Source organism: Pteropus vampyrus, unplaced genomic scaffold (assembly GCF_000151845.1).
Source record: "Pteropus vampyrus isolate Shadow unplaced genomic scaffold, Pvam_2.0 Scaffold462, whole genome shotgun sequence".
Lineage (NCBI taxonomy): Eukaryota > Metazoa > Chordata > Mammalia > Chiroptera > Pteropodidae > Pteropus > Pteropus vampyrus.
This window is the reverse complement of record NW_011889243.1, coordinates 679,719-815,481: the sequence shown is the minus strand read 5'-3', so window position 1 is coordinate 815,481 and position 135,763 is coordinate 679,719. Positions and strand designations below refer to the sequence as shown.

Sequence of the window (135,763 nt, the reverse complement as noted above, 5' to 3'; positions counted from 1 at the left end):
TGTAAGGGTCTTGTTTTCTAATCCATTCAGCCACCCTATCTTTTGATTGCAGCATTTAATCCATTTACATTGAAAGTAATTTTTGATAGATATGTAGTTATTGCCATTCTTTATTCATATTTTTGGTACATATTCTTTTCCTCTTCTTAAAGAAGTTCCTCCAACATTTCCTGTAATACTGGCTTGGTGGTGATGAACCCCTTTAGCTTTTTCTTGTCTGGACAGCTTTTTATCTGTCTTTCAATTTTAAATGATAGCTTTGCTGGTTAGAGTGATCTTGGTTGTAGACTCTGGGTTTCATCACTTTGAATATTTTGTTCCAAGTCCTTTTGGCCTACAAAATTACTGTTGAGAAATCAGCTGACAGTCTTATGGGAGCTTTCTTGTAGGTAACTAATTGCTTTTCTCTTGCTGCTTTTAAGACTCTCCCTTTGTCTTTAACCTTTGGCATTTTAATTATGATGTGTCTTGGTGTGGGACTCTTTGGGTTCATCTTGTTTGGAATTCACAGTGTTTTTTGGACTTGTATATCTATTTCCTTCACCAGGTTAGAGAAGTTTTCAGTCATTATTTCTTCAAATAGGTTTTCAATTTCTTGTTTCCTCTCTTATGGTTTTGGTACTCCTATGATGGGAATGTTGTTGTGCTTGATGTTGTCCCAGAGATCCCTAAACTATTCCTATTTTTTCTGATTGATTTTTTCTTGTCGCTGTTCTGAATTGGTGTCCTCTCCTACCCCATCCTCTAAATTGATGATTCGATCCCCGGCTCCATCTACTCTGTTGATTCCCTCTAATGTACTTTTCATCTCAGATATTGTATTCTTCATTTCTAACTGGTTCTCTCTTATGTTTTCTATCTCTTTGTTAAAGTTCTCACTGAGATCATCTATTCTTCCCCTAAGTTCATCAAGTCTCCTTATAACCAGTGTTTTGAACTTTGCATCTGGTAGATTGCTTGTCTCCACTTTGGCTCTTTTTCTAGAGCCTTATTCTGTTCTTTCATGAGGGGCATGTTTCTTTGTCTCCTCATTTTGGCTGCCTCCCTGTGTTATTTTCTATGTATTAAGTAAGGCTCCTAAGTCGCCTGGTCTTACTAAAGTGACTTAGTAGGTGTCCTGTGGGGCCCAGTAACACAGTCTTCCCTGGTCACCTGAGCATGGTGCTCAATGTATGTCCCTTGTGTAGGTTGTGTGTGCCTTCCTGGTATAGTTGAGCCTTGGTTGCTGTTGGTACTTCAGTGGGACTGATCCTTGGGCTACTTGGTTGTGAGGGCTGGCCAGTGAGGGGCTGACTCTATGGAGCAGGATTCATTTTAGCAGGGCTCTGGTGGCTGCCCAGTCTGCCTTTCCGGTATGTCTTCCTCAGATGCAGCCCTGGGAATTGCTTCAGCTCCGTAGCTGGGCAAAGGAGGCCAGTGGGTGTGCTAGCCCAAGGGCCTCCTGAGAGGGGCCCAGCTGCAGGCCAAATTCAGCCACAGCCTGTGCACTTCTGAGACTACCTGGCAAGAGTCACCAAGCAATCTGCAGATGACTGCCACCTGTACTGGGCTTATAGGTGCCTCAAGAGGCCAAGCCAGAAACTAAAGCCGTCTGCTGCTAGTGCTAGGCTTAGTGCTGCTCAGCAAGAGGTACAGGGCACACTGAGGCCAGATGCTGTTTCTTTGGGCTTTGTGAGCCATTGAGAGATTTTAGGACAGTCTGCAGCAAGAACCAAGGGCCTGCATATTGGGAGAAGTAAGTCTCAGGGGCAGAGCAACCTATGTTATCCAGGCTGATGGAGACTCAGATATGGTGGCTGCCTGCATCCGCATGCTGAGACCAGGGAGGGCTCAACCAAGGAACAATGGATACTACCAGCACTTGTGACCTGGAGAAAAGTGCCCCTCCAGACCTCACCCTAAAGCCTGACAACTCAGTGTCTCCCTGTGTGACCCTGGCACTCTTTGAGTAGGTGCCCCAGTGCTGGAGCTCAGAGCAAGTGATCAGTGAGTAAGTCCAAGCGCGAGCCTTTTAAGAGGAATGTCTGTGACTCTTGCAGCCCTCTGTCTCACTTAGCCACAATCTCCGCTGGGTTTTCACAGCCAGAGGTTGTGGGAACTTCTCTTCCCAGCACTGTCACCCTAGGCTGGAGAGTCCAGTGTGGGGCCGGGATCCCTCGCTCTCCAGGGAGGGGAGGGTACTCTGCAGCCAAGAGAACCCTCCCGATTCTCCACCACCACACACCACACAAACGGAACAGGGCCGTTTTGCATCTCCATCCCTTCTACCAGCCACAAGGTGACCTCTTATGTATGTCCTTAGTTGTATGACTTCTGTTCAGCCAGAGCTCAGGCGACTCCCAGTGATAGTTGCTCTGTAGTTTCATTATAATATTGGTGTGGTCGTGAGAGGAGGCATGCACAGTATCTACCTTCTATGCCATCTTGGCCAGTCTCCTCCCCAGCATTTTAATTCTAAAAGTATTTTGTGAGAGCAAGTGTCATGCTCTGGATGTAGATTCTGCACATTTCTCTCTGAAATTTTGGAGACTGTCATTTGTATTAGTGTGCTAGGGCTGCCATAATAATACCACAGACTAGGTGGTTTTAAACAACAGAAATGTATTTTCTCACAATTCTAGAGGCTGAAAGTTCAAGATCAAGATGCCAGCGGGGTTGGTTTCTGATGAGGTCTCTCTGTCTATCTTACAGATAGCTACTTTCTTGCTGTGTCCTCACAAGGTCTTTTACTCTGTGTGCACACATCCCTTATAAGGACCAACCTTATTGGATTAGGGACCCACCCTCATTTAATTTTAATCACCTCCTTAAAGTTTCTGTCTCCAAATATGATCACATGGGCTTTAGGGTTTCAACATATGAATTTGGGGATGAGGTGGGGGAAATGACACAATTCAGTCCATAATATTAAAGACACACACCTGACTGGCATAAAAAGAGGACAGGCTTTTGAGGCAGATAAGGATTCAATTCTCAACTCTACAGCACTGTGGCCTTAGGAAAGTCAATTAACCCCTGTGACCCTCATTTCCTCTTACACATGTAAAGTGGGTATGACAGTCCATATGAGAATGTTCTGAAGATTGGGAAATATCTCTTCCCTAGAGGGAGGTGACATAAATTAATGTTGGGATGAAGGTGGGGTGACCTGGGAGCCCAGAAAGACCTTCAGATTCATAGGCTCCATCAGTTTCCTATGCTCTACCAATATGGGAGAAGTCAACGGCTAGGCTGGTGAGGTAGGGAAAGAGAGCTTCAGAAGGAAGTAGCAGAACAAAAAATTCACCCCCAATGAGCATAGATGCAAAAATCCTCAAAAAATATTAGCAAACTAAATACAACAATACATTAAAAGGATCTTATACCATGATCAAGTGGTTTTATTCCAGGGATGCAAGAATGTTTCAACATACATAACTCAATCAACTTGAAACACCACATTAACAAAATTAAGGTTAAAAAATGGTATGATCAACTCGATATAGAGAAAAAGTATTTGAAAAAATTTACATCCATTTATGATAAATGCTCAACAAAGTAGGTATAGAGGAAATGTACCTCAACATAATAAAAGCCATACATAAAGGGCAGGCTTTGTTTCAAGGAGCAGGGTATCAAAATACATACATGCATGAAAAGAAGTCCATATATGAGAAGCCCACAGCTAACATCCTATTCAATAGTGAAAAAATGAAAGCTTTTCATTTAAGGTCAGGGACAGCAAAGATGCCCACTCTTCTATTTTTATTCAACGCAGTATTGGAAGTCCTAGCCAGAGCAATCTGGCAAGAAGAAGAAATAAAAGGCATCCAAATTGGGAAAGGAGAAGTAAAACTATCATTATTTGCAGATGACATGATATTATATATAGAAAACCCTAAAGACCCTACCCCCCCAAAAAAACTATTAGAATAAATGGCTTCATTAAAGTTGCAGGAATCAAGATCAATATTCAAAAATCTGTTGCATTTCTATACACTAATGATGAAATATCAGAAAGAGAAATTGAGAAAACAATCCCATTTACAACTGCATCAAATAGAATAAAATATCTAGGAATAAATTTAATTAAGGAGATGAAAGAATTGTACACTGGAAACTATGAGACATTGGTGAAAGAGATTAAAGACAAATAAATGGAAAGAAATCCTGTGCTCATAAATTAGAAGAATTTATGTCCATACTAAAAGATGAAATGTTCACACTAAAAGCAATCTATAGATTCAGTGCATTCCTATCAAAGCTCCAATGGCATCTTTCACAAACAATCCTAACATTTGTATGGAACCACAAAAGACCCCAAGTACCCAAAGCAACCTTGAGAAAAAAAGAACAAAGTTGGAGACATCACAGTACCTGATTTCAAACAAAGCTATAATAATCAAAACAGTATGGTACTGGCATAAAAACAGATACATAGATGAATGGAACAGAATAGAAAACCCAGAAATAAACCCACATATATATGGTCAATTCATTTACAACAAAAGAGAAAAAGACAGTCACTTCGAAAAATAATGTTGGGAAAACTGGACAGCCATACCAAAGGAATAAAACTAGACTTCTATCTTATATCATACACAAATATTAACTCAAAATAGATTAAAGACTCGAATGTAAGATCTGAAACCATAAAACTCCTAAAGAAAAGCTAGGTGGTAAGCTTGACAGTGGTTTTGGCAATGATTTTTTGGATCTGATTCCAACAGCAAAGGCAAAAAAAGGAAAAATAAATAAGTAGAACTAAAAAGCTTCTGCACAGCAAAGAAAACCACCAACAAAATGAAAAGGCAGCCTACTGAATGGGAGAAAATATTTGCAAATAATATATCTGATAAGAGGTTAATATCCTAAATATACGAAGAACTCATACAACTCAACAACAACAACAACAACAACAACAACAAAAATCCTATTTAAAAATGGGCAGATCTTAAAAGGTATGTTTCCAAAGAAGACATACAGATGGCCAATAGGCATATGAAACGATGCTCAACATCACTAACCATCAATGAAATGCAAATCATAGCAAAATGAGATATCACCTCACAGCTGTTAGAAGGGCTATTTTCAAAAAGATATAACAAATGTTTGCAAGGATATGGAGAAAATAGAACCCTTGCGCACTGTTGGCGGGACTGTGTGTGTAGCCACTATGGAAAACAGTATGGAAGTTCCTTAAAAATTTAAACAGAACTACCACATGATCCTGCAATTCCACTCTGGGTATTTATCCGAAGACAATGAAAACACTAATTTAAAAAGATATATGCACCACTGTGTTCATTTTGCAGCATTGTTTACAATATGGAAACAATCTAAGTGTCTGATAGATAAATGGATAAAGAAATTATATATATAAAAATACACAATTCAGCCATAAAAAAATGAAGTCTTGCTATCTGCAACAACATGGATGGACCTTATGCTAAGTGAAATAAGTCAGACAGAGAAAGACAAATACCATATGATCTTATTTATATGTAGAATATAAAAGCAAAACAAAACAAATTCATAGATGTAGAGAACAGATTGGTGGATGCAGGGGAAAAAACCTGTTAGAACCAGGGGATGGGTGCAGGAGATCAAAGGGCACAAACTTTCAGCTATAAAATAAATAAATCATGGGGATGTAATGCACTGCATGGTGACTATACTTAATTCTGTAATGCATATTTGAGAGTTGCTAAGAGAGTAGATCTTAAAAGTCCTCATTATAAGAAAAAAAGAAAAAATTATAACCGTATGGTGATGTATGTTAACTAGACTTATTGTGGTGATTTTGCATGTGTACAAATTTCGAGTCATTATGTTGTACACCTGAAACTAATATGTCAATTATACCTCAATAAACAAAAATTCACAACTGTTCCCCATCCCTATGCCTAATCCCAGATACTTGCCGGTGGACAGCATAACCATCATTCTTGACTGATGATGAAGATTCATATGTTCCAGGACTAAAGAAAATTAGGGAATAGGTGGGATTCCCATGATCTGGAGCCAAGGATAAAGATGCAACTGCTCAAACAAGTGCAGGAGGGCTTGAAAACCAGGGTGGAAGTATTTGCTCCTAACAGCCAAGAATTTACCTCTACTCCACCCCACCCCCAATAACAAAGAAGACTGGAATCAGAAACTAGGAGATGCCTTATCTGTCCAATTCATCATTAGATCTATAGGGCCTGGAATAGTACCTGCCACACCTTAGATGAATAAAGCTTTGCTGAACGAAAGATCTGAGGATCCGCAGTACAGCAAGGGAGCCAGCCAGCGCAGTCACTTTGGGTTAGGGTTTGAGTAGAAGGGGTGAAGAAGAGTGGCTCTGGGTCCTTTGTGCTGTGGAAGTTCTTGCCCAGAAGACTCATTCCCTTCAACTTAGACTTTACTCTTTGTTGTTCGTTTTGGGGAGTGAGGAGTAATTTATTTTGCTTAAATTCCTAACGAATAAATTTCTTAAATGAGAAAGAGAACTGCCCACATCCAGGCCAGGACAGTTGGGCAATCACAATTTCTTCATTAATAAAATGAGTTTGGAAAAATTTTTTAATAAATAAATAAAATGAACTTGGACTATATAATTTCTAAGATCTCTCCTAGCTCCAAAGTCCTATGATTCTAAATTAACTAAAAGTTAAAAGGGGAAACAGAACATTCATTCGACAAATATGTATTGCTATGACTTTGTGCTAAAAACAAGGGATAGGAAAATGAATAAGGTAGTCCCCTTGGGGAGCATAAAGCCAAGTGAGAGAATAAACACTAAATACTTAGAACACTGTGTAAGCTTTGTAAGGTTACATTTCCCCAGTGCTTACTATATTCCAAGCACTTGACAATTGAACCTCACAATACTATTAGATAGGTACTATCATCCCCATTTCTCAGCTAAATAAATTGAAACATAAAGAGGTTTATGTTATGCCAGTAAGTAGCAAAGCAAATAGTCTGGATTCAGAGTTCATGTCCAATCACATAGCAATTAATTGAGCACTAATGATGAGCCTCAAGAGGGGTATAGATAAGGGCGCTCAGACTTTTTTACTACAAGTTCCTGGACATTTTGTGACATCGAGTGGGTTTTGATCACATTTTCTTTGGCCTTTGGTAAGGTCCCCATCAGTTTAACTGGCATCATAATCATGAGAAAAACCATTTCTTTGGAGTCCACTGGGAGCTGAGTTGAAATTCTAGGTTTACCACTTAACTAGTGAGTTTGACCAAGTCTAAGTCCCATTGTATAACAGAAGTAACAACCAGCTTCAGCGGGCGGTCAAGAGGATTAAATATTAAGTTCAGCCATATGCAATTGCTGTTTCTGGAGGTCAAAACAGGGGTGGAATCTACCAAAATAGTCAGCATTCCTTTGTGCTTCTAATTAAAAAAAAAAAAAAAAAACTCCATCCCTAAATTCTTTTCTCCTATCCTTCCTAAGGCATAGTCTAACTCAACTATTTGGGTGGCCCTGGAAGCTCAGAAGTTCTATATTGTTGACATACGCTGTGGAGGCCAATAAATTAGCCTCGGGACAGCCTCATGAGATTTGGCAATTCCCACAAGGATCTGGAGCTTCTTTCTAGCCAGCTACAAACACATCTCTTGGGGGGCCAAAGAAGTCAAGAGCAGTGACAGCACCGTGCCCTGCCACACACAGACTCAGCGCACTTTCACTCACTTTTCTACGGCCTATTTTTATTTTAGCTGTACGACAGTGCATTATATCCACATTTTAAAATGTGGAAACAGGACTAGAGAGGGTCTGGCCTCGTCCAAGGTTTCAGACAACGCGTAGTGTTGGGAATCACGTGCGTTTGGCGATAGCTCGATTAGTCCAGGCACTGCCTCTAGTTACGTGACCTCTGATAGGTCCTTGAACCTCTCTCGGGCCCGTTTCCTTTTCTGGAGAAGAACGCTAATATCTCCCTTTCTCATACAGCCCTTTTCGGTTTAACCCAAACTCTCCCAGCCCTGCTCTTGGGGAGTTCCGGGTTTGGCGATATGACCCGCGAGTCACCGCAGAGAGCATGTGGGCGCAGGGACGTAAAGGGCTCGGTCTGCGGGAGCACACTCTCTATGAATACTGATATGTGACTTTGACTACAGACAGACTGGACGCGATAGCCCCACCTTCAGAGGGACTACAAGAACCTCAATGCGCCGGAAAAGGAGGAGGGAAACTACCCCGTCCCCACAAAGGCGAAAGCTATGCCACGCCCACAGGAGGCGGGGCCGGAAGCTCGTGTGAGTACGACCTGCGCCTGCGCACTGCCATCTTGTTCAAAGACCCCTTCCTCCGTCCGGGCTGTCGGCTGGTTAGCCACACAGCTGGGCCCCGCAAATCGGCAGGGCGTGGCCAGGCCATGGCGACCGCGGAGCCCAGTGGGCACGCGGCGCGGGCTTCAACTCCAGGACCTGGGCCCGGCGGGGTTCCGGGCCGCGTGGCAGGAGCTGCGGGGGCGCCCTCTGGGCGAAGTGGCCGCAGAGTACCCCGGGTGGGGGAGCGGACCCCGGCGGCTGTGGAGAAGCGGGGCCCGTACATGGTGATGCGCGTACCTTCCATTCAGGCCAAGCTGCGTGAGTGCGGCCTGATGGGCGTCTCTGCCTGGGCGGGCTGCCGTGTCCCCCGGGCGGGCTCCGGAGCTCCACTGGGGCGACCTCGGAGGGGCACCTGCTGTCCGCTCCCGAAAATATGTTCGGCGAGAGTGGGTTCCTGGCGTTTGGGAGACACGGCAGAGTGGGGAAGACTCCGCTGACCCGGGCCCTTTGACTTCCAGAGAAGCACCGGGACCTGGCCAAGGCCGTTCTGCGAAGAAAAGGCATGCTGGGGGCCTCGCCGAACCGCCCCGACTCTTCAGGGAAAAGGTGTCAGCAAGGGCCACCTCTTCTGTGCAAGCAGTTTCCAGAAAAGGCCTTAGTCCTGGGTCTGGGAGACAGGACTCACGTTTAAGGCCGGGCTAGGGATTCCCCTGAGGCCAACGTGTCAAGTTCACTATTTTAAAGGAGGAAGAGGAACGACCTTTTTTTCTTTTTCCTTTAAGGATGTGATGGTGTCAGGGAAAAGACTTTCTTTGGAATTAGAGAGTTTTGTCAGGGCATAGAATCATTCATTAAATGAGGAGCATAATGGCTGGGTCCCTAGGACTGAGGATGGAGAGCAGCATGGAAACAGCTAGTGCTGTGTTTTTATTAAAACTGGTAAACTGCGGGCTGGGTAGGACCTTATCCGGTGCCTCTTTTACAGATAAGAATTGAAACTCAGGTGAAGGGATTTGTCTAAGGAGTTGAGGTTTTTCTGTACTCTGGTTAAATAAATGTAGGGAGGATTTGCTTTTCCTGATTCAGAAAAAGGTGCACCTTTCTTCCTGAGTAGTAGGGGGAGTGGTGTGGGGAATTGCCTATTCTGAGGAGCTGTAGCCAGACACATGGCTGGCATTGGTGGGTGTGTGACTAGATAGAAGGCAAGTCAGGAGTACAGTTAGTTTTTTACGTAAGGGCAAGGACTCTGGCTTTCTCTATAAATGCTGGTTCTCATATCTGCATGACCTCTCCCCCGTCTCCCCTCAGGTCAGTGAAGTTTAATAAGGGCTATACTGCTCTTAGTCAGAGTCCAGATGAAAACCTGGTGTCCCTCGACTCTGACAGGTGAGTGCTCTCCTTGGAACTATCCCTTAGGGAGTGAGTTGGGTACAACAGCAGATTGCTTGGTGCCTTTGCTAGTTCCCTATCTCTTCCAAGACCCTTCATGCATGTTCCAGGGCTGTCTTTGGAGCACTGTCCCTTCCCAAGATGGCTTGATTAGAGGACTCAGAGGACTCATGCTGCTCTTGGATTTGGAGCACCAACCTTGTCTGGGGGAAATCATCCTGCCTTATGTCTTGCACTATTAGTGACAGTAACCCTCACCCTGCTGAAGCCATTGAAGAAACCATTTGTACTTACAGCAAATTCCGGGCTTGAGTTCTATGGTGTGTGGTCTTTGCTTTATAAATCCTGCAGATGCCCTTGCATGCTCTCCACCTGGCCATTTGCAGCTGTGCTCTATAGGCATCCCACTGAACTGACTGTCTTCCTCTTCTCCTAGTGATGGGGAGCTGGAATCCAGATACTCCTCCGGGTATTCCTCTGCAGAGGCAAGTCCAGAATGCCTTCCTGTGTGGGGCCAGGCTTCAGGCAGTGTCATCACCACTGCTAAATGCTTGTCCGGTGCCTGCTACATGCATGGCACTATGCCAGACTTCGGTTGGTTCTCCAATTTTCTACGCCGCCCCCCATGCCCCCTTCACCCAGCAGAGGTACAGGTGTCTGAGGAGAGCTGTTGAAAATCCAAAAGACCATAGGCCCTTAGGGCTGGAAATGACCTCACAAGTCTTCTAGTCCAGGCCACCATTGAGAAAAGGAATCTTTTAGATATATCCCAGATAAGTGTTTACCAACCTCTGCTTGCTTGGATGCTTCTTATAATCGGGTACTCACTACCTCCAAGAAACCTTGCTGTCTGCCTTCCCCGCAACACATGCATAATTCTTTCTTCAGGTAGTGCTTAGAGCTAAGTCTTCCTTATTAATTTGAAATGTCTCCTGCAGCCTGGACTCTGGTCCTAGGCCTGTCCTCCAGTAACTCATAGTTACTCATAGGTACTGGAGGACACACAGTAACTCATAGTTTCCCTTTTTATTGTCTTGCATCTGAGATCAGCATTCTTGTCTGTCCCCCAGCCATCTTCCACCAAGCTTGCTTTCTTCCAGGCCATATGTCTATTGTGTCAGTTGTTCCTTCCATGGGAACTCAGACTAAGATACTCCTGGGCTGGCCTTTTGGACATATTTCCAGAGTGATTGTTCCAGACAAAAACAAGAGACATAAAGTTCTGGCATATGTAGCTTACTGCCTATGACAAGTGAAGTGCTGGAGACATGACTGTACACCACTGGTATTTATTCTGGAAACCTTTAGCTACCCCTGAGTTTCTGCCAAAGAGAATAGAGGCAGCTTGTAAATTGTATCCTCCTTGAATAGCTGGGTGCCTGAAATGGTTAAAACTAAGAAAAGAAAAATTAGTCAAAAGCCAGAGAAAGTCCTACACTATTCCAGTCTGATTTTCCTTCTGCTCAGCAGAACTGGTAAAGCTAGGCAGACAGGTTCCACTTTGCAAGGAATGAGCTCTGCTGGCACTGAAGGACAACATGTCTAACCAGCAGTGTAGACAGAGCCGTTCTCCACCCTATTCTACTATAAGTCATGTTCCTCTACTATTCCACCCCATTGTTCTATCATTGGCCTATATTTTTCAGCCTTCTCAGAGACCCGTCTGAGTTCCCAGGGGGAAAGGTCAGAGCATTGATTTTCAAACAATCTAGAATCTGGTATTTCTATCAGATGCCTCAGTATTCTTTAGAGAGCACCTTCCCTGAGGTTCAAGACAGTGCAGCCTGGACAGTACTGGCTCAGGCCCCTGGGTGCAGCTGCCTGAGGCACAGGTAGGAAAAGTTGGCACTTCCTCCTATAGTCCAGGGATTTGTGGGTTTATCCTGAGGGTGGAGCTTGGACTGGAAGCTCCAGTAAGGGAATGTGGGCTGCCTTTTGGCACCAGTTATTTCTGCTTTGCAGCCTGGCTTACAATTCTCTCCTGCTCTTAGCAGGTGAACCAGGATGTGAGCCGCCAGCTGCTCCAGGATGGGTATCACCTGGATGAGATTCCAGATGATGAGGACTTGGACCTCATTCCCCCCAAGCCTATGACCTCCTCCACGTGCTCCTGCTGCTGGTGCTGTCTTGGGGATTCCTCCTCCTGTACTCTCCAGTAGACATTACCCCCTAAAATGGGTCCTGCCCATCATGCCTGCAGAGCCCTTTCAGTTCTTCATAGGTCACGGAGTGCAGTGGGAATTGCTGTTTGCCCCAATCACTGGAGGCACGGACCTTCTGGGAAGGTCAGTGACCTGCAGTTACCCCTTACCTGGTGCTTTTCAGGCCAGAGGACCCTATCTGGGTTATAGGGTGAAATACGTGCAATTCTGCAGGTTTCCTCTGCTGTTGGAACAGTTTGGCAAAACCACTTTAATAAGGGCAGGAATAGAGGAATTCTGGCTCTTAGGGTGAGTGACAAAGCTGGCTAAGAAAAACACTTGACATCCTGACTGGTATTTGTCATGCTTTTTGGAAGGAAAAAGAGCTTTTGCGCCCAGGCTGTGCTAGATGGTGTGTGGAGACAGAAAATAGCACTTTGTGGCTTGCAGCTGGGAATCTTTGAAAAAGAATATAACTTGGGACCAGTTTTAAGAAATTCCTTAAGCTCTCCTACTCTTCCTAGCTCTAAGACAAGTTATATGTTTGCTCTTCAGGACAGCGTAGAGCAAGGCTCTTTGGCCCTCTTCCAGTTGTGCGTCTCACTGGCAGGGAGGACACAGCAGGAACAAGGCTTCTAGAATCCCTGGACCCAGAGCATCCCTAACTGCTCCAAATGCCTGGGTAGGTTTAGTGACTCTGGTCAGCCCTAGTTAGAGAAAAACTGCTCCACTGTGTACATATTTGCCTTTCATTAGTCACCATTCTTTGCCTTTGTCTTAGCTAGTTTTCCTATCCAGTCTTTGAGCTAAAGGTTGGGTGAGGACGTCTGCTTTACATGCAGAAGGTTCTGGGTTTGCACCCCAGTGGAGCCACTATGGTCTACGGCCAAGCCACCCTGAACAAGCCCAATGTCTGATCTCAGAAGCTAAGCAGGGTTGAGCTTGGTTAGTACTTGGACGGGAGACCACCTAGGAAGACCAGGTGCTATAGGCATAAATAATAATTTTAAAAAATAAATAAAAAAATAAAGGTTGGGTGAAAGGACTGGAGCTCACCCCAGAAGCCTCTAGTTTTTGGTTACCAGAAGAGGGAGCTGCAGGGAGCGGTCAGGTGCCTTCCTATTTGTTAAGCTTTTTAAACTGGAGAAGTAGCAATGGATGAGAAGTAACTGGTGCAGCTGTGTGGCTTTGACATAGGTGGAGGCTCACAGACAGGATAAAGAGGGACCTATGCTGGCTCCCAAAGCCCCTGAGTTGTTAATCTGCCATTGCAGAGGGCTGTCCTTCACCCCAGTGTGGGCCATTCTATTGTGTCCAGCCCTCCAAATTCCTCTGACCACAGCATGGGCCTCAGTGGATATTCAGATTGGACTGTAAACCTCTGGGTGCAACAAGTCTCTCTCAGTCCCCAGTGTGTACACAACAAAGACAGGCATAAACCCTCCCTGTGACCTCTTCTAGATAGCATCTCTTGCTGGACCAGACCTCTTCCCTAGAATGTAGTTTTAGGTTTTTTTTGGGGGGGGGGGTGCGGGGAGGTGGAGGGTCGATGCCTTACCTAGAACCATGGTGAGGGCTGAATGAGAGTGGACAGGGTTTCCATACTAAGGGGCATTATAGTCAGGATTGGAGTGTGGGCCCCACATGGGAAGTGCCTGGCCTGTTGCCTCATTTGATGCCCTACAGCCACTAAGGGTATATGAGGGATGGCATGGATTGCACTACCACATGAGGTAATTGAAAGGATGAGAATGTCAGATAAAAAGACTGTCAGGCAGTTACCCTCATGAGGATAGTCCTATAAATGTGAGCATTTATCTTGGTGGGCATTAGCTTTTCTCAAATCACAGAAAGCTGGGAAAAATATATGATGTCCAAGGGGCTGTGGCTAACTTTTATTCTACAATCTAGCAGTATCACAGTAGGAGGGAGATGGGACGGAAACCAGAGGCACCTTACATTGGGGTCTGAGGAATAGGGGAGGCAGATGGTTATTCTATTTTGGAATGGGGCTCTAACTCTACACAGGGAATGAGGACATCTCCATTCTGAACCCCTTGCTCATCCATAGAGACTATCAGGCCTTTCTGGTTTCTGCAGAGGTAAAGTGTACACAAAGGGCTCAGATGTAAGACAGTGTAAAGACAGTGGTAAGGAGAAACCTAGTGGGGGTCAAAAAGTAGCTGTGGCAGCCAAGTGTGGAGCCACTTTTCTTTTGGGGAGTTGGACAGTAACCTAAGCATTTGGCAGGTGTTGGAGAGGGTGGCAGCAGGACCCCAAGACCAAGGCCTTCCAGGTGGTTGTTGCTATTAATCAACACTAGTGTATCTGGCTGCAACTGTCCCTGGAGAGGCTGTTCCAGAGCTGGTTGACCCTGTGTGGGAGGCATTACCTTTGAAAGAAGTTGCAGGAACCTGGAATGGAAGACGGTGTACACTGAGGCAGGACAGAAATGGTCACTTGTTTGGGTATAGCGGCCAGAGGCTAAAATGTCACCAATAAAGGCACTAAGAACCAAAGTGCCGTAATTCAGAGTGCTGGGTATTTTGCAGGTGACAGTGCCCTGGGGAGGATTTATTCAGGCTTACCTCACAGGTAGGAGTGGTACTGTGTACTATTTACAAAGTACTTTACAGAACTCTTGGCTTAAGTTTCTACAACTCTGTAAGTTTATAATAAATACAGTCATGCTAGTTGACACTGTCTGTGTGTTGGAACAGGATTTTTAAGAAAGGCCTAGGCTACAGTCATTGTCCCTTATAAATTCTGAAATGAAGAAATAGCCTAATATTCCCAACTGTGACCATTCCCCCAGCACCTCTTCTCCTTTCAGCTGTTCCCAATGGGCATCATTTTCAGGCCTGCCTTCACTGGAGACCATGGATAGAATGGGCCTTTGCACATCACTTCTCTTTAGAATGAGTTTCCTTTAGCAAACCCTTTCTTCCCTCTTCTCAGGTCCTTTTTTTTTTTTAGCTGAGGAAATTTGGGGACCAAAGAAAACTAGAACAGATTGGTCAGAACTTTTTTGAAGGTAGTTTCCTAGAATTAAGTTGTCCAGGGGGTCAGGTGTGGGCAGCCGAGAAAGATCCCTTTGTACGAGTCTAAACCCTTGCCCTACAGGAAGGAGCCAGTGGCCTAGGTCTCTCCTTAGTCTGGAGTGATAAGATCCAAGACTGGCGAACAGGTAGTTGTGCAACCTCCTGCAGAGGTGTGTCCCACTTCTAAGAGGGTAGGCACTAGGAGAGTAGATGCCCTCCTAGGTACTTCCTGTCAGTTTAAAAAAAAAGTAGCTAGGTTGCTCTTCATAAATTGGATTGTCCTGTTCCTGAGTCCCTGTATCTCCAGTGACTGTGCTCTAGAGAAGTGATTGACCAATTTTCTCCATGAATGGCCAGTCAGTACTTAGGCTTTGCAGGCCATATGGGTTGGTGCATCTACTCAACTTTGCCAACCTGAAAGCAGGTGGATACTATATAAATGAGTAGGCATGGCCTTAGCATGCTGATCCCTGCCCAAAGGCCAACTGAAACCCTAGAGAAGAATCTTGCTTTTCAGACCCACCTTCCACTGTCTACAGGGGTGGAGGGCCCAAAGTCTGCCTGCAAGCTTTGCATCTGAGGCTGAAGCTGGCTGCCTCTCCCTACTTCAGAGACTGGACCACCAAAGTCTGAATGCTCTTCAGTGCCACAGCCTCAACAAGTTATCTTTTAATTGCTTTGACAGAGCAAGAGGATGACAATGAACAACACTCATCCACAGGCCTACCCTTTACCTCTTCTGCAGCTGAGGAAATGTGTAATCCTAGGGCCAGAACCCTGTGCTTAGACATTACCTACTTTTTTTTGCTGTACCTGATGCTGAGCTAATCATAGATTTCACCAGTTTACTACTGTAAGTGAAATAGCTGCTGCCTCCTGCATTGAATCTGGTGCAGGTGTGGTGAGAATGCAAGGGGAGTGTCAGCCCTTAGTCCTCACATGGCACCTTTGAGGAAGAAGATGGTTCAGCCTAGGCCTGTTAGGAGTCATTACCTTCAATCTCATTGCTCTACACCAGCTCTTTCAAGGCATACCCAAAGAGTCCAGAGCAAGGAAGGAGTTTGAGCTGGGCATGAAGAGGTAAGGCTGGCCAGGATTTAGGGTGACTGGGCAGGAGAGCTAGAATGGCTATGGCCTCTACAGGAGACAGCAGGCACGGAATATCAGCAGATCTTCAGGAACAGTGAGCTTCAGTGTGACATTCTCATTGGCCCCAATGAAGAGCACCCCACCACGCTGCAGGGGGACTGCTGCCTGGGCTTTGGGAGTGCTGGCTGTCACTGTACCCTGTACCATCAGGAGAATGCTGGCAGAGTCCAATACCAAGACCTTATACTCAGTGGTGGAACCAGGGACCTGGGCAGGAAGAAACAAAAGGATGGTGTAGCTTAGACTCTGCTCCTGCAGCTCACAGGGGCACAGGACAACCCCAAAGGCAGGGAGAGGGAAGAGCTCTGCTGTCTTTGCCCCCTCTGCTCAGGTTCTTGTCAGCATAGATGCCCACATCTGGTCCTTGGTACAGAGGAGTGGGCAGGCCCTGTGGCTGGCCCTGCACCAAGTGAATTTGACAAGAAACCTAGCCCCAGGTATAATCCACATTGTGTCTCTTGCCAGGGTTTTTATTGCCCCACAAGAGACAACCACCATGCTCCCCTACTCACCTGCATCTTCATAACAGTGAAGTCTGGTACAGGAGGGTCATAGATAGAGAGATAGGGGTCTTCCTGACTCTGTGTTGGAGGAAAGAGCCTCTCCTTGCTGGGGCTGGGGGTGTAGCTGAGCATTTCACACAGAGTTGGCACATCGATGAACTTGGATGTCAGGCCAGCACGTACTGTGTTGTCTGAACACGCCATGCACTCCACGCAGTCTGGAGACAGAATTGTGCTAAGCTGATGAAGGATGCCTTGGAGTTTGGCTGTCCAAGGCTAGGCCTTATAACCTGAGTGCCATGAACTCCCTATACTTAGGTAAAAATGTGTGAATTGCATTCTCTGGGAAAAAATATCAGATACCGAAAACAGATGACAGGTCACCTGTTATTGTCAACAGGAGTCATGTTCACTCCTGGGGGAGCCCCAACCCTACCCAGACTATTCTCTCACAAAATCCTGTCCACAAGTGGATAAACAGCCAACAGTCGAAATGTGACACCCTTCTATGGCAATGTGTATTTTAAACATAAAAAATCTCTGGGTTGGCAGGACAGACATGAAGGTAGTGTGATGTAGGGGCGAGAGCAACCTTGATTCAGTATAGCCTAGGTTCACATTGTGATTCCCACACAAGTTACAGGGTTGGTGTGAAGTTTCAAGCAGTGTCCAACACCAACCTGGCATTCATCATCCCTACTGGCTATTTCCCTGCTGACCCCAGGAACCCTGGGAAGTCAGAGCTGGATGAGACCTTAAAGGTTTCCTTGACCACCCTCTCCCAATTTGTCTGGATGGGGAAACAAGGCTCAAGAGGATGGCAGTGGGGCTCTGAAACTGCTGAAACATGGCTCACCTCCTTTCAGGTAGGCATGAGGCACATTGGCCTCCAGAAACATGGCCTCCCCCGGCTTCAGGGTTAACAGGTTCAGGAAGTAGATGGCAAAGCATCCGATATCACCTGGATACTGCTGGTGCAGCTGCAGCAATAGCTCTCCACAGATGTCTTCCACATTGTTTCCAGCAGCCACTGAGGGTCACAAAGCACCCCAAGGCCACTTAGGAATCCAGAAACTGGTGGGCATGTTCTCCCAGCCACATGCCCAGCCTTTTGGGGGCCAGCCTTCCTTGGAATTCCAGCTTGCACCATTTTCCCCATTTTGACCATTTCTATACCCAACACTACACTAGGCATTAAAAGGGCTAGAGTGGTTTTTTTTTTTTTTTTTTTTTTTTTAAGGTAGTGTTTATCAACTTCGGCACTATTGACATTTGGGGACAGGCAATTCTTTGTTGTGGGGGCTGTCCTGTGCATTGTAGGATGTTTAGCAGCATCCCTGGGCTCTACCCACAAGATACCACTAGCACCCCAGCACAGATTTTGACAACCAAAAAGGTCTCCAGACGACTGCCAATGTTACCTGATTGAGAACCACTGCTCTAGGAGCTCAAAACCTAATTAGGAGATAACTAAAGAGTTCCATGTAGGGTGCCCAACTGTCTGAGCCCAGGTCTTTCCTTTTTTTAGCACTGAAAATACTGTGTCTCAGAAAATTACTCAGTCCAGGCAAACCAAGATGGTTAGTCACTCCAGATAGCATGAGGAAGAATGTGCCAGGGGAATGGGGGTGGGGTGGGGTGGGGGTGTGTGTGGGTGTGTGTGGGTGTGTGTGTGTGTGTGTGTGTGTGTGTGTGTGAGGATTTGGAAAAGGACATCAAGGACAGTGGATGGTCAGCGGGAGGGTGCTGAGCTGAGTTGTCTTGAATGCACAGAATGAGGGAAGATATTTTAAGTAAAAGCAGGGTGTTTCAGTGTTACGACAAAGAAACCAGCTGATTTGGATTAGACGGTTTTTGGTAGTCTTCATACAGACATGCTGAATGCCTACTCTGTGCTGAGCAAAAGTCAAGGAGATAGGTTCCCAGCCTGTGTGTGCATGTGATATTATAAAACTCACAGGTGCTAAAGGCTATATCTGACACATTAACAGGGTGCTACAGGAGCTCCAGGCAGGAAGAATCAGTAGTCACCAGCAGGCCATCTAAGTTGGGCCCATTTTAGTGTTCCATTTCAGCAAAGGGGTTGAGAACCCTGTCCCTATAGCCTAGTATGTGACCGGAGCCCAGGTTGGGACATTGCTCCTAGGCTATAATGACACCCACCTTGCTGGGAGATCCGCTTTACCAACAGGTTGAGCTGCTCCACCACCACCTTCTTCTCGCTTTTCATCAGGTGGGAGAAACAGTTCTTCAGAGCAGAGGCCACGGTTTGGGAGTCACGGCTCAGGCTCTGCTTCAGCTGCGTTGCTGCATTATCTCCAATTAAGAAATGGAACTCGGGCACTTCTGCAGAAAGGCAAGGACAGGCCAGGTCCCATATCAGAAATGGCAAGATGGAACCCATAGAAGTGGGAAGTTGGAGGAGGCCTCCCCATGCCATCCCTAATCAAAGAGCCAAACAATGCTAAGCAAACTTTGCAGTGAAAACCGACTACTCACCACCAACCCTCAGCAACCACACCTGAGCCTGGTCTCGGGCCTTTCTCAGTGGCTTCAAGAATTTATGAGGCCAACCAGCCCCCTCAGTTCCTATGACATTCAACTTCTTTTCTTGGCCACTGTTCCAGCTCTGCCCTGGGTTGCCCATGAATCCTAGGCCCAGTATGCATGCTCTCAGCATTTTGCCCAACCTTACTCATCAGAAAGGTCACAATCTCCTCAGCTGGCCGGAAGCCACATAGGCCCTGGAAGGAGGTGAGGGCAATGGCCATCTCTGGCTTATGGTTGGCATCAGGGTAGTGCTGTGGAGCCTGGAGGTGCAGTTTCTCTGCCAGTTCCTGTGGGATGGCCAAGGGAGGAAGAAGATGGTCAAAATGCAGCCATCACTTAGCAGGATACTAGTTTCACCCAGCCCTTGCTCTCTGCCCTCCCCAGTTACCATACAGAAGTGGCTTCCTATCTCTGGCAATAAGCCCAGTCAGGCATAATGCAGAAACTCCAGGTTCAGCCAACCCAGGGCTGGGATATGGGCCAAATATGGGGAAAAGCTGGGATAAACTTTAAGAGACCTGGACTGTGAATCAGAAACACCAAGCCAAGCTCTGACACTAACAAGCTGTGTGACTTTGGGTAAATCCCTCACTTCTCTGGGTCTTTGCCCATCTAGAAATGAGTTTAGACAAATGTGTATGCTGTGACTCATGGGCTTGTTGCAGAAAGACTCCCTGAGGGTGGAGCTGAGGTAACCGGCTAACTGCCCTGCACTGGAAGGTGAACTTTCAGAGAGAGCCAAATGAGAAAATGGCAGATATGAATAGTCCTGGGCTGGGTAAATGGAGCCCAGGAAGAAGCTTGGAGAAACTCCCTTGGCACAGGCTGTTCACTTAGACTTAGCTGCCAGCATGTGTCACCAGCATCTGACCATGCACAGCTAAATTGAGAGTTGTCAAGCCTGGATTTAGCTTTGGACTGGAGTCTAGCATGGGTGGAGTAAAAGCAGTAAAAGTCCTGGGAGGGCCTTAACATAAGCTCTTCTCTACTCTGACTTCTGTGCCCACTCTAATCCTGTACCTTGTTAGGGTGTGCCTGGATGGACAGGGCCGTTTCAACCGAAAGTACTTTGAAGAGGAAGGGCAGCTTGCCATTAAAGGTGTCCTTGACCTTTGAGCCCAGGCAGTCCTGGTTCTCAGCAATCCATTGGCCTAGGGTCTTCTGTGAGATGCGGTTGTCAAGAATCTTGGCATCTCCCCGAGGGTGGGTCCCCATCCACAGCTGGAAAAACAGAAAATTTGAGAGGAAAGGGGGAAGAACCTGGCACCACCAGTTCACCTGCCCCAATCCCAGTTACCCTGTGCTTCCCCATGGGGCCTCCCAGGACTGGATATAAAGGCTCATGCCATCAAGGACATAAAGGGAGGCAGCAGACCTCAGAACACCAGCAATCAAGAGACCCAGGCTCTGTCTCTAACCAGCTGTGGAGGCTTGGATTAGTTATTTCGTGTCTTTGAGTCCCAGTTTGCTCATCTTTCCAGTAAGGAAAATGACACCTGCACTATCAAGGTCCTGAAAAGCTCTGACAAATGGCTCTGTGAGGTGTTAGCATTCATTTATTCCAGTCTCAGAAGTGGAGGCTAAAGCCTTTTTATGCTTTTTTTCTCTACGAAATTGTCAGGAGAAATACATAATATTTTAGGTTTAAAAATGTAAAAGTCAAACATTTTAATTGTCAAGACGGCTGAATTAAAATTCAGTAAGTGCTGAGAGTTCCTGGAGGAAGGACATACTGGAAATCTCAGCCTATTTTAACAAAACTCTTTCTTTCGGTGCCACAATCTGAGTTCATTGACCTGCTCTGATCTGAAGAGCCTAGAGGACCTCCTCCCTCTTTACTGCCGCTCCATACCCCTACCCCCACTCCCTGCCCAGCTGACCCATGTGACTTGCCCCAGGCCTTTTGAGTAGAGGAGTCCCTTGGTCTCACCTGCTGTAAAGTGGGCTAAAATACAGCCCTGGTCTCACCTCTGCGTATGGCTTGTCCTCTGAGATTCCGGCCCGTGGGTCACTGCTGGCCAGCAGCCGAGCCACTTCACTGTTGGAACCCATCTTCCCCCAGGCATACTGCTGCACCACACAGGAAAGTGGGAATACTGGGGGCACAGAGAGGGTCAGGTTCCACTCCATCCCTTAGGCCTGACCCTACTGTCCCGGGGAAACTAGACAAGAGTGGAGGGTTTTGTCTGAGGGACAAAGTCAAATAAGGAGTTTGAAGGTTGTTAGTTGAGACACCTCTCCTCTGCAGACCTCAGTGTTCCCATCTGTAAAATGGGCAGTGAGGATCTTCCGCTGACGTGAGGCTGACAGTTGCGGGAAGGAGCGGGAGAAACCTATTCCCACGCGCGGCCGCCTCCCTTCAAGACCCTCCTCGAGGGCTGCAATAACGGCTTAATTCTCATAGCAGGTACCCCTCCTCTGACCGGCGCCCACCCATCTTTCCGCGGAGGCCCAAGGGTGGGTTCAACCTGGCATATCAGGTCGGGAAGGGTCCCCAGGACGCGACCTATCCCCACGCTCGCCTGCCGGCGCACAGCCCACCTCGCTGAGAAGCCATCCTCGCGACACCGGCTCAGCCTTCTCGCACGCACGCTCTTCCCGGCAGCCCCTGCGGCCCCTCTGCTCTCAGAGCTTCATGGAAAATGTAGTTTCTCAAGCGCCTCCTCCGAAGCCTGTGAGTCTCGTGCAGCTACCCCCGCTCTCTGAATCTCTCCCACCCTCCAACAATTCGGAGGATCCCCCACCAGCTCAGAAGCTTCTTGCACGCAATTTTAAGTCTAGTGTTCATTCGTTCATTCACCGGAAACATATTTATTGAGAACCTGCTAAATGCCACGACTGTTCTAAAGGCTGGAGATACATCGAAAAACAGGATACCAATCCCCTTTCCTTTGTAGAGCTTACATTCTGGTGAAGGGAAGACAGGTAAACAAGTATAATAAGTAAATCTTATAGTATGTTGAAAAATAAGTACTACAGAAACTAAGGGCGTGGGTGGCAGTGGGAGGTAGTTTGCAGGATTTAAAATGTTGTTTAGGTAAGCCTTACTGAGAAGGTGAGATTTAAGCACAGACTTGGAAGTGAGGAGGAGAGAATGTTCTGGGCAGAACAAACAGCTAGAGTGAAGGCCCTAAGGTGGGAACATGGGAATGTGCCTGTCATATTCTAGAGTAAATAGCAAAGAGGCCACTGTGGCTGGAGCTGAGTGAGCAGGACAGAGGTGGTCAGAGAGGAAAGGCACTGGGCAGAATTTTGGAGGCTATTGTGAGGACTTCAGGTTTTACTTTGAGTATCGCAGTCATTAGTGTATTTGAGCAAAGAATTGTTATCTTTGATGCTTCATGATGGCAAATGTCACATGCAAGGCCCTTAACCTGAACTTCGTTCTCTTCCTCTGTAAAATAGGGTAATAATGCCATCCTGACAGGCTTGTTGGAGGGTCAGATGGGATGATGTGGGATGCAGGAAGGCAGTCAATACCGAGTGCTTCTCTCTTACTCCCTGCCCTAAGTACTGCAGGACTCAGAACCCTAACCCCTCCTCCAGGCTGAGCTGCCTACAAGTCACAGACACAGAAATCAGGAGAGTCACCAGGAGCCCTGCATGGTAAAGGCTGAGCTGGGCCTTGGCTGTGGAGTAATCTTGCCATATCCTATGGAGAAAGGCTCTGACATTTAAACCTCCTCAATCAACAGCACAGGAGGATGGCAGCCAGCTGGAGGGGCCCAGGAACACGACAGCCAAAGCTCCAGAGAACCTGGAGTGAGGAGCTACAGCCTCCCCTTTGCCTCTCCCCTTACTGATTTCCACAGTCTCTGCCACATGCCCAGGTAAAGAGGGGGTATTGTTTTCTCTGAATATTCTGTCCAGCTGTAAACATCAACCTCCCCTGGGGTCCCCTGGCCCGGATAAATCAGCCTTTGTTTCAAAGGAAGCTTCACCAAACACTAAGTAATAATAAAATGGAAAACACAAGAATCACACAAACAGCACATCTCACATACTTCTTATGTTTGAATACCTCTCCTTCCCCTCATCCCCACTCCCCCAGCTATATGAACCTTCTGGGAGAAGAATGAGAGATTAGTTTAGGTACAGGGGATTCTTGGAGCACCTTCCACTACTACCACACTGAAGCCAGATAGTCACTTCCTCATAGTATCTCTGCACAGGAAAGGAAGAACTTACGTTATTGGAGAATAGCCCCCACCCCCATGTTACCCTCCCTATACACAGAAAAATATGTAAGGGAAAACTAGGGTGTTTAGAGAACCTAGAACCTTTCACCTTTACCTCTTGCTTGTCTGTCTCTAGTAGAACTGATCACACTTCATTATCCAGTGATGATCTGCTTTCTTCTCTTCTCTACTAGCCTATATGTTTAATTCAGTGTCATGTTTCTGCCAGTGCCCAGCTGAGGGCTCAAGCTATAATATCAGCTAACATTTATTGTTTGTTATGTACTAAATCCTGTGCTAAGCCCCTTTCAAGAATTTTCATTTTGTTTCCAAGACAACCCTATGGGATAGGTACTGTCATGAACCCATTTTAGAGATGAGAAAAATGGGTCTCGGAGAGATGAAGTAACTGGTCCAAGAGCATAGAGTTCCAATCTGCTATACCTTCTCCCTTGCTGAATAAGTGAATGAGTGAATAAATGCATTATGTCTCTTTCACAGGGAAGTAGACAGATCTCAGGGGTCTTCAGAGACAGATGGGTGGGCAAGCTCCACATCGATGATATCAAGTTCCATTCTTTCTTCACTATACATTATACTAGCATTATACTAGCCTGTGCAGACAAGACTAGTGTTGTGTGAACTGTTCTCTCAGGCTGCAGACAGCAAAGCTGTCTATGATATTGTGATATTATGATAACCAGCTCCTGACCAGAATTCTTAAAACCTTTGTAATTTCCTAAGCAATAAAGGTGCTAAGGGGTACCTTTTGTTCTAATATTTGGTCTTTGACCCTTGTTTCTGATACAGAGCTCCTAAATCCCTTGGAATTTCCTGTGTGATTGCAGTACTTTTTGTCCTAATGTGGTAACTCTTTGTGGGCTCCTGAATAGCTTCAGGATGGGGCTGGTCACCAGAAAGACCAAGCCTCGGTTAGAAGCTTGGAACTTGCAGCCCAGCCTTCCATCCTTTGGGCAGGGGTGAGGGGAGAGGGGAGAGGGGAGAGAGTGAGTTAACAATCGATAATGCCTATATGATGAACTCTGTTTTTTGGAAAAGCTTCCAGGTTGGTGAACACACCCATGTGCTGGAAGGGTGGTGCACCACAACTCCACGGAGACAGAAGCTCCTGCACTCAGAACCCAGATTTTGCCCTATGTATCCCTTCAACTAGCTGTTTATACATATCCTTTATTATATATTTTTAAAAACAGTAAATGTATTTCCCTGAGTTCTGGAAGCCGTTCTAGCAAATTATTGAACATGAGGAGGGGGTTGTGGGAACTCTGATTTACAGAAGTATACGTGACAAAGTGGGACTTTTGATTTGCATCTGAAGTGGGGCAATCTTGTGGGACTGAGTCTTTAACCTGTGGGGTCTGATGCTAACTCCAGGTAATGTCAGAACTGAATTGAATGACATTCAGCTGGTGTCAGAGAATTGGGTGGGGTGGGGGGGAACTACAAATGTCTGGTCACAGAAGTGTCTGTGAATAGTAAGGAAAAACACAAGTCTTTCCTTACACTGCCCTTGGAGGGGTGGCTATGGGAGTTAAGGGTACGTAGTTTCTAAGTGGAAATTACATGGATCCCTTCCAATTCTCCCACTTGGGGACATTTCCTGGAGAAAAATTGAGCTGGACCCTAAAGGATAGTTGGGTTTAGACAGAGGAGAGGAAGGTAAGAGAAGTAGATCAGGGAAATAGTGAATATTTACTGAATGCTTATCATGTGTTTGGTACTATGTTAGAGCCAGAAATACAACATTTGAGCAAAACAGACCCTACTCCTGCACTTGTGGAGCTTAGAGTCTAGTGGGAGAGGCAGACATAAATGAATAACCACCTATACAAGTGTATACATACAATCTGCAATAGGTATTATAAAGAAAAAGCACAGGGCAATAATGAGTTTATGTTGTGGGGTAGAGGGCTGATCTAACCTACAGAGTGAAGAGAGGCCACTCCTGAGGAAGGGGCATTTGAGCTTAAATTTGAAGGGTAAGTAAGAGTTAATTAGGCAATGATGACACCACGGACTAGGAGCATACCAGGAAGAAGGAGTACCTGGTGCAAAGGTCCTGAGGCAGGAAGCAACAGGGGAAGTTTGAAGAACCGAAAAGCAAGAGCTGGAAAGCGTGGAGGTGGACACAATAAAGGGCTGGGAAGGATAGATAGGTGGGGCAGATACTGCAGGACCTAGAGGCCAAACTAAGAATTTGGGCCTTAATGAAAATAATTGAAGGATTTTAAACAGAAGGTTCCATAACAATTTTGTCCCCTTTAAATAGATCTCTGGTTACAACATGAACCAATTAAGCAGCCCTGTACTAATACAAGGTAAAGAATTTCAGAAGCTAGATCCACTGGCAGCAGAGACGAACAAAGCCAGAGAGATGTGAATAAATAAAGTTCGCGGGGAGTGCAGCCATCTCCCCCATGGCTCTATTCACTTAACAAATACTTGATGCTCAGGTTCAAATCCTAGTTTTGGCCCTAAACCTGTATGGGCATCAGGGAGCAAGGCCTAAAAAAAGTAACAGGTCTCAGCTAGTGTAGGGGACAGATGCATGGTCAGTTCTTCAGAAAAGAACCTCTCTGTTCGTCCCTTACCACCAGAACCCTCCCGCGTACAAGGAGGCTCACACTCCTATCCCTGGCCTGCACCACTGCGAGCTTCCCAAACTTGCCTTCCAGGGAAGTGAAGGGGTTACATTTCCGGCTCCACTTTGGGGAGTTTACTTGGGAAGTTTGCTTCGGGGAGTTTTTTTGGACGCTGGCTTCTCCGTCCCTCGGCGCCGCCGGGACCCACGAAGCACACACACAGGTAAGGAAGGGGAGAGCACCCCCGCGGCTTCGTAGTGGGCTGGGCAGGAGGGCGGAGCGGACCTCTGTGACGTACCGGACCCTGCCCCTTGGGGAGGGCGCTGCGCCTGCGCCAGAACGGCTGCCTAGCTCCCGGAAGCGGAGGGTCTACCCGAAGAGCGCCGCTGGGTCTGGGTGCCCGGAGGCAGAAGCGATCGCGGAGCTCATCCGTTGACCCCCGACTGCCATGTCGGCCTTCGACACCAATCCCTTCGCGGACCCAGTGGACGTAAACCCCTTCCAGGTAGAGACCCTAACTCACAGCTCTCTCTAGTGCCAAAAGCCACCACCCGGGCCTCTTTCGCCAGAGCCGGGAGACGTGGCGTAGGAGGGACGGGTTGACTGCCCAATGGGAGAGCGGACTCTGAGGGCTGGCCTATCGTAGCGTTTGGGGGGCGGGACTAGCAGCAGGTGGCACTGCGAAGGGGGCGGGGCGCTGTAGTATGGGAAGAGGTGGGGCCCTTTAGTTCCCCAATGGTAGTCCCTGTGACGGACTTTGCTGGGGAAGGAGACTGAAGCCGACTAGAGACACCCCCTCAGCGTCAGGGAGAAAAGTGACTTTACTTGATGGGGAAGTGTGGCTACCACATCCCGGAGTCTTGGCTTGTGTCACGTTAGGAGAGGGGGACAGCAGCATAATTTGGTGGAAGTCTCTGGTGGGATGGAGAAATGTGGAAAATCCTAAAATAACCCAGCTCCGCCCCGCCAACAGCCAAACTAGCGTATAAGGTATAGGAGAGCCCCTGAAATTTTCCAAGAAAGAAAGGCTGAGAGAGAGTGAGAAGGTAACTCAACCTGAAATATGGTCTTGATAAGAATTCCACACTTTGGCCATGGGCCTATTTTGGACTGTTTTTGGCCCACGTTAGGGAGGGAGGAGAAGTGAGGAGGCTCTAAGGGTCTTGAAGCACGAGGAATGTTGATCTGATGGACCTGTGTGTGGTGGCAGGGTTTTGAGACCACTGACCTATGAGCTGGCCTGACTTTTTGAACAAATGAGATCGAGGAAGAAAGTCTTCCTACTTAAAGGCAAGATCTTTCTGCCTTTGAGCTAAGAGCACAAGGGTATTCTTTTTCCATGATGAAGGGCTGGGACTCCTGTTAATGTCAAAGCTCCTGTGCCTCTTGTTTCATGTCTGCTCAAAACCAGTTCTAGGAAAGCTTGCTTGTGCCGATTGTGATTTATGAGCCAAGAGGTTTCTGCTTTGTCAGGATGTCACCAGGCATATTAACTTATCCTGCTTGTACTTTGGTCTTTGGCAGCTTCAAAGTTTCCTGCAGATGGAGAGGAAGTCCTTGGAGGAGTCCTTCCGCAGCTCACAGCATGAGCTTTTTCACCTTGAATATCTTCAAGGGTCAAAGCTAAGACAAAGGAGACTAGAACAGAATTATTATATGCTATCAGGAAAGTGAAATTTTTGTTTATTTTTTGGTGTCAAGGTGACTTAGCTAATGGGAGCCCTCAAGGCAAATTTTGGTAGGTCGTCCTTTGTAACATCAGAGAATTCCAAACATCCCTCTTGTAGCTTAATGCTTCTTGACAGAACCTGTGCAAAGACCGTGTCTCTTATGTAATGCAGTCATCTCTATTAGTTGAGTAAAGAAAGAACGTTTACCTTTTTTTCTGCCTGTGCCTTTTGGTAACTGTTTTGCTCTAATTACAAAACTGCTGTGTTATACTGGAATTTGAGTTTTAATAAGGATCTCTTTTGGTTGTGTGCTGCGTAATCATTTGCCTTTTTTTCCCCTGACAGAATCAGAAATAAAATGTCTGCTACTATCTGACAAAGGCAGTCAGAGAGCTTGTCCCCAGTGCTAGCAGTGGGCAAGATAGTTGGCCTGAGTTCTGCCCTGTAAATAGCTTGAAAGTCTTAAACCACATCTCCAGCCCCAGAAATGATTGGGCAAACTGTGGTAGAAGTAACTTCTGCATTCAAGCAAGACAGTCTGTCCATCAGGCAGTGTCAGGATATGGCAAGACAGGAAGCAGCTGTGGTCCTTTGAAGAGCAACATCTGGTAGGGAATGCTGTCTGGGAAGAAGAGAACTGGCTGGCTGCTGTTCTCCTCCTTATGCTGGGCTGGGTTTTTCCTCTTGGCACACAGTTGTGTGGGGAGGAGCTTTGGAAGTGAGGCCCCCAGGCTCCTTCTCCCGGAGAGCAGCCCTCCCTCTCCTTGTGATGGTAGTGTCCTGCTTCCCTAACTGCCAGGGCTGGAACATTGGGAGGGTGACTGGGTGTGAGCCCGGCTTCATTTACCCAGGGAGTTGGCACAGAGCTCAGGAGAGAGGTGATAGGCTCAGAAACTATCACACTTAGTCAGCCTTCAAAGCAAAGTCCTTTTTTTCTATCACTCGATGATGGGTTGTGAAAATTTACTTAGTGTTAAGAGTCCATGGTAGACTATTAGAGCTGGGCACATCCTCAGAAATCTGTCCTAACCCTTTCAGTTTAGATATGAGGAAACCAAGAACCCAGTGAGGATGAGACATGCCAGAGTCACCATCTAATTTGCAGCAGTAAGGGGTCCAGACTTGGGTGTCATTCCCAGGATAGTGCTGTTTTAAAGGTTTTTGAAGCTCAGATATTGGTCTTAAACTGCTTTGAGGTTATTTAGGCCAACTAAAGAAAGAATGTAACATCATCACTACTGTCACCATTCTTGAAATGAGAGTACTGGTAGTGGTGAAAGTAATAAATTAGTATTAGCTAAGCTATCCCCCTACCCTGCCCCTGTGTGTGGGGCTGGAATAATACAGATTGTATTGGGCTTTTTAAGTATTTCAAAGCAGCATATGTTCTGAGCATTACCAGTCCTGAAAGGTGCTCTGTGTTCTGTGGTCAAGTAAGTTGAGGAATCACTACTTATTCCATTTTACTTGAAGATTGACAAGGCTTGTTAGTTTGTTAATGGCTCTGAGAAATCCTACAGTAAAGACATTTACTCAACTTTAGTTGACATGTCATTTCTCAAAGTTATTCAACCGTGGAATCCTTTTTCTGTGAACTTTTGTAATACCCATGAAACTCCTGATGTGCCTTTAAGTTGACTTCTTTACCCATGTTCTCGATTGACCCCCTACTCCCACCCCCACCCCACACTGTGGGCCTGGGCTTTTATTACCTCTTCCTTACATGTAGTATATAGTTATAATTGGGATTATTAGAAAACCCTGTGAAGTAAGAGCTTTGAAAGGAAAGTTGTCACAAGAGTGCAGCAGTTTTACCAAACTCTAGGAGGAAGCAGGAAACTGCAAGCCAAGTATTGCCAATTTCACAGCCTCCACTGGCACTCCCTAATCCCTCTGTTAATGAGGGTGCATCTGCTTTGTACCCTCTGGGTATTCTGGTCCTGCTTTGGACAGATTCCAGCTTGTCTGCTTCCAAACGTTTCTCAGTCTTCTTGGGTAATGAGGTAGAGGGCTAAAGGTAGGCATTTGATTTTTCAGCAATGCACTAACAAGCAGGTCATCTGGGCAAACGCCAGGGCTGCTTTCCTCCTCAGCATTTCTGTCAGGTTACGGCTGGCACCCACATTGATCTCAGTAAGGGGAGTGGACCAGCTGGTGGTGCTGAACAGTCTTTCGACTTCCATCTCTGTGAGTTGCCAAATTACACAATATCACTTTCACACGTTGCCTCCTTGCAGTTAAAGGGTAATCTCAGTGGTGTAGCTGCTTCCTAAGGATTTAAAACATTTCTCTCCTGCGGGAGGAGAAAGCAGTGGCAGAAGTGTGATTCGAGTATGAACAAAGATATATGAGGTTCCCTGCATTACACTAGGGGCTTTGCCACTTCCCAGAGAGAGTGGTCTTCTCCCTGACTGTAATTTGGAGAATTCTCAAAACCACCAGATAGACCTGGTAGAACTTTCCTTAGAAACAGGAGCATCGTCTCAAAAAATTTGAAAATGGCAAGGTTCATGTAGTGTAACTGAGTCTAGACAGCTGCCCAGATGCGGGTGTCTCCCTGCCTATATGGTTGGCACCTGGAGCCAGTCTGGGCGTTAGAAAGCTCTTGGCTAGAGACAGAGCTGAACTTTGACTCTACATGTCTGTTAAGTTTTCTTTGGAGCCACTTAGTGTAAAATAATCCTTTGTGTAGAGAAATGGTAATATTTACCCAGGACAAACAAGGGTACTTGCCACTCGTTCAGAGTAGAGTGCTGTGCACATTAGCAAAGTGTGACCCATCCAGCAGTGCTCCTTTGAAATGCTGACATATTTCTGCACATCACTGAGCCTCCACTGCTCTGGGGGCCGGTGCAGAAGACCAAGGTAAATGGGCATATGGCCTGCCAGAGCTTCTGACCTGGCAGGAGAGCTAAGAAATGCTCACTGATCATGACAGCACACCGTGGGTACGATAAGGGCAATAAAAACTTGCCAAAAGGAGCTATGTGGGATCTGAGGAAGAAGGGCAGAGTTCTGTGGTAGAAAAGGCTTGGGCTGAGAGCAGAAAGTCTGGCAGATGGGAAGAGAGGGTGTTTCAGGTGAAGGAGCTCCGAGAACCAAAGGTTGCTCTGCATGCTGTCACCCCCACAGCTCCAGGCACCTCATCGCTCTTACTTAGATCCTGTGGCCTCTTCCAGAGCCATGGGCTTGGAGTAGTCTACTGCTTGTGAGACAAACACGTATGTTTGACCATTCTCTCTTGAAATTCCATCCTTGGCCTCTTTAACACTGGTAACTCTCACCTCCTTCTACCTGTTTTCACTTTCTGTCTTATATATTTAGGGCTGTTCTGGAGTTCTGTTCTTGACTTTGTTCTCACTGAGTAATTTCTTCCACTTTCATGGCTTCAGAATAGCATCCACATAATAACAATCCCATAATAACAATCTCTAGCCCTTACCTTTCTCCTGAGCTTCAAACCAGGATTCAGGTCTCACCTGGACATTTCCAGCCTTTCCAACTAGATATATTCCATAGGTATCTCTAGTCTGACCCAATATCTTCTCAGATCCTCTTCCTGCTCCCACACACCCACTCCTGAAAAACCTGTTCTTTTTCTCCCATGAGTACTTATCTTGCACAATGGTGGCCCTGTTCCCCAGTCACCCAAGTTAGCCATCTGTCACTCAACTCCTTCCTTTTCCTTCACTACCCTCACTTCTTCTTGCCCTGCAGTAATGCCATAATCTGACCAACTCAGAGAATGGCCAAGTCTGTGGCATCTACCTGAGAAGGATCTCTGGATTTTCATCCCCTCTTCTCCATCCCTAGCTGTCATACTTGAGTTCAGTCCTCACTGTTACACAAGTGGACCGTTGTGTCCTATCTAGTCTTCCTGGCATCCTTCTTCCCCATGCATTGTACTCTCCTCACTGCTGGTGAAGATGATCATGGCATTCCCTGCTCATAGTTTCTAGTTGTCCTCCATTGCCCATAGGGTAAAGTCCAAACTCCTGCAGTCTGGCCTGATCCCTCCTTCAGGCTGGTTCCCTGATGCTGCTGGCAACACACTCCACTCTATAGCCCCCAGAACCTTCTCTCATTCCCTGAACACAGGCAAGCTGTTTTTAAAGATGCTGTATCTTTGCAATTGCTGTTTTTGCCTCCCTCTTTAGTGCTTGCTAAATTTCTTTTATCTCTTAAGATCCACGTCAGATGCCACCTCAGTAAAGCCTTCCCTAACTCTCTCAGATAGGCTAGTCCCTCCCTCCCTCTGTGATCCCCTTGCATCCTCCTTCACCTTGTTACAACACTGACCATGTGCTATCTCTTCTCGCCCTGACTTCTGTTTTGTGCTTCTTGAGGGGAGGAACCAGTGCTTTACCTTGGTGGCCTCGCCCTATGCTTATTGTAGAATGGTTTGTATAGGGAGTCAACAAAAAAAGGTGGAAGGAGGTGGTAAGTGACTCAGTTTGACTGAGGATGGACTGTGCTGAAAGGAATGCTGGCGCCAGGCCAGGTAGTTCAGACTCACTTTCTGGTTGGTTCTGTACATCAGTGCTATGGCAGGGAGGGAGGCCTGAGAGTGCACCTTGCTCATTTGGTAGATACGCAGGCTCTTTTGAAAAATATGTGTGTTTTAAAAGTAAAAACATGGTCTACGGCCATGCTACCCTGACTGAACAAGCCCGATCCTGTCTGATCTTGGAAGCTAAGCAGGGTCAGGCTTGGTTAGTACTTGGATGAGAGACCGTTAGGAAGACTGGGTGCTGTAGGTGTAAAAAATAAAATAAAGTACAGGATCGTAAACTGACAAGGTCCTTGCAATCTGTGAGGTCAGCCAAGGGTTGCCGTGCCTTAAAAAAAAAAAAAAAAGTAAAAACATAATCACATGGAAAATTTGGAAAACAAATCATCTATATTTCTACCAGTCTTTTGTAACCATTGTTATTTTGGTGTGTTTTCCTGCCAGTCTCTTTTCATATGAGTACTTTTGACAAAATATATGCATATATCAAAACCTTTTCTATAATGCTGCCCTGTGTTCATAGCTGTGATTTTTAATTTTAATGGCTGTTTAGGCCACCAAAACATACTTGTGCTCACTGTCCTTGAATATTTAAGTAGTTTCCTGCTTTTTCTCCTATTGTAAATGTTGGTGCAATGAATATCTTTGCAGATAGAGAGTTTTACATGTTTTTGTCATATTTTCTTAGGGTGGATTCTCAGGTTCTGGCTCAGAGAGTACTAAGGTACACTGTGGTTTTGTGCACTTGGGACCTAGCCAACCTGTCCAGGGATAATTGTCCGTCCTCGTTCTATGACACACAGCCTCCAAAACAAATAGGACTTTACAGAGGTTCCAAAGTATGGGTGACTCTGTGCCTCTCAGAAAGAATGGCTGAGTTTTTTTTAACCCATGAGATATTTCATGTGTTTATTCGGAACCTGAAATAAACCCCACACTGGGAGCTTGGGTGGAATATAGGAAAGGAAAGCAAGGAAAAGTCACAGAGAGCTCGAGCACAGCCAGGCCCTGTGAGATGCATGGAAAAAGATTGTCAAACCAGTGAAAACAGTTTTTTAAAGCTTCTCTTGGCAGACCTCCAGCCTAACTCTGTGTCATTTCTCTTGGTTCCCTCACACCCAAGTGACACAGAAGTGTTTCCCTGCCACAGAGCTGTGGCAGGCCTTGCTGGGCCTTCGCTCGCCTTCCTCCCCTCCTCTTGGAACTTTGCCTTCCTCGAAGCCCTGCCTGGACCTCTCCTCTGCTCCCCTCCTGCTTTCACCCTGCTTTCACCCTGCACTGGGCTCTTGTTCTGTGAGCATGTCTCAGTTAACAGAGCGTGGACTCCAGAAGGGCAAGAGCTGTGCCCTGTTCACCTTGGTGTGTCCCTCACACTGTTTGTGACTGTTCACTGAATGAGAAGAACTGCGTTTAGTAGCTTTTTATTCGTCATAAATTCAGTAAAAGGCTCTAGCCAGTCTGAGGCCTTTGGTACAGGGCCGAGGCGGGGTGTTAGATTACTTCTTTGTAGGTGAAACTTAGCTCTCACCATCCTTTTAAATAACTACTTGACCCACTTATGAGTCAGTTGATGCTTGGTGAGTGGGAAAGAGGATTGCTACTGTTGACTTTTTATTTGTGTCTGGGAGTGAAAGCTGAGGGTCTTCATTCAGGCCAGTCAGTGTAGTCCTTAGCTGCAAGACTCTCTGTATGTGTCCTACCAAGGGTGTTCCCCAGGAAGGACTTTTCTGAGGCCCAGAAATAAAGAAATGAGCAGAGCAGTTGTCCTGGTCACTCATGGTGCTCTTGTGAGTGTCCTTCCAGAGTGGAGTTCATTTATTCAACCACATTCTGATGGAGCACATTCCATTTGTCAGGCACTGTACCAGGCTTTAGAAGTGCACTATTGAACAAGACCTGGGCTGTGCCCTCTCAGGTTTCTTACTCATGTCTTTGGAGACAGGCGTGGATTCAGAGTCCATCTCAGCCAGACCCTGAGATCTTGGATGAGCTGCTTCCCCTCCCCAGCCTGGGGCTTCTCCAGCTGCAAACTACAAAATACTCCTCCCTCACAGGGTGATTGTGAGGAGGAGGGTTGGAGCTTTTCACAGCCAGGGAGCCTCAGCTGAACTATAAGACACAGAAACTGATTGGAGTGACTGTTTTCTCCATTCTCTCAAGGATGGAATATAACCAGAACAGTTCTAGATGCACAAGAGAGAAGTCAAGTCTTTGTAGGCAGTGGATGCCTTAGGGCAGTGGGACTTAATTCTCTCAAGGAACCAGGTTTGATAAAGGCTGGTAGAACCTTCATTTCACATGGCTTGACACAGTGGCTAGTTCTGGGGTGACTGGAATTTCACAGTAGCTTCCTGGTGTGGTAATCCTGACACACAGTAGACACTCAGTAAATATCAGCTCCCTTCCTCAGTCCTTCCTCCTCCCTCTCTCTCTCTCTCCCCAGGCCTCAGCTTCTCTTAAAGCTACCCACATCTTTCAAAAAGAGTTCAGGTCTCAGATGTGAAGTATCTATGTCTCCCAGAGTGCTCCAGGTTCCTCTTTCCAGGCAAGGTGCTTCTAGACTCTGAAGCTGCTGCTGTGATGCAGGTGCCCTTTCTCTATGCCCTAGCAGTGCCTCCTAGAGAAAGCAGAGGAAGGCCTATAGCATGCAAAATCTCTTCTTAGATATTACCTGAGCTTCTGCTCTGCAGAAGCCCTTCACCAAGCACTAGGAAGCCAGAGTATGAACTAGACACACAGAAGCACCTGGCTGCAGAGTTTGCAGCCTGCTAGTGGAGATAGGGCTTTTTATGATTAGCCTAGTGTCTTTAAGATTTTAGAAAAAGGAGGAGGGATCAGTGTTGACAGGATAATCAGCTCCCTGCCCCCCGGAATCCTCTTTTGGCTGACCTTGGTAAAGGAAATGATATCTCTTCATGGGACTGGAGGTTGCCTGTTAAACATGTTCCCCTCAGCCAGTTGTATATGCCAGCATCTGAAACTGCTACCAGAGCTGCCCCTCTGTCAACTATCCTGTAGCGAGTCAGACCTGAGTAACCAGTTCCTTGGATGATAGATTTGATTTCAGTGACTTCACCTCCTCGCTCCACTGTGGCTTGGTGTCTGCTGAGTCTGAAAGGGGAACAGATACTGAATTTTTCTTGCAGGAAGCCAGCCCACTAATTCTGGGAGAAATCTACTAGTCGTTTAGCCAAAAAACAACCTCAAGGCCAGTTTCTCCATCTTCCTGTGGTCTCCCAAACCTCACCTTGTCATTTTGTCCAAGTTGCAGGAGCCAGCAGACAGGGATAGTGCCCTGCAAAAAGGATATAGCCACACTGCTTCTTTGCAGAGGAGATAGGGTGGAAGGTACAGAGAGTGAGGCCCAACCAGAGACAAGAAGTGGGTTGGGGCCATGTGCCCCGCTCTGGGGTAGGCCCTGGGGCTGGTCAGACACAGTCTTGCCCTCTAGGAACTGCAGGCGTAGGTGGGAATATGAGAGTTGGTATGTGTGAAAAAGTTAGAGAACACGTGCAGCATAACCCTGAGCTCTGTAAATGTTTAGAATAGGAAGCCAGCTCCTATCTTGAGACCTAGGACAAGTACTGGACCATAGTGAGTGTCTGTTTCCACATAGAAAAATTGAGGGTGTTTTCTGGGGGTTTATCTAATATTAATATTGTATTTAAGCATTCAGCCTATGGGGGCTTCCTGGTGGAGGTGAAGCTGGACTGCAAGGACAGGAGCATCTGGATGAGTAGTGATGGATGGATGGTGAGGTGTGCAGACAGGGGAGCCTAGTTGAGGCCTGTAACAGGGGCCCTGGCAGAGTCCAGTGGCAATCTGCCTACCCTTCACAGCTGTTTCTCCCAGAGCCCAGGCATTGCTGTTGAGCTGGACCTGAGCCCCATACCTAGTACGTGTGGGGAGGGTGGGTATATAGGAGCTTTGCTGGGTGAGGGGCGGGATGAAGACAGACTGACCTCAGGCCAGCAGGGTAAAGAAGATGGTAGAGAGCCCTGCGCAGACCCTGGGCCAGAAGGGCTGGCCTCAGCAGAGATCAGATGGGAGAGGGAAGATTAAAAATTTAGGGAAAGGCTGTGTTCTGAGGACATTTTTGCATTTTTCCAAAAGAATCCAGATAAAACCAACCAAAAACATTTTCTCGGCTTTTTATCTAAGCCCTTCATAGCTCTCTATTCCTAGCAAGTCTGCCTGATTTAATCAAATCAGCACTGACAGCCAGCAGCGTGTTTTTGTTCCAGAACCTTGAGCTGCCCTTTAAAAAACAGTAGGAATAAAGGCTTTCTGGAAAATAATATGTAAAGCAGTACACGAGGTTATAAAGTGAAAAGTCTCCATCCATACCATCCCATTGACCACCCCCACCCTGCACCCCTGCCAAAAAACCCCACTCCCTATAGGTAAATACTATGAACTGTTGTGAATCTATAATGGACATAAACAAGAAAACATGTAGTGGCAAGTCCCAGGCCTCAGAGTGTAAAGCTTGCTTTGCATCTCTTCTGGGAAGTCATCTGGACCAAACCCCCCATACCCTTTTTCCAGAAAGGGAAAAGAGATTGAAGCTCTGGTGTGGCGGGGGTGGGGCACAAGAGCCTTCAGGAGAGGCTCTTCAGGGCGGGCCATCATCGGCCTCACTTTAACCAGGTGTCCCTGGGATTGCCTGCTGGCCCTGAGATGGTGCTCTCTGTCTCACCAAGGTTCTCTCTTCTCAGCATCTAATGGCTCTTTTTAACCTTCTCAGGATCCTTCTGTTACCCAGCTGACCAATGCCCCACAAGGTGGCCTGGCTGAATTCAACCCTTTCTCAGAGGTTGGTGAGCATGTCCTCTTTCGGAGACCCCAGGTCCTCTGGGTGGTTCTGGGGTCCCTGGGGCAAGGACCCTTGACAGAGACAGAATGCTCTGAGAAGCGGCAGTCCTCAAAGAGACAGTCTTAACGTGAACTTGCGTGGTGGGAGTAGGATGAGGAAGTCACCAGACCTCCACTTGGTGTCCACGATCTGGGACCCTCCCTGAAGGGAGTAGGGCAGTACCAGGAGCTCTGAATCCAAAAAGGCCAGAGGTACTGGGTTAGGCATCACATTTCCCAGAGCTTGAGGCTCGTTGGCTGAGAAGCTGCAGAGGGAGGCACAGAGGGAGTACCCGTCACAGGCAGGGGCCCATCACTCATCCTGCTGTGGGTTTGCTTCCACATGACCAGCTATTGGAGTCCACTCACCTCATTCCTTTGATCTGTCCCACGTAGACAAATGCAGCGACAACGGTTCCTGTCACCCAGCTCCCTGGGCCTTCTCAGCCAGCAGTTCTCCAGCCCTCAGTGGAACCAACCCAGCCAGCCCCCCAGGTACTGTTGACAAAGATCCCTTTTGCCTCTCCTTTCCAGAAAGGGAAGCGCCCAGACCAGTAGCTGTGTCCTGAGATCGGGGGGGTGGGCATAGGGCCTTAATTCCTGGATCCTTTTCAAGGGCCTTCTTGATCATCTCTTCAGAGTTGGTCACTTGCACGTGAAGGGTCTGCTCACCTATACCCTCACCGCTACCCCGCTGCTAGCACCAAAGAATAAGCCCTGCACACCAAGCTGGGCTCCTGGGTGTCTTCAAACAGAACTTTGCCCCTGTCGTGGCATTCCAGATCCTCCTGGGGCCTTTGGTTTTTTCTCTCTTACTCAGGGCCCAGAATCTATCTTTTTTTAAACCTAATTTATTCTTGCTTCCTTCCTATTTTCCTTTGTCCCTTCACCAAATACTGTGAATCTTGTCTGCTTGGTGCCTGACTTTCAACCCCCAGCCCCACTGCCCCGCCCCATGCTCCTCGCTGCCCCTGGTGAGCGTGACCCACAGTGGAGTTGTATGTTGCAGCTCCTGCTTAGACAGGCCAGCAAGTTTCTACCTACCAGATTCCTGGCAGTGAGCGAGCTCTCAGAGAGGCAGATGCTACTAGGAGGAGATAGTATTCTCAGAGACAGCTACATGCAAAAGCTTCCAAAGGTAGGCAAAGTGTAGATGAGCGAGAGTGAGGGCAAGGCATCTGGAGCCTGCCCAGGCTGGGCTTTGGACTCTAGTGGGCCCCAGGCTACTCCCTTTGTCTGGCTGGACTTAGTCTGAATGTGCTGCCCCTGCCTGGGGTCCTGGGATCCTGGGTTCCACCCATGGCCCTGAAATCCTAATAAGGCAAGGCTCAGAGGCAGAGGAGACTTTCTTGTTCAGCTAGGTGGTGGGTTGTAGGGACCTGGGTCCTGCTCAACTGAAGTCAGACTTGAGGAGAAGTGACTAAGACCTACAGCATGGTTAATTCTGGTCCTGCTTCTACCCCTAGTGCCTGAAACTTACCTCCTAAAGGCAGCCTTAGCTCTTTGGAGAACTCTTATTGAAGAGAAAGAGGCGGGGGCCGGGGGGCGGGGGGAGTTGGGTAGAGAGCACGCACACACATATATATGGACATGTATGCCTGGCTCGTCACCCTGTAAGATGACCACTTTGATCTTTGCTTCCTAAAAAGGACTGCAGACTTGAGGAGGAACTGGGCCCCAACTGTAGTACCCAGTAGGAGCAGGCCATGGGCTGGAACTCTGGGCCCAACTTGGCTCAGCCTCACATAGAGTCGTCTAGCTGCCTCACTCAGAGGCCCTGCTCTGCCTGGAGAGGGAATAAAGCTTGGACTCTGACACTATGAAAGCCAGGCAGAGCAGGGCCAACCTTAAGGGGCTATCCTGGGGTGTAACCAGTCACAGTTCAGGTGTATCTCAAGGGGCAGCTCCTGGGAGTGGAGCACGGGGAGGTACTTAAATATAGATCTCTCAGGCTCCAGGTACACAGTCTGCCCTCAAGTGCCTCCCCTCCCCACTCACTGCTAGCAGGTTTGCACCGTTTCCCTTTACACACTCCTCCTCCAGGCTCTTGAAACAAGGCTTTGGTCTCTGGGTTCCTGGCTGTAGGGCATTCTCTTGCGAGGCCTTTTTCCCTTTGCTATCACCCCAGAGGTCACTATAACTGAACTTGCCTAGACTCCAATATGGGGGATGGTTCTCCTATCTCAAGCTTCACAGTGAAGGGGAGAGAAGAGCCCTGGTAATGGCAGAGGGGCCAGAGGTGGTGTAGGGGCAGTAGGGGACAGGACTCTGTGGCCTTTCTATAGTGGTCTCAGGTACCCAAGACACTGTGGGGCTGGGACTACCTCTGGGACTCCCAGTTGGCTTTCCCTGCGTAGGGCATGGCCCCTCTGAATTCCTGTTCTGGCCGACACGGTCCCTCTGTCTCGTGTCTGGCTGACTCCCATTTCCCCTTTTTGCCCCAGGCTGTGGCCTCTGCAGCCCAGGCAAGCCTGCTACGGCAGCAGGAAGAACTGGACAGGAAAGCAGCTGAACTGGAACGCAAGGAGCGGGAGCTGCAGAACACTGTGGCCAACTTACATGGTAAGGGCCCTGGGCTGCAAGGCCTGGTGCAGGAGGGTTCCCTGAGCCTGTTTGTTCCTGGGGCAGCTTCAGACCTTTGCTGAGCTCTTGATCGTCTTAGAATGGTGCTCGTCCTAGGAAGAGCAGTAACGTGGAAGTCAGGAGACCTGCAGTGCAATCCTAATGGATATAGATTATTTCTGCGCTCCTTCCCAGCTCTAAATTTTTTTGATAGAGTTGGGGCACCAGTTTCACGATTCCTTGCTTATGGACTGTTTTTCATAAAAATAATCACTTAGGCTGTTTAGCTCTGTGTTTCCCAGTGCATTTGGGGTCCATTATCTTGGAGCAAGCTTGTAGGTGTTTGTGCTCCATCATCCTTTTCCCATCTCCATACCTGTGAAGATCCTGAGCTCTGCCTCTGGCACCCCTCAGGAGCCTGGTCTGGCCCGTAAACAGGGCTGGTGAGTGCTTAAACTGGGCCTCATCTCGTCATCTCTTTCCACACAGTGAGAGAGAACAACTGGCCGCCCCTACCCTTGTGGTGTCCCGTCAAGCCCTGCTTCTATCAGGATTTCTCTACAGAGATCCCTGCCGACTACCAGCGAATATGCAAGATGCTCTACTATCTATGGATGTGTGAGTCCAGCTCCTGCCCCTCTGAGCTCAAGGGCAAAATGGGGTGTGTCTCCAGAGTCCTAGCTGTGCTCTGGCTGCTCCTTCTTGCCAGACTCCAGCCTTCCGCAGTGCTGGCCAGGCTGGGAGGGACTTTCTGCTCACATAATTGGCTCTCCACAGTCTGTTCCTTGTCCTGGGAACCTCCCCTCTAAGGCTAGTCCAGACCCAGCATCAAGTGGGTGGGAGTAGCTGGAGGCTTCCGAGTTCCTGCAGAGCTTATTGCAGAGCTCCCGTCCCCACAGACCCCTGGGCTCCTAGGAGTGAGGACAAAAGATTCCCTGTCGCTCCGCTCTGGGCCATCCAGGGCCAGGGAAAAGAGTTGCCAAGAGAGACTTCATTTCCCAAGGATCAGTCTTTGCGTCTGCACTCCTCCGCCGCCACCCCTCAGATACCTGGGCCATCCCATCACCTCTTAGGAGCTTGGTTTGGTCCCTGGTTTTGAGCTCCTACAAAAGAAGGAATGAGAGCTAACCCTGCCTAGGTACAGATGGAGGTCTTCTACTTTTGCTGCAGCTGCTGGTACAGCACAGACCTCATCTCCTCTCCAGGGGTGGTTTGCCATGTTGGGGAACCCTTCAGCCACCTTGGCACCAGCTCATGTCTCTCTACCCTCCCCTTCCTCAGTGCATTCAGTGACTCTGTTTCTAAACTTGCTTGCCTGCCTGGCCTGGTTCTTAATCGACAGCAGCAAGGGAGTGGACTTTGGCCTCTCAATCCTATGGTTTGTTATCTTCACTCCCTGTGCCTTCCTTTGTTGGTACCGACCCATCTATAAGGCCTTCAGGTGAGTGGGGCAGGGGTGAGGTGGGGAGTTTATGGAGGTATCCCCAGTAGCAGCCAAGGGCCATGAATTGGCAGAATAGAATGATGGGAAATTCATTTCCCATTCCCACCCTCAGCCAGAGCAGGTGGGGATCAAGAGCCAGTCTCCTCAGTTGTAACTGAGGTATGCTCTGGGCCCTGTCGTTGGATCAGGACAGGAGACCTAGAGAGGGGAGCAGGAGTTTTACTTGCCCTCCCACTGTGCCCAGTATGCCTGGTGTAGTAGGATTTCAGTCACTGGGAAGAGGGAGGGGTTTTCCTTAGCTCCCTTCTGAGGCTCTAGGGTATGCTTCTCTGATAGTTGGACTCTAATATACGCTCTCAATGGCTCACTTTGGCCCTCCCCGACCTCCCAAGTAACTCTTGAGCATCGTGCTGAGTACCATTATTTGACTAGTTGACTTAGAATAGATCCTGTGGATATTAATGAATCCACTTAATAGATGCCTAGGGGTTTTGGAATTGGGCCTCAGAGCTGATGCTTTCAGGGCTAGGAGCCGAGCAGGCCCCAGGAAGAAGGGACTGGGTAGTGTCTGAACCCGCACCCCACCATGCACTCAGCAAGCAGGACTTGAACCCTCACTGTATTCTGGCTCTCAAGGACATGGAGGTGGAGGTACTCTAAACACCAGTTGTGTTTAGCGTTTTCTATTCCCCAAATACCTTTTCTGCCACCCAGGCATACAGCTTTATTACTAGAGGTTTATACGTTTGACTTAGATTTTCTTCCCTGTTATGAAATACAAATAAGTACTCTAGGAGATGGATTGTTAAGCTCTTTATATTGTCCTTTGGGTAAGCAAATTTATTATTAGCTCTTTGAGGAAAGAGTCGAGCATTGACTCCTTAAATTGGAAGGCAGTGAAAAGGCAAGCCCTTTTCGATTATAGTGGTGGTGGGGCGGGGAGGGCTCTCTCTGTGTGTGTCCTTGTAGACAGCGTGGCTGGTCCCCGGGAGCTCTCTCTAGTCTCCCACCCTGGATCTTGGCTTCTAGTAAGGAGAAATGTCAGACTAAGTGAGGAATGTACTGAGGAATGAGTCCCAAGCCCTCTTGTGACTTCTGATTTCCCCCTCTTTCCACAGGTCTGACAACTCTTTCAGCTTCTTCGTGTTCTTCTTCATATTTTTTTGTCAAATAGGAATCTATGTCATCCAGTTGGTTGGCATCCCTAACCTGGGGGACAGGTAAGACCTGGAACAGTACAGAGGGAACTATGCTTTGGCGGTGAGGTGAGGCCTCTCTCACCCTAATTCCTGGGCCCACAGAGCCCCCACAGATGACCCTTCTTCAGCAATGCCAGGGAGAGCAGTGGGCCAGCTTGGATCTACCTTCGGGCCCCTCTCCAGTTCTTCGCCGGTAGCTATTCACTATCTTGCCTTGCTCGCCATTTTCTGGGGTGTTGGTCTGAATCCTCAGGCTACTTGGACTGTGTCCTGCACTGGATTTCGGCCTCTTCCTTTTCTCTTGCCACGTCCTCCTGGAGGCTGGTGCTACTTCCACAGGTCCCAGACAAGCCCTTGGGTTTAGGCAGGTGTTGGTGGATGCCCTTGTCTTTGCAGACCTGTTTTTTAGAGGCCCTATAACCTCAGGCGATGGAACCCTAGCCTCTCTTGGATGGGCTCCTCTGGCTGCTTTTTTGAGCATACAGCTGGTTTGAGTTTCCTGGGTGCTGCAGTCCTCCACTCAAAATTAGTCTCAAAAAGAAAAGCTGATGGCTGATGTTTTCCTTTCTGCCTCAGTGCATGGGGAATATTACAGAAAGGTCAGGCTGGCACTTGGCTAAAAGCCTGAGCCTGGAAGAGGTACACTATTTTGGTCCCCTCCCTTCAGTGGAGCTGGCAAGTTCAGAACAGTGGGGACGGGGCTGACTCACCTCAAACTTGGAGCAAGTGCATGCTCCCCTCCCATCCCTCTTACTTCTTGTTCCTAATCGGACTCTTTTCTCTTTGTTTGGTGACCCAATTTCATTACTTGATACCCTAAGTGAGATCCTGGTAGAAAGGCTGTGATTAATAACTGCTGTTTGTGCCCGGGACTCAGGGAGTCAGAAGACTTGATTTCTGGTCCTGACTCCACCCCTCACTACTCTGCCTAGGCCTACCTGCATGAGCTCTGTAGCCTCCAGCCTCCCAATGCCTTTCTTATCTTGCTTCATGACAGCCATAGGTTGGTGGATATAATTGCCCCCCACCCTTTGTTTTTGACTGTAAAATATACATAACATAAAATTTGTTATTTTATTTACTACTTAAACCATTTTAAAGTATACAATTCAATGGCATTTAGTATATTCACAGTGTTGTGCAATCACTACCACTATCTACTTCCAGGACAATATCACCCCAAAAGGAAACTCCATTCCCATTAAGTAGTCACTCACCTCCTCCTCCCCTGAGCCCCTGGCAACCATTAAACTGCTTTCTGTCTCTCTGGATCTATCAATTCTGGACATTTCATATAAATGGAATCATACAACATGTGGCTTTTTGTGTCTAGCATTTTGTTCATTTACTTATCTGTTGATAGGGATTTGGGTTGTTTCTACCTTTTTGCTGTTTTGAATAATGCTGCTACAAACATTTGTGTACATGTTTTTTAGTACCTGTTTTTAGTTCTTTTGGGTTTTTAATCCAAGGAGCGGAATTGTTGGGTCACGTGGTAATGCTATGTGTAATATATTGAGGAATTGCCAAACTTTTTCCCCTAGTGGCCATTTTACATTCCCAATATCAATATGTGAGGGTTCCAGTTTGTCCATATCCTTGCCAACACTTGTTACTTTCCGCTTTTTTTTTCTTTTTTCTATTTTAGCCAACCTACAGGTACGATATCTCATTGTGGTTTTTGAATGGCATTTTCTGATTGGTCATCGTTTATGTGTTTGTTGGCCATTGTGTATCTTATTTGGAGAAATGTCTATAGAAGTCCTTTGCTAATTCAGTATTTAGGCTGTCTGTTGTTGAGTTCTTTATATATTCTGGATACAAGTTTCTTATTAGATATGTAATTTACAAGTTTTTTTCCATTCTGTGTTGTTCTTTCATTCTTGATAGTATCTTTTGATGTACAGAAGTTTTTAATTTTGATGAAGTCCAGTTTATCTTTTGTTGCTTATGCTTTGGGTATCATATTTAAGAACCATTATCAAATCCAAGGTAATAAGGTGTTTTTTCTAAGAGGTTTATATAGTTTGAGTTATTATTAGGTCATTGATCCACTTTGAGTTAATTTTCATGTGTGGTTAAAGTAAGAGTCCAACTTAATTGTTTTGCCTGTGGATATTCAGTTGTCCCAGCACCGTCTGTTGAAGAGACCATTCTTTCCCCATTCAGTGGTCTTCGCACCTTTGTGATAACAAATTGACAGTGGATATATGGATTTGTTTCTGGACTCTTAATTCTATCCCATCGATTTCTATATATGTCATATATGTCTGTTCTTATGCCAATACCACACTGTTTTGATAACTATTGCTTTGTAGTAAGTGTTTAACTCATGAAGTATGAGGAAGGAGGCATGGCTGACTGGAGGGGCTGTACCTGGGCTCCAGTGGGAAGAGCTGAGGTGACAGGGTGAATGCAATGGTTGGCCAGTAGTTCTCCTTTCCAGAGAGTGGGCCCTCAGGAGTGAGCCGTCAAACCTTTCCTGTATCTCCAGCCCCCAAAACAGCAGTAAAATGTGGTGCCCAGTGCTGTTCCTGACTATGAAGGCAGCAGCCACATCCTTCCAGACCTCAAGGATTCCCCATGGGCATTGTGGGGCCTGTCGGCCTTCACAGAGGCCTGGCCTCTTTCAGGCCAAAGTCTTCTGGACCACAGAGCTCTATGCTACAGGGAGATGCCTGGGTGGTGGTCAGCACACAGTGGGCACTTAAGGAAGAGCCTCTTTTGGGGGCCTCCGGGGCCCACTCCCAATGTGCCCTCTCTGGGCTCCTCCTCCCTTTGCAGTGGTTGGATTGCAGCCCTGTCCACACTGAAGCACGATTTGGCTGTGTCAATCATCATGATGGTGGCGGCTGGCTTCTTCACCCTCTGCGCTGTGCTCTCACTCTTCCTCCTGAAGCGGGTAAGTGGTGGGTGCTGTGCCAACAGCAAACCCAAGAAAGCAGGCATTTCTCTACCTTCACCATGGGGGTGTTCATCATCACTTCAGCAGCTGGGCCTCCTGGGTCCTCAAAGATCCAGCAGCTTTCTCCAAGGTTCTGGGTGAGGGGTTAGGTGAGCTTGGGTTCCTAGTGGGCCCACAGGATGGGCCTCTGTCACCACAACCTCTTTCCCCAGGTGCATTCACTGTATCGCCGGACGGGGGCCAGCTTCCAGCAGGCCCAGGAGGAGTTTTCCCAGGGCATCTTCAGCAACAGGACCTTCCGCAGTGCTGCCTCGTCTGCTGCCCGAGGAGCCTTCCAGGGGAATTAGTCCTCCTGACTTTCCTCCTGCCCCAGCCTTTTCTCTCACCTGCCTTCTGAACTGCACATCCCATGGGTGCCTTAAGCAGTGCTTATGCCCAGCACAGACCCAGGAGGGTCTTGCCATGGCTCTTCCTTCTTCCACAGCGACCAGCTCTCCCTTCTCACCCAAGGGAAGGGGAGGGAGGGACAGGGACTTTTTTTTACATAAGAGAGAAGAAAAAAAACAAAGCTGCCTTTCCTTCTCAGGTGGTGGTTTGGTAGGATTCTTTTCTCTCTGGAAGCAGTGGGACTGAAGTACACACACACACACACACACACACACACACACCCCACCCCCATCACCCGCCACGTACACACTTGGGATCACCAGCTGACCTGGGCCCACCCCAGCTGGAGTTGTATTTCCGTCAGGGTCCTGGGCCTCCACTCCCCAAGCAGCATGGCCTGAATCTGGCTCCATAGACTCAGCCTGTGGCTTCCACAGTCCTGTCTTCCCTTCCTGCCCTGGCTGGGGTAACTTCCCAAGAGCTCCCCTTTAGATGAGCCACAGTCTGGGCTGGTGGACAGCTCTGTTCCCCAGATCACTGTGGACAGGTCTCCTGGCTTCCAGACTCTCTGGCCTGGTTCCCCAGCCTCTTCCCTGCCTCATGTTTCTCTCAAACAGATGTGTATAGCCCTTTTGGTCCCCTGCACTCTCCTGGTGTGCACAGTACATTGTGCCCTCTGGGACCCTCCCTGAGTCCTTCCCTCTTTAGACTTACCGAATGTGCAATGGGGTTTGTTGGGATATGGGGATGGGGAGGGACAGAGGATGACCCGAGTTGTCCTGCCTAGCCTTTAGCGGTCTTCTGGGGGGAGGGCGGGGATCTTACTGTCCCGATGTGGGTTGTTTGTTCCTGTTTGTTTTGATTTCCTTTCTTCCTGGGGGACAGCTGCAGTCTGCCTCTGCCAGATTCTACCCACTTTGCACTCCACATCAGCAATATCTAGCTTGTATGACTCTTCAGGAGGACAGGATACATCAGGTCAGAGCTGCACCATGCCAGCTAGACTGATGAGCCCCCTTTTCAAGGGTTCCAGACTAATCCTCCAGGGTTCCTCCATAATACCCCAAGAAGAGTCTAGGTCACCTTTCACTGGTTCTGGGGATTCCCCAGGAAGTGTGTCACTGTGATTAGCAACTAGGAGTCCACGGTTAACACCTGCACCCTGTCCTCTAGAACCTATAGGGGTGGGTGTGTGGACTGAGGGGACTTCTCAAAAAGCTAGCCAATCCAGTGGCAGCCATGAGGCTACCAGTCCATTCTGCCCCAGAGCCACTGAATAATGGCAGTGACCAAGGTTTTGTAAACTCCTTTCTGGTATTTTTTTTCCTCCATGTACAAATGTATATGTTATGTCTCAATTTTGTGTTTAAATAAAAAGACATTTTCAGACAACTAGTCCTAATGTCTGCTGGACTTGGGAGGATGGGGGTGACCCACAGGGGTAGGGGTTGAGGCACTCCAGTGATAGGTGAGAGAGAACAGTCAAGATGCTGCACCTGGCCACCCTGCTCCCTGGCTGGATTGTGACAGGACAAGACCTGGGGACGAGCCCCTTCCTGAGATGACTATTGGCCTCGTCTATGATACTTTCTTGTCTCAGTACTTCCCCTTTCAGAGCTGCTGGTCTTGGGGGGAGGGGCCTCTTTGATTCTTCCCCCCTGCCACACACATCTGCTCTACCAGGCTCCTCCCTTCTTCCTCCTAGGAGCTTTCTAGGAGGCTATCCGAGTTTGGATGGCATTCGCCTGTGACCTGGGCTGGCCTCTTTCGCCCATTCGGTCCGCAGGGGCCTCAGTATCCCCAGATGGGTCTTATAGTTGCTGGGAGATCATGTGATTTCCGGTGCGAGTGGAGGCGCAGGAGGCGCTCAGAGCAGGACCTGGAGCACCTGGAGAGGGCGGGGCGCAGAGGCGGGAGGAGCTGGGCGCTGCACTTCCGGCAGGTGGCGCCGAGGATAGCGTGGAGTCGGGTCCCGCCGCTGCGCGCTCTTCCGGTTTAGCTCCTGACCGGAACCCGCGGCTGGAAGCAGGAAGCGCCTGGTGGCCTGCCCCAGGATGGCGGGGCCTGGCTGGGCTCCCCCGCGGGTGGACGGCTTCATCCTCACCGAGCGCCTGGGCAGTGGCACGTACGCCACAGTGTACAAGGCCTACGCCAAGGTGGGTGCGGGGCGGGACGGGGCCGGACTCGCGGCACGAGAACTTCTAAGGGCCTAGCCCTGTGCCCACCAGATCCTGAGCGAGCCCAGGTGGGTGCCGGGCGGGGAAGCTAGGGAGAGTTTAAAGACAGCGTGAAAGCAGTTGGTGTCCTCGGCCTGCCACGTCCCAATTTGACCTTCAGTGGAGGAGTTGGGAGCTGACTGCCATCGTTAGATCTTAAAAACAAACACACGTACACACACCCCTGTTTTGTTGGAGGGGCAGAAGAGGACCTGGGTGGAGCCTCGTGTCAGTGGCTGAAGAATAGGCTCAAAACTGGGAGGATACCTGGTGGGCTGGGAGTCTGGGACAGGGTTCTGGAAAGCTGGATCCCCTTAGGAAACAGAGTGGAAAGTTCTGGAATACTGAATGACATGCCTTAGCAGGGCACACTCTAGAAGACAGTGAAAGGGCTCATGGAACAGAGGGTTGGAGAACACCAGGCTGGTGGAAAGGCCAGGATTCCAGAATCAGGGGAGCTTCACTGGCCTGAGAAGGGGAAGCTGGGAATCCTGGATGCTGGTGTGAGTGGGTAGGCCCACTGATGGAGAACAGGGCAGAGAGAACTAGAGCCTTTATGGCCAGGCGTGGACCCTGGGTCCCTCAAGGCAGAGCCCTCAAATCTGTCTCTGCAGAAGGACACTCGACAGGTGGTAGCCATAAAGTGCGTGGCCAAGAAAAGTCTGAACAAGGCGTCTGTGGAAAACCTCCTGACAGAAATTGAGATTCTCAAGGGCATTCGACACCCCCACATCGTGCAGCTAAAAGACTTTCAGGTGCAGGCCTGGGGTGGGGACACCCCCAAAGGGGGCTGGAGAAGGCACACTTTCTTGAAGCTGCCTCTCTGCCTCTAATTATAGTGGAACAGTGACAACATCTACCTCATCATGGAGTTTTGTGCAGGAGGTGACCTGTCTCGCTTCATCCATACCCGCCGGATTCTTCCGGAGAAGGTGGCTCGCGTCTTCATGCAGCAGTTGGGTAAAAGCCTCTGACCCTGCCTGACCCTTCCCATGATCTCTGTCTTCCTGCTGTACCCCTGCTCCAGGCTTAGAGCCCCTGCACTCTTAGCAGTTGCCTCTTTCCCAGTTTGGATTTTTAGGGCCCCATCTTTGCCACGTGTCCGTTCCTGGTTTAAGGATGCTATGTGAGAGACAGAAGGAGGAACCCCCATCTGTGAGGAGTCCAGGTTTTCTACATGCGGATCATAGTATAAGGACCTCGTAGAACATTCCAGTGGGTAGTGCTTTGCCAAAAGAAAGCAAGAGCCTGAAGGGATGGGGCATCCAGGGAGGCTTCTAGGAGGAGGGGAGACTTGCGAAGGGGCCCAAGGAAGGAAAGGGGGCCCTTGGGGTGGGAGTGGGGATTAAATTCTTAGAAGCGGCAAGAACCTGGTACTTGTAGGGAAAGCATTCAGTAGACTAGCCAGGCCAGAACTGGGTTTGTGCACACTTGAAGAAGCAGATGTAAGCTTGGGAGGCAAGAGGCAGATAGGAGATGGGCTCCTCTGACCTGTTTCTTTGCATGTGTCCTACTCCCCAGCTAGTGCCCTGCAGTTTCTGCATGAACGGAACATATCTCACCTGGATCTGAAGCCACAGAACATTTTGCTGAGCTCCTTAGAGAAGCCCCACCTTAAACTGGCAGGTATGAGTCTGAAACACCAGGGATGAGGTTGGGAGGGTGGATGTGCACTCAGCAGCCCTGGTTCTCATGGTTCTATGGAGTCATTAAACAGTGACAGGGTGGGAGATCCAGGGCCATGCCCTATCACCAAAAGGTAGGGCTACCCACACTCTACTCCAGCAGTGTAATGGTTGGGTTCAGAAAAGAGTCAGTGTATGACCAGGGTCAGGACTTGATCTATCACCAGGATTGGGGCTCATGCTGTGATCAGTCTGCGGCAGTGTTGGAGGGTGTGAGGTGGAGGAGAGGTGGTTGTGGCCACTGATAACAATTTGGAGAAGAATTGAGGCTGGAGGCCAGGGATTATGGTATAACCTGAGCTTGGTGGGACAGTGAGGGTGGGTGCTAACATCTAGTGGGCCGTCATCCTCATAGCTGATGTGAGCAAGGGGCGCTTCCTGGAAAAAGGTACCTGAGGGGGCTGTGTAGGATGGGTAGGATTTATGCCCCCAGAGGAAGATGTAAGAGAATATTCCAGGTTAATAATGAGCAAAGGCTGGGAAGTAGGATTGATCTTAATGCGTCTGGAAGGTAGGGCAGAGCCCTGTGCTGGAGTTCAGGATGAGGCTCCAAATGCCGAGAGCAGAAGCAGCTGGAATTTGAGCCCTACTGTCTGGAACTTGCCCACAGACTTCGGCTTCGCACAGCACATGTCTCCGTGGGATGAGAAGCATGTGCTCCGTGGCTCCCCCCTCTACATGGCCCCAGAGATGGTGTGTCAGCGGCAGTATGACGCCCGTGTGGACCTCTGGTCTGTGGGGGTCATCCTGTATGGTGAGAACTCTGTCCCCTTCCCCTACCCTGAGTCCTGCACTGTGTGTCCTCAGGCAAGGCCTCTCTAGCCATTCCTGAAGGGTTCCATCAAGAAGGCTGACTCTACTGGCGTGGGGCCCCTGCTCTGAGGCCTTCCCAGAAGTGAGCCAGGCTGGACTCTATCCCTTCCCAGCCTGCCCTCTGCCTCCCTCCACAGAAGCTCTCTTCGGGCAGCCCCCCTTTGCCTCCAAATCGTTTGCAGAGCTGGAAGAGAAGATCCGGAGTAACTGGGTTATTGAGGTGGGTCCTGCAGAGCCTCGCAATCCTTGGGGGGCAGAGGGAGTCAGGGCCCTGAGGTTGGAGACCTCACAGCCTCCTTAGCAGACTAGGATGTGGGCTCAAGGCTACTTTGTGGTGCTAGGCATGCTTAAAGCTCCATTCAGTTCCAGGGGCCCAGATCAGTCCACAGACAGTTGTGAAGACCCAGGCCCAGTCTTCCAGGAGCATAATCCAGGGAGTGGAGAAGAACCCGAACTAGGGTTCTCTGACAGCTCAGGGCTCCAGTGAGGACATGGGCAGGAACCTTGGGCAGGAGGAGGCTTGGCTCTTCACTGGCTCCATTGCCCTGACTTATCACTCTTCCTTCTGGCTCTCAGATTCTCTGCCTGTCAAACATGTACCTCTGGGGCATCCCAGGACAGTGTAGGGGCCAAGGTGCTGGAGGTCAGTGTGACCTGTCCCCTGCCTACCCCTTGCTTTCCCCACAGCTCCCCCTGCGGCCTCCACTCTCCCAAGACTGCCGGGACCTGCTGCAGCGGCTTCTGGAGAGGGACCCTGGACGTCGCATCTCCTTCCAGGAGTTCTTTACCCACCCCTGGGTGGACCTGGAGCACATGCCTAGTGGGGAGAGCCTGGCACGAGCAGTGAGCAGGCCAACGGGGATGGGCTGGAGTGAGGGCAGATTAGGGGTCTCATCTACGCCTTTTGGTGGCGAACAGGTGGCTTGCCCCACAGGGGCCAGAGGGTGGGTGGGCTCGGGGGATCTGCTCTTCCCCCTTCATGGTGAGCAGAGGGTGGGCATGACTCCTGATCTGCCTGTCCCCCAGACTGCCCTGGTGGTGCAGGCTGTGAAGAAGGACCAGGAGGGGGATGCTGCAGCTGCTTTGTCTCTCTACTGCAAGGCTCTGGACTTCTTCGTGCCTGCCCTGCACTGTGAGTGCCTAGTGTCCTGGGTGCAGCAGGGGTAGGTCAGCTATAGCTGCAGTGGATGGATTCCAGAAGCAGCTCCCCATCCGGAATTTTGTGGGAAACAAGACAGAGGGTAAATCTGGAACTTAGTGCTTTTCGGGGTTCCAGAGGGTTTGGCGTGGGGCCGGGGTCCCCCTGCCTATGACTCCTCTTAGAAACTCCCACTTTCTGCAGATGAAGTGGACGCCCAGCGGAAGGAGGCAATTAAGGCAAAGGTGGGTGAGCGAGTCCCCTGGAGGAAATGGGTGAGGGGTCTGGGGGCCACCTGGGACTGGCTCCCTTAGAACTGGGACTTCCTGTCTTGGGAAGGGGTCAGGCCAGCCTCAGTTGACCCCTGACGTTACAGCTTGGGACATTCACCAAGGACCTAGAGGGAGAACTCAGAAGTGGGTACTGGCGAGGGAGCAGGGTGGGACAGCCCCTCCTCATCCTGTTATGGCCCTGCAGGTGGGGCAGTACGTGTCCCGGGCTGAGGAGCTTAAGACCATTGTGTCCTCCAGTCGGGCCCTGCTAAGGCAGGGGACCTCTGCACAAGACCTGCTCAGAGGTAGGCCCAGCTCCTGACTGGCCGTTATGCCATTAGCAACTTTCCTTCAGCCTGAGGGGGAGGCAAATTGGTTGGTTCCCCGAGACAAAGAAATAAAACAGGCTGATCCCTTCACCCTGAGTCTTTGCCCCTCACCCCAGAGATGGCCCGGGACAAACCACGTCTCCTGGCTGCCCTGAAAGTGGCTTCAGCTGCCATGGCCAAGGTTTGTACCCAGCAGGAGGGTTCTAGGTGGGGCAGGGGGGAATCTAGGTCATGATCCTAAGTGATCTGGTGTCCCTGTGGCTGCAGGAGGAGGAAGTTGGTGGGGAGCAGGATGCTCTGGACCTGTACCAGCACAGCCTAGGGGAGCTGCTAGTGCTGCTGGCAGGTGAGGTCCCTATCACCACACTCCCTGAGCCCCTGCTGGCCTGCTCTCACCATGTGCCCTCCCTCTCTTTACAGCTGAGCCCCCAGGCCGGAGGCGGGAGCTGCTTCACACTGAGGTGCCCACTGGGGTTGGGAGAGTTGGGGGGCTTCATCTTCTCATTTGACCCTGCTTCTATCAGGGGGATCTCGGATTCCCTTGGGGTGTTCCAAGTCTGGGAGTCAGACCTCACAGACCTGATATGTCGGTGGTCCTATGTGTTCCATCAGGCTCAGATCCTCAGGTCAGGACAATGAGACAGGGAGGGTCTGAGGACCTAGCAGCAGAAAGTTGGCTAAGCTGCTTCAGTCAGGAAGGCTTCATGGAGGACTCAGAGGGGAGTTGTTCTGATGGGATAGAGGGTTCTGGAGAGCAGCAGGAGTGAGGAGGAGCTCACTCTGAAGGCCCCTCCTCCCCCAAACCCATAAGCATGCCTTCTCCTTGGCAGGTTCAGAACCTCATGGCTCGAGCTGAATACCTGAAGGAGCAGGTCAAGGTGGGCACATGGGGCCCTGTTGGGGCGAGGCTGTGTGGATTCTCTCTGCCATGGCTGGCTGTCCCCTACTCCCTTGTGTATGTCTCCCTTTCTAGTCTCCATCCAAAGGCCTCTCCATCACTGTCTCTGTCACTCTCGGTTGCTCAGCAGCTGTTGGTGTGGCTCCTATACCTGCCCCTGGCTGCCTGTCACCCCTTATGCTGTCTTTATGTTCCACAGATGAAGGAGTCTCGCTGGGAACCCGAGACCCTGGACAAGGAAGGTCTGTCAGAGTCTGTTCGGAGCTGTGAGTCCTGCCCTGGGGTCCCACCCTCTATTTAAGGAGGGTGAGAGCTGGGGGAAGCCCTGGATTCTGCCTTTTTTGCCAGAGACCTGACACTGATCCTCCCCTTTTTCCTTCCACAGCTTGCACCCTGCAGTGACCCCAGAAGGATGACTAGACAGACCTCAAGCCACCTGGAGTTGGGGGCTGCACACACTCATGCCGATGGCCAGAATTCTGTGACCTTCTGTATTCTGGCAGAGCAGCCTTTGGATAGGCACCTCAGATCCTCCGTATTCCAGGGTCTGCAGCACTCCCAGGATACTCTCTACCCTCCAAAGAGTGATAGATAGCCTGGCCCAGGTGTGCACTAGGAGCATTGGGCCTGGCTGGGGTGTGGAGAGACAGGGGAGGAGAGTGGGTTTTTTTGTTTGTTTGGGTTTTTTTTATGTGACTTTGGTTAGTTGGTGGTTCCTAGGCCCTGAGCCTGTCAATTTGGGGGCATCAAAGCTTCCATTTTTGCTCTGAGAAGAGGGCAAGGGGTAGCTATGCCCTGTGCCTACTCTTGTTCTTCCTGGGAGCCTTAACTGCAACTCACTTCCATCCTTGCAATGGACTGAGCACTCCAAGACTGCTCAGGGACCACCCACTTCACAGTCTGCACTCAGCCCCACAGAACTCACTGGTCTTCCTGGGACCTGACTTCTGCCTACCCTTTCAGTGTTTTAAGATAATCCTTCAAGCATGAACATAATATGCTTTGCGAGGCGGGATAAATTGGAGAAACCTATGCCTTGTTCTTACCCTGGCCCAGGGGGTACCAGGGGAGGAGTCTTTAGTCTTCATTGCTCCTGCCTCAGTCCTTGTTTGGAGAACACCCCCTACTTGCCACAGAGCTGGTCCTGGCCTGCAATGGGGAGGCATAGGAGCTGCCTGACCCCTCAGGCTTCAGGGACCTGGCAGCCCAGGAAACCTGCTTCTAGGCTGCTACATGTGCCCCAGGCAAGCGCCTTCCCCTTGCTGGGCCTGGGTCTCCCCATCTTTCTAACAGGCCTGCTAATACCGCCTCAGCCCCCAATGTGGGCTTTTAGGAAGACAAAATAACTTTCATCTGGAGAAGAATGTACACACCTGGAGTTGTTTGGGGGTTTCTTTTTAAAGCTGAGAGGGGGTTACTGATTTTTACCCTTCTGCCTTCAACGCCTCTTTGGGGCAAGAGTCATCTGTTTGCCCTGCTAGAGGCCTGTGTGGAGAATATCATTCATTGTTTCCCTATTAAATTATTTTCTGAACTTCTGCTTCTCTTCTTGCCCTGGAAGAAGGGAAGGAGCAAGTTAAGGTGGGCAGCCCCTGTTCCCAGGCTAGTGCTATAGGGGCTTCAGGAAAACCTGGGTAACCTGAGGGAGGGCTGGGGGAGGCCACAGGTTGGTAGGGGAAATGAGAGCCACATTTTCCTCCTTCAGTCCCTGGGGATCCAGGGATACTCAGGCTGACCAGCCACCATTCCAACCAACCACCTAGGGGACCAGTAGGGGCTCAGTCACAGGCCTGGTTGTGGGGTAAGTCCCTCCCTCTCTGCAGCTGGAGAAGGGCAGACTCCTTGACAGGAATGTGGTCCTGTAAAACCTCTGTGCTTCACACTGCACATTCCCTTTCCCCAGACAAGGTCCCTGGCCTCCTACCCCTCTTCCTTTGGGCTAGAGGAAGCAGGGAGCTGGATTGGGGAAAAGGCATCCTCTAGGGTGTCTTGTGCTCATACCCAGCTTCCCAGAACCCCAGAAAGCTGGGGTCATTTCCAGCAGTTGGTTACCCACCCCCTGCCTCAAGGTCTTGGTCTGAACAGCACTTAGGAGGATCTTTGAGGGCTTAAGGGAGGAGAAGCCTTCCCCCAAGCAGCCTCCAAAGCAGCAGTTCCGGATACTTATCAGACACCACCAAGATACTCAGCATCTAGTCATCATTAAAGGGCTTCTGGCACAGGGAGAAGTCCTTGGCCTGCCTGGGGGAAGGGAGGTGGGTGGGGCAGCAGTGTAGAGCAATGGTCCAGAGGGCAAGAGGCGGGTCTAAAATCCTCAGTTCCTGCCACTGGGCCAAGAGACCCATTGACTGGCTTGTTTCTCAGCAAAACAAGGATGAAGTGGAGTGCCCTGTGGGAATCTAAGGATGTAATAAGTTACTGTACATGAGCCTGGCACACACAATAACATTCAATGAAATGTTATTTTCAGATGTAGGAGGGAAATGTACTCAGAATATCTCTGGAAACGGACTGGACAAAAAAGCCTCAATAAGTTAAAAGAGGGAAAGGAATGAGGGGAATGAATGGAGCTGGTTGTGGGGATGCATGGAGAAGATTGGATGGGAGGGAGAGTGGGAATGAGGAAGGGTAGGGGTGAGAGACTGACTAGGATGATGAGATAAAAGGGTTGGCCCACAGGCCCCAGTTGTTTGTGACATCCACATTGGCTGCCTGCGAACAGGGGCTTGAAATTCTTATACACATGGGTGTGGAGAGGAGTGGGACCATGGGGGATTGGGCCCTCCCTGGGCAGAGTGTTTTGGTGGTCTCTAGGCTTGTCCTGTGTCTGAACCATCTGCCCAGGAGGGAGGCAGCCTAGCTGGAGGGTTAGGGTCAGAGGAGGAGGCGAAGTTCGCTCTCTGGGGTGGTCTTCAAATGGCAGAGGCCTATGGGAAATATACTAATCTACTTTTTTAAAAATATATTTTTCTTCCTAAGGTGGGAGTTGTTTCCACCTCTCACCTTTATCACTTTGAAAGTGTCCAAAAGGGGGGCAGATAACCCCCAGCATCTGGGTGCTTCACCCTGCCCTGTCCTCCCACTTCCATTCAGACCCCAAGCCCAGAGCGAGCACTGGGCCAAGCTGGGGGAGCACCTGAGCCTGGGACCCTCTGTCTCCCAAAGGGCCAGTCCTGGGGGCAGCAGATGGGTCTCTGGAACAGATTAAGGACCCAGGTGTCCCTGTGCCCAGCCTGCCCCTTCTTTTGTTAACTGGGGAGATGTGAAAGGTCATCGAACTGCTCAGTTCCTGCAGGTGGTCATCTAGGAGGGCTCTTGTCCCCAGAGGCTGCTACCTTCCCGGCTCTCCCTGAGAAGGAGATGCCCTAACCCTGAGGCTGGGGTATGAGCGGTACATGTCAGTAATCACTTTCTCCAGAGTAACTCACACCCACATCTATCCTCTCAAAATCCTACAGACACACAAACACACAGACACAAAAACACCAAAAGCCATGTCCAAGCACATAGACCCATACAGACCCCACTTAAACGTCTAGTCATGTTCACACATACTGGCACAGTCTCCCTGCGGAGTAAGGGCTGAGGCAGCCTCAATGTTGCTTCTCCCCTGACCCAGCCCACACTTGCTCTCCTGGAGCCTCACATGGATTTTGGGAACAGCTTTGCCTGACGGACACTGGGCTAGAGGCAGGGCAGCAGGCTTTGTGGCTCCCTTCCAGTCCTCTCACACGTGGCTTCCCAGCCCCCAGCAGCCTGAGGCATCAGCTGGGTCAATAGGCACTGCCAGCAGCTCTGGCTCTGCAAACATTCCCCCAGATGTCCCCAGCTTGCCTGCCGGGGGGCCTCCAGTGTCTGAGGATGGACCATCTGGCCACTAGGGGAAGGGGGGTGCTTCCCAACTCCAAACCCTGTCATCACTCTCCCCAGCTCCTCCCTGGGGAGCAACTGTCCTCAAGAGAGTCACTCGAGGTCTGTATCCCTCTCCCTCCGGGAACTAGGCTTGAGCTGTCCGGGTGGGTAGAAGGAGACTTGAGCCATGCAGGGGCCAGGGCTTGCTACCAATCTCTCTGAAATCCCCCCTATTAAAGGGCTAGATAACCTGAGGGTGGGGGTGAGGGACAGCAGGCCAGCCATCTTTGCTGTCCCTTTCTTCCTGAAAGAGTTGCGGGGGCACTGGAGAGCCCGTCTTATCATTTCGACATTTCCTATATCCTCAAGATTGCCTACAAGGGTGAAAAGAACAGTGAGAAGGACAAAAGAAGCACGGAAGAACAGAAGGGAGAGAGGGAGAGGGCCTGATGAGTTAAATACCCTGCTTTAAACTATGGGGCTCTAATGGAGGGATTTCCATGAAATCCTATGAAATATGATCCTATAATCACTATGAAAAGAGAAGTTCTGGTGGGCAAGTGGCTTTCTTTGTGGCTCTCACATCATAAAAGGTGGATGGACCAGTATGCAGCAAGTGATTAAAAAGCAGGAGTAGAGACAGGATGGGAAGAGGGCAGTCATCACTAGACAGATCCTGGGGTCTTGGTAGTGGGGGAGGTGCAAGGAGGGTTCCAGCCCCCAGCTGAGGGCATGGATGTAGAACAGGTATGAGCCAGGAATGAGGCGGAGGGTGGAGGGGCACAGATGAGAGGGACATGAACTGACAGAGAAGCCAGAGAGCAGGGGAAGGAAGAGGGGAAGCTGGGGAAGGCCAGCAGAGTCTGGGTATCCCTCAGCCTGCCTTCCTTGCCCATTTCTGCCTGAGCCCCAGAGCTGGCTCCTGCTGTCCCAGAGCCTTCTCTCCCCGATTCTGGAACATGCAGACAGGTCAGGGCTTCTTGGAGTTCCCAGGCTGTGAGGAGGAAACAATGTGTTGCCTCAGCCCCCTTCTGCTCCCTGACCCCAGGCCCCAAACGTCCTGTTTTGTGAGGGTTCAGCCAGTGCTAATCCCAGCCTTCCTACAGCCCTGTCTCCCTGCTTCTTTTGCTCTTGGTCCTGCAAACCACTGAGGGGGAAGGGGTCTGTCGAATCCCATTAGGCAGAAGGCCCCTGGAGGGTGGAGTGCTGACGTGGGCCTTGGTGCTGACGCTGAGAGGAGGCCCACGCTCCCCTACACATACACAGCCTAGGGCCCTGACTTGGGCTCCTCCAGCTCCAGGAAGGTCAGGAGGCGTTTTTGTCCAGTGATCACCTGGAGGCAGCTTAGAGGACACTCAAAAAGGGCCCAACATGACAGCAAGAGCAACACTGCCCCTATCCTGGGCCTGTGTCCTTCCCTGCCCTCACTCTCATAATTCCTCATCCTTTCTTTCTCTTCTCTCTTCCACCTGACCCTCCACACATCACCTATTGCACAGGTTTTATGTGCCTTGTTCTTATTTTACAAAGGAGGACTAATGGAAATTTTGCCCTTGAAACCAAACCCTTGGATGGCTGTTCTGCCTGTAAATCTTGGCTGGCTTCCCAACAAGCCAGTGCTGGGGTGGGGGTGGGGATGTAGTACTGCCCTGTCATGTCTTGTTCTGGCTCAGGCCCCTGGGAGAGTCCTGGTTGGTTCCCTGGACCTGCCACAGGTGAGCAGGATGAGATTTGGACTCTTGAGCTTTTTTTTGAAGAGTGAGTTAGAATTTATGGATATGGCCTGTCATGTGCCAAGGGCTTTACAAATAGTCACCCTTTGAAACATGTATTGTTATTATTGGGGGGCGGAGATCTTCATTTCACAGGGGTGAAAACGGGCTTAGAAAGGGAAAGGGATCTGCTCAAAGTCACACAGCAGTGCCAGGGCTGGAATGAAGGTGCCCTGCCTTCTTTTTGTCACACTTTCCATCTCCAAGGTGAGGAGGAGGGTATAGGCACAGGTGCCAGAGAGAGCTGTGGTTGAGCTGTGGCCCCTCCCATGATCCCAGGTAACACCCCAGAGGCCTTGCTCCTCCAGCTGCCCATCCTTCTCAAAGCCCAGATCTATTTGATCTGGTCCCAGGCTGGACCTGATGCTTGGTCAATGTGGGGGACCTCGCCCTTGCCCAGGGCCCCGAGAGGGTAGAGCTTGAACATCTTATAGGGCTGGTGCTCCTATGAAGCTGCGGGTGAGGAGATAGAGAACACTCTTCCAAAGTCATGGTTGGAGAGCTGTGAATCCTGACTCCTGGAGGTCAGTAAGAAGTGGGAGGATAGGTAGGTCATTTGGAATTTTTATTTTTCACTGAGCCAAGAGAGGAGATCCAGCTATGGAATCCAGAGAGAGTTGTACATGAACAAAACAGAAATTGGCTGGGCCCTGGGCCCAGAGAAGGACTGGAGCCGCTTGGGCTGCTATTCGATGCCAACTTTATCCTTGGCACTTGGTCCCTTGTATAGCATCACTCAGCTCCCAAGAGCCAGAGCCCACAGTGGCAGCTGCTTGAGGCTATGGCTGCAGCTGCTGCCCTGCCCAAAGAGGTGTATTGGGTTGACTTCAAGGGGCCAGGGAGGCCAAGCTAGAAAGTCTTAGAAATCACTTCATCTATTTTCATTTTACAGATGATGAAATGGAGCCCAGAAAGGGTAGTGTGTTTCAAAGAGAATGAATGTGGACACTAAAACTCAGGCCTCCTGTCTGCTGAGGGTATCTTCCTAAAGCCTCCTGTAAGCATATCTGAGTCTTGGTGTTTAGAGGGGCCAGGCTGCATCTGTGGCATGTGCCTCTGCACATACCAAGGTCCTATGTCCCTCTGTGTGTCTCTCTGTGGGTGTTCATGTGGGCAGGAATTTGGGGCCATGGCTAGAGAGGGTCAGGTCTATTCCTACAATCTCAAGAGGCTTTGCCAGGCTGAGTAGGGAAGGTGAGTCCTGTGGCGAAGGGGGAGGAGTAGAAACTTTGCTCCCAGTGGAGAAGGAGAGACCAGAAGGCAGGTTAGGGCCAGAAAAAGGTCCTGGAGCTAGCCTGGAACAGGGGAAACAAAGCCAAGGTGAGTTATGTATCCATGGAAGTTGAGACATGCTCTTAGTGCTCATGTGGGCCCAGCCTTCTGGTCACCCCAATGGGCAACCCCAGGGGAAGTAGTCACATGATATGACACTTCTCAGCTGATTGCTTGAGGTCCCCCAGTGTGGCCTGGGCCTTGTCCTTGAGTGAGCCAAGGTCCAAGCCAGGGAGGCTGGCCAGCTGCCCAAGGACCGAGGCCCTCTCTTCCTCCTCCTCTGTGTCCTCCTCAATCATCTTGGCCAGCTCCCGGGGCAGCTCCACATCTCCACCTGCCATCTGGATCTGGCTCTCATCTGTCTCGTTCTGAAGGGAAGAAAGGAGGGTTGGGCTGGAGTGAGGCTCTATGGGGACCCTAAGCTGTGGGGCAGGGAAGAGGCCTGAACTGGGTTCCAGGCCCCTAGGTTCTTGAGCCCCATGTTTCAATGAGTCCAGCCCCGATCCCCACATAGGATCAAGGACATGGAGACCTTGCATTTTCATACCACCTTACTTCACTCTGTGATACTGAAGGTAAGATACTAGCATAGTGAGTAAAGACAAAATGGAAATACCTAGGAGTCAAACTGTTACAGTTAGTAAGTTACATGTTGACTATTGTTAACTACACTAAAGGACATTACCAATAATAGTGATGGGTACCATTCATCAAACACCTGTTATATGGCTGACATTGAGCTGAGTGCTTTTAATTCTCACAATGACCCTGTGAGATAGGTATTGTTTTCTTCACTTTACAAATAAGGAAATTGAGGCTCGGATAATTAAGTAAGTAACTTGCCCATTGTCATAAAACTAGAAGATGGGAGAGTTAGATTTAAACCTATATCATTGATGCTGATACCTAAGTTCTCTTTGCAAAGTACCTACTGATTGTCACTGCACTTCCCTATTCCTTTGGGGGCCCTGGAGCTTTCTAGCATATGTCCTACTCAGTTACAGCCAAGTTTTCCCACCTCTACTGGGTTCAGAGTTCCCTGATGGCAGAAGTTGTGTCTCTTATGTGCTTAATGCAAGCATTTGAGGAATGACTACATTCTTAGCCGGGTTTAACTCAGCAACTTCTCAGAAAGGCAGGCTTTCTAGACTGGTTGTTCCTTTGAGAGACTTCTAAAAGACTGGTTCCCTGTGGGGAGTCAGAGGCAGCCAAGGGCTCAGGAAACATTTGTCTAATGACTGAATGTGATGTTCACATATCTGATCTTCTAATTCAAGTGGAAGATCAAGGTCAGTGTACTATAGCACTGTGTTTCTGTTTCTCCTCATAGTTTATCATAGTTCCAGGCACTGGGAGTGACTTGTGCCTCAGTTATCTCCTTAGGCAACAGGAATAGAATGCTTAGAGCCCATATGGTGCTGCAGTGCCTAGGGGAGACATCCTCCTGGCGGCTGCTTGGCCAACCAAGGGGGTACTTTGCTCTCTGCAGATAGACCCATACCTTGGAAGGCAGCCAGGGATCTTGGAGTAAGCATGGGCTCAGCATTCACAAGCTTGAGCTCTATCACTCACTGGCTTGTATGACCTTAGCCAAGTCCCTTAACCTCCCTGAGCCTCAGTTTCCTTATCTGTAGATGTGGGCGATAGCTACCTGGAAGAATTACTGAGTGGTTAGGTAAGGATGTGAAGGTCAGGTGCCTGGATACAGAAGGTGCTCCCTTTTCTCCCCCATCCTACCCTCTCCAGGTGTTTAGAAGTCCCAAGAGCACTTACCCCTGTGGTAAAAATCTACTGCCTTCCAACTCTTCGTCTGCTCAGCCCTGACTCTGGTTGGGGGAGTGTGGGTTGGAGGACAGAGGGGCCTGGAATGGCTCCAGAAACACAAATCTATCAGTCTCCAGAGGACTGAGCTACACCCTTAGTGCCAAGCTGTGGTCCTTGGCGAGCTCCAGATAATCATGAATGAGTGAACCAATGAACGAGTGAGAGAAGGAAGAATCTAATCAAGCTTCCCATGAGTCTTAGGAGGTGAAAGTCACAGTGGCCAGAGTTGGGTAAAGGCGTCTGGACCCGGGACTCGGAGTCCCGGATGTGCCTAGCAGTCCCAGCTCCTAAGCTTACCTTGGGAAGCCGATATTTGTCTCGGAAGTGGCTCCTCAGTGTGGCCCTCTCTGCTTTCCTCTGTGTAAACTGTGCATCTCGCTCCATCCTGCGGGGGACACCAGGGGTGGAGTCATTGCCAGGACTAAGGGAATGGGCGGGAGTGGTCTGTGTTAGGTTGCCCACTGCATGGCTACTGCCCACGGGTCTGTGTGTCAGGAGGGTGCTCGGACCTGGCTGGTCTGCCACTAGTCTTTTTGGCCCCTCTCCCCCTCACAGCACCCCTTCTCATCTCAGCACTCACCTGTGGACAGAGTTATTGGGGCGGAGGTCAGTCTGTCTGGCTCTGTGGACCCTAATGTATTTCCCTCCCGGTCTCCAACTCGGTCTGTCTTTTCCCTCCCTGGCAGGTTGTATGGAGTGGAGGAAAGTATTTGAAAGACTTGGGTTCGTGTCCCGACTCCATTACCACTTTTGGTTTGTCTCTGGGTAAGTCACTTACCTTCCTCTTTTGTAAAATGGGGATAAGATTTTGCAACTCACAAAACTGTTATCAGGACTAGGTGAAATAATGATAGCTAACATTTAATGATTTACCATGTGCTAGGCTCTGTGCTGAGCATTTTACGTGCTTTAAGTAATTTAATCCTCATAAGTCTATATAAGGCATGTTTTATGATTACCATAGCCATTTTACAGAAGAGGAAACTGAGGCACAGAAAGGTTAAGTAACTTGCCTAAAGTCACCCAGCTAAAAAGATCTGACTCAGGCAGCTCTGGAGTCCAGCCCCTAACTCCACTTCAGGTGCCTCTCTGTCCCAGCATCGTTCACATACAAGTGGCCTCAATAGTTATGAGTACCCCCATCTCAGGGTCTGTCTCCATGACTGTGAGCCCCCCTCAGCTGCACTGCTTTTTTTAAAGCCTCAGGCTCAGAGGAGTTCCAGTTTAGAAGACACAGACTCTCAGGCCAGATCGGATTAAAGGATTACTTGTTTCATCAGAAATGCACGTGCCCCCACCCTTCCCAGGCCCCTATCACCCCTGCCCCCACTTTCTCCAGGCCCTAATGTGAAGCTGGGGTGGGGTCCTGGGTTTGAGATAGGTGGCTCTGGGGGCAGCCTAGAGGGTGCATCCCAGCCTCCTACGGAGTCTAGAAAAGTAGGGGAGGGGCTCAGTGTCTGAGACTGCCCTAGGGGTGGGCCAGGTGGCTGAGGGGTGAGGTGGGGACAGGGTCGTTGAAGCCGGGAAGGGGGGATCCCACTTACTTCTCTTCCACCAGTTGCTTCTGATACTCTTCATATTCCTCTCTGCTCATGCCCTGAGCTTCGGCCGCCGACTTGTCCCCGTCCCCCTTGTCCTCGCCGCCCCCCAGGCTCCCGGTGAGGTTCTTCAGCTGGCCACCCACCATGGTCTTCACCATGAACGCCATGGTCTTCACTGGCCCGGGCACTGGGCGCCGATTACCGAGCGCCGATTACCATGCGCCGGACACCAAGCACGTCCGCGCCTACTTCAGCACTAGGTTTCGCGGACAGCTCCCGCCGCGGGCCAGAGACCCACGCTCTGCAGCGCCCGCTGTCCGCCCCCGCCCAGGCCCGCCCCCACCTCCCAAACCCCTCCTCACCGGGGGCGGGGGGCATTCACGGGGCTGAGGAGGCTCTACCACGTGCCCGCTCCGCGCTCCCGCCTTCCCCACGTGCCTCCTTCAAAGCCAAGCTCTGCCGGGCACTGCTGACAGCGGATTAGGGCCTTCGGTGGTGGGGTCGCTCCCCAGGGGAATGGGCTACGTTGATATGTGCCCAAGAACCCTGCTCCCCACTCTCCCCCTACTTCCTCCCCACCCTGGTCGCTGATAACCAGGATTTCAGCTAGGAGTTGAGAGTAGTTGCAAAGAGCAAAGACCCAGCCCTGTACCCTACCCCACCCTTCCCCCAAACCTGTTGCCCCAGCAGCTGCCCAAAGAGCTTGACTCTGGAAAAGGGAGGGAGACCATAGAGCAGAGAATCCTAATTATGGCTCTGTGGGTTGCCTCACAGAGTTCTGGTTGTGCCTGACATGCCTACCCCTGGAGCTGAAGGGAATAGGGGGAGAGAGAGTTGTTAATGGTAATGCTGGCTGGGCTGAGGCAGAAAGGGCAACTGGAGACACCTCTCCTTGTTCTGGTGAATTTGGGAACAGAATTATACATATTTGTGACTCCTTCTCCCTCTGTAGTCCAGGGCTCAAGGTTTGTGGGGTAATAGGTCTTTTGGAGGTCAAGCCAGTCCTTGGCCTCCTTTCCTGCTTGAAGCCCACTCCCAGCAACCTCTCCAGAAGAGGCAGAAGCCTTCAGAGAGATTAAGGCGAACTTGGAAGGTAAACGAGCATATCAAACCATGGAGAGAGGGAAATCACCTTTAATAAAGTTGGAGCTTCTCCAAAGCTGAGGTGTGGGTAGGAACTGGGCATCCAGAGGGAGAAGATACTGGCCTAACCCTCCGCCCCCAAACATCATCCACTTCCCAGTGAAGAGAAGTAGACACTCCTTTGGGGCTTTGAGGTAGGTCATGCATGCATGCTGGGGGAGAGGGGATGCCTCCTCAGAGCCCCCAGGGCCCTGGGGATACATGGTGCAGGACTCAGGGGTAAGGGGCCGGTGTGCAAACAGTCCTGAAGTCTCTTGTCTAGCTTTTGCCTGCTGCCAGAAAGAGGAGAAGGTTACTAGGACCTCTGCTTCTGGGTTTTTGAGATGTAGTTCCCTACACTTAACTATACTCACTGTGCCACAGCCTCCCCTGCTCTGGGAACTTCTGTGGCTCCTTTGGCCTGTCCCATCAGGACCACACTTTCCCCCTGGCATTCAAGGTCTGTCTGGGTGATTCCAGCCTTATGGCCACCATTACACTCCTATGTTACACATAAGCCTATCGTCATCCCGCCTCATACCTTTGCTGTTCTCCTCACCTGGAGGTCGTCCCCTTTCCTACTCTACTTTCAAAGCTCAGCACACTTCACTGCTCCTCCTCCTCCAGGACCACCCTTGCACATACTGCTTCTTGTCTTGAAATTCCACCAACAAAAACTGTGAGTCCCATTTCTGAGCTCTTTAGCACACCCTATATCTCTAAAAGTTTCATTTATTCAACAAACACTCATCAAGTAGAAATAGTGACCTCTCCCCAACTTTTGTGATTCCCTTTGCCAGTTTTCACAAACTGGTCTGACAGTACTGAACTTGCCACTTTTCTCCAAAACAGAGTGTTTCTTTCCTGCTTCCATGCCTTTTCTCATGCTGTTACCTCTGTATTGATGTCTTTACTTATCTTTTCAGGTTGGAAAACTAGTTGCCTTCCAGTTCACACATCAAATGTCCCTTCCAGTTCAATTCCCTGATCTCTCCAAGCTGGGTCAAATGCTTTTTCTTGTACTTTTATAGCCCCTGAGCTTCCTGCCATCATGGCACTGACCACACAAGGTGTGACTACCAGGTGCATGTCAGTTTCTCACACTAGAGAGTGAGTTCTGTGAGGGCATGATCCAGATGGGACCAACAACTGAGCAGGTGGTCAGTACTGCCTATTGAAAAAATGGGTCCTAGTCTGGGCACTGCTCATTGCCAGCTGGTGGACTAGGCAGGTCCCCTTTGGGCCTCAGTACCCCACTCTCAAATCAAATGCCTATGCCCCAGAACCAAGCCAGGTAGGTGTGGAAAGTCCTGCCTATGGGAAGGCCCACCTGAAGTGCACATAGCAGAAGAAGCCTACAGTCTGAACGAGGAGGACGAACAGGAAGATGTAGGGCTGCAGGCATGAGGAGGTCCCTGGGGGCTGGCCAGGTGGGCGGGGGTCCTTGGTTGATGCTTTCTGAAAGGGGAAGTTCTCAGGTCTTGGATCAGCTTCTTACCCAGGAGAGGGTGGACCTGGAACCTGAGCCATTGTGGGCTCTGTTTCCCTCTCCCAGGCTTGGTTCTCGTTCAGAGGACTTGGAGAGGGGGCAGAGTGCAAAGCTGCCTCCCCCACTTTAGTTACCACGGCTCCATCTGTGGGAATAGTTGGGAAGGCCTAGGGCCTGGGATTATCAGGGAGCTGAAGGTTTTTGAGATGAGAGAGGAAGAAATAGCAAAAGACAGATGATGATGAAGGCAAGGGAAAGAACAAGATGGGGCATGCATACAGTGAGGAGCAGGCTGCTCTGAGTGATTTTGGGCATAGCCAACTCCCATTTCTCTTCTAGTTATTGAGGGAGTTGGACCAAGTGGTCTCCAGGGCCCTGCTGGCACTGAGAGTCTGTAGGACTCTCCAGAGAGCAGAGAGGGCAGAGAGAAGGTAAGATCTGTGTCCCAGCATACACATGTGCATGCACACACAGATACAATTACAGGTGTGCCTGCCAGGGTTCCCAAGGAGGAAGGGCTAAGGCAGGAAGGCCTGGGGCTGCAGAAATGTTAGAAGAAAGGGACTGAGCCTAGATCTCAGGAATGGAACTTCATGGTGCCCCTTCCTTTCTTCTCACCACTGGGCCCAGAAGGTCCTCTTGCAGGAGGCTCAGAATCTGGTCCAGCTCTAAGAAATGATGCTTGATGCCCACAGGCAGGTAGAAGACCTTGGCTCTTGAGGCCATGTGAGTAGCTGCATCCCTGGTGGGAATGAAAAACAAGAGAAAAGACTCGTTACCCCTTCTGGACGCATCCAAACCACCAAACTATTTCTCATAATCCCCGCAGGTAACACATGGATGGGGAACAAGCACCATCCATAGGGCCCCTTCTTGGGAGGCTGTTCTTACCCCAAATCTTCTTCTTTGATCTCAAGACAGCTTTAGCTCAGAGAAGGATGTCTCTAAAGCTGTCTGTCTCAACCCCATGCTCCCTGGACTCTTCTTGCTATCTCCAGCCCCCAGGAGATTTAGCTCTTCTCTCTTGTCACATCTTCCCACCCCTAGCCATCTAGATGGGGGGTGAGGCAGGGGTCAGGTGGAAGCCACAGCATCCAGCCTGAAGCCTCCCTCTTCCCCAGCATCAAGGTGACCCCCTTACTCCCATACTCTATGGGTTGCTCCAAGTCCTAGCCTAGAGTGGGATACTGGGAAACTGGAGGGGTCAAAATGAAGTCAGGGACCCCCTACTACCAGTAGGCCTGATCTTCGCTGTATTCCTTTCAAGGCTCAGATTTACTAACCCTCCCTGGGATGGGAATGTTGGGTGGGGGCCCTCATGCAAGGCCTCTCCCAGTGAGAGTTGTTTTGAAAAGAGGGCTTTCAAAACTTTAAACTTGATTCAATTAAATTTAGGTCAACTCAATAAACCTAACTCTGCCCCCAGCCCCTCCCTACATACCAGGCTTTGGGCTGGGTGTTCAGGAAAGGATGAAAAGACTCAAGGGCTAAGGGAGGAACTTCAGGTGGAAAAGCAAGTTGGTGGGGTGGGGGTCCTCTCCCACCTCCTCAACAATCCCTCCTCACCCTGTGCCCTCACCTCATCTCTTGCAAGTCCTGGAGCAAAGTCTGCTGTCCACAAAGCAGAGTGCTGACCTTGGCAGAGTCCTGCAGAAAAATCAGCCTCTTCTCTAGGGCCTAGGGCACAGCCCCTCTCTTCTCAGAGTCCACCTTCCCCAGGGCACTGCAGCCCTCTTCCTTTTAGAGGCCTTATTGGATTACCTGGCCCTCCTCATTATGGACACATTGAGTTCATCTGCCCCCTGTCCATCTTGGCTTCTGGATTCCCCTCCTCTCAAAGCCCTCTCCCTGAGGGTGGTTCCCCCCCAAGAGTGGCCACTCATGGGCTTTCTCAGAAGCCTCCCCACCTACTTTCCAGAAGTGGATCTGCCCCTGAAGAAGGCAGAGGCCCAGTCCAGTATTCTCCTCCCCATTTCTCCCAGGGCATAGTCCAAGCTGTAGCTGGTCAACTCCATGTGCTAGGGCTCCTGCATGAGCCCCTGTCTTACTGAGTGACCTGGAGAGGTGGCCATTCCTCTCTGGGGTGGATAGAATCTGGCAGAAGGAGTCCTGGGCCTGAAAGTAGGATCAGAGAGGCCTAGCTCTTGAGTGTGACACCCTCGCTTCTTCCTCACTCCAGCAGCCCAGCCTTAGCTACTCTAGCCTGGGGACACAAGATATCAAACCTCAAGCTTCCAGAGCCCAGCAAAGCATTCAGGAGCTGCTGGCCTCTTCTGCCCAGCATCTAACATCTTGACTCAGTTCAAGTCAGGCTCCAGGCTGGGCATGCCATGGGGCATGACTCTCCGGGGAGAAGCCAGGATGGCAGTAGAGATGAAATGAGGATTCTGGTGCATCTGAGCATTAAGCAAGCCGTATGTGAATCAAGTCACATGTGGAGCTACATGCACCCAGTCTATTTTTGTCACTTGTCTACAGACCCACGTCCAAATACCTGGCATCTCTTCTCCCCAGCCCCAGCTGTGTGGCTTCTTGGGCATTTGCTTGTGCAGAGCTATCCTCCTGCACACTCCCCTGCCTGGCAGGTCACCCCATCCTGCGACCTGCAGTATTTCACTCCTGTCCTCCTTTCCCTCCAGACCTTGGGGGACACTAGTTTCCAAATATAGCAATGTTCCTCTTTCTGGACACAGGGAGCCCACTGGTGCCATGAGACTCAGTATCTAGGATGCTCAGCTTCTCCAGGCCACCATGGATGTTCAAGGGGCTACTCACCCAGGCTCCCTCTGGCCTGGTCTGGTCCGGGGACCCCAACTGCTTCTTCCACTGCCTCTCAGCCTGGGCTAGCTGCTTGGAGAGACCCTGGAGAGCCTGCAGGATCTGGCTGTGTCTGCCCAGTATCTCCTCCAGGTAATAGATCCTTTCCCCTGGAGATTGGGGCAGAGCTGGGACAGCCAGCCAGCTGGGATGGGGCAACAGACACTATCTATTGGTGGCTTCTTAGAAAGGGGGCCCAGAAAAGTGAGGCTTCTGCCCCTAAGACTCTCCCCCGGAAAGTTGTATCTGGGTGGGGTGTGGGGACAATACAAAGCACCTGACCCCAAGGCTTGCTTAGATATGGCTTCCACCTCCCCTTTGGTTAAAGGACTCTTGATTCGTAGGAAAGAGGATCCTGTGATACTCAAATGGGCTCCTACCCCACCTGCCTACTCCTTGGACCCCTACCCTCTTCCTGGTCTTTGGAGCTCAGCTTTAGAATCGTGTCCTCCCTGATGCCCAGAGCCAGCCTTGCCCGCAGCTCTTTCAGCTGTCTTGCCAGGCGGAGCTGCTCCATCTCCAGGAAGGGCTGCAGTGGGTGCTGGAGGAGAAAGACAGGAACTAGGGCCTGAAACCTGTGCAAGATCCAGGGACAAGGAAAGCCTTCCCACAGGGCTCCCACAAGCCCAGTCCCCTTCCTTGACCAAACATTCACCCAGCAAGGAAAGAACTCTGATTCTCCTTCAGCTCACCCACCAGGACCTGCAATTTCTGGGCCTCTGTGCCTTGCTCCACTGCCAATCTCCACACCCTTCTCTCCCACTGCAGCCCAGACACCAATAGCTCTCTCAGGCCTCAGGCCTTTGTCCACACTGCTCCTCCATTCAGCTAACTGCCTCTGTTCCTTCAAGCTCATCTCTTCCAGGCAGCCTTCCCTGCTCCTCTGGTTAGTTAAGACCCCTTCTCTGTGCTCCCCAGCCTCCAGCCAGCCTGGGAGGTCCTTGAGGACAGGGCTTAGTTCTGGGTCACTTCTGCTCCCAGCACAAGGCCTGGTCTGAGGAGAGCCCAGAGAACAAGTAGAGATAACCGTTGGAATGGCAGGTCTGATGGTGCCATGACATAAGTAGAAACATCTGGGGAGGGGAGGGGTCCCTGGGCTGGTCCCTCTCCCCAAGCCCTCCCTGCAAGGCAGGCCCAGGGCTGTATCACCTCTGGACCTGGCTCACTCAGACTGAAGGTTAGGAAGGACAAGACATCATGGTCATCTGGAAAGGAAGGTAGAGAAGGGAAGGTAAGACCTCTAGCCTCCAGTAGCCCACTCATTCAGCCCTCAATCCTCAGGCTCCATTATATTCCAGGCAGGCAAGAGATATGAATGACCCTGGGCAGCTCCGATCCTTGACTGGCTTACCTCATAGATGAGGTATGAGAGTCAGCCAAACAGATGGGTGGGCTGAGTGAGTTGACTGTCCCCCCTTCCAGCCAGAGGTGGGCCCCCAGTGAGTAGGAAAATTGGATAGTCCTGGGCTAGAGCCATGAAAGCAGGCTGGGCAACACCCTCGGGCCTCCAGGGAATGGCTGCTACTGGCAAAAGTGACCACATGGTGGCACCTTCTCAGTATGGCTCTCTGACCATGTCACTCTCCTTCTCAGAAACCTTCCATGGTCTACGTCCATGCTACCCTGAACAAGCCTGATCCCATCTGATCTTGGAAGCTAAGCAGGGTTGGGCCTGTTTAGTACTTGGATAGGAGACCGCCTAGGAAGACTAGGTGCTGTAGGTGTAAAAAATAAATATAAATAAAAATAAATAAGAGATTGTAAGCTGACAAGATCCTTGCAATCTGTGAGGTCAACCAAGGGTTTCCTTGCCTAAAAAAAAAAAATAAAAGAAAATAAGAGAGAAACCTTCCATGGCTCCCCAGTGCCCAGACTCTAAAGACCAAAGTTTTGGCATTCATGGACACTCACTAGCTGATTGTACCTTACTTTTCAACTATGGGTCCCTCCATGGACTCCATTTTATCCTTTGACCCATCTCCCTAAGTGTGTCCTTTTTCCACTTTCCCCAGAGCTCCCAGCTAGGGGCCCTTATGAGGCCAACACTAGAATAAAAGTTTCTCATGTTTTATCCTATCTGAGACTTCCAGCAACTCTGTAAGGCAGATAGGAGAGGACTCATGACTTGCCCAGGTCACACGGTAAAGAAGTAGCTGGCCCCACACCCCGTGTTCCTTAGAAGGTGTGCTCAGGATGATTCATTAGGCACCATTCCTCTGCTCTTACCTGCCCAGAAGGTACTGGTGGCTGCTGAGACCCCAAAGAAACCTCCAGGGGCCAAAAGCAGGGGACCCACATCAACGCAAACTTCATCTGGATCGCTGGGAGTGAGGCCACTGTTTAAGGACACCTGAAGGCAGGGAGGAATTGAGCCACCGCCTCTCCCCTGCCCCAGCAGGGGTGATTGTCCCCACCTCTGGCTCCCTGGCTCCCCTATCCCTAAAGGTGGGCAGGGAGCCACAAGGTTTAGTGTCAGAATGTTATGAAGGGGTTTGTACACTTTGTCTCATGCTAGCCCTCACATGTATGTTCTCTGGGCTAGTTAGGATTCAATGTAGGAAGGAGGATCCAGTGTATGCCTTCCCCATATATGCCAGGTGTCACAGGCACGAATCTGTTGGGGTCATGGGCAACAGAGCACACAGCATCTCTGTAGCTCTGAGCCCTGCAATCTGCACACCCTGCCCAGAGGACCGACATAAGCAGGAGGGACCACTCACACGCAGCCTCTGCCCCCAGTAGGTGATCTGCACTCTGAAGGGATATGGCCGGTTCCGGAAGTCCCGGTAGCAAGAGCCCAGCACCTGGCTGGCTTCATCCCTGTGGGCATTTGGAATACATCTGGGCTATGCAGGACCCAAGGCCTGGCCAGGGGGGCAGTCCCAGAGGCCATTCTGCCCAGACGAGCAGCGCCACATCCCCCAACTGGACGACTGCTGTGGGACATGTCCCTGTGATCGAGCTTGAGTCTCCTTGCTACGGTCTGCTCCCTTCGCAAAAGAGAGAGGCAAGAGAACAAGCCCTACCTGGCAGAGTATGGGGACTTGGAGTTTACAGAAGAGGCCAAGGGCCTTTCTGTAACTCTTCCCCAGGGGACAGAGCCTGGACCCTCAATGGGCTTCCAGACTTCAATCCCCTAAGCCCACCACCTCCTCCCACTCGTCCCTCCCTCCTTCTCCTCTCTTTAAACTCCAAATTTCCCTGTGCCTCTGGGTAAGTCCCCTTTTTCCTGTCCCTCTGCTGAGCTTAGACTGTAGAACAAACAACACGAGATGCGTCTTAGTGGCCTAGGACAAAATTACCAGCCCGCCTGACCTGTAGGGCGGTATAGCAGGCTCTGGGGAGTTAGGAGAAGGGTGTTGAGCCCGAGACGCCTGGAGTTTCTCTGTGCATACTGACACACAGACGCTGATCACACCAGAGTGCCTGTCACTGCCATCTTCAGCCCCAAGTGAGATGGCGCAGAGCAGGGAGAAGCCAGCTCTAGAGCAGCTACCTGCGTGTACCTCATAGCTGTGACCTTGGCAAGTAATCTCAGCTTTCCAAACTCCCACTTCCCCATCTTTAAAATGAGGATAATAATTGAAACTATCTCATAACATTGTCATAAGGGTTAACCAAGACATGAATGTAAAGTACTTGGCGCTGCGCCTGGCATACAGTAAGCTCCACTCCATAAATGTTAGCAATTATTCTCATTGTTATAAGCTAAGGGATGTTTGCTGAGAGACACTGACAAACTGGCCCAGCTACTGAAGAGGCAGCCAGGTTGGGGAGGGAGGGGAAGCCACATCATCTGGGAGAAAGGGAAAGTCACTAGCAGTCAGGCAGCTGACACAGGGAAAGGGTGTGGACCCTCCACAGGCAAGGCTGACCTCAAATCTCAGCTCTGTAAGAGCTGTGTAACTTTAGGCAAGTAACTTCACCTCTCTGGGCCTCAGTGTCTTCACCTTAATTAGAGACTAATAACTTTCACTTCTCAAGAGTGTTGGGGGGTCACATAAAATGATGTGAGTAAAAACATTCAGCACAGGCCTCACCTGCTGCTCTTGGGTTGGATGAATGGAGGACTCAGTGGGGAGGTTCCCAGGAAAAGTAAGCAACTCTGGTCCTGGGCCCAGAGGAGGCACAGCTGGGACTGAATGGGGAGGAGTCCCAGGGTAGCAGCCATTGGCTCAATTGAGCAAGGAGGGCACAGCTCTATCTAGGAGGGTTGGGCTCCCTGTCAGAGGCTGGGGCAGGGGCATGAGTAGGCAGTGTGGGTACAGCCCAGGAATTGGGGTAGGGGGTCAGTTCAAGCAGGCCCTTACCGAAGCAGCTCGTAGGGGGTATGCCCGTTACTGGCCAGCACACGGATGGCAGGGCTGTTCTACATGGGAGGTAATGAGAGGCCTGAGCCATGGGCACGAGGAGAAGGGTGAGGGTGTGGGCAGGGAGGAGGGTGAGGATGTAGGCAGGAGACCACTACTCACCTCAGTATCTTGGGCCGAGGAGTCGAAGAGGATCCCGATGCCGTCCCTCGAGGCCGGCCCCCCCAGGACAGGGCCGATTTGGCCTCTGCTCTGGGTGTACCACACAGCCTGTAGGTCCCAGTTACTCAACTCCCCTGTGGGACACTGGAACCCTGGGCTCACCACCTGACCCCTGACTCACCCCCTCAGCTGGGACTTGGGAGAGGCCACTCACCATGCCCTGGGCTCCCCGGCGCCCTGGCCCAGTCACCCGCATCTGCAGCTCCACCTCCCAGCCAGAGAAGAGAACGCGGGCCCTGCTCCACATGGCACCACTTCTGTTCCGCATGGAAGGGGCCAGCCGCACTTCTTCCAGGCCCAGGATGGCATCTGCGGACCAGGGCAGCTCAGGGCCTGGGTCCCACTTTCCCCTTCTCCCCATTATTCTCTCTTATTGGCCTGGCTGGGCTCTGTGAGGAGGAAGCAGGTAACATCAGGCCTGCCATTAAGTACCAGGCCAGCTGGTCAGATGCAGGAATCCACTGAAGAAGTGGGCATTGGAGCCTAGCACAACTGGGGGGAGGGGGTTTGCCAGGGGAAGGTAACGGATGCCAGACCCATGCAAGAGCAAGGTGCCTGCATTCTCACTTGAGCCTCACCACAAGTCTGTATGGTCTGTTTTCATCAGACCCCATCTTACAGATGAGAAAACGGAGGCTCAGAAAAGTTAAGGACCTAAATGGATTGGAACTCAGCTCCGTCTAACTCCAAAGTACAAGCTTCTTCCACCAGGAGAGAGCTTTGTGTCCAACATTTTCTGTTTTTCAGATGAGGAAACTGAGGCCCTATGAGGGAAAAGAACATGCCTGAGACCATAGAATACAGGAGAGCACTTTGAGAGAATAACCAGGTGGAGGGTCCAGTGTGCCCAAATGAGGCTGGGGGCTTCCTGGTCAGGGAACTCCAAGGTGAGCAAAGCATGAAAGCAAAAGTGGAACTAACCTGCAGGACTGGGAGGAAAGGGTGAAGGAGAGAGACAGACAGACAGACAGACAGACAGACTGTGTGTGCGTGTGTGTGTGTATGTGCATGCACACATGTAAATTATCACTGGTGAAGGTGGTGGGGACAAAGGAGCTCTATTTTGTAGGAGAGAGAAAAATGGAGAGAAACTGAGGCAAGCTTGGCAGGAACCAGGAGAAGGGAGATCAGAGACCCCACCCCAGCTGGCTCCATCCTGCCAGCCTGGAACCTGGCCCAGGGCCCAGTCCCTAGTCTCTGCCAGGAGTTTCTGTAGACTGCTATTCCAGCCTGTTTGCTCAGCAAAGGCCAGGGCTGGGGGGTGGCCAGGCTCAGAGGCTGCAAGGCCAGGAGTCCCGGGGGCCCTTGAAAGTCACCACTGCCTCCAAAGCGACTTGCAGGAGGCAACGATTGCCCACTATCTATTACAGTTATGCCTTCAGCCTTATGTGGATTGTTCATGGGACCTTGCCGCAGACAGTGGGCTCCTTGAGCCTGACTCAGCCCTGCGTCTCTAGGCTAGGCATAGAGGGGTGTGGGGGAGGGAGTCCGATAAAAACATAAATGAATAAATGAATAGACAATGAGCATATCACTGGATGATCTTGAGAATATGCCTCTGATCTCCCACATGGTCTGTGACACCCCAGACTTGGTAAGGCCCAGAGCAGTGAGTGTGGTACAGGCCCTGCCATTCCAGCCCTGAGGCAGAGCCTGGGTTGGCGTTATTATAAACAGCCCCTCCTTTGTTTACTTCCTGTGCCTCTGTGAGGAGGACTAGGCCAAGACTCTGTTATAAGGCCTATCATCTTAAATAGATATTTGTTCTGGTCTTAGTCAAGAATAGCACCATTTCTCAGAACTTACTTCTCACAGACACAGAAATACACAATAGATCTGCTTTCTCTCTTTGCTTTGCTGCTAGGAGGCTCTGAACCAGATCTATTGCCCAACTCTGAAGGGTGAGCAGACCTCACAGCATGTGTTTTGACAACTAGCTAAATTCCTGGACTCATTTCATGCCAGGACCCCAACCCTAAGCCTCATTCTTCTTGCTTACTCCTAATTTAAGCTCTTCTCTTTTGCATAAGTCCTTGTAAGTCCTCAGATATCCTTTTTGAACAAGATTAGGTAGAATACAGACTCTTTGTAGGTTTGGGTTTGGAAGACCCTGAACACAGACCTGTGGGCCAAGACATTCTCATGCCTGCTTCTACCCAGCACACATACAGAGCAGGGTTGGTGCCTCTCTGGCAGAACAGCCAGCTATAAGGGTGCCCTATCCAGGCAGCCCCCACCCCACCCCCATAACCTCGTTCTCATGGACAGCCACAGGCCTGACAGCATGGTCAGCAGAGTAGCTGGTCTAAACTGGCTTGTGTCTCTGTGTCTGGGATTCAGCATGTGAGCCTGTGTGCATGTGTTGACGGGTCCAAGAGGCAGGGTCCTCCAAGGAAAGGAAGAGGAGTAGAAGAGAGAAGCCATAGAGCAGAGAAAGAAAGAGGCAGAGAGAAGAAACTGAGGCTGGTGGATGGGGGTAGGGTGTGGTGGATGGAACAGGAGACAAGCCTGGGAGGGGTCCGGGGCCCCAGGCACTGCCTGCCCCAGACCTGGACCCATCTTGGGCAGAGGTTGGTACTGGCAGGCCTATTCCCCACCAAGTCACAGCCCCCCTGATTGATCAGCTGCTCTGGCATTCTGAGGAACCCCAGGAATGGTTGGTCCCCACCCTACCCCTCACCTCCATGAAGACTCCAGAAGGGTATTTCAGCCTCGGGCAATTCCAACCTTGGTCCTTTGAAGCTGAGCTTGTACTCAAACCTTCGCTGAGGAGGATGGCACCCCTCAAGGCTGTGGGGGGCCAAGAGCAGAAGGAGGAGAAGGTAGAGAAAGGGATCAGGACGACTGACCACCAGCATTGTGAAAAGATCTGGCATCTGGGCCCTGGGTGGATCCCTAGCTGGGAGGCCGGGGAAGGGCTCTGGGAACAGACCAGGTGGGGAGGAGCTGGGACTGGCTAGGCGCTGGCTTTTGGCACTGCCAGTCTCTCTCCCTCCCTGCACAGACATCCTGTTCCTTCTAGGCCTGACCTCAGGCCCCATCCCTCCCTTACCTCTGCCCAAGATGGGAGATCAGAGGCATATTCTCAAGATCATCCAGTGATATGCTCATTGGGCCTGACAGAGCCCAATCTCTGACCCCTGACCCTTGGCCAAACTGAACTCTGCCCCTGCTCCTTGGTTCTGGACATCTTTCTACCTTCCTTCAGCTGCAGCAGCTCAGGGGCCTCAGGGATCACAGGGATGGACCCACCTTTCAGTAACCCTGGTCTCTCCTGTTGGCTCAGGACAGGCCTTCACATCCTGCCTCTGTCCTGCAGATGGATGTCCTGACAGTCTGGCCATCATCCACCCCATGCTTCCCTGTGCTGCTCTTTCCACTATAATAATGCTGAGCTCTCTCCCATGTTCCTGAAGGCTCATGCCTCCGAGCAGCCTGCTTTCCTCAACAAATAAACTATATGAAAAACAGAAAGAGACAAAGCAAACAAATGCAGTGTGTGAACCTCGTTTGGAGCCTAATTTTAAGCAACCAATGGGGAGGAAGAAATGAGACAATTGGGGAAATTTGAACAATAGACATTTGATTAAATTAAGAAATAGTGTTAAAATTTTTAGGAGTAATAACGGTATTATGTTATGTTTTCGACAAGTCTTTTGTCTTTTGGAGAAACATACTAAAGCTTTCTGGAGGAATCGATATAATGTATGGAATCTGCTTCCAAATATCCTAGAGCATGGGGGGCATGGCTGGTACAGTACTGGCCTTGCGTTGAAACTTTTCCAGTTGGATGGTGGAAACACGTGGGTTCCTTATAGTCTCCTCTCTACTTTCACATGTTTGATAACTCCCATAAGGAGCACGTTTTTAAAAAGTAATATATTTTGAGTCTTTTTATCCAAATAAATGTTGGTTTTAGAGTGGTCAACTTGCCAAGAATTCTGGATAGCTGAAGTTTACTATACTTCGTAAGTTCCCAGTAGGATTTAGTTACCGAAGCTCTGCAAATTAATTAAAATCAAGGCTGTAAATGGAAAATTTTAGCACATGCTAAAAGGAAAGCTTCGTTTCTCAATACTAAACCCTCAGCCAGCTCCACCTGCTTTCTCCTGAACCATCACAGCCAAGCTGTGGAAATGTGGGCCCCCTGAGGCCCTGCTTCTTCACCTACCCCTTGATCTTTCCCGCTGCTGCCCCTGACGCTGGGTGAAAACTGCTCCAGCAAGGACTGACAATGATCCTTGTTTTCTGTGCCTCGTAGACACTTGTTAACCCAGTCTCTGCAACATGAAATGCTATGGACACCCATCCTCTGCCCCATGCTCTGAGACACCCCCACCCCAGTGCTCACCTGCCTCTGTTTGCCCCGGGCTGCTCCTTTGCCACTGCTCTCCCTTTGCAGCCCTCACACTGGGCCTCCTTACAGCTGCATCTCTCCTCATTCACCACACGCTCCCTGGCCAAGGTCCTCCACACCCATGGCTTCAAGACACCTGCTGTGCCCATGATCCTCAAATCTCTACTTTCAGCCTGTCTTCTCTCTGGAGTTGCAGGCCCGAATGAATGTCCAACTCTGCAGGGGACAGCTCTGCTTGGATGTCACATAGGCCCCCAGATGACATGTCCAAACCAAACTCCTCTTCTCCAGCTCCAAGCCATCCTCTTCCAGGGCTGGGGTCTCATGGACGGCACCCCACCTTATCAAGCCAGAGACTGGAATCCCCCAGATCCCTTCTGTCTCATCCTCTCATCAGCCATCAGCAAGCTCTTCAGTCTGCTCTTGCCCTCTCATATGGCAGTACCTGATTCTCTCCAAGCCTCAGTTTCCTTACCTGTAAAATGGAGATAATAATAGTGTATATCTCCAAGAGTGGTTTGGAGGGTTACATGAGGTAATATACCCACTGTGCTTAAAACAGGGCCTGGCAGACAGTGAGCGCTCAGCTTAGTAAGACATCAGCTGTATTAATCTTACTCTTCACTCCTACCGGCTTCACCAGCTCAGGCCAACATTAATCCCCTGCCTGGCTGACTGCAAGCCCCCTGCCCCTTGTTGTCCAGTCTCTACTTGGGACACCCCCCTTGCCCTCCAAGCCAGATTCTTCTCAGAAGGGTCTTTCTAAAATGCAGATCTGACCATTTCACTCCTCTGTCTTAAAACCTTCAATTGCTCCTTGTCATCTTTGCATAAAATTAAACTCTTTGTGGGGCCTGCAAAGCCACATGGGTCGGGCCTTGCTTTCTCTTCAGCCTTACTTGCTCTCAAACCACACCCCTGGCACCTTCACCCCAGCCACACTTAAACACCTCACCATCTTTGCAGGCAGTGCCTTTCCTTTGCCAGAGCACCCTTGCTTTCTGTCCCTGCCTGTCCTATACGTGTCTGAGAAGCTGCACCCCTCCCCACCTCCTCTATCTCATGGGCTTGGTGTGGGTGGTGGGGGATGCCCACCAGATTCTGGGCATCGAGTGGAGTCCTGAGTGGGATCATCAGTCTGTGAGCTCCTTGAGGGTGAGAACTATGTCCTGCTCATCTCTGATGAGTCAGTGGCCAGTACAGAGCAGAAGGGAAGAATGAAAGAAAAGAAAGAGGGGAAAGTGAAAAAAACTGTAAACCAGGTTAGAGAAACGGGGAGTAATGAAAAAGCTCACATACCACCAGGTGGAAAGAATAGGAACATCTGGGCTACTTGGGCCTGCGTTCCCACAGGGCCCCATCAGCTGGACCGTGTCCCTTACTCTTGCTTGTCACACCTGGTCCAATTGTTACGGTGTCTGCCTGGCCCCTCCCTGACCCATAGCCACCAGCACCATTGCCTGTTTCTGGACTGAGCTAGCTTGGAACAGCTAGTGAGAGTCCATTGTCAAAATCCCCCCAACCTCTGCCTTCGGTAAAGCGAAATGAGGAGTAGACTACTGTACCAGCAACTATAAATCAGAGCTCCCCACCCATTGCTGCCCCAGCTGACTGTGAACTGTGAAACGTTCACCAGGCACCACTGCGTGACTCCCTCTTCCATCGCAGGCCCATTCTCACTCACCCCTTTACTCTAAGAAAGGTTCCACCTTCCATCACTACCATCCCCTCTCCTCTCTACTTTCTGCCTCCCTCTCAGTACGCAGACTTGAATGTAAATGTCCTTCCTTTTGGCAGTCAAATTTGCACAAGCTTCTGGCATCTTAAAAGTCCTCTGTCTCTCATCCTCTTCATTATAGCTAAATTTCTCAAGATTGCTGACCTTCCCTCATGGCCCGCCATTGTAATCTAGAATCTGCCCCGTTCTCAAACCCAGGTCTTGCTGAAGTCATCAGAGATTTCCTTGTGGCTAACACTGAGGGACACTCGGTGTCCCTTTCCTGTGTCTTCTGGGAAGCAGAGACTTGCTGGCTCTGCCTCTTGGACTCTTCCCTTAGCCCCTATGACGGGGTGCTCTCTTGTCTCCTCTACAACTGGCCTGGTCAGGACCCTCCTCTTGACCTTTGAGTGTTAAGAGCGCCCCCAGGCTTGATCCTGGGTCCTCTTCTGCATGTCCTCCCAAAGTGACCTCCTCATTGCCATGCTTCGGGTTCAATATCAGTTATCATACACTGATAACTCACACTTCCCTCTTCAGCCTTCGGGTTCCAACAACTTACTCAACACGGCTTGGCAGTTTCCGAGGCACATTCAAAACTCAACATGCCCTTAACAGAACTTACGATGTTTCCTCCTCAACATGTCTCCCGGTTCTCTTGCTCAGAGGGTGCCCCCGCCCCTGTCCTTCCACATCCATCTGGCTAGTCAGGCGTGGCTATGGCTCCACTCTCCTTCACCTTTGTCCTGAATCTATTACCGAGTTTTGACAATATTTTTTCTCACACCCCTCTGGAGTCTGTCCACTCCCACCATCTTCTCTCACATGGATTAGTCCTCATTGCACTTCTTTCAGACCTTCTCCACCAGCAACCACGGTAATCATTTAAAAAATACGTATCTGACATATCACCCTCCTGCTCAGAACCTGTTGCTGACTCCCTGTGGCTGTGTGATAAAAGTCAAGTCCTTGCCACAGTCCGACTTCTCCAGCCCATCTCATACCTTTTGGAATTGCTGTGCACCTTCATTCATCTTCTTGGACACCCTGGAACAAGCTGCCCCCCTCCAGTCTCAGCGTCTCTACCTAGAATGCTACCACCTGCCCTCCCGTACCTCCTGCTTATCCTTCCAATCTCGGCTTACATGCTGCCTCCTGGAAGCTTTCCCTGATCTACAGACGAGATCTTATTCCCATGGCATATGTGTTTCTTTCATAGCACTTACTGGTTTGTAATTGTGTGATTGTCTTCCTGTGAACTCCACAGTCCACTTTGCTCACTACTGAACCCCAGTCCTAGCACACAACAGGTATTCAAATATTTTGTTGTTGGAATGATCTAGTTTTAGAAAAACGAGTCTGGTAGTATGCAGAGGACAGACTGGGAGAGGTAAGGAGGCTGCCACACTGGGCTGGGGATGGGGTGAGATGGTGACTGGACTGTGATGCAGGCACAAAGAACACTGGAAGGTCAGAACTCCCTGGATTTCAGGCCCTGCTGGCTGGGGCAGGAAGGGTCAGAGAGAGCCCCAACTGGACAAGGGGACCCTCAGCTGCCTCAGTGAATGAAGTGAGTCTCCCCCTGACCTTTAGAGGTTCTGCACTGACCATTTGCCCCTGGGGAACCTGAGGGGGAGAAAATGCCATGGTTGGATATCATTCTCCATCTGTGCCCTCCTAGAGAAGCCCCCCAACCTTTACATCCTCAGGCACAGGGGTGGGCATGCAGTGGGGGTGGAGATGAGGCAGTGCTCTTACATCTCAGGTGAACCATGAGAACCACCACCACAGCTCAGAGCCTCCCTCCTCTCTCTTTTTAGGGTCAGCATCTTCTCTGAGGCATGATATCTATTTTGCCTCCTACCAGGGGGACCCCATCTCCAACTGGTCAGGCCTGCCTTCCTCCCTGCTCTGTCCTTGGCTCTTGCCCTCCTTGTATGGATGGCTTGAACAACACAATAGGAGAGGCAGCCGAGACCCCAGGCATTACCCTGTGGATGGGGCCCCAGAGCCCAGATGGTCAAGCCTTGGCTGTAGCAGGACAGTGGGAGAGGGCAGGTGGTGAGACCTCCCCCATGGCAGACACAGGACACTCGCTCGTGCAGCTGACACAAAGCGGCGGCCACCTCTCCCCACCGTGCTCCCCACCCGCTCCACTCACAGGGCAAGCACAGCCCCACTCACAGAAACAGGGGGATGGACAAGATGGCATGGGGATGGGGGGCGGGGGGACAGGCAGGCTCGGCGGAGTAAGCGCCGAGGCCGGGCAGCGGTGTCCTCATGGAGTGGTTTATTACGATTCCATCTCACAAGGCAGGCGGGCGGCAGCACACATGAGCTCCAAGCCCCTGACAGACGTCCGCCTCGGGCGCATGCAAACAGTGCAACATGATCAAGCGCAAACACAGGGCGACCGAGGCGACACGAAACATGGACTGGGGTACAAGGCTGGGGCAATGGGTCCCTGAAGAGGGGCCTGGTCTCCCCAACCCTTGTGGGCAGGACAGAAAAAATAAGATTCGTACTTCTTGTAAAATGCCCATTTCCTGGGTATTTTCTTTCTCCTTATTTTGAAAAATAATAAAAAATAAACACACAGAAGAAAAATCTCAAAAAAAGGAATAAAACTCTAGGAAGGTAGGAGATGGGAGGCCAGAAGAAGCCTGACCATGATGGGGGCATCTGCCCCTTGCTCCTCAGCCTCGTCCCTTCTTGGTCCCTCAGTGGGGCTCCCTAAGCCCCACAGGTGGGTCCATGAGAGAAGGTGCCAAGCTTAGGTGGGATCCCTATGGGGCCAGAAAGGGCGCAGGCTGGGACAGAGGAAAGAGGCCCACTGGCCCACTGGGCTTAGTTCAGGCTTGGGCCCAGCAAGGGGGCACGAGGTCCACAGTCTCTTCAGGTTCAGTCCCCACAGGCCCATGACCTGGGCGAGGCCGGCTGTCACAGGTGCAGCTCATGGGTTTTGATGTGCTCGAGCTGCTCACGGAGCTGCAGGAAGGAGGGCCGCGTGGCAGCGTCCAGCTGCCAGCAGTTCTTCATGACCTCGTAGACTGCAGGCGGGCAGCCGTCAGGGGCATCCATCTTGTAGCCCTTCTCCACCCGAGGGACGACATCCTTCAGGGGCTGCGGGCAGTGGGGTGGTGAGTCTGTGAGGGCCTAACCCCTGGAGGGGACTCCTACTCAGTATTCCTCTTCAGGGATCCCTTTCAGCTCCACCTCAGACTCAGGCCCAGGAAGTGGCCTGGAAGGCCCTGAGGGTAAGTCTATGGCTTCTAGGCCTCAGACTGGGGAGGCAAGGCCCAGGGAGGCCCCATATCCTGCCAACCCCTCCCTCAGCCCCAGCCATGCCCCAGCCACAGCGCCCATACTCACAATTCTTGGATAAGGCACTCGCCCAAAGGAGTAGATTTCCCAGAGAAGAATTCCGAAACTCCACACATCAGACTTGGTGGAGAATTTCTGCCATTTGGGTGGGAAAAGCAGTGTTAGATACCGGGAATTTGAGGGTGGGGTGATCCAGGACCCCTGCTGGGAATTTGAGGGTGGGATGATCCAGGTCCACCACTGCTCATGCCGTGGCGGGGAGGCCCACCCACCTTCTCTCTCAGAGCCTCAGGGGCTGTCCACTTGACTGGCAGCTTGCCTGTGTCCTGGGTGCTGGAGGCCTCCTTTGTGAGGCCAAAATCGCTGACCTTGGCCACATTGTCCTCAGATACCAGCACGTTACGAGCAGCCAGGTCACGGTGCACAAAATTGTTGCCTTCCAGGTATTCCATAGCCTCGCAGACGTCTCTAGGGGCGAGCCGGCCACATGTCCCCTCAGACGGGGCTCCCGTAACAGGGCGGGGTCCCCTCCCCCAGGGGCTGCTTCACTCACAGTGAGAACTTGAGGAGACAGTCTCCGCTTAGCACCGACCGACCCCGTGACCGTAGATAGTCCACCAGGCTCCCCTGGGGCAGAAGAGACAGACCCACCAGCCCATAGTCAGACTTGCCCTCCAGCCCTCAGGAACAGTGCACCTGAGGCTGGGTAAAGGGTGACACCCCAGGGACATGTGAGGAAAGGGGAGGAGCATGGCCTCAAGGAGTCAGCATGAATATTGGATTGATTCTACATGCTGGACACTGTACTTAGCTATTTTCATGCATCATCTCTTAATTCTCATCAGTCTCGGAAGTAAACTGTTAGTATCTCCATTTCATAGATGAGGAAATTGACAGAGCGGTGATACAACTTGTCCAAGGACATAGTGAATAAATGATGAGCCTGGACAAAAGCTGAGCCCTGGAGACTTCAAAGCTCAGTTGGAGGGAAGGGACTGAAAGCAGGGCCCAAGGGCACGGAGGGGGGCTTGAGGCAGTTGGAAAGCCCCAGTGTTCAATTCCAGCACAAGGGATGGATCACTGGGCAGGCGCGCACCTTGGCCATGTACTCGGTGACGATGTAGAGCCCACCCTTCTCCTCCACGATCACGCCAAGAAGCTGTACCAGGTTGCTATGCCGAAGTTGCCTGGGGCAGGAGAGGTGGTCAGACCCTGCCAAGCCTCCTCATCCCCTGCCTGTGCCAGGCAAACTCCCTACCCACTCCCTGCCCAACTTACGTCATGACTGAGGCTTCGGCCAGGAAGGCCTGGGCAGTGGCATCATTCTTAATGCACTTGACAGCGACTTTGTTCCCTCGGTAATCGCCTAGCATCACATCTGCAGGGAGAGGTGGGGGTTGTTCCTGGACTCTCCACAGTCCCTTGGCCCCTCACAGGGCTCCCAGCCCCACCCGCTCACCTCCAAACTCTCCCTTCCCAATGGTCTGCAGCAGCTTCAGGTCCTTCATATTCAGCGCCCAGCCGCCTGGTGGACGGGGAGGGGGTCCAGTGAGGGGTGTTTTGCTGGAGCAGAGTTCACAGTAGGAGCGACAGAGGCTGACTGAGCTATAATATGCGGGGTTCCCTGGAGATTTCCAGAGCCTCCGGGATGGGGCAATGCCAAGAAGCCTGGGTAGCAGGAGGTGGGTAGGCAAGTGAGGAATGGGGGTGAGGGTGGTACTCACTGCGAAAGAACTCATCCTGGGCTGCCACTGTGCCCTCCATGACCTTTGGCTTGATGAGCCGAGTGCAGAGTCCGTCTGCATCTGAGGTGTAGTGCTGCAGGGGACAGGGACGGTGCTCACCAGAAGCTCACATGCACTACCCAGGTCTGACCACCAGAGGGTGGCAGAGGCTCGTCCCACTCAACCCCAGAGTTCTTTGGGTGGGAAGGGCTCCCTATTTCTGGCAGGTCTGGGGTTAGGGAGGCCCCAGACTCTGACACATGGCCCACTGCCTATGCCGCCCCACAACCAGGTGCTGGACAGATCCCCCATTGTTGCTACCACTCTGGGCCTTACAAGCATTCCCAGGCAGAGGGCAAGCCCTGACTCAGTCCAGACACCAGCCTGTAGTCAGGTATGCCTAGGTCCCTCCCCTGCCAGAGGCCAAGCCAGGACTGCAGGGGGAGGGAGCTGAGATTGAGCGCAGAAGGCATCTGGGAGGCTGCCTGAGACTACTGGATGCCAGGAATGGCCTGGCCGGGGATGGCAGAGCTGGCCTCAGGAACTGTAAGGATATGTGGGCACATCGATGCAGGTACAGAAGCTCAGGGAACCCTGGCCATCAAGGTGTAGCTCATCTTTTGCTTTTGTATACAACACTTGGGCATGTAGTTCCATGAGTGGCTAGAAGGAAGCTTGTTCTGGGATCAGACAGACTCAGATTCAAGTCCTGAATCTATAGCTGTATGACCTCAAACAGGTCCCTTATTTGCTCTGAAGTTTTGTTTCCTGGCCTGTGAAATGGGGATACTGCCACCCTCCCTGTGGTGGTACTGGGGGGTTAGAAATGCACCCTGGCACGTAGCAGGCGCTCCATCGAGGCATGAGAAAATGCGGGCTCACAAAGGCTGCATGACACTCCCAAGGTCACCCAGAGAGAAGTGTGGGACTGGAGCTGGCATCCAGGCCCGTAGGTGCTGCGGCTCACCTCTACCAGCTGCATGAGGTTCTCAAAATACACCTCCTCGTCGATGCTGAGCTTGCTGGCATGGTACATGATGCGGTAGTGCTCCACCTTGCCATCGCAGCTCACACACAGCGTGTAGTCACCGGGGTAGTTGGTGCTCTCTCGCACCAGGAACAGGCCTGTCTCTGGAGGGCACAGAAGTCGCTCTGCCTGCTCCCGTGTGATCTTGCCATGGAACCAGCTGAGGGACAGCCAGGCCAGGGGTCATGGTGGCCCAAGGGTATGAAGCCTGGTGCCTCTGCCAGCTTCTCCCTGCATCTTCCAGGCTCTACTTTCTGAAGGCCCTCCCTTTGTTCCCACCCTTCCCTCTGCAGTCCCAGCCCCATTTACCTCCTTTGAGGTACAGCGTCAACATATTTCCTCTCATTTTGAGAAGCCCTCAGGACACTCCAGCCCTTTCCTCTGACCTCCCTGTTTCCCTGACTCTCATCTGGGGGAACCAGGGCTCCTCATCTTCCCTCCTTCCCAGACTGAGAGAGGGCCCCCCTCATCAGTCAGTACTCACGGCATGAGGCTGAGTTTGGTGCCAGCTTTCACGCCCTCCCGCTTCTGGACGTAGTTGGCTGGGATGATGCCCTCACGGCCCACCTTGTTCTTGGCTTTGTACCAGTTGGGGTCCTGGGGAAAGGGCAGCCAAGACATGCTCTCAGACCCACCCTTCCCTGCGGAGGAACCAGGACCCCAGATGTGGGAGGTGGTGGGGGCAGGCATGTGAGATCCCCAATTACCTTGGTGACGGCCACAATGGTGAGCACGTCTCCCTTGCAGAAGGGAAGGTCCTGCTCAGCAGTGCCATGAAAGTTGTACTTGGCAATACATTCTGTACCGGATGGCCAGGCGGCCTGCAGGACGGGCGACAAGTGGGTGGGTGCAGGTCGGGTCCCCTCTCTACCCACCTCCCCACATACCCTTGAGGTCACAGTTCTTGGCTGGCCCCTTTGAGCCTGGGTGAGGCACCCCTTCCCACGAGATTCCCCCACCGCCCCAGACCTGTGCTCTCATTTTGAGGGCCCTGTGTCTGACAGCACACCCTGGAATTTCACTTTGTTAGAAGCCAGGGCTGAGGAAAAGAGGAGCAAACTGATCTGAGCCTTCATTCTCTCTCTTCTGCTCAGCAGCCCCATGGGGTGATGGGGATGTTCAACTGTCCTAGACCCTGCTCCTGTGGCACCTGTATTGCTGACATCGTCTCAGAAGATTCGGCGTCCCCGTGTCACAGGAAAGCTGATCTGTCACTTGGTACCATGAGAGCTGTGCAAAGAAAAGGAAGAGCGAGGAAGGGTATGAAGAGATTGCTCCTCTCACAAGTCACTGAGATTACACTCCTCCCCACAGCAATACGAACAGGTGGCCAGGGTTGGGAATGGGGACGAGGGCAGTCCTCTCCAGTCTTGGCAGGCTAAAGGCACTGAAGTAGGAAGGAGGCTGAAGCTTGATGACTGGCGACCACCAGCAACGGAGGGGACACCAACCCTAAGTCAACAGGGGACCTTACTACCCAAAAGAATGGTCAACAGAGGCAAAGGAGGTTTGGGGGCTGAGTAGCACCAGTGCCATCTGCCCTACCAACCCAAAGCCCAATGCCAGCTAACTGGTCTGTGGGGGCAGGGGGCCCAGGGTAGTTCTGTGATCCTGGAAAAGGTGCTATGTGACTTGGGAAAGTCACCTGTCCTCTATAAGCCTCTTAGTTCCTTCATCTATAAAAATGTGCCCAGGTAGTATCTCTAAAGCCGAGGTACAATGATCCCACGGTTTGGCTGTCCCACCTCTGGGTGCACACCCAAGAGAAAAGAGGGCAGTGCCCAAAGAGGCAGGCACAAGAGCACTCACTACAGCACGATTTATAATAAACTTGAAACTGAAAACTGCCCAGATGCCCACCAAGAGTCAGGCAGACAACTTGTGGTTATGTCCACAGAATGGAACACTACTGTGGCAAACATCAATAAGCTACATCTGTGAAACTGCACTGATGAACTTCTAAACATAAGGTTAAACAAGAAGCCAGTCACAGATGAGCACATGCCATGTAATTCCGTTTGTATAAAGTTCAAAATCAGGCCTAACCCGTGGTGCAGGCTGGCGACTGCCCTTGGGAGAGAGTGGTGACAGAAGGGGCATGAGAGAGGCCTCTGGGTGCTGGTTATGTGATTATCTGAGCCCTGTCAGGGGGTGGGTTCACTCTGCGGCAATTCACTGAGCTGTACCCTTATGACTGGCGCGACTCTTCAAAAGAGCTACCCTAGCCAACCCCACACACCCCAAGAGCAGCAAGACAACACATCGAGCACACATATACTTGTACCTGTCTCAGGAAGCAGAGGGGCTGGGGCTTTGACAGGGTTAGTGACTTCTCAAACGTGACCACCTACCCCAGGCCCGGCAGTGATAGAATTCGTTTGAGTACAAGTGTCTAGGGTTGTGAGGTCAGCAAGGACTGCAGAGCTTACTAGGTGGGCTTCCTAGAGGAGGGAATGTTGGAGCTGAGCTCTGAGACTGGAGGGCTTAGAAAGAAAGGCAGAGCGGGTTGGAGAGAGCACTTCAGGTTGGTGTGACAGCCTGAGCAAAGGTGCTGGGGTAGAGACAGACATAGCCGTGAGAAGCTGGCCTAGCTGGAAGCCCATGGTGAGGGAGGGTGAAAGACAGATCCTGACCATCTGAGCACCATCAGTCTGCTGTAGAAACTGTCTAGACTGAGCTTGGCATAAGTCTTGCAGGGCACAGGGGCTTCAAATACTAATGTGAGGAACCAGTGTTTGTTTCTGAGGGCCATGGAGCCTGGGGGCCTCAGCAACAGAGCATGTGGTCTTGCAGACTAGAGGGAGCCACAGAGAATAGAGCTGGGAGAACCATCAGCTTCTAGGCCTCACTCCTGGTTCTAGAGTCAGGCAGATCTGGCTCTGTCAAGTGTGCAACTCAGGCAAATGACTCAACCCTTCTGAGCATTCAGATCCCTCATCCTGAGAGGTAGGGACAGGGATGCCCTGCAAGCAGGCTATGGAGGGAATGGAATGAGGCCATGGACTTGGAAGTGTCTGGTGTAGGACCTGGCATAAACTGCACCAGCCCCCAACCCCAGTCCTCGGCCTTTCTTCCGTTCCCCAAAGGCTAGCCGGTCAGCCTCTGCCATCTGACAGAAAGACTGAGGCCCAAGGAGGATGAGCCTTGTCTCCACCCACACACAGACATTCACACAATTGAGCCACCTCGAATCCAGGAACCATCCCCTGGGCTCCCGTGGTCCGCATACTATGGGAGCCATGAGCGCCTTACCCCATTTTATGGAAGCAGAAACTTAGGTTCCCAAGGTTGTACGACTTATCTGAGGTAACACAGCTAGGTAGGGGTGATGAGTGGCCCAGATCTTGAATTGGGGCCCTCAACTTTCATACTCTTCTGAATAGGGGCTCTGCTAGCTCTCTGTTTCCCCACCTGCCTCCCGACCCCCCAAAAACTCGAAGCCACTGCAGGAGGGCATGGAGGCTGTGGCACCATTAGTCACCCTCTCAGCTGTCAGTTTGCAAACACTCCTTTCCCAGCCTGCAGCTGCTGCCACTGACTCCCCAGTGACTTGATAATAAAAATAATACAGGCCCTGTTTTCTGAGCACTTATTCTGTGCCAGGTCCCATCTGCAGAATGTTATGACTTGTCAAATCCAGAAAGAGAAGCTATTATTACCCCCATTTTACAGATGGGGACCCCGAGCAAAGCCAAGAGGCAAGGTGGCCTTGCTGAAGTCACAAGTTGAGTGAGCATCTTGCCCCATTGACATGTGAGCCCTCGGGCTAGTCCTCTCCCACCCCTGTGCCTCCCTGCCTCCTCTGTCCACATCATGCCACAACCACATTGGCCCAAGAGAGAAAGCGTGCAAGGGAGAAGCAAGCGGTGCTCAGAAGAAGGGGGCAAGCCCAGGAGGCAGTGGCCAGGGTGGGCTTCTTCGAGGGACTGTGCTTGGGTGACAGAAGATCTAGAAAGGAGATGGTAGAGCTATCCTCTCCCCTCTGCTCTACTGGCTGAAACCTGAGGACCTGGTATCCCCATGTGTACAACGGGTTGGTGGTAACCCCGCAGCTACAGGGCTGTTCTGAGGACTGGAGTTGCTGCCTCTCAGGACCAGGAACAAGGCCTGCCTGGACATAGAAACTCTGCCCACAGGAGTTTTGGACTCTTGACAGCTCCTCCCTGGCACAGCCCAGGGTGGCTCAGCAGCCTTGAAGGATAGGGCCCCTCTTTAAGGCCCTGAGGGTCCAGCCGGGCTGTCCCCCTCCAGGTCATGGCCTAAAAGCCAGAGTGGCTAGGAGGGACTGGTACAAACCTAAGCCTCCAAACCTAAGGCTGGCCTGGGTAAGGCATGGGGGCCTTTTCTGGGTTATGTGAATCTTGGTTTCAGGCCACTTTGTGGAGGCTGTGCAGAAACGCTGTCCTGGGACTCAAGGGCTCTGAGTCCTGTTCTTTGCTCAGCCACCAACTGGTTGTGTGACCTTGGGAAAGCCACTTGACTTTTCTGAGACTTGCCGGATCTCCAGCATCTCAGTGACACTTGTTTCCCACCTGCTGTTCACACCTCCTGCCTTGGCATTTCCCTCTCACTCTTTCTCCCTGCTCTACCCAAGGAAACTACTCTACCTTCAGGTCGCAGCAGAAGAAATGCTTCTGTTGCACATGTGCCAAAAAAATGTAGCAGGACAGTCCCTGCAGTACTATCTATAGTAGCAAGAGATCGAAAGACAATCTTTATGTCCGTTAATAAGGGACCAAATAAATAAATGACCAGATATCCCTCAAAGAGAACAATATACTCCAGATGTGATGGGGCCAGAACACATCTTCAGCTGCTGATACACAACACTCCTCATGACAGAGTATGTAGAAATGGCAAAAGCCAGACCAAGTCATTGGAAGGAAGAGCTGCTGGACACAGCTTCCAAGTACTACCACACAGAGTAATCAGAAAAAGGAAAAAGAACCTTCACAATAGGGAGATCTGGCAGACACCTCATTAACCAAGTGGTCAAATTAAGCATCACCAATAATGAGAGAAGTGACACTGAGTGCCTCCTGCTACGATGTACTGAGGAGGACACAGCTTCCAGTGTGGTATTCCGCAGAGCTGTTTAACCTGACTCCCATCAGAAAGACGAAATCGGAGAGCCCAAACATTTGGCCTGAACTCTTAAAGTCAATGTCATGAAAGACAAAACAGAGACCGGGGAATATTCTACATTAATTAAGACACTGAAGGAACATGACACAACAACAAAATGATAACTACATCAGGTGAAAGATATGTTATCTAACCTTATTACGGTAATTGTTTTGCAATATACGTGTATCAAATCATTACACTGTATACCTTAAATTTACACAATGTTATACATCAATTATATCTCAATAAAGCTGGGAAAAAAGAAACATGATGATAAGATTTAACTAGTGATTCTGAATCAGATTCTGCATCAGAAGGGGAAAAAAAAGCTATAAAAAATCATTTGGAGACAACTGAGAAAATGGAAATGTTAGATAATATTGTGTGACCATGATACTATGGTTATGTAAGCGATCCATGCTAAAATACTTGGGAGTGAAAGGTATGATGCCTGCAACTAACACTCACATAAATCAGCAAAAAAATACATATACACACATGGCCAATGTGTACAAAAGAAGAGGTAAAGCATATGTGGCAAAATGTTAAGAACTGGTGAATCTGGGTAAAGGATGTATGGATATTCATTATACTATAATTTCAGCTTTTTGGTAGGTTTGAAATACGCAAAAGGCTGTAAAAAAGAGTACAGTGCATCCATGGTATGTAACAAATTGTGTTTTTCAAGGTGACATGCAATTCATCCCTAAACTCAGATATAAATAGCGTATCTTTGAAAGACAGAGGAAACTGACAACAGAGATTGCCTCTGGGATGGGGAGAGCAGTATCAAGTTTAAGGAAAACTGACTTTTCGCTGTATATTTGCTACTGTCCTTTTTGATATTACCTTTCTCCAAAAAATAAGACTGAAAACATGTAACTTTTTGAAAGCCACCTCTGCCAGGAGCTTTCCTTGGTCCCCCAGCTGTGTTAGCTGCTCTGGGCCTCTACAGCTTCTCACACATTCCCATGCTCCAGCAAGAACCTCACTGGTCCTGGCTTGGGAGCTCTGCCAAGTAAGAGCTGGGGGTTGACTCATGGCCCCAGCAAGGGCTGGGCCCAGAGTGGCTGTTCAGTAAATGAGAGCTGGATGAATGAATGAACCAACAAACGAAAAGGGAAGCTAGGCTGGCTGCACCACACTGAGGTCCCATAACCGACAGGACTATATTTAACCCCAAAGGACAGCAGCTGTTACCCCACCCCCATAGGGTAGAGGACAGGGAACTTTGTGAAGTCAATGCTTCACTCTGACTTCCTGCCCCAAACCCTGCTCCCAGAAGTCCTTGTGCTAGGGTCCCGGGAATAGGCTGGGCACTGTGCCCAAGGGCTGAGGTCAGTGGCCACAGCCTCAGACAGGCCTTTCTTGGGAGTCCCGGCTGGCAGGGTTGGGGGCAGAAACTCCTGGGCTGCCCTTTCCGTGCTCTGGGGGCAGTTTTAGATCCCCACAGCCAACTAAGCACTGAGAGCCAGTGTAGGTCAAGGGGTTCCTGCCCTGCCCCCCACCAAAACGCCACTGCCTAATGGGGCGTGGGAGCCATCAGTAACTGTTTACACCCAGCTAAAAATACCCACTGAAAGGGGAAGTGCATAAGAGACCTGGGGGGAACTCAGGGCCAAGGCCCCCAGAGGCTCTGTTTCTGCCACAGGACCCAGCTGGAGTCTGGGAGGTGGGGCACAGGCAGTCACTAGAGGCAACAGTTAAGTCTACCTTGCCTTCTCATTCTTTGAGCCAGTGTTTCAGAAGCCTCCCTGTATACCCAGTCCTATGCTTGGTGGGCTGGGATGGGCAGGAGAAGGAAAGGGTCCAGGAGGTCCTGCCCATGAGGCCCCAAGAACTCCAGGTGATGCCTCAACAAAATGCAGACCTGCTCCTTTCCTCCTGGCTACCAGATGGTCAATTATGGCTGGATGTGCTCAGTGCTTCAAAAGACAGGAGACATGGGCAACCTGGGAAGGCTTCTAGGAAGAAGGGGAGGAGAGCTGGAACTGGGAGGATTTTAAGTAGAAGTGACTAAGAGGGGGATGGACTAGATCAGGTCAGGCTTAAGATTCCAAACTGTGGTACAGAGGGAGTTAATTAAGGCTGAAGAAGGCTCAAGGTGGGGGTCCACAGAGGCTTTGAAGCCAGCCTGAGGTTTCTGACAGGTCACAGGACAGACATAAGCAGAACTGAGTTTCCGATTTGGGCACCCACTCCCACCCCTCACCCCAAAAGAGCAGTGTATCCGAGAAGGGTGGGGCACTGCCAGCAGTTGGGCTGGTTTGGCAGCAGTAAAATCAGCCCCACCTCTGGTTCTGCAAAGGACACCCAGGCTGTGGGCACTGGGACGCCCCTGGCCACACACCAGGCCATGGGGTAGAGGGTTGCAGCTGATCCAGGCAGGTGGTCCCAGAGCCTTCAGCACCCCCATTGTGCAGATATCTCAGGGTCGGGCAGCAGAACTGGGCACAAGATGCTTGGAGATGCCTAAACTTCCCTGAAGGTTCAGGAAGAGCTCCAGTGTGTGCTGCCTGACCCCCGCCCCTGGTGCTCCCTCAGCCTTCAGCAATCCTGCTCTAAGGAGAAGGATGAGTTTAATGGCTGAAAAATGTTGAAAAGGAAATTACAGCGACTCACTGGCTTTTTCTTGTCCCCCACATGGCTTGATGGGACTGGAAATTCCATCTAGCGGTTTGGGAAAGGTAGAGGCTGGAGTGAGGAGGCCAATGGGAATCTCCTCTCCCAGGTCCCCCTGTGGCTGGAGGCTGACACAGAAAGATTTCTAATTACTGCTCAGGAGTCTAATTACCTTCGTGCACTGGGCAGTGGGGATTGGGGCCTCCCCAGAGCCCTCCTACAGGCCTCTGTCTGCTTCTCAACATACCCTGTAGTGTTTGCATCTTCATTTGCCTACATTTACATAAAGCCTCTCAGCACTGACCTCCAACAAGCCCTTAGAAATCATGGAGTGTCCTTGTCCCTCACCTGAAGTCTCCTAGCCATGTTACAGGTGGGCAGTCTGAGGCCCAGAGGCCCATAAGCTGTCTAGAACTTTGGTCCCAAATTCCTGGTCTCCTCTTCTCAGAATGGGGCCCACAGAACATACAGCTCAGAAGGAAAAGCAATGGGGCCCAACACAGGACATACAGCCTTGCTGCCCACGTGAGGGAGAAGGTGGGTATCGATACCTTCCCCAAGAAGGATGGACTGTGAAAAAATAAAAACACAAAACGAGAGTTTACTAGCCCATCCTGCCTTAGTTACTTAATCTTCCAAAAACCCTGTGAGGTTTTACAGTTGATCTGTTTGACAGAAAAAGAACCAGGCTCTAAGCAGCGTCACCCGGCTTCCCAGGGGTAGAGCAAGGAGTTGAGCTCACATCTGTCAGAGGAAAAACCTCCAACCAACCTTTCCTTAGGCAAGACAGATGACGTCCTGAAAATGGACGGATAGGTGAGGAGGGCAGCTGCCCAGAGCTTGGCCCTCCTGCTCTGGGAAGCACAGGTTACATCTGTGTCCACTCCTCATCTACCATACCCTATCTCACACGGAGAAGCTAACAGTTTGTCTAGGGCCACACAGCAACTAGAGAAGCTAGCAGCCCTAAAGAGGATAGAAGCTCCTAGCAAGGACCTCTGCCCCTACCCTGCCTCTTCTGCAAATGCTTCTTGATTTTCATGGCCCTTCCCCTCCAGGAAGTCCTCCTAGCTGTTCCAGCATACATAGATCCCCAGCTTCTGAGTTCCCACCAACCTCGCCAGGAAGTCAGAACCACAGGCCTCCCCTAATTGACTTCTCTCTGAATCTGGTCTCCCTACTGGCCAGCAGGGGAGCTCAGGTTTCCTTCTTCATTGTCCCCTTCCAGTCTCCCTGCGGTGTGGACAATACAGGCCACAGATGCCTGCTTCTGGGTGAGGACCAGGTGCTGGGCAGAGCTGAGAAGTAGCAGCCAGGTTGGGCAGGCGTCAGATGACACGCAGGTTTTCACCCACCCACAGGTTTCCTACTGTGCAGAAAGGAGGAGAGGCAGAGAGGGGCACCAAGCAGCCTCTCTTCTGCTTGCTCCTGCAACTCAGGGCCCAGACCACGGAAGAGGTGGGGGTTGGGGGGAGGCGGAGGGAAGCTGCGGTTGGAGGCCCAGCCCCACCGAGGCATATACAGCTAGTGTTTGATGAGAAGCTGCTCTCATCACAGTACCTCAAAACCAGGAAGAGAAACTGAACAGACAAAAAGGGTGAGATGGGCTGTGTGGGACCCTCAGGTCTCTGGGGGCCTGCCAAGGAGAGCTCCCAGACAGTTGCTGGATAGACCACTTCTGGGCCTCAGTTTCCCCATGGGAAAAATGGGACTTTCTCCCTGGTCCTACCTCAATTGTTGCAGGCTGCATCCTGCTAAGAGACCCCACAATTGGTAGAGCACTCCTGATACCCCAGTGGGCTGTGGCCTCTCCCAAGAAGCAGGGCCTTGGCCCCCCGAAGCTAGTCTTCCCTTGCTTGCTTCTCCCCTTAGCCACACAGGGAGCACACTAGCTCTTCCTTCACCAGCTCTTTATTTTTAGGTCTAAATTTGACTTTAATCATTACTTAGCAGATTCTATTTCCAGCCCTTGGATGAAGGGACCCAGAGGAGAGGAGGAAGGGAGGCAGTGCTCCCTGCCTGGTGTGGGGGGTGGCCTGCTCCTCCACCCATCCTGTCCCTAACCAAGGAGGGGGGACTGAGAAACACCCAAAGGGCTCACCCCAGCCAGACCAGCATCTTAGAGAGGACCCCACCCTGTGACCTCATCCCAGTCCAAGCTGTGGGACAGGAGAGCAGTTGTAATACCCACTTCCCCTGAACCAAGACCAGGGAGAAGGGAAATACTCTACAGGCAGAAGTCTGGCAGCCAGAGTCCGAGGTCACGTGCCTGATAGACTTCTGTATTGAATGAGCCACCTGGGAGAGGACCCTCTGCCTAGGTTAGTCCTGGGCCATCTTAGGGTCATCTGGGGCTATAGTCTCCTAGGTCCAACCTGAGAATGGTTTTCTCCTCCTGTCCATGGAGGGCACTCCCAGTTCTCTGGTCTCCAGAGAAGCAGAACAAGAGGAGGAAGCAAACGATGTCTCAGTACACACTCAGGTTAGACTGGGGAACATCTGCCAAAGAGGAGGATGCTAACACACAAGACTTCTCCAGGGATTTGTGGACCATCTATGTTTTTTTTCAAATGCGAGTCGGGAGGCTCTAAAATCCCTGCTTCCCCCTAGCTTTCTTTCTTTCCCCAGCCACTGGGAAAGGGTGGGAAGATGAGGCTGGCATGCCTGTCCCTGAATTAGGGCTCAAAATGCCTGAGTTCCTTGCAGAAGTCTCAGTTTTCCCAGGGAAAGTAGGCCTCTATCTCCACTGGGGAAATGCAGGGCTGGCCTAGGAATTAGCTGAAGCTGGGGGACAGGAGGCAGATGGGCTTTCAGAGACGAGGCCTTGTCCACTCAGCTCCAATGCCGGGAGAAGAAAAGGATGGGTAGGGTCTCAAACCAACCAGTATACCATCTTCCTAGGGCCAGGACCATGATCTGAGCTGGCCTGTCACAGATAGGGAAGGCAGGGAGGTGGGATAGGGCACTGGCCAGAGTAGTCCAGAAGCTCAGGAACAGAGGGTTTCAGAAGGGCCCACGAGACAGAAGTCAGCTATTGGCTGTGTGAGCCATCGGCCAACCCTGGGCCAGGCCTCTTGCTCCCATGTTGAGTCAGCCTGTGTTGGGTCCATCAACAATGTCAACTCTCCTGACGAAGTGCCTATGGAGGCTAGTGGTTGCGCCAGGCACTTTCTAGCACACTGATTAGTTCACACTGTCTGCACACTTCCCTCTGAAGCAGGTATCATATAAAAGAACTCTGGCTCAGCGGGTGACTTGTCCAAGGTCCATCCTCCTGGGCCTAAATGGCATGGCCTAAATGGCATGGCTGGGCCTGGAACCCACCCTGGTTGGGTGTCAAGTTGCCTGCTCTCTCCAATACTCCCGGCTGCTTTGGGGGCCTGTAGTGACCACCACCATAGCAACAGGTGGGCAACAACAGTGCACGCACTTAGTAAGAGGGACTGGGTAAGGTTGCTGTGGCAGTTATTCGGAAAATTCTGTAGCTTTTTAGAGGCAAAGTTACACAGACCGTATAGCAACATGAGAAAATGCCTACGGACACAGCATTAAATGAAAAAAGGTGCCATGGCATGTACACTCAAATGACAACAACAATGAAGGGGGAAAAAAAACAGTTAAGACAGGCAGGGAACTCCAAAATGTTACAGTCACTGGGCCCGTGAAGAAATAGTGGGTGATTTTCGTTGTTTTTTAAATTTCCTGCAGTGCTGTTTTGTTACTTTCTAAATTAAGAAACTAATACACACACGGTTTTCTCATAATGAGCTCAGATTCGCTTCCCTGGGCCCTGCCTGCCCCCCAGCTCTGTCCCTGGTGCCTGGGGCATCTTCTACCATGGGATGGCTTTTCTGACATGGGGCAGCTCCTCAAACATGTGAGGGTCTCTCTCTACCTTCTTTTTCCCAGATCATACATCTCTGTTCTTTGGGGACTATGTGTCAGGGCCTTGAAATTCCTCAAAAAGATGGAGCCCAGAACTGGACTCAGGCTGTCCTGCCCAATCAAGCCATCTGGGCTTACTGGGGCAGCCATGTCCCACTGTGGATCTTGGGCCTCAGCTCCTGTCTGTACTCTGAGCTGCTCTGTGGTGGCTCAACATCTCGAGGCTTGATGTCCACTGCAGTGGTGCTGGGGACTGTTTTCTGGTCCTTCCTTACTCTCGACCCAACATAGAGAAATGCAGCCATGTCTGAGAGGGAGAAAGGCAACAAGCTCACCAGATAAAAAACAGATAAAAAAAAATCCCTGCACACGTGCCGGCCTAAAACCAGACCCTTTCTACAAAGGCCTCGAGACCTCCACGGCACCGATAAGCTCCGATAAGCTCGCAGTTTATATAAACACGCCCAACCATGTCAAGCCTCAGTCCGCCCCTCAGGCTGGAAAGGAAGTTAGGGCTGGGTGAGAGGAGCCTCACAGGCACATGACATATGGGTCCCCTCCACTGCACATGTCAAGGTGACCAGAAAAAACTTTAAATCAAGGGCAGAGGCCTGAGGAGGGTCCCAGACATGGTCCAGCATCCTCCAGGGAACCTCCCACCTTTCCAGGAACAAGAGGATCCTGCCACACTCCCAATCTCCCCGCTGATGCCTTTGCCTTGCTGGGGTCCTACCAAGGACATTGGGACCCTTATTGTGTGGAGAGCTTAGAAGAGACCCCTGGGTGTCCCCTGACAAAGCCCCTAAGCCAAAGCTGTAAAGTGCTCCCTGTGGAAACAGGGCTCTCAACTTTCCCATTCAGATCCTATTCATGTTCTGAACTTGGATGCCTCTAAGCTAGCTGGGCCTGTTTCCGCTCAGTGAAACCACCAGGCTGTTTCATGTTTCAGCTCAGTACCAGCGCCACACCAGATGGGTGCCCACACACTCACTACATTCCCATCAGTGGAACTCAGCCTCAGGTACCAGGGGGTAATCCCATGGGCAGTGCAGATGCTGCCTGAGCCCATAGCCAGGCAGAGCTGAGGCTGGGAGTCCTCTCCCTCCTCTACAATCCTCTGTAGAGGAGCATATGCTCCCTTCGCAGGGTCCTTTGGGCCAAGCTGGGGGCCTGTGTCCCTGGTTGCCTTCTACCTACAGCAGTGCAGCTCTGCAGAGTGAGAGATGGAAGGACAGATGGCAAAACTCTGCTAGGGGTCTGGGGTAGCAATTTCTCCCTTTGAGCCTCAGTTCTCTGGTCTACATGGGAGGGAAGATGAACCCCTAATTAAGCTCCAAGGATCTGGTGGCTGGACACGCCCCTCCTGACACCTGGCCTGGACCCTGAGGAGCCTGGGAGAGTGGGCTGACCTGCTGCTGGGAGGTGAGGGCATGGTCTTAATGCCCAGTGTCACCTCTACCCAGGACAGAGGCCCTGCCCAGTTTTCCCACCCAAGGGTCAGAGGTCCTTTGGCTTAGGCTTGGTCTTCTGGAAGGCTGAGGGTAACAGGCTCAACCTCTAGGCCCTGGGCTCCCTGGAGCAGCAGCGCCTCTGTGGGGCAGGGAGGGAGGGGTCAGAATCAGGCAGGCCAGGGAACCTGCAGGGAGGCCATGAGCAGAGAATGGCAAAGTGCCCATTCTCCAGGGCCCTGGTCCAGACTGACCCCCTCCCTCAGCCCGACCTCACACAGGGGTAAGAAGGGGACAGACTCGGTGTGGCCTGAGACAAGTCTGTGGGACTCATAGGGCAAGTACCTCCCTCCTGCGCTCCCCTCCCAGTCAAGCTGACAGTGACTCCCGGGAGAATTCGAAACCGGGAAGGAGGGGGTAAGGGCGGTGGGGGATGGGAGTGGACGCGACGGCAGCTGCAAAAGAAGCAACAGAAGTGGGACGTGAGACTTCCACCCTCCTCTCCCGAGAAGCACTCAGGCACCCATCTCCTCCAGGCCTGCCAGGCACTCACCTCTCACCGGGCACTGTGGTCCAGGCCACTTCGCTGCGGGCAGCATCAGCGGCCTGCGGGACGGTCCATGCGGCCGGGGGAGAGGGGAGGGGTGCAGGGGTCCCGGGGGGTGCGGTACAAAGAGGTATGGGTGCGAAGAGAGGGGAAGGAGGGACAGCCAGATGGAGGCAGGGGGCCGGCCGCGCGGCGGGGGTCGAGGAGGGAAGAAAGAAGGGGGAAGGGGGGCGGGAGGGAATCGGGGGAGGAAACAATGTAGCCGGCGCGGCCCCGGCAGAGTTCCGCTTCCGAACGCCGCCACCAAGGTTCGATTTGGGAACGTCGCGCCGGCTGCCGGGGGTCACCCAGGACGCTAAATCGGGGGCCGCGGGGGCTCCCCGCGCTCCACGCCCCGGAGGCTTCGGCGGTCACAGGCTGGCTGGGGCGGGAGAGACGGCTGGCCAAGGGACGGTCGCGACGGCGGCGCGGCTGGGCAGTCGCCCTACTCGGACCCCACCCCGGCAGGACCCCCGAGCAGGGTGCGGGGTGGGGCGGTAGCGAGAGGGCAGCGGTGGGCTCGGCGGCGGCGGCCAAGCTCGGCTCGCCCGGGGCTCCGCGGGGAGGAAGCTCGCAGGCCTGGCAAAAGGAAGCGCGGCCCGATCCTCCGCCCGCGGCAGCGCGCCTGCGCGAGGGGGGCCTGCCCGGCGTGCGACGGGGCGTGGGCCGGTGGGGCGTGGGCCCGAGGGACGGCGCCCCCTGCCGGGCGCTGGCGGCAACTGCGGGGGGTGTGTCCGCGCCCACGCCCTGCCCCCAGCTGCCCGCCTGCGGCTCCCCTGAACGTCCCCAGCAGAAGGCCAACCAGCCCGCCTTGCAGCCACCTCCAGCCTTCAATGGGCGCAGCTCCTTCCATGTAGAAGCGATTGAGGCCGGGTCTGAGCCCCTCTCCTCGAATCTTTTTGTGGAGAGTGGGCCTCACTTGCAGCAATAGGCATTCACTCATTCATTTCTAGACATTTAATGGCGCAGGTGGCGTGACAGGCCCGGTTCTGGAGTCTATTTGTAGGATTACTTCAAATACTCTAAAGCATTTCTCAGTAGTAGAACTGACCGGCCAACAGACAAGTTCAAAGAAATGATTGATAAAAGTGGAGGGGTCGGTGTTCGAGGTCCACGGGAAACAGAAAAGAGGAGGATGGCTAATGGGGAGACTTTGTAGAGCCTGGACCTCAGGCAGAGAGAACTGCGTGGACAAAGGCAGGGAGAGGTAAGAGAGCTTGATGGCTCTGGGAAATTGCTCAGTATGGCTGCAGTTTGCAGTATGGGTCCAGGAAAGTGATGAGAGATGAGGTCCTGGAAACCACAGGGACTAGAGAGATCCAAAGAGCCTTATGAGACTTTCTTAGACTTTGTTTTCAGCCTGGAGGCAATGTGGAAGTTGTCAATAGCTGTGTGACTTTGGGAAAGTTACTTAACTTCTCTGTGCTTTAGTTTCCCCATTAGGTAAAATGAGAGGAAATAATAGCACCAACTCCTTAAGATTATGTGGGGCAGGAAGTGAGTTAATACATTAAAAGTGCTTAGTGTGCAGTGGCTGCCACAGGTCAGCCCTCAGTTAAGTATTGCCTATTATTATATATCATTATTAACCAGGAGCAGAGAGGTGATCTGCTTTGAGCTACAGAAGACAGTAGGTGTAGGTGGGGGTCATAGGGAGTGGGCAGCACTATAGGGAAGAGAACAGAGACTCCAGTGTAGGTAGGAGGTGTCAAGGCACTTCCTAGGGACTGGGCCCTGAAGGAAGGGTCATGGTTGGGTGGGCAGAGAGGAGGGGCATTCTCTGGTGGGGAATATGAGGTGTACTGACAAAGTCTTGAAGTTGAAAGTAAGCGAGGGGCTAAGGGAGTGAGGTAGACAGTAAAGGGCCCTGTGGGAGAGTAAGCTGGCAAGACAGTGTGGCTGTGGATTGCAAAGAGCTTTCCATGCCAGGAGCAGGAGTTGGGCATGCCTCCTGATAAACAACAGGTTGACTCTCTGACCCAGTGAACCCCTAGGTCAGCTTCATCACTTTCCTGGACCCATACTAAGGGGCCGGCCCTTCAAGGAGGGAAGTAGTAGTCACACACCTGCCCTTTGAGGAGGCATCCGGTAAGTCTCAGATAACTATGTAGTGGAAAAAAGCATGGATTTGGGGTTCAAATTTTAAATCTCACCTGGGCCATTTACTAGCTGTGTGACCGAGGGTTAGTTACTTAAGGTCTCTGAGCTCAGTTTTGTCTTCTGTAAGATCAGGCTCGAAATACTCCTCTTTCAAGAGGGATGGTGCAGATTCAGCAAGATAACGGCATGGGGTGAGGGGGGTTGGAGAGGATGCTCAGCTTGGTTGGTTTCCCTTTCTTTCCTCTGAGGTCAAGATGGAATGATAAAGTGGGGCCAGATGGGGCCACCTCTCAGCCTAAAAGAAAGCATTTCAGCAGCTCTGCAAAGGTTTCTGGAAGGGAGAAGTTGGCATCTCCCCTGCCCTGGCTGAATCAGCTAGCAAAATGGGAAAGGACTGTGGGGATTTGGGGAAAATGCTCTACTCCCTGTCCCAGTTTTGTTACTAACCCATCTTCTCTTAACCCCAAGTACATTTGATTTTTTCCTCTGGGTTTATATGGCTCAGAGTGTGAACTTTGGAGTCAAATAGACTTGCATTTGAATCCTGGCTCCACCTCTTCACAGCAGAGTGAAATAAATTTTTTTTTTTGAACTTCTCTGAACCACAGGCACAGGGGACAAATCAGTAAAGGAGCTCTGCCCCACAGAACTATCTTCTAGTGGAAGAGCGAATTAACATCCACCCTCCCCCATTCATTCATTCATTCATTCATTCACTCATTCAACAAATGCTTATTGAGCACCTACTAAGTGTTAGGCACTCTTCTGGATGCTGGAGATGAAAGAGTGAGCAAGAAGTGATCATGGGTCTTTACCAAGAGGATAAATCAATAAACGGGGCAATTAGACACTGTGGTATGAAGGTGATGAGTGCTTAATGGAAGAGAGCAGACTGAGGAGACAGGTACAGAGGCCTCATCAGCTTGAGGGACAGTCAGAAGGCTGGAGTGACCAGACCAGCAAGCATGAGAGAAAGGGGCCAGATCCTGTAGGGCACTGTAGATCAAGGTTTTTATTATATGAGCAATGGGGAGCCATTGAAGGACTTTAAGCAGGGAAGTGACATGACTGAATGAAGTTCAAGAGACCAGTAAGAACGCTGCATGCATGGTTCTGCCAGTGGTGATGCAAGTGGGCTCTAGTAGACAAATGAGAGCCATGTGACAGCTTCCAGTGAGTGGCCTTTATGGGGAGTGAGGGTACAGGAGAAAGCAGGCCTAGTCCTCAGGTGTGGCTGGAGCACCGGGGGAAATCGTAGTGCTCCTTGCTGAGATGGGAGGGCCTAGAAGAGGGGCAGGCTGGGAGTAATGCTCAGGAGGTGGACTTTGGACAAACTGAGTTGAAGACGCCTGTAAGACATGAAGTCGTCAAGCCAGCATTTGGAGCCACCTTTTACAGACTAGGCCACCGAGGAACAGAAGGAACTTTCCCAGAGTCCACTTCCAGGACTGGGATTCTGGTCTGAGGACCTCCAAAGCCTAGAGCACCAGCTTCCTCATACAGTTGACTTTAGGAAAGGAAATCATTAGAGCAGAGGTCTTGGGTTTTAGGATTTGGGAGGATACTTATGAGGAGCCCCCTCACAGCCTGGTAGGCTCAAGCACTAGCTTTCCCAGGCTGCACTACCTGTCCCTGGCATGAGGGAAAGGAGAAAAGAGGAGAGGCTGGAGACCCTTGGATGTGGGGAAGGAAGTTCAGGACTTGGGCTACATTTTGATGTTATGACCCAACTGGGCTAGCTCCATGCAAAGTTTGGTTGGTCCTTGATGGCCAGAGGTCCAAAGCTTAAGCACCTTTATGAGTGAGCTGTGCTCTGCTCCTAAGGTCTCCTGGGAAGGGAAAGGCCTCTCCTCCCCCCACTCTACTTCTTCCCTTCCCCCAGCCTCTTTGCTTTGAGATGACAGTTTACAGAAGCTGATGTGAAATAGTTTGAAACTCAGTCCTGTCTGGGCGTCCCCCAGGGCAGAAAACAGGAAGCCGAGATTAAAGGCAGATTTCCAGCAAAGTCCCCTCCACTTCCTGCAGAGCAGGTGCCCAGGCTGAGCTATAAGCAGCTTCCCTTGCTGACAGTACCTGGGTCACCTTGCATGGCTGGCCCTCATACTTTGTAAGCTATTCTTTGGCCCTGTCATCACATCCCCACTGAGGAGCTCTGCCAGGCTGTTGGGGAATGAGCCTCCTCCAGAAAAAGACTGTGGAAGGTGGAAGGAGCAGTCACTGAGAAAGAGGCCTGGTGATGGCACCAAGGACACCTGGGAGGTAGGGAGGGAGACCAAGCAGAAAGGGCATGGCCTTCGAGGTCACTCAGGCCTGGTATGAATTCCACTTTCCTGCTACAAGGTCTCATTGACCTGTGGAGGTGGGTCAGGAGATGGAAACTGTGTAAAGGGGGGCTTAAGGAAGATGGCCAGGGAGACTAGACTAATGCCAGGGACTGAGTATCACTAGGGAAGGCCAGAAATCAGGAGACAGCAAGTGATCATCGTGGTCCCTGCCATCTGAATGCCAGGGGCTACTTGGCTGGATAACCAAGCTGATGTCCACAGCTGCAGAAAGGTTGGGGAACCAATAGGGGCCCAGGATGGGCCTCCCCTGTGACCTCTTTCCCTTCCTGATCTGCAGGAGAGCTGGCATCAAGTCAAGAAGCTGTGCCTGCCTCTTGCACCGGCAAAGTCTCAGCCTTTCAGAGAAGCCCTTGTGCTCTCCTCAAGGAGCCTGAGCTCCCAACCTTACAAAGCTGTCCTTGGGAGTAGGCATTGGCAGCCTGAGTCTAGGGGCATCACACATTGAAACCTCCCTCCTCAATCTGGCTGAGTTTATCATGAGGATGATGCATTGGCCTGGGAGACCGAAGTTCTAGGACTAGACCTCGCTTCTACCATTAGACAAGTCTACCCTGTCCAGGCCTCAGTTTCCCCACCTGTGTACAAAAGGGTTGCATTTGGTGATATTCTGCAGCTCTGGCTCCTTGTGTGCAAGTGGAGGCCCTGGGGACAGTGGGGTGGGTGGCTGCCAACTGCCTCCAACTCTGTCCCCCTGGGACCAGGGAACTACCATTTACTGAGAGCCTACTTTGTGCCAAGTATTTTCTTATTGTTACTGATAAGAGCTAATACTTACTGAGCACTTACTATGCACAAGCAATTTTTTTCAAATGTCAGATTAAGGTCTGTTCTCTTCATCGCACCAGTTTGCTCTAAGGGGATTTCCTGGGAAAGTTAATCTTTGTTTCCCCTGTAATAGCAGCAGAAGTCTTGGTGGTGATGGTTTGGTGGTTTCAGGGCTTTAGTGGTGTTAGCAGAGGTGGTGACCCAACCAAGATGCCACTGGGAGCTGGAGGACCCCGCTCCTGTGGCCTGAGGCAGCCTGTGGCCTGAGGCAGCATGCATGTGGGGCCTCCCCTACCACACCATGGGGGTTCACTAGCTGGTCCCCTAACCTAACCTCGAAGGTCATGGCTCTTGGGCTTCCTGATCTGGAATCTCCCCAGAGTGGGCAGATCAAGAGCCCAGTCTATGACATGACATGGTAAGGGTACCTGGGATCCCCACAGCCTGTCTTTTTTTTTTTTTTTTAAATTTAATTTTTTTATTATTCATGCCTATAGCACCTGGTCTTCCTAGGTGGTCTCCCATCCAAGTACTAACCAGGCCCGACCCTGCTTAGCTTCCGAGATCAGACATCAGGCTTGTTCAGGGTGGCATGGCTGTAGACCATGGGCTGTGGCTCCACTGGGGTGCGATCCCAGGACCTTCTACGTGTAAAGCAGATGTACTAACCGCTACATTATGGCACCACATCCCCCACAGCCTGTCTTAGTGCCTCCTTCATGGTGCAGATCTCTGTCCTCCTCCTTAGTTCCTGTCTTCTTGGATGTTCTGCCTAGGGTCAGATGATAAAGAAGGCCATGAATGTTACCAGGGGGGATACGTGTTGTGGGTGCAGAGCACTCCTTGCTGAGTGCTCAGACCCTGCTGCAGGAGAGACACCTACAAGGCAGGCAGAAGGGACAATGGGAGCAGAGGCCCTGGAGCTGAAAGGGGTTGAACTTCTGGAGAAGAGAGGGGCCAGGATGGGACGAGGTGCAGGGCATGGGGGACAAAGTCTTGGGAGCAGAGGCTGGGTGGCCAGAGGCCGCAGAGCCTCCTGTGGACCAGGGAGTCTTTGGGCCTTTTCCTCAGGGCAGAGGGACCCTGCTATTGTGAGGGTTTACCACAGCCTCCGCTGAGCATTTGCATTTTTATGAGATCCCTCCTGCTTCTGGGTGAGTTGACTGGCTTTTTGTCCTCCTGGAAGCTGAAATGACCTTTTCCAAATCTCTAGGCTAGGCTATTCCCCTCCCCCATGGCCCACTTCTTAGCATTGTAGCACCGACTCCCCACTTTGTGCAAGAGGCTGAAACCAGGTTCTCACATGTTGGTTGAATGAATGAGTTACCTGAATTTCAATTAGTAATATAACAATAATAATAATAACAATAACAATACTACTACTACTACTACTAACAGGTAACACTAAAATGTAGTGCTTACGATGTGCCAGACACTGTCCTAAGCACTTTACATGTCTTAATTGTCATTTAATCTTTGCAATATATTTGAGGTAAGTATCATTGTGATCTCCATCTTCCCCACAAGGACACTGAAGAGGGAATTCAGTTACCAGATCCTGAGTAGGGGAGGAAGGACTCAAGATGCCACCACATCATTCTCACCCAATTTATCTTAATAGCTTCTAGGTTAGGATCCTGCCCAGCTGTGTGACCTTAAGCAAAAATCACAAAACCTTTCAGAGCCTCAGTTTCCTCATCTCTAAAATGGGAGAGAGAAGCCAACCTCTCGTGGTACTTATAATTCTAAACTGAGATGTAGTGAATCGCTGGCACAGTGCTCTGGCACAAGGCACACTTTCACTCACTGGCAGTTAGGTGAATATTTTTTCTCTGACTTCTGTAACAGGCTGTACAGTCCCGGCTCTCCCGGGCTGTCCTCTGAGCAGTCATGTCCAGCTCCCTGAGGCTTTTGTATGTTCCTGAGCCTACAGTTTCACAGTGGCTAATGAACTGAAGCCCTCCAACATCTATTCACCAAATTTTGAGGGAGTATTTACTACTTTCCAGGAACCCAAGAGGCTGGCATCGGGCAGCTCCAGAAACTTCCTTGGTTCTCCCCTGGATTCCTGGGCTTCCAAAACCTCTTACAGGTTGAGGCTTTCCCCTCAGAGCTGCCCAGAGATCTTCTGCCAGTTATCATCTCTGAGCTGGACCAACCTCCACTCAAAAGTCCCCAGGCTCTGCTTTGCAGATTGGAAGCCCCCTTAGGTGCTGTTCTGGCTTCTTCATGGGAACCATTTGTTGTGGAAGCAAGAAAGGGTCCGGGGGTGCTCTGCAGTGCAAACGTTGGAAACTTGGCCAGGGGCGGGGAGCAGGAACAGGAGGTTTGCCTGGCTTGAGCCTCAAGCCAAGCTTTTGCAAATCATATGTAAATCCTCTTGCCCAGGTGTTGTACCTGTGAATAAGTGCCAACTGTCCCCGTGAGAGATCAGGGCAGCTTTCGAAAGTCTCCTCCCTTGGTTGGGAGTGGGGTGGAAAGGGACATTCCCTGAGCCACAGGAAGTTCCAGAAGCTGCCTGAGTCAGTTTCAAGTGGGCTCCAGGGACTAGGTGGGAAGTGTCTTTTCTCTTTTGTTGTGCAGCCCCTCAGAGTTTAGCTCTAAATAGTGGGCATCTGGGTACAGGGAGCTCTCTGAGGACAGAGACTGACTCCTTTTCCTTGGTTTCTCTAAGGGGCGGCACTGAGCCTGTAGCAGTAAATGTGTGAGTGAATGAATGACTGAATTCTCCTTGGGTTCTCCACTGTCACTCCTGCCACAGGCCTTAGGGCTCCCATTCCAAGAAGAAAGTCCTTGTCTACTGCCCTACTGTCCTTCCCCCCAACCCATCTTCCTGGACCCCTACTCTTAACATCTGGGTCCCCGGAAAGCACTCTCCTGACTTAAAGTTAACTCCCTAGAGGTCCGCGTTACCTCTTCCTCCAGCCAGTTCTGGTTGGAGAGATGGCCCTCTTATCCCCCAAGAACCCCCACCTCCACCCCTGGGGCCCTGCAGCTAGCCCTCTGCCGCTCCATGGCCAGTCAGCAGTGAGCAGCAGCCTCAGAGGGCAGGCAGGTCTCCCTGAGTCTGGGAGCCTGGGTCCTAGGTGCTTGGTGTCTACCAGGACCTTGGTTGAATGAGTGAAGTACTGAGGTGGGGTGACAAGACCCAAGCTAGGGAGGAGCTGGTTGCTTTTCTGAGCTTGTGGTGCAGAAGGAGCATGAAGTTTCAAGTCACCTCGGGTGAAGGTATGTGACAGAAGAAAGCAGTACCACAAACACTAGGAAACTTTGGAAATTATTTTCAGTGGCAGCTGAGAGCGGAGAGGCCAGGGGCAGCATCCTGTTCAAACCACACTGGAGGCTCCCCCTTAACTATGTCCTTGTTGCCGCCTCCCCTGAGTCTTGTCTACCGCTTTCACGAGCAGTACGGTTATCTTTAGCTTATGTTAGCCGGAGGTCGGTTTCTGTTTGCGACTTAGAACTCTGCCGGGTGCCCCCTGACCCCACCCCCGCGGGGGTGGTGGGAAGTTGAGGTAAGGTCCTGCGTGGGAAGTGCCAGATACATAACAGCTATTACACAAAGGCCATTGTCTTCCCCTTGCACTCCTCGTGATGACTTGCCTTCTGCCCTCTTTTATTTTATTATTATTTTAGTTTAATTTTTATTAATCTTACTCAGTAAATACATATAATTTTTAGTGAAAATAATTTTTGGAGTTTGGCCTCTGATGGGCTGGCTTCTAGTCTCACCAGGTCTGACGGGGAACAGCGCCTCCTGGTGGCCAGAGTGCAGATCCCAAGGGGAAGGGAAAACGATGAGGCTGGAGCCAGAGGAAAAGTCACAGGGCTCTCTGTAGCCCTAGTGTCAGGCCAGAAGAGCAGGCGTATGTTGGATCAACTAGGGCCAGAGGCAGAGCTGACTCTCCCCAACTGGGAGTGTCGCAGGGCTGGCCTGGGAAGATGAGGACAGGTGGAATGGGAGGAGATCATGCCACTTCTGGAAAGCATGGACAGGTTAGTTATCCCTTCACAGAGAGGCAGAAATCAGCCTTTCTAGAAACCCCAGTGGCCCTTGTCGGCTCTGGAAGGGCTTTTCCAGATGGGGTGCTGGTAGGGGACGGCTAGATCAGCACCTGGCTCCCAGAACTCCCCACCTTGGGCTGCTCTCTGATTCCAAGGCCACCATCACACTGGTCCTCAGGGTATCTGGCCTAGCCTTAGCATTGCTGACATTCCTGAGATTTTCCTGAAAAACAAGAGCAAGGTGAGGATGAGAAGGAAGGCACACTGTCAAACACCCACTGTGTGCTGGTTGTTTGTACATTTGATCTCATTTGATCATTATCCTTTAAGGAAAATAGTAGTATCTAGATCTTATCTTTATGGCAAGGATGATATGGCCCACAGAGAGTGATTTGCAGCACCACTCCAAGGCCTGGGCTCTCCCGCCCCATGAGGGGCCTCTCAGACAGCAGTTCCAGAGACCCAGGCCCCAGGTCATGGGTTTGCCTGGCAGTGAAGGAGCTGTAAAGCTGGGAGAGATGTTTCTATCTAGGCATAGAGGAGCTGCTGGTGCAGAGCAGGAGGGTCTGGGTGGAATGTTCCTGGACCCCAAAGTGGTAGGCAGGACTGGGATGGAGGGACATGAGGGGTTGGTTGGGGATAAACTTCGGGCTTCACAGTCTGCTTTGAACCTTCTTAGTAGACCTGGCTTGAGCTCAGGTGTCATGCGTGGGTGTAGAGAATTCTGGCTGCAAGAGCCACCAGCAAGCCTGAGGTCGAGTTCAGCTCTGCAAACTCCTGTCTGTGTCATTTTTGGCAAGTGAGCTCCCCTCTGTACCCCTGACCCCATCTGCTTGTTGGGCTGAGCATACTGCCCTCACAGAGTGTTGTGAGAACCAATGGGGCAAAGCACCAAGAGGGGCCTGGTGAAAGCAAATACTCAGGTAACATTGGCTTATTCTCAAACAGAATTGATGGAGCGGATGGACTCCAGACGTCTCGAAAATTCTAGGATTTAATTTATTTGAATACAAGATCCCTGAAAAGAGGTTAGTGGGGGTATACATGCTTTAGAATTGGCCACTTCATTGCTGTGCCTGTCAGTGCACTCCTTACCCTTGTTTGTTCACCTGTCGCAACAGGTAAGTGGGCAGTGTGAAAGTCCCAAGAGGTCAGTACAGAAAAGGTGATGGATCAGTCTTGAGGGTAGTGAGCTCCATGTTCCTGGAAGTAAGGAAAGTTGGACTCTTGGCAGGGAATTGCACCAGGAATATCTATTCGGGCAAACCTATGATGACCAGGCCAGGGAATGATGGGGAAGGAGTGAGGAGAGTTCCCTTAGGGTTTTTTTTTAGAATTTTCGAGTAGGAAAGACTGGAGACTTGTCTCGAAGCTGCATTTGCAAAGTAAATCCACTTTTCCTTAGATTGTCTATTTAGAATGAGGTCCCCAGGGCTGCGGTGACGGTTAGCGGCAGCGTGAAGCATGTGCTTCTCCGAGTGACCACGAGGGGGCAGCCCAGACCGCACTCTAGCGGCTTCCAGCAGGAAGGTGGCGGCAGATCCTGGTCTAAGAACTGAGAACTTAGTTGGCGGCGGGAAGAGAGCCGCTGAATGGGACAACTGCCAGAGTCAGGGGAGGAAGGGCCACTTTCATCCCTGTAGATCACAGCCTGAGTTTTTATTTTTTGCGAGGGGTGAGGCAAGGTGTCAAGATCTCCTCTGAACAATGAGTCCTGCTACTGGAAAAAGTTTGCAGACTTTGAAGCTACAATTGTAGCCAGTGCCGAGGAAGCCCTCCAACTCGGCATTTAGGGAAGATTCCCTCTCTTCTGCGGTCAGGAGAACTTGAGAATACATATGGCCGCTGGGAGGAAGGGGCCTAGTGCACAGGCAGAGGGGAACCCCCGAGGGCAGTGCCTAGGCCCAGGTGGGAAGCATGAAGGAGGGGAGACTTCAGGCACGGAGATGGGCCTTACTGGACTTTCTCTTGTCATCCCCTGGTGCTTGCAGACCATGGTGCTAGCTTTTCAGTATCCTCGGCTTTCACACCCCACCAAGGAAACAGACCTTGCAGAAATGGGAGGCTCACAGCAGGCGCCGGTGCATGGGGAGCAGGCCTTTGTGAAGGATATGTTCACTTGAGAGCTTCCAACGCTGCACTGGCTCAGCATAGGCACCACTTCAGGAAGACAGGCTCCAGGACTTCCACCCCTTGTGGGGGGAATAACTAGGGGATAAGGCCTTTGTCAGACTCCTCGGGTACATCCCCAGGGGTGCAGGACAGGGGCCAGAGGGTTCAGCCAGGACAGCAAAGAGGAGATTCTGCCCAGTTCCACCTACTGTCTGCTCAGCTAATGGCAAGGGCTTTGCCATCCCACAGACCTGGCTTTGAGTCCTTCCTCTGGGGCTTGGTTTCCTTATCTATAAAAAGGCGTAAATAATAGTATATACCCCATGGGATTGTTGGGAGGATTAAATTATCATGATGCAATGAGGAAAATAGGAACTGGCTGTTGTCCTCAGGGAGTGCTCAGTATAAACACACCGAGAATGCTGCACACGTGAACTTGCAGGTACACAAGGACACACATACTCTCATGCACTGAGGTTTGTACACAAAAGAAGCATTTTAAGAGCAATGCGTTTCAAAGGCTGGGGCAAAGTACAGGGGGTTCTGGCTCTAGGCCCAAGGTAATCACGGTAAGTTGGCAGCTCAGCTATCTGTAGGCTGTGGTCAGTGCATCATGACGTATGTGCGCATGCTTGCACATGCATGAAGCCTGATTTTTTTCTCTCCCTCAGTCTGTGAGCTGGCAGGAGAGGGAGGGCAGAGCCAGAGCAGTGGCCAATTTCCCCCCTTAACTTCCACTTCTGGTCTCTGAGATCCTGCAAGAGGTCCCACATTCACAGCTGGAATAGCATTGAGTTCATGGGCTCAGAAGATCTAGGTGCCAGTTCTGGTTCATCCACTTTCCTTGGAAAGCCATCTTCCCTCTCTGAGCCTCTCTCTCTCCATCTCTAAAATGAGGTTATCTCACAGGTGAGGCTATGCCTTCCCTGAGGGGGATGGTAAATTAGCCCATGGGTACACAGTAAACCCTTTGCTGCCTCAAGACCTTTGCACATATTGGTCCTTCTGACCAGAACTCTTTTTCCTCTGCTCTTCCTGTTTAATTCTACCTCTTCTGTTCTCAGGTGGAATTCTGATCAACCCAACTAAAGTCATCATCTCTATTTGTCTTTTGATAGTGCCGTTGCTTCTTCATAGCACCCATTACAATTTGTAATTGGGTATTTATTGTATGTTTACTTTTTTAGTATCTGTCTTCTTTAGACCATAAGTTCCCCGAGAGCAGAAGATAACCAGGCTAACCTGTTCATTGCCATATCTCCACCAGCCAGCACAACACCTAGTCTGTGGAGGATATTCAATCAATACAATATAAATTTCTTCTTTGCAATAGGAAATCCACACATGAGGTACAAAATCCAAAAGTTACAAAAGGATGAAATCTCTCTCAAACTCATGCACCGTAGACATCCATTACCTTCTCTGGAGAAGAAACTTGCTTTTGTGTTTTACTACATCCTTGCAGGATAGTCTCTGCTTGTATTAGTATTCTGTGGTTAAAAACATAAATAGTAACAATTCATTTTTTTATCTCTTTTTCTAATAAAAACCCCATAAACAATTAACAAAACTAGATACCCAGATCTTGCATATCATGCATAATATTATGGATCTATTATAATTTATTTAGTCATTTCCAGATTATTGGAATTAGTGGAATGCTGCAACAAAAGTCCTTGTCATTTGTGTGAGCTTAACCGAAAGATAAATTTCTAGAAGCAGAATTGTCAGTTTGAAGAGTAAGTACTTTTAAAATTTTGACATATGTTGTCAAATTTATTTTTTAGAGGTTTACTTTTTAACTGAAATTCAGTTTCATTATTAATGAATATGAGCCTATTTTTCACACAATGCCAACACAATGTGTTATCAGACATTTTTTTCTTTGCCAATTTGGTGAAAAATTGCATATCATTTTAAGTTATTTTTCTCTTACTATAAGTGAGGTCAGGCATCACTTTATATCTTAAAATTCATTTGTGTTTCCTTTTCTGTTAACAGTTCATTTTCTCTGTTCAGTTTTTATTAGATTTTTTTTTTTTGTAGAAACTCTTTGCCTTTTAAGGAAATTAACCTTTTCTCTGTGTATCATGCAGGGTCCCAGCAGGAAAGAGATGGCATGTTCAAATCAGTTTAATCTGAGGAAGGTTTACTACACGGATATTTACAAGTGCCTTCGCAGGGAGCAGGGGGAGCTCAAGGGGTGGTCAGTTGCCTGGAGCTGCCACTGGAGGGAGCAGCTACTTGGGCCTCAGGGAGAGTTGCATGGGGAGGGATGCTTGAGAGGACACAGCTCCCTCTTCCCATTGTTAGAGCTTCCATTCTAGGAACCCAACTGGAAACCAGAGGCAAAGGAGCCTGTGGATGAGGCCCCTGCACGTCTGCTTCCCATTACGAAGAGCAGTGGGGAGGAGGGTGGATAGGGAATCTGGAGGGACAAAATGGAAGATACCCAGCACGCACTCATTGTATGTCTTTGGAATTTGTTTATGATTCTTTTAAAGACAGAGTGATTTATTTTTATTTAGTAGAAGTAATTCTTTCTTTTATAGATTTTGGACTTATGTCATTATTTAAAAAATCAATTACGTTTACTTCTGGCCTTTATGATTTTATTACTAACATTAAAATTTTTGACCCATTTGAATTTATTTTGGTGTTTGAGGGAGGGATCTAATTTTTTCTACATTATTTGTTCAATAATATATCTTTTCTTCACTGATTTGAAATGTTACCTTTTAATGAAAGCTTGTATAATGAATGAATGAATTGGTAGCATTGCTAGGAACAAAAACTCATTGCTATATTGTCTGCCGCACAGCACTAGACCTCATTGTTACCCCTGGGCCTGCCTGAGCTTCATCCCCAAAGCCCTACTACACCCCTAGTGTCCTCTGAATCTCCAAAGTGGAGGTGGCGTGGAGTCCACAAGAAGGTGCAGTTCCTGGGGTGGACCAGTCAAGAGTACCAGTGAGCTGGTGGGGAGTGGGGGTTGGGGTGGAGGTGGGCATGGACATCAAATGCAAGTTCTGGGTGTGCGTGTATAAGGCTGCAGATATGAGGGCACTCACTCTCCGTCGGTGCACGTGCATGGGCCAGCGTGGACCTGTAGTGGTCAGGTGTATACGTGAGCGTGAGTTTGCCAGGTGTTATGTTCAGATCGATCAGCACGCCAGCCAGGTGTGTGCATGCTTGCAGCCAGGTGGGTGTTTGCAGGTGTGCCTGCCACCTCCTCTGCCCTCAGGGCCAAGGGAGCCACTCATGTTCCTGAGTCCTTCTTGCCGTGAGAATCAAGGAATCTCAGCCCCCAGATTAGTGCTCTTTTTGAGGTGAGGGTGGATGTGGGGAGGCGGCTAGCAGGGTAATTAGGCAGCTTTGCAAAGCATGTTTCTGCTCCAGTGGAACTGGCAGTGGCCACACCTGAGAATCTGGACTCCTGAACCTGGTGATGCCACCTCCCTGGGCAGGGGGAGCAGTGACTCTGTCCAGAGCTCTGTGTGTGTGCATTGGGGCAGGGAGGTCATGTGGAAAATGAGTAGCTGGGTAAGATCCAGGCTGGGCTCAGCTTCCACTTGCACATCAAACAAGGCTGTGCTGATGACTGGTGTTCACCCCACACCCAAGCCAGGAGGAGGGAAGGTCTCATACAGATCACTCCCCACACGTGGCTTCTAGGTGGGGAAACTGATGCCCAGGCAGGGTGTCTTGTTCAGAACCTGTTGTCAGCAGCCCACCTGCTGTGAACACCCAGAGTTGGGTATGGACAAGCACAGTGAAAGGGCAGCCCCCCATAGTCACCTCTCCCACCCCCACCTCAGGTGTGCAGGTCTGATGGTGAAGGCACTGGATGTGGTGGCTGGAATTGAGGGCAATTGTGATTTAGAGAAAGAGAGAGAGAAAACACACCTACATGAGCGGGAGGGAGAGAGGGAGGGAGGAAGAGAGAGAAACGTGAATGTGTAGACAAAGGTGATGCTACACATATGAAACCCTGAGTGCAAGAAGGACATTTCAGGGAGCGCATCCTCAGAGCCCCCAGCAGTGTGCCCTATGCTCTTTGGAGGGATTTATGGGGCCCTGACCTCATCGCTACCTGTGGTATAGGGGCTTTGGCTGATTCCCTAGCTGGATCCTTCTCTCTCATCTTTCCCGGCTCAGCCCCTGGGCCCCTGACTGTCTCTGGACTGGCTTTTTGCACTCACTCACTCAGTTGGTCAACACTGATGAAGATTGCTCTAGCCAGGCCACACACTGGGGACAAAGATGAAGAGCAGAGCCCTGGATTCTTGCAGGAGGACTCAGCCATCCCCTGGGGAGGAGGTCAGGGATGCTTCTGAGAAAGGGAGTGGGGAAAGGCAGACCAGGTGGTAGGGACAGAATGTACCAAGAATGAGAGGCCCTCCTCTCGAGCAGCATAAGGGTCTCCAGGCTTCCCTGGGGCAGGCGTCAGCGGGGCAGTGGCCTGTCCCACTGGGAGGTAAGTTTCCTTCTGGCAGCTCCTTCTCACGCAATGGGCCGGAAGGGTTGGGGGCCCATTGTTCCCTGGCATGTCAACATCCCCCAGCTTCTGGGTGGGAGCAGTGAAAGGAAGTGGGCTGAGTCCAGGCCCTGGCAAGACCCCAATATTAAGAGGGCGCAGGGTCCTGGAAATGCTAGCTCACAGATGTGTGCTGGTGTAAGCAAAGCAGCACATGCCACACACATCATGGGCTCAGTCCTGTCCTGAGATCACCCTTCTCAGACTTTCTGGTGTGTATGTGTGTGTGTGTGTGTGTGTGTTTGTGTGTGTGTGTGTGTGTGTGTTAAGCACTGACCTACTATCTGGCACTTTATACCCTCTGTCTCATTAAGCCTTCCACCAGCACCGTGGGGTAGAATTACCGTGCCCAGTTGCGAGATGAGAAAATCTGGACTCAGAAAGTTTGTGTAACTGGCCCAGGGTTGGTGAGTGAGCTGGGATGTGGCTCTCCCTTTGTGAGCCAGCCTCCTGCCTTATCCCCGTTCCCTTTCCCAGGCCACTTTGGGGATTGGACTCTTATTAAAAACCGGCCCAGAATGGAGTGTGTGTTGGGTGTGCAAAGTTGAAGGGGTGGCCTGGGGAAGCATGTCAAGTATTGCTCCCTTCTTTGTGAACTGGGAGCTCCTTTCATGGAGGGGGGCGGGCAAGATGCCTTTAGACTGAAACTTATCAGGGTAGATCTAGGGGGTCCTCAGAGACTGGGTACATTTGCATAGGGACCCTGGGGATCCTAGGAGAGAGGCCTCTTCAGTAAAGGGTGAGCTGGTTTGGAGTAAGAACAGTGGTGATTCTTTCCCTAATTTGTCAGGAGGCCCAGTCTTAGAGCATCAAGGAGGACTGAGGGCAAAGGCAAGGACAAAGTTGCTTTGTACTGAGGGTGTGAAGAGGGGTGGGTAGGACAGGAAAATGACAAATGAAAGGTCTTGTGTAGCTCTTCGAGTTTTCTCTCGTGCCATTTTCTCTCCTGGGCCTGGTGTGCAAGGCTCACTTGCTAAAGTAGCCACATGCTGTGACTATCTGGACCAGAGGTAGACATAGCTCCAAAGGGACCCAATCGCTAACTTGCGACCTGTGACCTCTATGGCCTGGCTCAAAAAGATGGCTTGAGCCAATCGAATGTCTCTCTCAAGAACTTAAACTAAGCTATATAAAGGGTGGTGGTAGACACTGAGATGAAAGGAGTTGAGGATCTGAACTGGACATGCTGGGAGGCTTACAGAAGTTACTTAATTTTCTCTGTGAGGCGGAGGTGGAATTCCCAGCTCACGGCTTTTTCCATCATTTCATCTTCACCAAGCATACCCCATCCCAGAGTACCACACCTCAGATTTATAGTGCCAGGGAAGATCTCAGAGGAGGCTGAAGATGGGGGTCTGAGGCCTACAGAGGGGGAGGGATTTGGCCAATGTCAGTTTTACCTAGAACCTGAGCTCAGAGATTCTAACCCTACAGGCACTTGCTCTTTCCAACCTCCACATGATTCATTGACCATGTTGTGTTTCTGAGCTGCCCTGTTCTATTCATACAGTCCTGGCTGAGGGGTTAAGGTGAGGTGTAGGGGACAGAGCCCTGAGTCCCTCCCTTACCAATTTACAACTCATGCCTTCTGAGCCTTGGGTTCTTTATCTCTAAGGGGGATATAACGGTTCCCACCTCTTAGAGCTGTTGTGAAAACAGCCTGGGATGGTGCGTGCCCAGGAAGGGACAGGACAGAACTGTTCCAGCCTACCTGAAGCCTGCTGGGGCGGGGTGGGCAGGTGGGGAAGGAATGGTGAGGGAGGCCAGGAAGAGCAAAGTCTCCATGTCTTATTCCTTCTACTTCGGCTCTGGCCAGAGGGGAGCCCTGGCCCAGCGTGAGTGAGTTAAAGATTGGCCAGGTGTGCAGAAGAGCTCAGGTCAACTCCCGACCGCAGGGAGCCAGGAGGGGCAGTAACCGCTGGGTGACTACTGGGCCTGAAATTCCCCACGGAGCTGAACCTTGGCTGAGTCTTGGATTGAAAAGGTCTGGCGATGTCTGTTTGTTGCTTGTTGGGGTGTTTATATGTGCCACTAGGGTGCATCAAAGGAGTTTCCATTAGTTAGGGTCTCTGAAGGACCATGTGCCCCTCAGACTGGAGCTCCCAGAGAAAGGCCTTGTCTCCTTTCTCAGACAGTACTGCAGCCCTGTCCTCAGACTGGGACTCTCAGAACAGGCTCATTTCCCCCTCAGACTAGAGCCTGCAGGTAGGACTGTGTCTCCTCCTCAGTTTGTGATGTTCAGGACAGGGTTGTGTCTTGCTCAGCCTCAGGTCTCCATGGCAGGTCTCTGTCTTCCCCCTTAGAATGGAGTCCCCTAGGGCAGAACTGTATCTCCTCCGTCTGACAGGTGAGCTGAGTCTTCTCTCAGATGGAAATTCCATGAAGAGTTGGCTTTCAGTTTGAGGACAGGTATGGACACAGATAGATGGTGCTCAGGTGAGGTGCTTCCTCCCTCTAGGATTATAGTACAGAGTCCAGCTGATTTTACTTCTTAAATTTATTATATTCTTCAAAGCCACAGACAGCCATAATTACTTATATTTATGGATATATATTTACGGATATGTTTTTATTTTTTAAAATTGAATTTATTGGGGTGACATTGGTTAATAAAATTGTATGGGTTTCAAATGTACAGTTCTATAAAATATCATCTGTATATTGCATTGCATATTTACCACCCAAAGTCAAATCTCCTTCTGTCATCATTTGACCCCTTTACCCTTTTCTACCTCCTCTCACCCCCTTTTCCCTTTGGTAACCACTAACTGTTGTCTGTGTCTATGAGTTTCTGTTTTTTGTTGCTTTCCATTTCGTATTCCACATATGAGTAAAATCACATGGTTCTCAACTTTTTTCATCTAACTTATTTCACCTAGCATGATAGTCTCGAGATCCATCCATGTTGTTGCAAATGGCAGTATTTCATCTTTTCTTATGGCTGAGTACTATTCCATTGTATGTATGTACTACATCTTCCTTATCCAATCATCTATCAAAAGGACACTTTGGTCGTTTCCATGTCTTGGCCACCGTGAATAGTGCTGCAATGAGCATAAGGGTATATATATCTTTATGAAGAAATGTTTTCAAATTTTGGGGGTAGATATCCAGAATAGGGATTGCTGGGTCTTAAGGTACTTCTATTCTTTATTTTTTCAGGAAACTCGATACTATTTTCCGTAGTGGCTATACAGTATCGCTCTCGTTTGATATACAGAAAATTGTCTTGTGAAGAAGTAGGCTTTATTTTTTTGAGCAGTTTTATATTACAGAGAAATGAGCAGAAAGTAGAGAATTTCAATATATTAGCTCTCCCTGCTCCCAGCTTCTCCTATTGTTAACATCTTGCATTAATAGGTAAATATTTTACAGCGATGAACCAGTATTGATACATTTTTGTTAACTGAAGTCCATGATTTACATTAGGGTTCACTCTTTGTATTGTGCATTCTGTGGGTTTCATGGTAATGCATAATGTCATGTATCCACCATTACAGTATCATATAGAATAGTTTCACTGTCCTAAAAATCCTTCATGTTCTACTTGTTTATCTCTCACTCTTCCCACCCCACTCCTCTCACCCTTGAACTCCTGGCAACCACTGATCTTTTTAATGTTTCCACAGTTTTGTCTTTTCCAAGATGACACATCATTGGAATCATAAAGTAGGTAACCTTTTCAGATTGGCTTCTCTCACTCGGCAATTTAAAATTGGTCCGGAGGAAACTACATTTGCTGAGGAGGTTGTGCTATCTCTGGAAAAAATAGTTCTTGTAGAGAAACCTACAACTCCTCTTCAAAATATAAGTGAGTGAGTGAGTGAGTAAGTAAGTAAGTAAGTAAGTAAACAAACTTGGTCCATGTTTTTTTTTTTTGAGGGGGGGGCTTTGATAGCTTATTTCCTTTTATTGCACACAATATTTCAATTTGTTATTTGCCTTTAGAAAATCGTGGTAAAATATACACAACAAAATTTACCATTTTAACCATTTTAAAGCGTATAATTCAGTGGCATTAAGTACATTCACAATTTTGAGCAATTATTACTACTGTCCATTTCTAGAACCTTTTCATCATCCCAAACAGAAACTCTGTACTCATTAAACAATAATTCTTCGTTCTTCCCCCCAGTCTCTGGTGACCTCTATTCTACTTTCTGTTTCTATGAGTTTGCCTATTCTAAGTACCTCATATAAGTGGAATCACACAATATTTGTCCTTTTTTGCATTTGGCTTACCTCAGTATAACGCTTTCAAACTTTATCCATGTTGTAGCATGCATCTGAATGTCATTCCTTCTTATAGATGAATAATATTCCATTGTATATCTTGCTATATTTCGCTTATCCACCCACCTGTTCTTGGCCACTTGGGTTATTTCCACCTTTTAACTATTGAAAATTATGCTGCTGTGAATATTACTGTACAAGTTTTTGAACACCTATTTTGAATCCTTTTGGGTATGTGCTGAGGATTGAAATTGCTGGGTCATATGTTAATTCTATATTTTAATTTTTGAGGAACCACCAAACTGTTTTCCACAGTAACTGCACGATTTTATATTCCCATCAGAAATACACAAGGGTTACAATTTCTCCACGTCCTGACATAAGTTATTTTCTATTTTTTTAGTCAAGGTATTATTGACATATAACATTATATTAGTTTCAGTTACATAACATAATGATTCAATATTTGTGTACAAGACTAGTTAACATCCATCATCATACATAGTTACAAATTTATTTCTTTGTGATGAGAACTTTTAATATCTATTCTCTTAGCAACTTTCTAATATATAATACAGTATTATAGTATTATAATATATTACGGTATTATAGTATATAACCATAGTCATTAGGCTGTACATTACATCCCCATGACTAATTTATTTTACAGCTGGAAGCTTGTACTTTTTAACTCCCTTCGCCCATTTCACCCTCCCTCCAACTCCCACTTCCCTGTCTCTGATAACCACCAATCTGTTCTCTGTATCCATGAGCTCATTTGGTCATTCGTTTGAGCTTGTTCGTTTGTTTTAGATTCCGAAAAGAAGTGAAATCATATGGTATTGTCTTTCTGTTAGACTTATTGTACTTAATATAATGCCCTCAAGGTCCATTCATGTTTTCTCAAATGGCAAAATTTCATTCTTTTTAATGAGTGAATAGTATTCCATTGTATATATACCACATTTTCTTTATTCATCCATTGGTGAATGTTTAGTTGTTTCCATGTCTTGGCTCTTGTAAATAATGCTGCTATAAAGTTGAGAGTGTATATATCTTTTCGAGTTAGTGTTTTCATTTTCTTCGGATAAATACTCAGAAGTAGAATTGCTGGATCATGTGGTAGTTCTATTTTTAATTTTTTGAGAGGTTTCCATACTGTTTTTCATAGTGGCTGCACCAATTTACATTCTACAAACAGTGCACAAGGGTTCCCTTTTCTCCACATCCTCACCAACACTTTCTATTTCTTGTCTTTTTAATAACAGCCATTCTAAAAGTTGTGAATATCTAAAAGTAATATCATTCTAAAAGTAATATCTCATTGTGGTTTTGATTTGCATTTCATTAATGCTTAGTTGATGTTGAACATCTTTTCGTATACCTTTTGCCATCTGTATGTTTTCTTTGGAAAAGTGATTTTTTTTTTTTTTTTTTGCTATTGAGTTGTATGATTTTTTATATATTTTAGATATTAACTCTATCAGGTAAATAATTTGCAAATATTTTCTCCCATTTAGTAAGTTTCTTTTTGTTTTATTGATAGTTTTCTTTGTTGTGGAGAAGCTTTTCAGTTTGATATAGTCTCACTTGTTTGTTTTTGCTTTCGTTGCCTTTGTTTTTGGTGTCAAATCCAAAAAATCATCGCCAAGACTGAAGTCAAGGAGCTTACCGTTTGTGTTTTCTTGTAGGAGTTTTATGGTTTCAGGTCTTATGTCCAAGTCTTTAAACTATTTTGAGTTAAATTTTTGCGTATGGTGTAAGAGAGTGGTCCAGTTTCATTCTTTTGCATTATGGCTGTCCAGTTTTTCCAACACCATTTATTAAAGAGATTGTTTCCTGAAACTAATATAAAATAATATTGACTGTCAACTGTAAATGAAAAAAAAAATGGAAAAGAGATCGTCCTTTCCCCATTGTATATTCTTGGCTCCTTTGTTGTAAATTAATTGACCATTTATGTATGGGTTTATTTCTGGGCTCTATATTCTGTTTCATTGATCTATACGTCTGTTTTTATGCCAATACCATATTGTTTTGATTACAATAGCTTTGTAATATAGTTTGAAATCAGGAAGCATGATGTCTCCAGCTTTGTTCTTCTTTCTTATAATGATTATGACTATTTGGGGTATTTTGTGATTCCATAAACATTTTAGGATTGTTCGTTCTATTACTGTGAAAAGTGCCATTGGAATTTTGATAGATTACGCCAAATCTGTAAATTGCTTTGGGTAGTTAGTATGGACATTTTAACAATATTAATTCTTCCAATGCATGAGCACAGAATATCTTTTCATTTATTTGTGCCTTCTTCAATTTCTTTCATAAAATCAAAGTCTTATAGTTTTCAGTGTACGGGTCTTTCACCTCCCTGGTTAAATTTATTCCTAAGTATTTTATTCTTGTTGTTGTAATTGTAAGTGGAATTGTTTCTTAATTTCTCTTTCTACTAGTTTGTTATTCATGTATAGAAATGCAACAGATTTTTGTATATAGATTTTGTATCCTGCAATTTTACCAAATTTATTGGTTCTAACAGGTGGTTTTTTTTTTTTTTTCAGTAGAGTCTTTAGGGTTTTCTATATATAGCATAATGTTATCTGCAAATAGTGACAGCTTTACTTCTTCCTTTTCAATTTGTATGCCTTTTATTTCTTCTTCTAGCCTGATTTCTCTGGCTAGGATTTCCAATGCTATGTCAAATAAAAGTGGCTAGAGTGGGTGTCCTAGTATTTCCTGATCTTAGAAAAAAAGCTTTCAGCTTTTCACCACTGGGGAGAATGTTAGCTGTGGGCTTCTCATGTACAGCTTTTATCATGTTGAAGTATGGTCCCTCTATATGTACTTTGCTGAGTTTTTATAATAAATGAATGTTGAATTTTGTTAAATACTTTTTCTGCATGTACTGAAATGATCATATGATTTTTATCCTTAATTTTGTTAATGTGGTGTATCATGTTGATTGATTTGCAGATAGATGTTGAACTATCCTCACATCCCTGGAATAAATCCAACTTGATCATACTGTATGATCCTTTTAATGAGCTATTGAATTTCTTTGCTAATATTTCATTGAGGATTTTTATATCTATGTTCATCAGGGATATTGGCTTGTAATTTTCTTTTCTTGTGTTGTCCTAGTCTGGTTTTGGTATCAGGCCAATGATGGCCTCATAAAATGAGTTGGAAGTGTTATTTCTTCTTTAATTTTTTGGAAGAGTTTGAGAAGGATAGGTGTTAATATAAAAACAATAATTAGTAGAATTCACCAATGAAACCATCTGGTTCTGGGCTTTTCTTTGTTGGGAGGTTTTTTTTTTAACGGTTCCATCTCTTTACTAATTATGATCTATTCAGATCTTCTATTTCCTCATGATCCAGTCACAGTGAATTGTATATTTCTAGGAAATTATTCATTTCTTCTAGGTTATCTAATTTGTTGGTACCTAATTTTTCATAGAGGTCTCTTACAGTCCTTTGTATCTCTGTGGTATCAGTTATAATGTCTCCTCTTTCATTTCTAATTTCATTTATTTGAGTCTATTCTCTCTTTTTCTTGTTGAATCCAGCTAAAAGTTTGTCAATTTTTTTTTATCATTTCAAAGAACCAGTTCTTAGTTTCATTGATTTTTTTCTACTGTCTTTTTAGGCTCTATTTCATTTATTTCCACTCTGATCTTTGGTATTTCCTTCCTTTTACTAACTTTGAGCTTCATTTGCTTTTCTTTTTCTAGTTTCTTGAAGTGCAAAGTTAGGTTGTTTAGTTGAGATTTTCTTTTTCTTGAAATAGGCATTTATTGCTATGAATGGCCCTCTTAGAACTGCTTCGGCAGTGTCACATAAATGTTGGTATATTGTATTTCAGTTTTCATTTGTCTCAAGGTATTTTTTTTTATTTTTTTAAATTTCTCCTTTGATCCACTTTTTGTTCAGTAGCATGTTATTTAATTTCCACAGATTTGTGAATTTTCCGGTTTTCTTCTTACAATTGATTTCTATTTTCACACCATTGTGATTGAAAAAGATGTTTGACATGATTTCAATCTTCTTGAAATTATTAACATTAGTTTTGTGTCCTAACATGTGATCTATCCTGATGCATATTCCATCTGTGCTTGAGAAGAATATGTATCTGTTGCTTTTGGATCAAATATTCTCTTTCATGTCTATCTATTAAATGTATTTACTCTAATGTGTAATTTAAGGCCAACGTTTTCATATTAATTTTCTATTTGGATGATCTATTCATTGATAACAGTGGGTATTAAAGTTCCCTACTATTATTGTATTGATGTCTATTTCTTTCTTTAGGTCAGTTAATATTTGCTTTATATATTGAGGTGCTCCTATGTAGGGTGCATAAATATTTATGAATGCTATATCCTCTTGTTGAATTGACCTTTTATCATTATGTAATGACTTCTTTGTTTCTTATTACAGTCTTTGTTTTAAAATCTATTTTGGCTGATATAAGTATAGCCACCTCAACTTTCTTTTGGTTTGCATTTGCACGGAATATCTTTTCCATTCTTTCTCTTTCAGTCTGTGTGTGTCTTTATATCTGAAGTTAGTCTCTTGTAGGCAGCTGTGGAAGGGTCTTTTTTTTTAGTCCATTCAGCCATTCTGTCTTTTGATTGGAGAATTTAGTTCATTTACATCTAAAGTAATTAGCGAAAGGTATGTATTTATTGCCATTTTGTTAATCGCTTTGTGGTTCTTCTGTTCCTTTCTTCTTCTCTTGCTCTCTTCCTTTGTGATTTGATGATCACAAAGTGGTATGTTTAGATTCCTTTCTCTTTCTCTTTTGTGTGTCTATTATAGGCTTTTGCTTTGAGGCTTATATATAACAACTTATATAGATTTAAAATAGCTATTCCAGTAAGTGTGAAATAGTATCTCATTGTGGTTTTGATTTGCATTTCCCTAATAACTAATGATATTAAGCATCTTTTCATGTACTTGTCCATTTGTATATCTTCTTTAGAGAACTGTCTATTTAAGTCTTTTCCTAATTTTTGAATTAGGTTGTTTGGGGTTTTGTTGTTGTTGTTGCTGTTGAATTGTAGGAGTTCCTAATTATATTCTGGATATTAATCCCTCATTAGATATATGAATTGCAAATATTTTCTCCTATTCTGTGGCTTATCTTTTCATACTTTTGATAGTGTCCTTTGACGAGACCTGAGGCCTTTACATGTAACACAAGCACTTCTGGGGAGTTTATCCACCCCTAGCTGTGGATGAATAAATCCACAAACAGGGCTTTGTGGCAAGTCAGATGTTCTATCTTTTGAGGATGAGATATGAGAGATCCCCATTCACCCATCTGGGTTTGGCCCACAAAGCTGGGCCCCTTCTTCCCTGTTCCCTTTAAGTATTCAAAACTTGGATCATACGGCAAGAGAGAGAGAGAGAGCAGTGAAAGAGGTACCCATCAAGACTTGGCCTAGTCTCAGGACTCAAGAAACCATGCTACAACATGGATGAACCTCGAAAACATGCTAAATGAAGAAGCCAGTCACAAATGACCACTTATTGTATAATTGGTTTATATGAAATGTCCAGAGTAGCCAAATCTAGAGACAGAAAAAAAATTAGTAATTGCCTGGGGCTGGTAGGGCAGGGAAGGCAGGTTAGGGGGAAATGGGGGAGTGACTGTTAATGGCTATGGGGTTCTTTTTCAAGTGATGAGAAAGTTATAAAATTGATTGCTGTGAGGTAGCGCAACTCTGTGAGTATATTAAAAATCATGGATTATACACTTTAAGGAGTTGAATTATATGTTATGTGAATGAGGGGGAGCAAAATAAGCCATCCCAAAATATGCCATTTTGACATATTGATTATTTTGAATTAAAGCTACTTAAGAAACAGCCAGTACAAGAGGTACTCTCTGCCCCTTCTTTGTCCCCCTGAAAGCAGGAAATAAATCTCCTGTGTGAAGATATCTTCCCTATACCAAAAGGATACGAAACATCCTTATCACTGGAGATAGAAAATTCAAGGCTGAGAAGGCTGAATAAACAAACTTCATTACTTCTTCGTTAATTTGCTATCTAAAACCCAAAGTCCTTTGTTCTGTGAAATCTTTGCAAATAATTGTTTCTTTGTCTTAAAAGTATAAAAGCTACCTGCACTGGTCACTTCTTTGAGTCTCATATTTCCAGGGGCTCCTGTATGTACAAAATTAAATTTGTTTTTCTCCTCTTAATCTGTCTTATGTCAATTTAATTTTAGGCCAGCCAAAGAACCTAGAAGAGAAAAAGAGTAAAATTTTCTTCTCCTGCATGAATTATTTCTCAATAAAGGTGTTATTAAAAAGAAAGAAAGAAAGAGAAAATACTGAGGCCCCTGGGTGACCCCTATTCTTCTTCCTGCATCGGCATGCTGATGCCTTCTTCACTTGATGGAGAAGCATAGCCATGCCTGGATGTGCTCACAGTGGGCGTGCTTCATGGTCAGCCCATAGATGGGGGTTAGGTCCACTTTCACTCCTGATGGCACGCTGAACTCCCGCCACTGCCACAAGATGGCTAGGAAAAGGAAGACCTCCCACTTGGCCAGGACCTTCCCTATGCACCGACACTTACCCATGCTGAAGAGCATCACCTTTTCACTCAAGGTCTTGTTGATGGCAGTGCCATTGGCAGTGAGAAATTACTCTAGCCACAACTCAAATGGGTGTCCCCACATCTTCCTGCAAAAAGAACAGAGGTGCTGGGATCTCTGGGGTGGGGGGCTCTGGGAGGACAGGCTTGGAGAGATACTTCTGAATGGACTTCTGTTGATACCACAAGTGTTAGAATAGATCAAGAACACTGAAAGGAGAGTGGGGAAAGGGACCAAACTGTACTTTAATGCTTATTTCTTAAACATAGCTCTTTCTAAAATGATCAGCCTTGAAAATAGTGCTTTTTAATATTGCATTATCTTCATTCTAATCAGTATACAGGGAGAATTCATAGTATATCCTGGTTTATGCTTATTGTTTTAGAGTAACAATTGATAGCATCCCACATTTAGAAGTGTCCCCATTTGGATGGTAAAGTATGTGGTCTCCCTACTTTTAGACTTAAGTGGAATTTTCCAAAGAGAGGTCCTAGGCCATTCATATCAAAATTACCTGAGTACTCCACCTTAGCTACCAAAGTGGAATCTTGGGGGATAGGGTGCCATAATCTGTAACCAACTTCTTGGTTAATTCTTTTCTCCTCCTCCTCCTTTTCCTTCTCCTTCTCTTTTTTCTTCTTTTTGGTTAATTCTTAAGTGCATTTGGGAAACATGGACCTAAATTTTGTCATTTAGAGAAGGCTATATAGCAATCAAGGCACCATTCTTTTATTATATATTCAGTTTCTAGAGGAACAAACAGCCTTCCTGACTTCTCAACTTCAAACATTTTTTAGCGGGGGATGTGTACTCACTGGTCATGATTGACATGCCACTGATTTATGAAGACACAGTGTTCCTTGGGGATGTGAAAGCCATTCAGTGTTGTGTCTCTTGTTGTGCTAAGGAGGGAAGAGGGCTCTGTCAGGCTCAGGGGCTGGAACACTGGGGTGTGTCTCTGGGAGCTTTTGTTCTTATCTTCATCCCACCCCAACAGCCTACAATGACAGGAAATGTCAGGAAGAAGGGAGGAATTACCCTTCTTCTTCCTTGGCTCCTGTTCAACAGTGTTTACTATACTTCTGTTTGTGCCCAGCTGCACACTTGGCCATTCCCTAGAGCCCTGGGGAGTTCCCAGCCTGGTTGAGGAGTCAAGCCTTTTACTCTGGGAATAGCTAGACCAACATATGAGCAGAGGAAGTGTTCACTAACTCTTGACATTGTTAACATCCCAGGACATAATCAAGGACAAATGACTGTAAGTACTACAAGATATCAGAAGTGAAGCTGTGCCAGCTGGATGAATCAAGAAGGGCTCCTAAGGGAGGGGAAGTTTGTGTCAGGATTGACTTTGTGCAGGGATAGGATTCTGGTAGCCAGAGGAGAGATTAGAAGGCATTTTAAGCAGAAGGTCCAGCAAAAGTAAAATTGGAGGCTGGCTGGATCATGCTTGTGAGGGACAGTAAGGCCAGCCTGGCTGCGTTGAGAGTTCTTGTAGGGAGGAAATGTGAGCAGAAGTGAATGAAAGCTGAGATAAGGAGTGTGATTTTCTCCTGAGAGCTGGATAGTTTGATCATGTTTAGATTGAGTAGGGGCAGACTAGAGGCCAAGAGTCTGTGAGGAACCTGGTGTCATGATCAAGAAGGAGATGCTGGGCCATGGCTAGAGCTGAGAAGCTGAGAGGGGAAAACATGGCAAGGATGAGAGGTGGGAGGGCAGAATAGGCAGGCCTCACTTGTGAGGGATGGTGAAGGGGACAAATGAGGAGTGTCGAAAGGTCTCAAGGAGGAAGGCCTCCATATAGGGCATCTGGGGTCTGTTGGAGAGCCGGGGCCACCGAGGCTTACCAGTCACTGTATCCGCAGGCCATAGAGGACAGACAGGATTTAGGAACTGCCCTGACTGCTTCATGGTATCTGTGTCCCCTATTATACTAAGTGTCACTCTATGTGGTGTCACTCTGTGTCTGTTTGCATGTCCGAGATGCATTAACCCTCTCCCAGCATCTTCTAGACAAGAGTAGGCACCATTGTATGCCCATGGTTTGCACATAATAGGCACATAACAGTTATATGTAGATTGAACAAATGACCTGTAACCCCAAAGCTTCTCTCTGCACACCCAGTTCCTCCTAGATCTTCCTCTGTATCTCAGGTACATAAGTCCCTGAGAGATGGCTATTGTGCCCAAGTCAAATCCTGGGAAGGGTTGGGCAAGGTGAGAAAGGAAGGAAGACAGGAACAAGATACCAACATCTACCAAGCACCCACCACGTATGTACCAAGCATTGTCTTTCTCTGCCTCCCTCCTCTCCACCCCTAATCCCCCAAATTGAGTCACTGGTTTCATAATCAGCTGCTGGAATTATAGGGGCCTAGACTTACAGGCCAGAGAACCCTTTATTGTTCAGATGAGGAAACTGAGTCCCAGAGAAGGAGAGAGACTTGGTTGAGTTTCCACTGGGAATTGGTGGCACAGCCTGGACTCAAACCCTGAACCTGAACCTGGGCCGGTTTCCATGTCCTGTACCATGTGGTGTGTGGTTGGTGAGCTGTCTGATGGACTTGGGGGCTTGGAAGTGCTGTGAGTGAACAGCAGGCACTAATAGATGGAGGGCCAGGGGCCTTTCTCTTACCAGCCCAAAAGATGTCATTGATAAGATTGACTATCTTCTCCTGGGGGATGAGGCCACCTCTTGTTCTGGAGTCCTTCTCACAGTGCTGGAAAAAGGCACCTGTGATATCCTGAACACTGTTCTGAGAGAGCACAAGCTTAGGGGAACTCCAGCACCTTCAGGACCAAAGGCTGGACTTTGCCCCATCCCACCTGGCATGCCTCACCCGCCCTGCCCCCAGTCAGTGGGTTAGGCTCCTAGCAGGAGCTGGTAGCAGCCTTGAGTGGGGCAAAAAGTATAATTTCATGCCCCATTGACCCTTCCTCCCAATAACCTCAGGAGTTCAATTTCAAAGGAGGAGGTTAGTGTGAGTACAGGGAAGCAAAGTCACACCTGAGCTGGAGATTAGTCTCTTTTGGTGTTCAGGTTCCTAAGGAACGAAAGCCTTCTCACTCATAGTAACAGTCCCCCACATTTCAGGGTTCTGCCAGGAACCAATTCACAGCCTTATCTCTCTAAGGTTTTCAGCAGCTCTGAGAAGGAGGCTATAGGAATGAGGAAATTGAGGCCAAAGGGAGAAAAGATTGGCTTTAGACAACACAGCTGTTCCAAGTTGTCCCAGAGCCTTCAAAGGCCTTGGCAGCTCATCAGCTATGTGGGTATTTTGAGCCGGGTGAGAGGGGCCACACCCAGGCTCTTCAGGGTGCCCCCTTACCACCTGCATGCTGGCTCACCTTGTCAAAGTTCCCATAGTGTTCCTGGATTGTTTTCTGGTTGAAGGCTTTGAACCTCTGCAGGGTGGGATTGGGCAGGTATTGAAGAATGAGGAAAAAGTCTCCACATTCCTCCATATCCACTGGTTTCCCAGAGGTATGGTGGTGGTGGGGTCCCAGGGACTGGAAAATGGGCCCAAGAAAATGGTACCTGTAGAAGCAGCTACTTGAGATCAGCAGGGTTGTTGGACTGGTACAGAGTTTCTGGCTCCAGGTGAAGGTGACTTTTATAAGCATCACCCTTATCTTGTTGACCCTGCTGTCCTGGTCACCTGATATCAGAGTCACCGAATTCAGTAGGAAGGATCAGCCCTTGGCCTTGGGTCATGATCCCCAGGCTCCACCTAGTACCCAGGCCAGGGGCAGCTCTTCGGAGATAGATGCTGTGTCCCTGGGGAGGAATATTCAGTTCCTTTCAGGTCCATGGTTGTGGGCGGGGAGAGGGCTTATTTCTCTCAAGAGCAAGGCAGGATGCTGGGAGTGAAAGGCCTCTGGGCTGGGCCAGCTTTCTTTCCTACTGTACCCATGGGGAAGGACCCTGCCTGAGCATTCAGTCCAGACCAATCAGGAGGCTCACTGCTCATCTCCAGAAGGGTGCTCTGTAGTACCCCTCCAATAACCTACAAAACCAGGTAAGGAATGGGGATAGTCCATCCGCCTCTGAATTTCAGCCCAAGTCCTTAATCTAAAATCAAGAGATGATGAGGATACTGCATTCTAAAGAGATGCCCCCTCACTCTCCTTTCTCCTGGTAAGAGATGGTAAAAGTGAATGAAGAAAATCCATGCTGTGGACTGTTCTTCATGGCAACTGGCTTGTACTCTTCAAAATGGTCAATGTCATTAAAAAAAAAAAAAAAAGAAAGAAAAAGACCTTTTCTAGAGTCGAGAGACTAAAGAGACATAACCGAATGCAATATGTGAAACTTGATTGGATCCTGAATTTAAAAAAAATTTTTTTTTAAGCTACAAAAGACATTTTTGTACCACAGCGAGATACCATCTCACATCTATTAGAATAGCTATAATCAACAGAATAAGTAATAACAAATGTTGGAGAGGATACAGAGGAAAAAGAACCCTCATACACTGCTGGTGGGACTGCAAATTGGTACAGCCACTATGGAAAACAGTATGGAGGTTCCTCAAAAAACTAAGAATCGATCTACCATATGATCCAGCAATCCTTCTACTGGGTATTTATCCCAAAGACTTGAAGACCCATATCCGAAAAGATATTTACACAATTATGTTTATAGCAGCACTATTCACATTAGCCAGGACATGGAAGCAACCAAAGTGCCCTACAATAGATGATTAGCTAAAGAAGCTGTAGTACATATATACAATGGAATATTACTCAGCCATAAGAAAAGATGAAATACTGCCATTTGTGACAACATGGATGGACCTCGAGATAATCATGCTAAGCAAAATAAGCCAGACAGAAAAAGTTGAAAATCACATGATATCACTTATATGTGGGATATAAATCTAAAAGCAACAAATGAACAGGACAGAGATTCATGGACATGGACAATGGACTAGTGGTTACCAGAGGGTAGGGAGTTGGGAGAGGAGGAAAGAGGTAGACAGGGTAAAGGGGACTAAATATAGGGGGGTTGAGGGAAGGTGAAGTGGGTAAAGGGGATCAAATATATGGTAGCTGAAGGAAACTGGACTCTGGGTGGTAACCACACAATAGAATATATAGATGTTGAATTATAATGTACACCTGAAAATGATATAATTATATTCACCAATGTTACCCCAATAAACTCCCCCCGCCAAAAAAAGACATTTTTGTGACAAGTGATGACACATGAATAAGGACTGGAGATGATATGATATTATGAAATTAATATTAATTTTCTTAGGTGTGAACATAACATCATGTTTATGCGGGAGAATATTTTAGGAGATCTTCCTAGGATATTAATGCTTGGAGGTAAAGTTTCATGATTTCTGCAACTTAAAGGATTCTATTTAAAAATGTACATCTGTCTGTACATCTATCTGTACATCTATATAGAGATCCAAACTTGAAGGGTAGGATGTCTGCAGGAAGGGGACTCCCCAGCCCTGTATCCAAGTGAGTGGGAGGATGGTGAGGGAGACTGGCATTTATGTATTCACCACACATTTTATAGCACTGGATACTTATGGCCCAGCATTGTTCTAAGAGCTTTACGTGTATTAACAAAAAAAATTCTCAGTAATCTTGTGGGATAGAAATTAACACTATTATCATATTACAACTAGGTAGTAAAGGCACAAAGAAGTATAATTTGTTCTAGATCACATAGCAGTACGTTAGAGTTGAGATTCTAACCTTTAGAAGCTTGTGCTCTGGCCCACTACCCTATGAACCTGCTTGACATGTATCCCTGGATCTGGGGGAAATATGTGGACACAGAGGCTGAGTGGAGCAGCGCATGATGGTGGGGCAGCAGAGGGCAGGCTGCATGGCCAGAGCTGTTTACCTTATAGGGATGTGAGTCTCCTGAGGGCCTGGTGGACGTGCTGAAGGGAACTGGACTTCAGCTGCATGGATGAGACTTTGCTGCAGAGGGGAGGGCACCCCAGCAGTGACAGGCTATAAGGCATGCCCTGTGGAAAGGAGCACAGAGCAGGCAAGAGGTCAACCAGGGATTGTAACAGTTACTTTAGGAACTGTGTGGCACCATTGGCACTAGATGAACATCCAGCAGTGGAACATGTACAAGGGCAAACTTAGCCAACATAAGATAAACAATACCAGCCAAATAAAAGAGATTGGCTCCGCTTCCAGCACCCTCCTCTTTCCCTCTTCCTGGTGGAGAGGCCAGCAAAGATAGGACAAGAAAGAGGTGCAGAAAGAGCATGCTTCTCCCCTTCCCACAAGGTCAGGTCTGAGAGGAGGCTGGAGACAAACCTTAAATTGGAAGTGAGAAGGAAATTTTGATTTAGACTGGACTGGGCTTTTAATTCCCGAAAATGAGAAAGCTGTGCGATCAACATATGACAGTGTCAAGGGTCAAGGTTGGGAATGTGACAGTGCCTAAGGGCATGTTTGAAGACCGTGGATGAGAGTAGAGGAAAGCTGTTTTCTGTCTGTACCTCTATTGAGTTCAGTTCACTCAATAAAAAGGATCAAGGTTTGAAGTTAGGCTAAGTTTTATAGAAATTTGCTTCATAATAATAATATATATATGTATATATTGGATATGTTTCCTTGGGCAAGGGAAACAAACAAACAAAATAAACAAATGGGAATCCATCAAACTTAAGAGTTTTTGCACAGTGAAGGAGACCATTGACAAAACGAAAAGACAATCTACTAAATGGGAGAAGATATTCACTAATGATACAACTGATAAGGGTTAATATCCAAAATATAGAAGGAACTCACATACTGCTAAAAAAAAAAAAAAAAAAAAATTAAAAATGGGCAAAGGACCTGAAAAGACATTTCTCCAAAGAGGACATACAGATGGCCAACAACATATGAAAAGATGCTCAACATCACTAACCATCAGGGAAATGCAAATTAAAACCACAATTAGATATTACATCACACCTTTGAGCCTGGCTATCGTCAATAGTAACAAAAACGTGTTGGATAGGATGTAGAGAAAAGAGAACCCTTGTGCACTGTTGGTGGGATTTCAAATTAGTGCAGCCAGTACAAAAAACAGTATGAAGTTTTCTCAAAAAATTAAAAATAGGAACTATCGTATGACCCAGCAATTCTACTTCTGGGTATTTATTCGAAGAAATCTAAAACACTAATTCGAAAAAACACATAAATCCCTATGTTCATTGTAGCATTCTTTACAATAGTCAAGATACGGAAGCAACCTAAGTGTCCATCAGTGGATGATTGGATAAAGAAGAAGTGGTGTGTATATATACAATGGAATATTACTCAGCCATTAAAAAGAATGAAACTTAAGCATTTGCGACAACATGGATGGATCTAGAGGGTATTATACTAAGTGAAATAAGTCAGATAGAGGAAGATAAATACTATATGATTTCACTTATATGTGAAATCTAAAAAACAAAATAAATGAACAAACAAAATAGAAACAAACTAACGGATACACAGAACATTTTGATAGCTGCCAGATGGGGTTGGAGGGATGGGTGAAAAAGAGGAAGGGATTAAGAAGTACAAATTGGTAGATACAAACTAGTTATGGGATGTAAAGTATAGCATAGGGAATATAGTCAATAATATTATGGTAACTATGTGTGTTATCAGATGAGTACTAAAGTTATCGGGGCAATCACTTTATAAGTTATATAAATGTCTAATCACTATGTTGTATGCCTGAAACTAATATACTATTGTATGTTAACAGTAATTGAAAAAAAGTTGACTTTCTTTCTTTCTCTCTCTCCTTCTCCCTCTCCCACTCCTTCTCCCCACCTATTTCACACACACATACTTTAATGAACTAAAGTCATACTTTATTCAAATTTCCTTAGTTTTTACTTAATGTCTTTTTCTGTTCCAAGGTCCCATCGAGGAGGACACCACATTACATTAAGTTATTTTATCTCTCTAGGCACCCCCTTGGTTGTGACTTTTTCAGACTATCTTTGTCTTTGATGACTTTCACAGTTTTCAGGAGTACTGGTCAGGTATTTTGTAGGGTGTCCCACTGTGGAAATCTCTCACAGTGAGGCTGGGGTTATGGGTTTTTGGTAAGATCACAGAAATAAAGTGCCGTTTTCATCACATCATATCTAGGGTACATACTATCCACCTAACTTAAACCAGTTGATGTTGGCGTTGATCAGATGGCTGAAGTGGTGTTTATCAAAGTTGCTTCACGGTAAAGTCACTCCCCCTCCCCTTCCCATTACTGTGTTCTTTGGAAGGAGGTTACTGTGTGCAGCCCACACCTAAGGAGTGGAGAGTTCTACCTCCCTCCCTTGACAATGGAGTATCGACATAAATTATTTGGATTTCTACATAAGAAACTGTTTATCTTGTCGTTTTAAATATTTTCTTAAACCTTTTTTTATTATTATTAAATTACAAGATACATACAGAAAAATGCGGATATCGTGTACAGCTCCTGAATTTTTACAAACTTAACAAAGCCATGTAACCAGCCCTCGGATAGAGAGACAGAACATTACCAGCACCCTAGAAACCCCTCATGCTCTGTCCCCAAGGGTAGCCATGACCTCAACTTTTAATAACTTATATTAGTTTTTATTCTTTATGTGAATGAAATCATGCTGTGTGTACTTTTTTTTGGCACGGAATTTTTTTTAATTCATAGATTTTTTAATTGATAGTAGTTTTAGGTCTATAAGAAAATTGAGTGGAAAGTACAGAGCACTCCCATATACCTCCTCTCCCATCACAGTTTCCCCGATTATTAACATCTCATATTAGCGTGATGCATTTGTTACAATTGGTGAATGAATATCAATACATTATTACTAACTAAAGTTCATAGTTTACATTAAGGTGCACTCTTTGTGTTATACAGTTCTATGAACTTTTTCACTTTTTATCATGGTAAAATATAAAATGTAAAACAAAATTAACCATTTCAATCATTTTTGAGTATATGATTCAGTGAGTAGTGTGTACTCTTGTATCTGGTTTCTGTCACTTACTCTTTTTCGTGAAATTCATCCACAATGTTGAATGTAGTTGTAGTTCATTTTCTTTATTGTATGGTGTTCTGTTCTACTATGAATACACAAAAATTTATTTATCCCTTCAACTGTTCATTGACATTTAGGTTGTTTTCCATATTGAGCTATCATGAGCCCTATTGCTATGAGCATTCTTGCACATGTTTTTGTATGCATTTCTTCTATGTATAGACCTATCAATGAATGGAAATGCTGGATCAGAAACTAGGAATAGCTCAGCACTAGTACATTCTACCAAACAATTTTTCAAAGTAGCTGAGCCAATTTTATTCCATCAGCTACGTATGAAGGTTCCAGTTGCTTCTCATACTCACCACCACTGGATTATTTTCAATATTTTTCATTTCAGCTATTCTGGAGTGTGTGTTGACCACTTTCCTTTTTAAAATCCCTTAACATTCCCCATAGATTTCAGGATAAAAGCCAAACTCCTTTGCTTAGCACCCAAAAGCTTCAGCAGCAGCTCTTGCTCACCTCTCTAGCCCTGTTTGACACCATGTCTCCCTTGCTCCCACCTCCATTGTCTTTCTCCACATGTTGATCCCTTTCATGAAACCAGTGCCCTACTCTGTGTTCTCTGGCCAACTCCTGCTCATTTTATACCCTGCTCAGCTGCCATCAAATTGACCATGTCCAGGCCTTTCCTTTGAGTTCCCACAGGCCCCATACTGCCCTCCTCAACAGCATTCATTATACTGTCTCCCTTTGGACTGTGAGCTCCCTGAAAGGCAGCCTCTGCTTTCCTTCATATGTCTAGTCTCTAGCACAGGGATGGCACACAGCATATATTCAGAAAAAGACTTGTTAAATCAATTAGTGTTTAAAAGTAAGGATGCTAACCTGCACAGGATCTTTGTGAAGACTCTGCTTCAGGCATTTCTTGCATTGATTTTATGGAAATTGCAATTAATAATCCTCAGAGTTAAAATTTACTGAGTACCTACTATGCCCCAAGCTCTACATTGCATATTTAACATTAGGCATCTCTGTTTAAGCTTCATAGCAACCTATGAAGTAGATACTGTTATTAGCCTCATTTTACAGTTGATGAAATGGAGGCCTGGAAATGTTAAGTAATTTTCCTCAGAGCCAGAATGTGGGGGAAAGCAGTTCAGTAGGCATAGGGCAGGAGAGACGCCAAGTCAGGAGGCTATTGTGAGGAAAAGCACATTCAGAATTCACTATTGAGAGGAGAGTTGCCCAGGGAGATGCAGGGTATGGCTAAGGTTAAGGTGAGGGGAAAGGTGAAGGGTACCCCTGGGTCACTCAGCAAA

The 135,763-nt window shown here is 49.0% G+C and overlaps 8 protein-coding genes and 2 pseudogenes across 16 annotated transcripts; 4 read left to right on the top strand and 6 right to left on the bottom strand.

Annotated features, from left to right (window-relative positions):
* The first annotated feature begins 8,245 nt into the window (after positions 1-8,245).
* FAM219B (family with sequence similarity 219 member B) lies at positions 8,246-12,137 on the top strand. Of its 3 annotated transcripts, none has more exons than XM_023524401.1 (5): positions 8,246-8,574; positions 8,775-8,862; positions 9,565-9,642; positions 10,082-10,239; positions 11,637-12,137. In XM_023524401.1, the coding sequence occupies exons 1-5, from the start codon at positions 8,361-8,363 to the stop codon at positions 11,690-11,692; spliced, it is 594 nt and encodes a 197-aa protein (XP_023380169.1). In that variant the 5' UTR covers positions 8,246-8,360; the 3' UTR covers positions 11,693-12,137. The 3 variants fall into 3 exon arrangements, with proteins under 3 accessions (XP_023380169.1, XP_011380395.1, XP_011380394.1); XM_011382093.2 differs by having other exon boundaries at positions 8,263-8,574; positions 10,082-10,130; positions 11,640-12,137; XM_011382092.2 differs by having other exon boundaries at positions 8,263-8,574; positions 10,082-10,130.
* Positions 12,138-14,708: 2,571 nt separating this feature from the next.
* Positions 14,709-21,660, bottom strand: MPI (mannose phosphate isomerase). 2 transcript variants are annotated; one of them, XM_011382090.2, is made up of 8 exons: positions 21,571-21,660; positions 20,998-21,125; positions 20,050-20,250; positions 19,175-19,316; positions 18,643-18,825; positions 17,336-17,509; positions 16,489-16,697; positions 14,709-16,183 (listed from the first exon to the last, which is right to left on the bottom strand). In XM_011382090.2, the coding sequence occupies exons 1-8, from the start codon at positions 21,584-21,586 to the stop codon at positions 15,965-15,967; spliced, it is 1,272 nt and encodes a 423-aa protein (XP_011380392.1). In that variant the 5' UTR covers positions 21,587-21,660; the 3' UTR covers positions 14,709-15,964. The 2 variants fall into 2 exon arrangements, with proteins under 2 accessions (XP_011380392.1, XP_011380393.1); XM_011382091.2 differs by having other exon boundaries at positions 21,498-21,580.
* A 4,467-nt stretch (positions 21,661-26,127) lies between these two features.
* Positions 26,128-46,736, top strand: SCAMP2 (secretory carrier membrane protein 2). The gene is made up of 9 exons (XM_011382089.2): positions 26,128-26,315; positions 36,738-36,806; positions 37,241-37,339; positions 39,289-39,406; positions 39,896-40,024; positions 40,688-40,847; positions 41,969-42,070; positions 44,834-44,951; positions 45,167-46,736. Exons 1-9 carry the CDS (start codon positions 26,259-26,261, stop codon positions 45,299-45,301), a joined length of 987 nt encoding a protein of 328 aa, XP_011380391.1. The 5' UTR covers positions 26,128-26,258; the 3' UTR covers positions 45,302-46,736.
* Positions 46,737-47,298: 562 nt separating this feature from the next.
* ULK3 (unc-51 like kinase 3) lies at positions 47,299-54,226 on the top strand. 6 transcript variants are annotated; one of them, XM_023524400.1, is made up of 17 exons: positions 47,357-47,586; positions 48,172-48,312; positions 48,397-48,512; positions 48,626-48,725; positions 49,079-49,183; positions 49,754-49,996; positions 50,193-50,275; positions 50,743-50,898; positions 51,082-51,187; positions 51,398-51,438; positions 51,671-51,770; positions 51,911-51,975; positions 52,062-52,140; positions 52,215-52,255; positions 52,625-52,672; positions 52,892-52,958; positions 53,078-54,226. In XM_023524400.1, exons 4-17 carry the CDS (start codon positions 48,677-48,679, stop codon positions 53,092-53,094), a joined length of 1,200 nt encoding a protein of 399 aa, XP_023380168.1. In that variant the 5' UTR covers positions 47,357-47,586; positions 48,172-48,312; positions 48,397-48,512; positions 48,626-48,676; the 3' UTR covers positions 53,095-54,226. The 6 variants fall into 6 exon arrangements, 5 of the variants coding, with proteins under 5 accessions (XP_023380164.1, XP_011380389.1, XP_023380168.1 ...); XM_023524396.1 differs by lacking the exon at positions 48,626-48,725 and having other exon boundaries at positions 47,301-47,497; positions 48,397-48,517; XM_011382087.2 differs by lacking the exon at positions 48,626-48,725 and having other exon boundaries at positions 47,307-47,497; positions 48,397-48,517; positions 49,853-49,996.
* Positions 54,227-59,731: 5,505 nt separating this feature from the next.
* Positions 59,732-63,128, bottom strand: CPLX3 (complexin 3). Its single transcript, XM_011382085.1, has 3 exons — positions 62,957-63,128; positions 61,710-61,797; positions 59,732-59,956 (listed from the first exon to the last, which is right to left on the bottom strand). Exons 1-3 carry the CDS (start codon positions 63,118-63,120, stop codon positions 59,732-59,734), a joined length of 477 nt encoding a protein of 158 aa, XP_011380387.1. The 5' UTR covers positions 63,121-63,128.
* Positions 63,129-64,081: 953 nt separating this feature from the next.
* LMAN1L (lectin, mannose binding 1 like) lies at positions 64,082-75,771 on the bottom strand. The gene is made up of 14 exons (XM_023524383.1): positions 75,594-75,771; positions 73,068-73,222; positions 72,854-72,961; positions 72,692-72,750; positions 71,102-71,201; positions 70,608-70,731; positions 69,531-69,586; positions 68,790-68,922; positions 68,340-68,491; positions 67,575-67,679; positions 67,144-67,175; positions 66,183-66,306; positions 65,406-65,533; positions 64,082-64,368 (listed from the first exon to the last, which is right to left on the bottom strand). The coding sequence occupies exons 1-14, from the start codon at positions 75,769-75,771 to the stop codon at positions 64,236-64,238; spliced, it is 1,587 nt and encodes a 528-aa protein (XP_023380151.1). The 3' UTR covers positions 64,082-64,235.
* LOC111732478 lies at positions 69,987-70,105 on the top strand (annotated as a pseudogene).
* A 5,741-nt stretch (positions 75,772-81,512) lies between the features above and the next one.
* On the bottom strand, positions 81,513-99,359 carry CSK (C-terminal Src kinase). Its single transcript, XM_011382082.2, has 13 exons — positions 98,698-99,359; positions 86,213-86,292; positions 85,770-85,883; positions 85,547-85,659; positions 85,003-85,222; positions 84,036-84,129; positions 83,771-83,836; positions 83,590-83,689; positions 83,408-83,498; positions 82,865-82,938; positions 82,584-82,779; positions 82,360-82,446; positions 81,513-82,110 (listed from the first exon to the last, which is right to left on the bottom strand). The coding sequence occupies exons 2-13, from the start codon at positions 86,225-86,227 to the stop codon at positions 81,928-81,930; spliced, it is 1,353 nt and encodes a 450-aa protein (XP_011380384.1). The 5' UTR covers positions 86,228-86,292; positions 98,698-99,359; the 3' UTR covers positions 81,513-81,927.
* A 5,069-nt stretch (positions 99,360-104,428) lies between these two features.
* On the bottom strand, positions 104,429-104,544 carry LOC111732477 (annotated as a pseudogene).
* A 20,685-nt stretch (positions 104,545-125,229) lies between these two features.
* Positions 125,230-128,904, bottom strand: LOC111732470 (cytochrome P450 1A2-like). The gene is given in 6 exon segments (XM_023524393.1): positions 125,230-125,527; positions 126,255-126,341; positions 127,175-127,331; positions 127,590-127,637; positions 128,075-128,195; positions 128,788-128,904. Coding segments are annotated over 6 exon segments (828 nt in total).
* Positions 128,905-135,763: the final 6,859 nt, after the last annotated feature.

Bases quoted from the DNA above. Each gene is read 5' to 3' on its own strand.
- CPLX3 (XM_011382085.1), bottom strand. From the start codon at position 63,120: ATGGCGTTCATGGTGAAGACCATGGTGGGTGGCCAGCTGAAGAACCTC. The intron at 61,798-62,956 runs GTAAGTGGGATC...TGTCCCCCGCAG, and splicing joins AAGCAACTGGTGGAAGAGAA to GATGGAGCGAGATGCACAGT. The intron at 59,957-61,709 runs GTAAGCTTAGGA...TCTTCCCTTCAG, and splicing joins ACAAATATCGGCTTCCCAAG to AACGAGACAGATGAGAGCCA.
- CSK (XM_011382082.2), bottom strand. The intron at 83,837-84,035 runs GTGAGTACCACC...CCCGTCCACCAG, and splicing joins CCAGGATGAGTTCTTTCGCA to GCGGCTGGGCGCTGAATATG. The intron at 83,499-83,589 runs GTAAGTTGGGCA...CTCCTGCCCCAG, and splicing joins GCCGAAGCCTCAGTCATGAC to GCAACTTCGGCATAGCAACC.
- LMAN1L (XM_023524383.1), bottom strand. From the start codon at position 75,771: ATGCTGGTGGTCAGTCGTCCTGATCCCTTTCTCTACCTTCTCCTCCTT. The intron at 72,751-72,853 runs GTGAGTAGTGGT...CCTCCCATGTAG, and splicing joins CCTCGGCCCAAGATACTGAG to AACAGCCCTGCCATCCGTGT. The intron at 68,492-68,789 runs GTAGGGGTCCAA...CCCAATCTCCAG, and splicing joins CTCCAAAGACCAGGAAGAGG to GGGAAAGGATCTATTACCTG.
- ULK3 (XM_023524396.1), top strand. From the start codon at position 47,396: ATGGCGGGGCCTGGCTGGGCTCCCCCGCGGGTGGACGGCTTCATCCTC. The intron at 50,899-51,081 runs GTGAGCAGGCCA...CCTGTCCCCCAG, and splicing joins GGGAGAGCCTGGCACGAGCA to ACTGCCCTGGTGGTGCAGGC. The intron at 51,188-51,397 runs GTGAGTGCCTAG...CACTTTCTGCAG, and splicing joins CTTCGTGCCTGCCCTGCACT to ATGAAGTGGACGCCCAGCGG.
- SCAMP2 (XM_011382089.2), top strand. From the start codon at position 26,259: ATGTCGGCCTTCGACACCAATCCCTTCGCGGACCCAGTGGACGTAAAC. The intron at 40,025-40,687 runs GTGAGTCCAGCT...CCCCTTCCTCAG, and splicing joins GCTCTACTATCTATGGATGT to TGCATTCAGTGACTCTGTTT. The intron at 44,952-45,166 runs GTAAGTGGTGGG...CTCTTTCCCCAG, and splicing joins CACTCTTCCTCCTGAAGCGG to GTGCATTCACTGTATCGCCG.
- FAM219B (XM_011382092.2), top strand. From the start codon at position 8,361: ATGGCGACCGCGGAGCCCAGTGGGCACGCGGCGCGGGCTTCAACTCCA. The intron at 8,575-8,774 runs GTGAGTGCGGCC...TTTGACTTCCAG, and splicing joins TTCCATTCAGGCCAAGCTGC to AGAAGCACCGGGACCTGGCC. The intron at 8,863-9,564 runs GTGTCAGCAAGG...GTCTCCCCTCAG, and splicing joins CCCGACTCTTCAGGGAAAAG to GTCAGTGAAGTTTAATAAGG.
- MPI (XM_011382090.2), bottom strand. The intron at 19,317-20,049 runs GTACAGGATTAG...GCCATCCCACAG, and splicing joins TCCAGGCACACCCTAACAAG to GAACTGGCAGAGAAACTGCA. The intron at 18,826-19,174 runs GTAAGGTTGGGC...GCCTTTCTGCAG, and splicing joins GATTGTGACCTTTCTGATGA to AAGTGCCCGAGTTCCATTTC.